Source organism: Ranitomeya variabilis, chromosome 2 (genome assembly GCF_051348905.1).
Source record: "Ranitomeya variabilis isolate aRanVar5 chromosome 2, aRanVar5.hap1, whole genome shotgun sequence".
In the NCBI taxonomy this organism is placed as follows: Eukaryota; Metazoa; Chordata; class Amphibia; order Anura; family Dendrobatidae; genus Ranitomeya; species Ranitomeya variabilis.
Window position 1 is genome coordinate 7,325,959 of NC_135233.1, and position 133,217 is coordinate 7,459,175.

Here is a 133,217-nt window from a genome sequence, read left to right on the forward strand (position 1 = left end):
GTGGCTCTGCTCCTCGCCCTCGGTGTGCCACCGCTCCTCGTCCTCTGGGTGGCTCCGCTCCTCTATCTCTGGGTGGCTCCGCTCCTCGTCCTCGGGGTGCCCGCGCTCTTCGTCCTCTGGGTCCCGCTGCTCCTCGTCCTCTGGGTGGCTCCGCTCCTCGCCCTTGGTGTGCCACCGCACCTCGTCCTCTGGGTGGCTCCGCTCCTCTATCTCTGGGTGGGTCCGCTCCTCGCCCTCAGTGTGCCCGCGCTCCTCGTCCTCTGGGTCCCGCTGCTCCTCGTCCTCTGGGTGGCTCCGCTCCTCGCCTTCGGTATGCCAACACTCTTCGTCCTCTGGGTGGCTCCGCTCCTCGCCCTCCGTGTGCCACCGCTCCTCGTCCTCTGGGTGGCTCCGCTCCTCTATCTCTGGGTGGCTCCGCTCCTCGCCCTCAGTGTGCCCGCGCTCCTCGTCCTCTGGGTCCCGCTGCTCCTCGTCCTCTTGGTGGCTCCACTCCTCGCCCTCGGTATGCCAACACTCTTCGTCCTCTGGGTGGCTCCGCTCCTCGCCCTCGGTGTGCCACCGCTCCTCGTCCTCTGGGTGGCTCCGCTCCTCTATCTCTGGGTGGCTCCGCTCCTCGCCCTCGGTGTGCCCGCGCTCCTCATCTTTGGTGTGCCCACGCTCCTCGTCCTCAGTGTGTCCGCGCTCCTCGTCCTGTGTGTCGCCGCTCCTCGTCCTCTGGGTGGCTCTGCTCCTCGCCCTCGGTGTGCCACCGCTCCTCGTCCTCTGGGTGGCTCCGCTCCTCGCCCTCGGTGTGCCCGCGCTCCTCGTCCTCAGTGTGCCGCCGCTCCTCGTCCTCTGGGTGGCTCCGCTCCTCGCCCTCGGTGTGCCCGCGCTCCTCGTCCTCAGTGTGCCGCCGCTCCTCGTCCTCTGGGTGGCTCCGCTCCTCGCCCTCGGTGTGCCGCCGCTCTTCACTTGCCCTCTGCAGTTTGCAGCCATTAACCCATCAGTGTCCCACCCAACTTTTACACTGTACCCGTACCTTCGGACGCTGGGCCGCGGCTCCGGACCTTATTTCTCTCAGGGTCAGATTTCGGCGTCCAGTCACAGCCCTCGGCACACCGCTCCTGTGAATGCCGGGACAGACCATCGTGCTCCGTGTACAGGGAGACCCCGCAGAGGGAGACCCCGGACCCTGCTGTACTACGGAGGAAGGAAGCGGGAAAACCGCGGAGGATCAGGAAAAGCCACACGGAAACTGGACGCGGATCAGTGGCAGAAAGTCCAGGACTGCGCGGTGCTCGGGATCACGGGGGCAGTGGGGCCCCGCGGAGTCTCCGGGGTCCTAGTCTGTGCCTGGGGCCCTCCTGCTCTGCCCTCTAGGGGCCCCGTCCTAGCAGTGGGTGGAGCAGTGCTGCACCAATCACAGCAGAGGGGCGGAGCTGCAGCATGTGGAGCCGGACGGCAACTCAGACTCCACCGTCGACTACAGCGCTGACATCCAGGAGGTGAGAGCAGGCGAGGACCGGGGGACCGGGGGGACCGACCGCGGGGACCTGGGGACCGGCCAACCGCGGGACAGTGGAGGGGCCCCGCACATTGTGACCGCTCTGTGGCAGAGGTCACAGGGGGAGAAAAGTCACCGGAGGAATCCTCGAGCGGCCCCGGGTCCGGGGTACGTCTGTATACAGCCTGATACACCGCGGGGGGATGATGGGGGGTTCTCACACTCTGTGTCTCTGTCTCGTGTTCATTGTGCTAGATTGAGTTGAAGAGAACAATCAGTTTGTTGCTGTCAGAAGGAGACCCCCCAATATGTGCCGAGTCCCCGATATGTGCCGATATGTGCCGAGACCCCCGATATGTGCCGATATGTGCCGAGACCACCGATATGTGCCGATATGTGCCGAGACCCCCGATATGTGCCGAGTCCCCGATATGTGCCGAGAGGTCTGAGACCCCCGATATGTGCCGAGTCCCCCGATATGTGCCGAGTCCCCCGATATGTGCCGAGTCCCCCGATATGTGCCGAGTCCCCCGATATGTGCCGAGTCCCCCGATATGTGCCGATATGTGCCGAGACCCCCGATATGTGCCGAGTCCCCCGATATGTGCCGAGTCCCCCGATATGTGCCGAGTCCCCCGATATGTGCCGATATGTGCCGAGTCCCCCGATATGTGCCGAGTCCCCGATATGTGCCGAGTCCCCGATATGTGCCGATATGTGCCGAGTCCCCCGATATGTGCCGAGTCCCCCGATATGTGCCGAGTCCCCCGATATGTGCCGAGTCCCCCGATATGTGCCGAGTCCCCCGATATGTGCCGAGTCCCCCGATATGTGCCGAGTCCCCGATATGTGCCGAGTCCCCGATATGTGCCGATATGTGCCGAGTCCCCCGATATGTGCCGAGTCCCCCGATATGTGCCGAGTCCCCCGATATGTGCCGAGTCCCCCGATATGTGCCGAGTCCCCCGATATGTGCCGAGTCCCCCGATATGTGCCGAGTCCCCCGATATGTGCCGAGTCCCCCGATATGTGCCGAGTCCCCCGATATGTGCCGATATGTGCCGAGTCCCCCAATATGTGCCGAGAGGTCTGAGACCCCCGATATGTGCCGAGAGGCCCGAGACCCCCGATATGTGCCGAGACCCCCGATATGTGCCGAGAGGCCCGAGACCCCCGATATGTGCTGCCAGCCCCCTCAAGGGATTTCTGCTCCTGCTGGCAGATCTGATAGAGGACGGTGCCCAGAGAAAGTCTTCATACCATGTGGAGATTTCCTGTGATACAAACACAAAGTAACAAGGAAATGATATGGGGTGTACTAATTTATTGTAAAACTATAAATCTGAGCATTGTTCTGTGCGTTAGTGTTCACTCCCTGTCGTCTGTTGCCCCTAAATTACATCCTGAGTGACCAATCGCCCCAGAAGTCGCATCATTAGTGGATTGTGTCCCCTGGGGGTGATTTCTCCTCAGTATAATGACAGCTGTGCTGTGATGGCCTCAGAAACCAAGGAGCCCACCAGACAGGTCAGGGATAAAGTGGAGGAGAGGAGGAGCCTGTGGAAGAAGGGGCTCTGGCAGAGGAGACCAAAGGAGAACATCTGGGGCTAAATGCTAAACATTGCCTGGTGGAAAACTAGCACATCACCCTGAAAACACCATCCCCACCGTCACGCATGGTGGGGGTAGCATCTGTCACGCATGGCGGGGGTAGCATCTGTCACGCATGGCGGGGGCAGCATCTGTCACGCATGGCGGGGGCAGCATCTGTCACGCATGGCGGGGGCAGCATCTGTCACGCATGGCGGGGGCAGCATCTGTCACGCATGGCGGGGGCAGCATCTGTCACGCATGGCGGGGGCAGCATCTGTCACGCATGGCGGGGGCAGCATCTGTCACGCATGGCGGGGGCAGCATCTGTCACGCATGGCGGGGGCAGCATCTGTCACGCATGGCGGGGGCAGCATCTGTCACGCATGGCGGGGGCAGCATCTGTCACGCATGGCGGGGCAGCATCTGTCACGCATGGCGGGGGCAGCATCTGTCACGCATGGCGGGGGCAGCATCTGTCACGCATGGCGGGGGCAGCATCTGTCACGCATGGCGGGGGCAGCATCTGTCACGCATGGCGGGGGCAGCATCTGTCACGCATGGCGGGGGCAGCATCTGTCACGCATGGCGGGGGCAGCATCTGTCACGCATGGCGGGGGCAGCATCTGTCACGCATGGCGGGGGCAGCATCTGTCACGCATGGCGGGGGCAGCATCTGTCACATATGGTGTTGGCTGCATCCTGCTGTGGGGAGGCTTTTCTACAGCAGAGGCAGGGAAGCTTCTCAGAGGTGATGGGCAGCAGAGGAGAGACAGACCCCAAAAGACTAAACACACAAGTTGAGCTTCCCTTGGGTTGGTACAGGCAGCACATAAGCTCATGTTCCCATAAAACCTACAAGAGAGAAAATTAGCAAAAGTCTTGCTGTAACTAAGGAAATAAAAAGCAAAAGACTGCAGAGAAAGGTGGTCCTACAAAGCACCGACTGGGGGGGTGAATACTAATGCACGATATTCAGATTTACATGTTTAACCCCTTCACGCCCTGTGAAGTATAGGTGCGCCCCCCTCTGGTGCGGACCCCGGCTCCGAGCCCCCATCCTTCCCGGCACATGACGTGATCAGCTGACGTGCCCCTGGCAGGATCCGCCCGGCTGTTAACATGTTAAATGCTGCTGTCACATGACTGGCTTCAGAAGCCCCCCGTGCTTGTGGTAGCAGATGATGGTTGCTACACAGCAGGGGCCGATGATCAGACGATCGCAGCTCCGACGCTCCGTAAGGAGACGATTAGAAAAGTTCCGTTCTCCGCAGAATAAAACCATAATGAAATAAACGTTTCTCTCCGATCATTAACGTCCAATCAGAATCTAAAACAATGAATCCGATTGGTGAACGGTGTAATGAGAAAAAGAATCCAAACACCAGAATTCCATTTCTTTGGCCGCCACAACATTGCAATAACAGACATCGTGTCTACCCCAGAACGGTATCGATAAAAACGTCAGCTCGTCCTGCGAAAACCCAGCGCTCCCACAGCCGCACTGATGGGAACATGGAAGAGTTCTGGCTCTGGGCCGAAGAGAAGGAAAATCCCGAGGTCGTGAAGGGGTTAACCTGTGCAGCAAACCTCCACTACTTGTTACTTTGTATCACAGAGAATCAAGAAGATACATTTAAGCTTGTGGCTGTAACTGGAAAAGTTTACAGGGTGTCAATACCTTTTCAAGGCAGTGTGTGACCATTCTATACACACTGCATTGGAAAGTCTTCACACCTGTGACCTTTCCACATTTTTATGATGTGTATCATGCACCCGAAATGTTGGCGGGATCTATTGGGAATCCATGACGTGGTCTCGATGCCGCTCTGGACCCCCTGATGTCACACTTCTCCGTGTGGAGTGATCTGGGCCCCGTCCGGTGCTGGCCTCAGTGTCGCACAAGAGACCCCACAGCCGGGCCCCTCTCACCAGTTACTTTCTGGGGGTCCGGACTGGCAGCAGCTCCACTGATGAAGCTTCCCTCTCGGGGCCACTGCACACTGTGCTGCCTCTGCTGTTCGCCTGTGTTGTACCCACCTAACTTCCCCTGTGATGCCCGTCGTCTGGCAGCCCTGCCCATCCTCTTCAGTGGCCCCCTCGGTGGTGCCCCCTCTCATTGTGGTACGTCAGCTCATTTCCTCCTAAATCCCCTCTCGGCCGCTGCAGTCACCTGCCGGAATGTGATCACCGGTCCCTGTTCACAGAGCAGGGAGGAAGCGGGGTGCAGGGGTCCCCTAACACCCCCACTAGTAACGGTCCCTGCTGTACAGAAGGCGGCAAGTTCCTTTTAGAGAGTGGGGTCCTCAGTAAGCCTGTACTGACTGCCCCATTAGGGAATTACGGTGCTGAGCCCATCCCATCTTGTGTGGTGCCGTATAGCTGAGGTCACGGGGTGCTGCCTGGGAGAAGTGCGGAGCTGAGGTCGCGGGGTGCCGCCTGGGAGAAGTGCAGAGCTGCGGTTGCGGGGCGCAGCCTGGGAGAAGTGCGGAGCTGAGGTTGCAGGGCGCAGCCTGGGAGAAGTGCGGAGCTGAGGTTGCGGGGCGCAGCCTGGGAGAAGTGCGGAGCTGAGGTTGCGGGGCGCAGCCTGGGAGAAGTGCGGAGCTGAGGTTGCGGGGCGCAGCCTGGGAGAAGTGCGGAGCTGAGGTTGCGGGGCGCAGCCTGGGAGAAGTGCGGAGCTGAGGTCGCGGGGCGCCGCCTGGGAGAAGTGCGGAGCTGAGGTCGCGGGGCACCGCCTGGGAGAAGTGCGGAGCTGAGGTCGCGGGGCGCCGCCTGAAAGAAGTGCGGAACTGAGGTTGCGGGGCGCCGCCTGGGAGAAGTGCGGAGCTGCGGTTGCGGGGCGCCGCCTGGGAGAAGTGCAGAGCTGAGGTCGCGGGGCGCCGCCTGGGAGAGGTGCGGAGCTGCGGTTGCGGGGCTCAGCCTGGGAGAAGTGCGGAGCTGACGTCACGGGGTGCCGCCTGGGAGAAGTGCGGAGCTGAGGTCGCGGGGCGCAGCCTGGGAGAAGTGCGGAGCTGAGGTCGCGGGGCGCAGCCTGGGAGAAGTGCGGAGCTGAGGTTGCGGGGCGCAGCCTGGGAGAAGTGCGGAGCTGAGGTTGCGGGGCGCAGCCTGGGAGAAGTGCGGAGCTGAGGTTGCGGGGCGCAGCCTGGGAGAAGTGCGGAGCTGAGGTTGCGGGGCGCAGCCTGGGAGAAGTGCGGAGCTGAGGTTGCGGGGCGCAGCCTGGGAGAAGTGCGGAGCTGAGGTCGCGGGGCGCCGCCTGGGAGAAGTGCGGAGCTGAGGTCGCGGGGCGCCGCCTGGGAGAAGTGCGGAGCTGAGGTTGCGGGGCGCAGCCTGGGAGAAGTGCCGAGCTGAGGTTGCGGGGCGCAGCCTGGGAGAAGTGCGGAGCTGAGGTCGCGGGGCGCAGCCTGGGAGAAGTGCGGAGCTGAGGTCATGGGGGCTGCCTGAGAGAAGTGTGGAGCTGAGGTCGCGGGGCGCAGCCTGGGAGAGGTGCGGAGCTGAGGTCGCGGGGCGCCGCCTGGGAGAAGTGCGGAGCGCCGCCCTGTGGCCTCCTCATGTTTGTGGGTTTCCGGCCCCGTTTGTTGCAGGGTTGTGCATGTGGCCGGTCACCAGGGCGGGAGATTGTAACGTGGGGACTTTGCCCGACAGTGATGAGCGGAGCGTCCTGCACGTCCGCCCCAGCGATGGTCGGATATAGGGGTGTTCACGTGCAGTCTCCGGACTGGCTGATAACAGAGGACACTGGCTGTTACCGCCCTGCAGACTGTTAGTCTTGGGTGTATAGTGCTCGGGGTCCTGTCCCTTTAAGGCAGTGATAATCTGTAGGTGTCGTTGACTTGTGATCACCGGCTAATTGCTCGTTAGCCGCATCAGAGACTGATAAGCGGCTTACTGCAGCCCCTGGAAATCCTGGCTGAGGCCGCGCTCCGCAATGATCCGCTGCCTGCGGCCAGAGCTCGGGGATCGCCCCTTACAGCACAAGCTGGCTGATAACAGAGAGCAGCAGCGAGGGAGGCTGAGGGGTAGCGGTCTCCTCTGTGGATCCTGGCAGGGACGTGTCTGCGGTGCCCTCACATGGACGCTCTGCTGCCAGCTGCGCCCCCTCACGTCTGCACCACCCTTTCTTCTGTTAACCTGTTCATGCCCGATCCTGGGTGGGCACCCGGCATTAACCCATTGTTGCTCTCCTATAGCAGGTGATATTAGCCCGTTTCCGGTGGTCTCGTGCGCCGCCCCCTCTGCTGTCTCCATGTGATGCCTGGTCCCATGTCCCGGATTTCAGGCATTGCCTCTGTTATTTGTGAAAGGGACGACTCCAAGTCCACAGCGGACAAATGGTGTGTGGCTGTGTGAGCGCTGGCATCGCGGAGGGGGCACGTTAACCCTTGACTATGGCTGTCGCGCAGTGCTGCTATCCTAGGATTGTGCAGTGCCCGCCTGGTGCCACCGCGCAGTGCTGATATCCTAGGATTGTGCAGTGTCCGCCTGGTGCCACCGCGCAGTGCTGATATCATGGGATTGTGCAGTGTCCACCTGGTGCCACCGCGCAGTGCTGATATAGGATTGTGCAGTGCCCGCATGGGGCCACCGCGCAGTGCTGATATCATAGGATTGTGCAGTGCCCTCCTGGTGCCACCGCGCAGTGCTGATATCTTGGGATTGTGCCGTGTCCGCCTGGTGCCACCGCGCAGTGCTGATATCCTAGGATTGTGCAGTGCCCGCCTGGTGCCACCGCGCATTGCTGATATCCTTGGATTGTGTGGTGTCCGCCTGGTGCCACCGCGCAGTGCTGATATCCTAGGATTGTGCAGTGCCCGCCTGGTGCCACCGCGTAGTGCTGATATCATGGGATTGTGCAGTGCCCGCCTGGTGCCACCGCGCAGTGCTGATATCATGGGATTGTGCAGTGCCCGCATGGGGCCACCGCGCAGTGCTGATATCATAGGATTGTGCAGTGTCCACCTGGTGCCACCGCGCAGTGCTGATATCATAGGACTGTGCAGTGCCCGCCTGGTGCCCCCCGCAGTGCTGATATCTTAGGATTGTGCAGTGTCCGCCTGGTGCCACCGCGCAGTGCTGATATCATAGGACTGTGCAGTGCCCGCCTGGTGCCACCGCACAGTGCTCCGATAATTAACACCATATAGTGCACACATGATGCCACCCCGGATTATGTGGCGCACGGTAATTATACGATTTATAATGGTCGTGCTTTGAATTCCTTCCTTATCCAGGAATGAGGCGCGGAGGAGGTGACGCCTCCTGGACAGAATCCACCGACTCCCCGGCTCGATCTGTAAGATTTCAGCATTCATCTTCTACCCCAACCTCGCGTCCTGGCCCTCGGTGGAGGCTTCGCGTCCTGGCCCTCGGTGGAGGCCTCGCGTCCTGGCCCTCGGTGGAGGCCTCGCGTCCTGGCCCTCGGTGGAGGCCTCGCGTCCTGGCCCTCGGTGGAGGCCTCGCGTCCTGGCCCTCGGTGGAGGCCTCGCGTCCTGGCCCTCGGTGGAGGCCTCGCGTCCTGGCCCTCGGTGGAGGCCTCGCGTCCTGGCCCTCGGTGGAGGCCTCGCGTCCTGGCCCTCGGTGGAGGCCTCGCGTCCTGCGGATGCCTCGGTTCTGGCCCTCAGTCACGAACTTAGTAGGAAGTTGCAGCTCTCTGGTGCCCCCTTACCTTACTGGCAAATAAGGGTATTGACAGAGGATAAGAGAATGGTCGCAGCTGCTCTAATTTACATTGAATATTGCGGGATGTGATGTGACAGGATGTATATATACCACTGATTCCTGATAGGAATAGGAACATATATATACCTCGATCCAGTCACCATCAAGTCCCCAACACCACATAAATACGACAACGATGCTGCCACCACCGACCTCTTATAGGTTGGTCGGACACATGTTTGGTAACGTGAATTTGAGCAGAGTTCGTGGCGGATCGCTTATAGAACAAGAAGAAGGAAGCTAGCAAATTTATTATTTTACTCCGGAAGAATCGGCAGTGTTTACAAACGATATTACAAAAGAGACAAAACACAAGTATGTACAAACAGTTATGAAATAAAAGGGATGAAAATACGAAACTTATTAAATCTCAGTCACAGGTATGACGTGTCGATAAAGGGGTGGAGAGATCCCAAAGAAATGATCCAGTACCACAGCATGGTGTTCAGCTGTCTCCCCTGGCTCTGAATGCATGCCAAAGATGGACGTTCTTGTTTTATGTTTCGGCCATAAAGCTAAGGCTTCCCACTTTGCTGACTTCACATATGGGCTTCTTTCTGGGAGGTACACAAAGCTTTGAAAGTTATCGATAACTCCTTTTCTTCCTATCTTTGGCCTGGAAGCTCACAGGACAACAATACTGGCATTATTTTTTCCTTTGCAATTTTACAGTTTTTTAGAGTGCAAACACGGTATGTCTGTGATTTGCTGGTGGGCAGAAATTCATTTCCCAGGTTTCTGATGGTCCTAAATGCCGCAAAACACTGCCATGAGTAACCCCAAGTGCCCAGATCCTGGAAATCTACCGTATATACTTGTGTACATTTTTTGTGTGCTAAAAATGCCCCCCTCGACTTATACACGAGTCTTTGTCCAGAAAGCCGGCGGGGGGAGTGGGAGCGGCGGAGCAGTGGCAGAAGCCGGCAGCTGTGGCACAGTGACAGCTGCAGCCGCTGGCTAACAGAAGATAGCATACTCGCCCTCCTTGCGCCGTCGCTGCATCTTCATTGTCCCAGCGCCGGCAGCAATCCTGTGCTGAGCGGTCACGTGGTGCCGCTCATTAAGGTGATGAAAATGTACGCGTCTCCACTCCCATAGGCGTGGAGCACATATTCATTACCTTAAAGGGAACCTGTCACCTGAATTTGGCGGGACCAGTTTTGGGTCATATGGGCGGGGTTTTCGGGTGTTTGATTCACCCTTTCCTTACCCGCTGGCTGCATGCCGGCCGCAATATTGGATTGAAGTTCATTCTCTGTCCTCCGGAGTACACGCCAGCGCAAGGAAATATTGCCTTGCGCTGGTGTGTACTCCGGAGGACAGAGAATGAGCTTCAATCCAATATTGCGACCGGCATGCAGCCAGCGGGTAAGGAAAGGGTGAATCAAACACCCGAAAACCCCGCCCATATGACCCAAAACTGGTCCCGCCAAATTCAGGTAACAGGTTCCCTTTAATGAGCGGTACCACGTGACCGCTCAAGAGAGGAGAGCTGCCGGTGGAGATGCAGTGATGGCGTGAGGAGGGTGAGTAGGATGGGGGGATGTGAGCCATGCATATAACGATGGGACGGGGGACCCAAGCCATGCGGGACCTGAGGAGCTGAGCCATGCGGGTCTGAAGGAGCCATGCATACAACAGAGGGGGAGCAACGCATACCAGGACAGGGGGAGCCATGCATAGCAGGACAGGGAGGGGACAATGCATACCCGGCTTATACTCCAGGCAATAAGATAACCCAGTTTACCGTGACAAAAGTAGGTGCCTCGGCTTATACTTGGGTGGGCTTATACTCGAGAATATACTGTGTCTTATTGAATTTGACTTGAAGTGTTTTGCTTAGAAGACAAAGAGTTTATTTGGAGGGAAAAACACATTCAGCTCTGCAAGTCCTGGCAGGCAATAAAACTTAGCATTCCAGCTGACCATTTGCTTGCAAAGAGGGGAGTGGAAAGTCAAAGAGAGAGAGAGGGGCTGTTTGTGGGATTTGGTCCTACAGAAACCAATGGTGCGAGGAGTAGTAGGCCAGCTCTGGTTGCGTCCCCAAAACAATGGAAACTAATTCATATTTTCCTGACACCTCCCCCTTTTTGACTGTGCTACAGAGGCAGGACCTCTCGGTACTCCTCTAGGCGCATCTCTCTCCGACTGGATAACCCATCTGCATTACCGTTCAACACTGAAAAGACAGTGAGTTTGGCAAAGTTGTACTGCTGGAGGGCGAGGCTCCAGTGTAGCAACCTTCCGTTGGTAACGGACACTGCAGCCAACTCAGGGTTGTGGTTGGACACGACGGTGTGAAGGTGCGCCCATACAAGTAGGGCTGCAAGCGTTGTAGGGCCCATACAGTGGCCAGGCACTCCTCTATAGTGGAATAGGCCACTTTCCTCGGCAGGAGTTTCCGGCTTAGGTATAACACGGGGTGCTCTTGGTTCCCCGAGTCGACCTGGCTAAGTACAGTTCAGTACAAAAAAGGAACAGCATCCCATCCAGGTGATGAAAGATTAAAAGAGCTTTATTCTGCCATGATGCAACATTTCGACCATTATAGGTCTTTATCAAACATGCTTGATAAAGACCTATAATGGTCTTAACGTTGCATCATGGCAGAATAAAGTGCTTTTAATCTTTCATCACCTGGATGAGATGCTGTTCCTTTTTTGTACAGGACGGTGTTTTCTTTCCAATTGGGCCATTGGACTGGAACGTGCACTGGCATTGAAGTGCTGTCAGCTGCTACCTATTTTTACTTGACCTGGCTACGCACAGCACCAAGGCCAACCTCGCTGGCGTCGGTCTGTACCAAGAACGGCCCCTGCAGTCGACCGCCGTAAGCACAGGGGAGCTACTCAGGGCAGTCTTGAAAGTCCGAAAGGTCACCTCACAGTCATTTGTCCAATCGACTGTTGGGGTAGGTTCCTCTTGGTGAGGTCCGTCAAAGGCTTCGCAAGGCTACTATAGTTTTGTACAAAGCGCCTATAGCACCCTGCAGTGCCCAAGAAGGACATCACCTGTTTCGTGGTCCTGGGAGTGGGCCAGGATGCTATAGCATCCACTTTCCCAGGCTCTGGCTTCAGAGTACCCCTGTCTACCCAGTGCCCCAGGTAGTGGACCTTACTCATGCTCATCTGGCACTTCCTCCGGCTTGATGGTCAGGCCTGATTGGTGGATGCACCCAAGCACCTGCTGCAGATCCTGGAGGTGATCTTCCCAGGTGGGACAGAAGATGGCAATGTCATCCAGGTACGCCACTGCGTACCTCTCTAGTCCCTGGAGCAGGTCGTAGACCTTCCTTTGGAAAGTGGCAGGAGCATTCTTCATGACAAAAGGCATGACCGTGGACTCGTACAGTCCAAAGGGTGTGATAAAGGCGGACTTCTCCTGTGCCTCGGGGCTCAGGGGAATCTACCAATATCCCCATCTCAGATCCATAATGGATAGATAGCTTGCGCCAGCTAACCGCTCAAGCAGTTCCTCGGTGTGTGGCATTGGGTGTGCATTGGAGGCCGTTATGGCGTTGAGCCCCCTGTAGTCCACACAGAACTGGGTGGCCCGATCCTTCTTTGGCACCAGGACTACAGGTAAGGCCCACACGCTCTTAGACCGTTTAATCACCCCCAACTTTAGCATCTCATTGACTTCCTGGCGCATAACGTGCTTCACCTCGTATGATTCCCGGTGTCCACCTTGTGGACTGCTACATCACTCCTTTCAGGCATGTTGGTAAACATGGCCTGGAAGGATTTTAACGTTGCACTCAGCTGAGACTACTGGGGTTCGGTTAGCAAGGCGCTTATCTCCACATCCTCGATGGACCCACCGGCCTTGGCTTGGGCCAGCATGTCCAGGAGGAGGTCTTCCTCCCCATCCTCGGGCAGGTTGCCGACCGGTAGGATGCAGGCTCCACATTTTTGATGAGCCTTTATCATATTAACGTGGAAGGCCTTTCGCCTACCCCGAGCGTGGTCAAGCGTGACCACGTAGGTGGCCGGGTTGAACTGTTGCTGGACGATGTATGAGCCTTCCCAGGCTGCCTGAAGCTTATCGTTTGGTACGGGGACCAGCACCCACACCTTTTGACCCACCTGGTAGGTCCGCTCCCGGGCGATCTGGTCGTACCAGTGCTTCTGATCAGCCTGAGCCTGCGTCATGTTGTCATGCATCAACTGCATCAAGGTCTGCATTTTGTCACGGAAGTGCATGACATACTCCACTATGGACACTTCAGAAGGGTTCGGCTTCTCTTCCCAGGATTCCCTTACCAACCCAAGGGGTCCCCGGACTCGCCTGCCCTACAGGAGCTTGAAGGGGGAGAACCCCATCGAGGCTTGTGGAACCTCTCGGTAAGCTAATAGCAGGTGTGGGAGGTACCGGTCCCAGTCGCGTCCTTGGTTCTCAACCAGCATGCGTAGCACATAGCTCCCAACCGTCCCTCATTGTGCGGGACTGTCCCGGTTTTGATGCTTTGCCCCGCTGTCCAGCACGGGACGCTCTGATCCCGCAGACAGCAGACAAAGCAGCCGACACGCCCCCTTGTTAAGCCACGCCCCTTCCCCTGCATTCTGTTTTTCTTCCAGTTTGCGCGGTACAGCTCAGAGGGGGAGAGAGGAGACATGTTTGAGGTACGTGTCACGCCCCCTTGTGTTAGGCCACGCCCCTTCCCCTTTGGGTATGTTCCTGAGTGAGTCTCCATTGTGCGTGCGGTACAGAACTTCAGAGAGGGAGACACTGAGAGGGGACACTTCTGTTCTTTGAGGTACATAAGTTACAACACAGTCAGTCACCACCTCCAGGGCTTATCTGCCGAACACAGCCCTGGGTGCCGCAATAAGCAGCAGACCAGTGGACTGCTGAGCTAATCATGCCTGGCTAGTAAACTGATTGTGCGTGGAATGAGTGGGGCTGAGCAGGGTGGGATGGACACTGACAGCCTCCTCTGATACTGGCCTCTGCTGCTGTGATTGCAGATCGACGTATCAGGTATGGAGAAGTCTGGGCAGTTAGCCGTGTGTGTACGGAGCGGAGCCGTGTGTGTATGAGGTGTACAGAGCGGAGCCGTGTGTGTACGAGGTGTACAGAGCGGAGCCGTGTGTGTACGAGGTGTACGGAGCGGAGCCGTGTGTGTACGAGGTGTACGGAGCGGAGCCGTGTGTGTACGAGGTGTACGGAGCGGAGCCGTGTGTGTACGAGGTGTACGGAGCGGAGCCGTGTGTGTAGGAGTAGCTATGTGTGGCCATTATACAGTATAAAGCATCATGTGCGGCCAATATACAGTATGGAGCATCATGTGCGGCCAATATACAGTATGGAGCATCATGTAGGGCCAATAAACAGTATGGAGCATCATGTAGGGCCAATAAACAGTATGGAGCATCATGTGCGGCCATTATACGGTATTGAGCATCATGTGTGGCCATTATACAGTATGGAGCACTGTGTGGCCATATTTTTTTGTTTATAATTATTCTTTATGAAACCGTGTGATCAGCAGTGCTAAATGGGTGTGGTTGGGATGTGGATATGGGTGTGACTAGTTATGAATTGGTGTGGTCAGAGGCGTGGCCTAAAATTTGCCGCGACGCGCGTTGCGCGCTGCAGACTTTGTCCCTCTTTCTCATCTTCAAAAGTCGGGAGGTATGGCATAGCATCTGTTTGAGGGTACCATTGAAGCGTTCACACAAGCCATTGGTCTGTGGGTGATACGCACTCGATACCAGGTGCTTCACCTGCATTCTCTTACAGAGAGCCTCCATTAGGTGAGACATAAATTGGGTCCCTTGATCGGTAAGCATCTCCCTGGGAAATCCTACACGTGAAAAGATGGCCAACAGGGCATCCGCCACCTTATCTGCCCTAGTTGAGGACAGAGCCCTTGCCTCTGGGTACCGGGTAGCGTAGTCTACCACAGTGAGGATGTATCGCTTTCCAGAGCTGCTGGAGACGGCCAGCGGGCCCACAATGTCCACCGCGATCCTCTGGAAAGGCTCATCTATCACTGGCAAAGGGATCAGGGGAGTCTTAAGAGCAGGCCCCACCTTCCCCACTCTTTGGCAGGTGACACAGGAGCAGCAGTAGTTTGTCACATCTGTCTCCCTGCTGTATTCGCACCCCTGGGTCACACAGTTGTGTCCTGCGGATGCCTCGGTCCGGGCCCTTGGTGGAGGTGCACTGTAAGGACATATAGGGCCCTTATTTGCTGTGTCCCTGGACTCTGGTGTCACCGGAGTCAGTACATCTGCTGTGGGTGTTGTAGTCAGAGCTCCGGCTCTGCTCCTGTGTACTCGGCCTCAGGCTAGGATGGAGGACAGGATATGAGCCATAGCACGGACGCTCCACGCGATCGGGGGTCACATCTACATAAGAGACTCTGGCATCTCCCCCCACTGAGAGCAGTCACAGAAAATCTGAAATGCGACACAGCGTGGAAACTATAAATACCAATTTATGCTGTGTATGATAGTGCGCACCGTCTCCCTGCCGTATCTACACCCCTGGGTCGCACCGTCTCCCTGCTGTATCCGCACCCCTGGGACGCAGCATCTCCCTGCCGTATCCACACCCCTAGGTTGCAGCGTCTCCCTGCCATATCTGCACCCCTGGGTCGCAGTGTCTCCCTGCTGTATCCGCACCCCTGGGTCGCACCGTCTCCCTGCCGTATCCGCACCCCTGGGTCGCACCGTCTCCCTGCCGTATCCGCACCCCTGGGTCGCACCGTCTCCCTGCCGTATCCGCACCCCTGGGTCGCACCGTCTCCCTGCCGTATCCGCACCCCTGGGTCGCACCGTCTCCCTGCCGTATCCGCACCCCTGGGTCGCACCGTCTCCCTGCCGTATCCGCACCCCTGGGTCGCACCGTCTCCCTGCCGTATCCGCACCCCTGGGTCGCACCGTCTCCCTGCCGTATCCGCACCCCTGGGTCGCACCGTCTCCCTGCCGTATCCACTTCCCAGGATCGCACCGCACCCTGCTTTATATGTTACTGGCTATGGAGACACGTTGATCCAGCATTTGCTCTCATCTGCTGGCTCAAGACTGCATGGACCAGGGATTATCCCACTGAAGGCCCGCTCTCCTTTTACTGTGGGCATAATACTACTCAGACAACACAGGGTGAGGGTAACACAGTGTGACAACACTTTATTGAACCACAAAACAGGCAGATAAAACATAGAACAGTCCGAGCACAGTACACAAGATGGTGCAAATTAGTCTCACCCTTCCACTGACTCTCCGGGATAAGAGCATAAGTTACTTCAGAGATTCCAGGGTCACCTACCCCACCTGTGACGCGCACAGAGAGGAGGTAACGACAAGCGTAGGAAGATGACAGTCCAGGTACAAGGTCAGGTGACGAAGGGTCACAACCTGGCTTCTCCAAACATCTATAGAGCCAGGTGACTGGTGGGTCCCATTCCTGGCTTTCCCAAATGTATCCATGGGGGTCAGGTGACCTGTGGGTCCAAATCATGGCTACCCCAAACGTATCCATGGATTCAAGATGGTCAATGGAATAGAACTTTATTCTTACAGCTGGGGCTGAGGTCCTCTAAGCTGGCATCCTGTAGAATGTCAAATCTGTGTCCCTGGTGATGGAGCCATGATGTCTTGGCAGCTGTTCTGTAGAGTGTTCCTGTCTGTGGATTTGGAAAGAGTCTCTGATTCTTTCAGACGAATAGATATCTCTCTTTATACCCGCTTCTGTGTCTCAGGTCATCATCCACAGGTCAGGTGGGATGAGTATAACTCTCATTGTTTGAGTATTTCATTAATCTGCATAGTTCGTCCTTATCCGTTTTGCAGGTCAACAAGCTAGCTGTTCTGAACAATGTGTAATCAACGTATTAATAAACATCTATTGTTCAATTACCCTGCATCCCTGTCATGTAAGAGAACTCCATATGCTACAACAAATGTCAACTCGAGTCAACCTTAAAGGCTCATATGAACAACTAGATGGTGGCCTGATTCTAATGCATCGGGTATTCTAGAATATGTATGTCCACGTAGTATATTGCCCAGCCGCATAGTATATTGCTCAGCCATGTAGTATATTGCCCAGTTACATTGTATATTGCCCAGTGACGTAGTATATTGCCAGTTACATTGTATATTGCCCAGTTACATTGTATATTGCCCAGTGACGTAGTATATTGCCAGTTACATTGTATATTGCCCAGTGACGTAGTATACAGCACAGAGCCACATAGTATATTGCCCAGTAACGTAGTGTATTGCCCAGTGACGTAGTATATTGCCTAGTGACGTAGTATACAGCACAGAGCCACGTAGTATATTGCCCAGTTACATTGTATATTGCCCAGCCACGTAGTATATTGCCCAGTTACATTGTATATTGCCCAGTGACGTAGTATATTGCCAGTTACATTGTATATTGCCCAGTGACGTAGTATATTGCCCAGTTACATTGTATATTGCCCAGTGACGTAGTATATTGCCCAGTTACATTGTATATTGCCCAGTGACGTAGTATATTGCCAGTTACATAGTATATTGCCCAGTAACGTAGTGTATTGCCCAGTGACGTAGTATATTGCCTAGTGACGTAGTATACAGCACAGAGCCACGTAGTATATTGCACAGCCCATGTAGTATATTGCCCATCCACTTATGACACAGAATACAAAAATAAAAAATAAACATATACTCACCTTCCGCAGGCGCGTTGTAGCTCTATCGCCTGTGTGGGGTGCAGGCGGCAGCTTCTGGTCCCAGGGTGTGATGACGTCGCGGTCACGTGACCGTGTAGCGCTCACATGACCGTGACGTCACGGCAGGTCCTTCCCGCGCAGGACTTGTGATTACGTCGCGGTCACGTGACGTCATGGCAGGTCCTTCTGCCAGACCATCCGTGCCACCGGAACGTGCCGGTTGCATAGCGAGGAGCGTGAAAGGCGGCGTAGGTGAGTATATAGTCATTTTAAATTTTTTTTATTATTTTTAACATTAGATGTTTTTACTATTGGCGATGCATAGGCTGCGTCAATATTAAAAAACTTGGTCACGCAGGGTTAATAGCAGCGGTAACTGAGTGCGTTACCCGCGGCATAACGCGGTCCGTTACCGCTGCCATTAACCCTGTGTGAGCGGTGACCGGAGGGGTGTATGCGGGCACCGGGCAGTGAGTGCGGGGAGTAAGGAGCGGCCATTTTCTTCCGGACTGTGCGCGTCGCTGATTGGTCGCGGCAGCCATGACAGGCAGCTGGCGAGACCAATCAGCGAACGAATAACCGTGACAGACAGACAGAAGGACAGACGGAAGTGACCCTTAGACAATTATATAGTAGATAGTCTGTGTTTCTTGACCAACCAAGGAAACGCACACAAATTTGAAAGGCAACATAAAGATAATGAATGTCTCCTGGACTACTGAATTCACGTCTGGATAATTTAACATTAAATGTTGTAGTCACTCCCTGGGTTGTACCGTGCTGGCACTGGCATTGCTGGCACCCCTGGTGTGCATCGCTCCCTGCCGTATACGTTACTGGCGTCCCTGGGGTGCGCCACTTCCTACCGTATACTTTACTGGCACCTTGAGTCGCACTGCTCCCTGCCGTATACGTTACTGGCGCCTCTGCGTCGCGCCGTTCCCTGCCACATACGTTACTGGTGCCCCTGGGTCGCACAGCCCTTCCGTATACACACCTGTAAATTGTACCATGACTTGGTCTGGACTGGCTGGGGGTCTTCTGGGACTTTTTTTGGGGGGTATCTTATCTTTATTTCTCAATACCTGTTAAGCAGCAAGGTCTGGTGCAATACTAAGGATCAGAGAGCAGCGGTGCAGGGAGCGAATCCCACCGCCCCTCGTTCCTCTCCAGTGTCCTCATCTGTCTGTCATTAATGGCCTCCAGAGCTTTAAAATATGTGAATCTGGGAATGTGATTTCCTCATACACTCAGAAAGACCTGGATATCGGCAGCGCAGGGTGTGGGGGGTCACCAAACACCATCAGGGGTCTCATTAGGAGGCAGAGGGCGACGAGGACCATCGAGGAGGCAGAGGGCGACGAGGACCATCGGGGAGGCAGAGGGCGACGAGGACCATCGGGGAGGCAGAGGGCGACGAGGACCATCGGGGAGGCAGAGGGCGACGAGGACCATCGGGGAGGCAGAGGGCGACGAGGACCATCGGGGAGGCAGAGGGCGACGAGGACCAGCAGGGAGGCAGAGGGCGCCGAGGACCAGCGGGGGGGCAGAGGGCGACGAGCAGTCCATGATTAGGACATGAAGGCACAAAGAAAAGGGACACACTACCACTCCTCCTGTATATAGACACTGCACAGTACCAATCCTCCTGTATATATACACTGCACAGTACCACTCCTCCTGTATATATACACTGCACAGTACCACTCCTCCTGTATATATACACTGCACAGTACCACTCCTCCTGTATATATACACTGCACAGTACCACTCCTCCTGTATATACACACTGCACAGTACCACTCCTCCTGTATATAGACACTGCACAGTACCAATCCTCCTGTATATATACACTGCACAGTACCACTCCTCCTGTATATATACACTGCACAGTACCACTCCTCCTGTATATATACACTGCACAGTACCACTCCTCCTGTATATATACACTGCACAGTACCACTCCTCCTGTATATACACACTGCACAGTACCACTCCTCCTGTATATATACACTGCACAGTACCACTCCTCCTGTATATATACACTGCACAGTACCACTCCTCCTGTATATATACACTGCACAGTACCACTCCTCTTGTATATATACACTGCACAGTACCACTCCTCCTGTCCTGTATATATACACTGCACAGTACCACTCCTCCTGTATATATACACTGCACAGTACCACTCCTCCTGTATATATATACACTGCACAGTACCACTCCTCCTGTATATATACACTGCACAGTACCACTCCTCCTGTATATATACACTGCACAGTACCACTCCTCATGTATATATACACTGCACAGTACCACTCCTCCTGTCCTGTATATATACACTGCACAGTACCACTCCTCCTGTATATATACACTGCACAGTACCACTCCTCCTGTCCTGTATATATACACTGCACAGTACCACTCCTCCTGTATATACACACTGCACAGTACCACTCCTCCTGTCCTGCATATATACACTGCACAGTACCACTCCTCCTGTCCTGTATATATACACTGCACAGTACCACTCCTCATGTATATATACACTGCACAGTACCACTCCTCCTGTCCTGTATATATACACTGCACAGTACCACTCCTCCTGTATATACACACTGCACAGTACCACTCCTCCTGTCCTGCATATATACACTGCACAGTACCACTCCTCCTGTCCTGTATATATACACTGCACAGTACCACTCCTCCTGTCCTGTATATATACACTGCACAGTACCACTCTTCCTGTTTATATACACTGCACAGTACCACTCCTCCTGTGTATATATACACTGCACAGTACCACTCCTCCTGTATATATACACTGCACAGTACGACTCCTCCTGTATATATACACTGCACAGTACCACTCCTCCTGTGTATATATACACTGCACAGTACCACTCCTCCTGTGTATATATACACTGCACAGTACCACTCCTCCTGTGTATATATACACTGCACAGTACCACTCCTCCTGTATATATACACTGCACAGTACCACTCCTGTATATATACACTGCACAGTACCACTCCTCCTGTCCTGTATATATACACTGCACAGTACCACTCCTCCTGTATATATACACTGCACAGTACCACTCCTCCTGTATATATACACTGCACAGTACCACTCCTCCTGTATATATACACTGCACAGTACCACTCCTCCTGTATATATACACTGCACAGTACCACTCCTCCTGTATATATACACTGCACAGTACCGCTCCTCCTGTATATATACACTGCACAGTACCCCTCCTCCTGTATATATACACTGCACAGTACCACCCCTCCTGTATATATACACTGCACAGTACCACTCCTCCTGTATATATATACACTGCACAGTACCACTCCTCCTGTATATATACACTGCACAGTACCACTCCTCCTGTATATATACACCGCACAGTACCACTCCTCCTGTATATATACACTGCACAGTACCCTCCTCCTGTATATATACACTGCACAGTACCACTCCTCCTGTATATATACCCTGCACAGTACCACTCCTCCTGTATATATACACTGCACAGTACCACTCCTCCTGTATATATACACTGCACAGTACCACTCCTCCTGTATATATACACTGCACAGTACCCTCCTCCTGTATATATACACTGCACAGTACCCTCCTCCTGTATATATACACTGCACAGTACCACTCCTCCTGTATATATACACTGCACAGTACCCTCCTCCTGTATATATACACTGCACAGTACCCTCCTCCTGTATATATACACTGCACAGTACCCTCCTCCTGTATATATACACTGCACAGTACCAGTCCTCCTGTATATATACACTGCACAGTACCACTCCTCCTGTGTATATATATACACTGCACAGTACCACTCCTCCTGTATATATACACTGCACAGTACCACTCCTCCTGTATACACTGCACAGTACCACTCCTCCTGTATATATACACTGCACAGTACCACTCCTCCTGTATATATACACTGCACAGTACCCTCCTCCTGTATATATACACTGCACAGTACCACTCCTCCTGTATATATACACTGCACAGTACCACTCCTCCTGTATATATACACTGCACAGTACCACTCCTCCTGTATATATACACTGCACAGCACCACTCCTCCTGTATATATACACTGCACAGTACCACTCCTCCTGTATATATACACTGCACAGTACCGCTCCTCCTGCATATATACACTGCACAGTACCCTCCTCCTGTATATATACACTGCACAGTACCACTCCTCCTGTATATATACACTGCACAGTACCACTCCTGTCCTGTATATATACACTGCACAGTACCACTCCTCCTGTATATATACACTGCACAGTACCGCTCCTCCTGCATATATACACTGCACAGTACCCTCCTCCTGTATATATACACTGCACAGTACCACTCCTCCTGTATATATACACTGCACAGTACCCTCCTCCTGTATATATACACTGCACAGTACCACTCCTCCTGTATATATACACTGCACAGTACCACTCCTCCTGTATATATACACTGCACAGCACCACTCCTCCTGTATATATACACTGCACAGTACCACTCCTCCTGTATATATACACTGCACAGTACCACTCCTCCTGTATATATACACTGCACAGCACCACTCCTCCTGTATATATACACTGCACAGTACCACTCCTCCTGTATATATACACTGCACAGTACCACTCCTCCTGTATATATACACTGCACAGTACCACTCCTGTCCTGTATATATACACTGCACAGTACCACTCCTCCTGTATATATACACTGCACAGTACCCTCCTCCTGTATATATACACTGCACAGTACCACTCCTCCTGTATATATACACTGCACAGTACCACTCCTCCTGTATATATACACTGCACAGTACCACTCCTCCTGTATATATACACTGCACAGCACCACTCCTCCTGTATATATACACTGCACAGTACCACTCCTCCTGTATATATACACTGCACAGTACCGCTCCTCCTGCATATATACACTGCACAGTACCCTCCTCCTGTATATATACACTGCACAGTACCACTCCTCCTGTATATATACACTGCACAGTACCACTCCTGTCCTGTATATATACACTGCACAGTACCACTCCTCCTGTATATATACACTGCACAGTACCGCTCCTCCTGCATATATACACTGCACAGTACCCTCCTCCTGTATATATACACTGCACAGTACCACTCCTCCTGTATATATACACTGCACAGTACCCTCCTCCTGTATATATACACTGCACAGTACCACTCCTCCTGTATATATACACTGCACAGTACCACTCCTCCTGTATATATACACTGCACAGCACCACTCCTCCTGTATATATACACTGCACAGTACCACTCCTCCTGTATATATACACTGCACAGCACCACTCCTCCTGTATATATACACTGCACAGTACCACTCCTCCTGTATATATACACTGCACAGTACCACTCCTCCTGTATATATACACTGCACAGTACCCTCCTCCTGTATATATACACTGCACAGTACCACTCCTCCTGTATATATACACTGCACAGTACCACTCCTCCTGTATATATACACTGCACAGCACCACTCCTCCTGTATATATACACTGCACAGTACCACTCCTCCTGTGTATATATACACTGCACAGTACCACTCCTCCTGTATATATACACTGCACAGTACCACTCCTCCTGTATATATACACTGCACAGTACCGCTCCTCCTGTATATATACACTGCACAGTACCACTCCTCCTGTATATATACACTGCACAGTACCCTCCTCCTGTATATATACACTGCACAGTACCACTCCTCCTGTGTATATATACACTGCACAGTACCACTCCTCCTGTATATATACACTGCACAGTACCACTCCTCCTGTATATATACACTGCACAGTACCCTCCTCCTGTATATATACACTGCACAGTACCACTCCTCCTGTATATATACACTGCACAGTACCACTCCTCCTGTATATATACACTGCACAGCACCACTCCTCCTGTATATATACACTGCACAGTACCACTCCTCCTGTGTATATATACACTGCACAGTACCACTCCTCCTGTATATATACACTGCACAGTACCACTCCTCCTGTATATATACACTGCACAGTACCGCTCCTCCTGTATATATACACTGCACAGTACCACTCCTCCTGTATATATACACTGCACAGTACCCTCCTCCTGTATATATACACTGCACAGTACCACTCCTCCTGTATATATATACACTGCACAGTACCGCTCCTCCTGTATATATACACTGCACAGTACCACTCCTCCTGTATATATACACTGCACAGTACCACTCCTCCTGTATATATACACTGCACAGTACCACTCCTCCTGTATATATACACTGCACAGTACCACTCCTCCTGTATATATACACTGCACAGTACCACTCCTCCTGTCCTGTATATATACACTGCACAGTACCACTCCTCCTGTATATATACACTGCACAGTACCACTCCTCCTGTATATATACACTGCACAGTACCACTCCTCCTGTGTATATATACACTGCACAGTACCACTCCTCCTGTATATATACACTGCACAGTACCCTCCTCCTGTATATATACCCTGCACAGTACCACTCCTCCTGTATATATACACTGCACAGCACCACTCCTCCTGTCCTGTATATATACACTGCACAGTACCACTCCTCCTGTATATATACACTGCACAGTACCACTCCTCCTGTATATATACACTGCACAGTACCACTCCTCCTGTGTATATATACACTGCACAGTACCACTCCTCCTGTATATATACACTGCACAGTACCCTCCTCCTGTATATATACCCTGCACAGTACCACTCCTCCTGTATATATACCCTGCACAGTACCACTCCTCCTGTATATATACACTGCACAGTACCCTCCTCCTGTATATATACACTGCACAGTACCACTCCTCCTGTATATATACACTGCACAGTACCACTCCTCCTGTCCTGTATATATACACTGCACAGTACCACTCCTCCTGTATATATACACTGCACAGTACCACTCCTCCTGTATATATACACTGCACAGTACCACTCCTCCTGTCCTGTATATATACACTGCACAGTACCACTCCTCCTGTATATATACACTGCACAGTACCACTCCTCCTGTGTATATATACACTGCACAGTACCACTCCTCCTGTATATATACACTGCACAGTACCCTCCTCCTGTATATATACCCTGCACAGTACCACTCCTCCTGTATATATACCCTGCACAGTACCACTCCTCCTGTATATATACACTGCACAGTACCCTCCTCCTGTATATATACACTGCACAGTACCACTCCTCCTGTATATATACACTGCACAGTACCACTCCTCCTGTATATATACACTGCACAGTACCACTCCTCCTGTCCTGTATATATACACTGCACAGTACCACTCCTCCTGTATATATACCCTGCACTCCGCCGGTCCCGGTATATTTTTAGCGCCCCGTGCTGTAATCGATGCCGCTGGGTCACATGCTGGTGACGGGGTCAGGCTGGCTGCTCGGTGTAGATATTGGGTTAACCCCTCGTCTGCTGGCTCCTCGCTCAGAGTCCGGTGTCTCCTCCGTCCGTCTGTAATGTCCCCGGCGGTCACTCGGCCATGCGCTGCGGGATGTGTCCAGAATCGCTAGCGAATAATAATGCCCAGCTTGGAGTAACGTCCGGTGAGGGGCCCGGTGGCCCCGGGGATGTGGGCCCGTCTGAGAGAAGAACCTGTGGTCACATGACCAGACTGCGGAAAGCCAGCAGCCAATCACAAGGTGGATAGATAATAGAACCTGCACACTGATTGGTTGCTATGGGCAACAACGATATTTGGAGTGTTTGCTTTACAGTGATGGATATCTGGCCCCAGACTATCCCGGCCCCCCACATCCTGCCCCGGACTCTCCTCAGCCATCATCTCTCATCATACTGGTCACATCACTGCTAAAGCCCACCCCTAATCAAAGCAGCCAATCAGAGCCCAGCACTCAGGTCAGCAGCTGCTCGGGAGAAGTGAAAGCTGCTCTGCGATTGGCTGCTGTAGTTAATGGTGAGACAGAAGACGAGTCTGTACAGGATCCTGTTTGGTTCTGGTGTCGTCCCATAGCAAATTCCAGAGCAAGAGCGTCACCGGGCGCAACCGTCTGATCTGGGGCACCGCCTGAACTCGGTTACCATGGGGGGTCACAGTCTGATCTTGAGCGGGGGGAGGTGTGTGTGTCACGGCCTGATCTGGGGGGGACGGTCACGGCCTTATCTTCTGGTGTGAGGTGGTGTCACAGCCTGATCTGGGGGGGACGGTCACGGCCTTATCTTCTGGTGTGAGGTGGTATCACGGCCTGATTTGGGGGGCGGGGGTGGTATCACAGCCTGATTTGGGGGGCGGGGGTGGTATCACGGCCTGATTTGGGGGGCGGGGGTGGTATCACAGCCTGATTTGGGGGGCGGGGGTGGTATCACGGCCTGATTTGGGGGGCGGGGGTGGTATCACGGCCTGATTTGGGGGGCGGGGGTGGTATCACGGCCTGATTTGGGGGGCGGGGGTGGTATCACGGCCTGATTTGGGGGGCGGGGGTGGTATCACGGCCTGATTTGGGGGGCGGGGGTGGTATCACGGCCTGATTTGGGGGGCGGGGGTGGTATCACGGCCTGATTTGGGGGGCGGGGGTGGTATCACGGCCTGATTTGGGGGGCGGGGGTGGTATCACGGCCTGATTTGGGGGGCGGGGGTGGTATCACGGCCTGATTTGGGGGGCGGGGGTGGTATCACGGCCTGATTTGGGGGGCGGGGGTGGTATCACGGCCTGATTTGGGGGGCGGGGGTGGTATCACGGCCTGATTTGGGGGGCGGGGTGGTATCACGGCCTGATTTGGGGGGCGGGGGTGGTATCACGGCCTGATTTGTGGGGCGGGGTGGTATCACGGCCTGATTTGGGGGGCGGGGGTGGTATCACGGCCTGATTTGGGGGGCGGGGGTGGTATCACGGCCTGATTTGTGGGGCGGGGTGGTATCACAGCCTGATTTGGGGGGCGGGGGTGGTATCACGGCCTGATTTGGGGGGCGGGGGTGGTATCACGGCCTGATTTGTGGGGCGGGGTGGTATCACGGCCTGATTTGGGGGGCGGGGGTGGTATCACGGCCTGATTTGGGGGGCGGGGGTGGTGTCACTGTTTCCAGAGCTGCAGATTTCGTGTTTTCTTCGCATTCCTCTGGCTCAGGTTTTTGGCTCCAGAACGTTTATCAGTTTTTATGAGGAATTTTATGGACTTTGTTCAGCACAATTATGTAAAGTCAGCGCCGGCGAGCAAAGATTACACGAGGGGGGAGGGGTGGGGGTGATGCCTGGATTACACGTGGAGGGGGAGGGGCCATGCCTGGATTACACAAGGGGGAGGGGCCATGCCTGGATTACACAAGTGGGAGGGGCTATGCCTGGATTACACGTGGAGGGGGAGGGTCCATGCCTGGATTACACAAGGGGGAGGGGCTATGCCTGGATTACACGTGGAGGGGGAGGGGCCATGCCTGGATTACACAAGGGGGAGGGGCGATGCTTAGATGTCTTCAGTTTACCTCCCAACTTTGAAAGTTAGGAAAGAGGGACACTGCGTACCCTTTCCTAACCTCCCCAAGTCCATTATATCCACATTCATATGGTACCCTTTTCATGCCCCCCCGCACACAGTACGATGCCCCCCCGCACACAGTACGATGCCCCCCCGCACACAGTACGATGCCCCCCCGCACACAGTACGATGCCCCCCCCGCACACAGTACGATGCCCCCCCGCACACAGTACGATGCCCCCCCGCACACAGTACGATGCCCCCCCCGCACACAGTACGATGCCCCCCCGCACACAGTACGATGCCCCCCCGCACACAGTACGATGCCCCCCCGCACACAGTACGATGCCCCCCCGCACACAGTACGATGCCCCCCCGCACACAGTACGATGCCCCCCCGCACACAGTACGATGCCCCCCCGCACACAGTACGATGCCCCCCCGCACACAGTACGATGCCCCCCCGCACACAGTACGATGCCCCCCCGCACACAGTACGATGCCCCCCCGCACACAGTACGATGCCCCCCCGCACACAGTACGATGCCCCCCCGCGGGGGCGGGAGTTGCACCACAGGAGTCTGGTGGGGGGGTGAGGGAGGAGGACGACGGGTCTGGTGGGGGCGGGGGAGGAGGATGACGGGTCTGGTGGGGGCGGGGGAGGAGGACGACGGGTCTGGTGGGGGCGGGGGAGGAGGACGACGGGTCTGGTGGGGGCGGGGGAGGAGGACGACGGGTCTGTTGGGGGCGGGGGAGGAGGATGACTGGGTCGACAGGGGTCTGGCGGGGGAGGAGCACGACAGGGGTCTGGCGGGGGAGGAGCACGACAGGGGTCTGGCGGGAGAGGAGGACGACGGGTCTGGTGGGGCGGGAGAGGAGGACGACGGGTCTGGTGGGGGCGGGGGAGGAGGATGACTGAGTCGACAGGGGTCTGGCGGGGGAGGAGCACGACGGGTCTGGTGGGGTCGGGGGAGGAGCACGACAGGGGTCTGGTGGGGGCGGGGGAGGAGCACGACAGGGGTCTGGTGGGGGCGGGGGAGGAGGACGACAGGGGTCTGGTGGGGGCGGGGGAGGAGGAAGACGGGTCTGGTGGGGGCGGGGGAGGAGCACGACAGGGGTCTGGTGGGGGCGGGGGAGGAGGACGACTGGTCTGGTGGGGGGCGGGGAGGAGCACAACGACAACGGGTCTGGTGGGGGGATGAGGAGCAGGAGGATGACAGGGGTCTGGCTGGAATGGGAGAAGAACAAAGGGGTCTGGCTGTAGGAGGAGGACAGTGGGATTTGGCAGTGGTTTCCTCATGACTGCTGGGCTGTGTGCTCCTGGGTATTGGGGAGTCGGGAGGGACCGCCGTGTGCGGCTCTCGTGGTCCGTGCTGACGGCCAGCCGCTGTGGGGTCTGACACCAGGGCGGCCTCCACCCTCCCGCTTTTTGGGGCGGTCACTCATGCTTTCTGTGTAACTTACAGGCTTCACTTTCTGTAGCTCACGTCCTGCGAGACCATGATGGCGCCTCCTACAGACAGGTGAGAACATGTATGTACTGCTGCCCCCCGGGGATGAAACGTGTCCCGGGGGAGATTAGCCACACGCTCCTCTGTGGATTGTAGAGTAAATCGCGTCTCTCCCCCTCAGGTACAATGGCGTCTGGCTGATATTCTTCATGCTCGGCCTCGGCACCTTATTACCCTGGAATTTCTTCATGACCGCGACCATGGTGAGTAATAACCAGGGGCCCCAGACAGAGCACCAGCTCCAGGGCCAAACTTCTGCTCAACACCACATCTCCAGGGTCATATCATACGCCATAGTAATGTAACTGCCCCACCCACATATCTTCCCCAGCAGAATAGTGAGTGCAGCTCTGGGGTATAATACAGGAGGTAACTCAGGATCAGTAATGTAATGTATGTACACAGTGACTGCACCAGCAGAATAGTGAGTGCAGATCTGGAGTATAATGCAGGAGGTAACTCAGGATCAGTAATGTATGTACACAGTGACTGCACCAGCAGAATAGTGAGTGCAGCTCTGGGGTATAATACAGGATGTAACTCAGGATCAGTAATATAATGTATGTACACAGTGACTGCACCAGCAGAATAGTGAGTGCAGCTCTGAAGTATAATACAGGAGGTAACTCAGGATCAGTAATGTAATGTATGTACACAGTGACTGCACCAGCAGAATAGTGAGCGCAGCTCTGGGGTATAATACAGGATGTAACTCAGGATCAGTAATGTAATGTATGTACAAAGTGACTGCACCAGCAGAATAGTGAGTGGAGCTCTGGAGCATAATACAGGATGTAACTCAGGATCAGTAATGTAATGTATGTACACAGTGACTGCACCAGCAGAATAGTGAGTGCAGCTCTGGGGTATAATACAGGATGTAACTCTGGATCAGTAATGTAATGTATGTACACAGTGACTGCACCAGCAGAATAGTGAGTGCAGCTCTGGGGTATAATACAGGATGTAACTCAGGATCAGTAATGTAATGTATGTACACAGTGACTGCACCAGCAGACTAGTGAGTGCAGCTCTGGGGTATAATACAGGATGTAACTCAGGATCAGTAATGTACGTACACAGTGACTGCACCAGCAGAATAGTGAGTGCAGCTCTGGGGTATAATACAGGATGTAACTCAGGATCAGTAATGTACGTACACAGTGACTGCACCAGCAGAATAGTGAGTGCAGCTCTGGGGTATAATACAGGATGTAACTCAGGATCAGTAATGTACGTACACAGTGACTGCACCAGCAGAATAGTGAGTGCAGCTCTGGAGTATAATACAGGAGGTAACTCAGGATCAGTAATGTAATGTATGTACACAGTGACTGCACCAGCAGACTAGTGAGTGCAGCTCTGGGGTATAATACAGGATGTAACTCAGGATCAGTAATGTACGTACACAGTGACTGCACCAGCAGAATAGTGAGTGCAGCTCTGGAGTATAATACAGGAGGTAACTCAGGATCAGTAATGTACGTACACAGTGACTGCACCAGCAGAATAGTGAGTGCAGCTCTGGGGTATAATACAGGATGTAACTCAGGATCAGTAATGTATGTACACAGTGACTGCACCAGCAGAATAGTGAGTGCAGCTCTGGGGTATAATACAGGATGTAACTCAGGATCAGTAATGTATGTACACAGTGACTGCACCAGCAGACTAGTGAGTGCAGCTCTGGGGTATAATACAGGATGTAACTCAGGATCAGTAATGTACGTACACAGTGACTGCACCAGCAGAATAGTGAGTGCAGCTCTGGGGTATAATACAGGATGTAACTCAGGATCAGTAATGTAATGTATGTACACAGTGACTGCACCAGCAGAATAGTGAGTGCAGCTCTGGGGTATAATACAGGATGTAACTCAGGATCAGTAATGTACGTACACAGTGACTGCACCAGCAGAATAGTGAGTGCAGCTCTGGAGTATAATACAGGAGGTAACTCAGGATCAGTAATGTAATGTATGTACACAGTGACTGCACCAGCAGACTAGTGAGTGCAGCTCTGGGGTATAATACAGGATGTAACTCAGGATCAGTAATGTACGTACACAGTGACTGCACCAGCAGAATAGTGAGTGCAGCTCTGGGGTACAATACAGGATGTAACTCAGGATCAGTAATGTATGTACACGGTGACTGCACCAGCAGAATAGTGAGTGCAGCTCTGGAGTGTAATACAGGATGTAACTCAGGATCAGTAATGTAATGTATGTACACAGTGACTGCACCAGCAGAATAGTGAGTGCAGCTCTGGGGTATAATACAGGATGTAACTCAGGATCAGTAATGTATGTACACAGTGACTGTGTTGAGGGAGGATCTAAATTGATCATTCACGGTTGACTCAGTGATTTCCAAATTAATCTACAGGGCGTTGCCGGCAACTGAAAATGACCAGACGGAGACGTGTGCCTCTGTATGGGGGATCGAGCAGATCTCTGGCCCCCGTTTTATTGTGTATCGCTTTTCATAATCATAGAAATTATACTTTAACCAATCAGCATAAGAACACGCTCACAGTTCTTAACCTATAAGAATGCAGGAAAAACTTAACTCATGAGAATACAGAAAAACCGGAAACTACATATATGGTCATATCTTCTTGGCATAGAAATCACATACTAACAGGTGTCTCAGTCTTGTATAGCGATACACCCCCGAATCTATTATCTGGCTCGAGTCAGAAGACTCAAGGTCTTTATACCAATTATGAACCATAGCCTAGTTGAATAGCAGGCTTGTGAACAACAAGATAAAGTTACTTCATGGCAGCTGTAACCTTTTACCTAATTAAATAACAGAATTTATCTTTAAGCAACAAGAAAATGGAGTCAAAAACACAAAATGGAGAACCTTTCTTAATTTGTCCCTTCACAACTGCAGCAGCAGAATAGTGAGTGCAGCTCTGGAATACAATACAGCTATAAGGTGCTCCTGTTTCATGTGGCCCAGGGCCCTCTCCCTGCCTGTATTGCTTAGCTGAGGCGGGGTGTACCCTCGCCCTACTGGTCAGTTATGGTATAGTAGCAGAGTGTTGTCCTCTTCAGTATTTCACCAGTCGTCTGGCGGAGCCCACCAGTGACAGATCGACCCCAGTTGAGAGCGATGGCGATGACTCTGCCCCATTCAATGTCTCGCTGGGTAATGACACCGGGATGAGAGTTCTGGGGCCGCCGGTGACCCAACTGCAGAGCAAGTTCAATAATGTGATGACACTCTGCGCCATGTTACCTCTGCTCATCTTCACCTGCCTGAACTCCATCCTGCACCGCCGGTGAGTGGGGGATACAGGAGTATAACAACTGGGGCCGCGCCGCTTCCCCACTGACCGCTGCTCTCTTCTGGCCAGAATCTCTCAGAACATTCGTATCGCTGGCAGCCTGGCCGCCATCTTCCTTGTCTTCCTGCTGACTGCCATATTTGTGAAGATCGAGTTCTCACCGATCACTTTCTTCACCCTAACTATGATCAAGATCGTCTTCATCAACTGTGAGTGATGGGGGGAACGGGAGGCCGGAGGGGGGGAGAGGAGGGGGGGGAGAGATGGAGGAAGGGAGCTGTAGGTGGGGGAGAGAAGCTGGGGGCTGTAGGTGGGGGAGCGGAGGTGGGGGAGAGAAGCTGGGGGCTGTAGGTGGGGGAAGGGATGTTGAGAGGAGTGGAGGTGAGTGAGGGGAGGTGGGGAAAAGGAGGAGCCAGAGGTGGGGGAGGGGAAGAGGAGGGGAGCTGGAGGATGTAGGGGGGGGAACAGGGGAAGGGGAGGAGAACAAGCAACCAGATGTGGTGAGGAGGAGGGGTTGAGACCAGGGATTGTCCCGCCAAACGCCCGCTCTCCCTTTAACGTGGGCGTAACGCTACTCAGACGACACACGGTGAGGGTAACACAGTATGGCAATTCTTTATTGAGCCACAAAACAGGGAGATAACACATAGAGCAGTCCCTGCAAATACATCAAGATGGTGCACATTACAGAGACTCGCCCTTCCTCTGACTCGCCGGTATAATGGCAGCTGTTACTTTCGAGCTTCCAGGGCCGACTACCCCACCCGTGGCACACACATAGAGAGGAGGTAACGACAAGCATAGGAAGATGACAGTCCATTCAGGTGCAAGGCTAGGTGACCGGAGGGTCACAACCTGGTTTCTCCGAACATCTCCATGGAGGCCGGCGACTGGTGGGTCCCAGTTAGAGTTAAGCGAATTTGTTTGGTTTCCCTCTTATTCGGCAAGCTATAGTACTTACCGAATAAGCTGCAGAGGGAAACCTGATACCTGGAGCGTGCCAGCTGATCGGCGCTGTAGCTGCATGTGTCAGGCTGTGTGACAGTTAACACATGCATGGAGAGCCTGTTTGTTGCCGAATAACAGGGAACCCAAACAAATTCGCTCAACTCTAGTGTCAATCCTTGTTTTCTCCAAACGTATCCGTGGTTCAGCGATGGTAAATTGAGCAGATCTGTATTCTTCCAACCGGGGCTGAGGTTGCTTAGGTGGTTTCCTGTAGAATGATAGATCCATGTCCCTCGTGATGGAGCCATGATGTATTGGCAGCAGTCCTGTAGGGTCCCCTGGATGTTTAGATGTCTTGGCAGAATGTCTGGCTGTCTCCCTGAACACAGGCAGATTCACCTTTTTATAGGTCACAACATCTCATTCAGTCTTTCCACCACAGGCTTGGGGGAAGGTAACATAGTAACATAGTTAGTAAGGCCGAAAAAAGACATTTGTCCGTCCAGTTCAGCCTATATTCCTATATTCCATCATAATAAATCCCCAGATCTACGTCCTTCTACAGAACCTAATAATTGTATGATACAATATTGTTCTGCTCCAGGAAGACATCCAGGCCTCTCTTGAACCCCTCGACTGAGTTCGCCATCACCACCTCCTCAGGCAAGCAATTCCAGATTCTCACTGCCCTAACAGTAAAGAATCCTCTTCTATTTTGGTGGAAAAACCTTCTCTCCTCCAGACGCAAAGAATGCCCCCTTGTGCCCGTCACCTTCCTTGGTATAAACAGATCCTCAGCGAGATATTTGTATTGTCCCCTTATATACTTATACATGGTTATTAGATCGCCCCTCAGTCGTCTTTTTTCTAGACTAAATAATCCTAATTTCGCTAATCTATCTGGGTATTGTAGTTCTCCCATCTCCTTTATTAATTTTGTTGCCCTCCTTTGTACTCTCTCTAGTTCCATTATATCCTTCCTGAGAACCGGTGTCCAAAACTGGACACAGTACTCCATGTGCGGTCTAACTAGGGATTTGTACAGAGGCAGTATAATGCTCTCATCATGTGTATCCAGACCTCTTTTAATGCACCCCATGATCCTGGGGTGCATTAAAAGAGGTCTGGATACACATGATGAGAGCATTATACTGCCTCTGTACAAATCCCTAGTTAGACCGCACATGGAGTACTGTGTCCAGTTTTGGGCACCGGTGCTCAGGAAGGATATAATGGAAGAAGGCCATCCCTCACTGCTGGAGTGTGCAAGCAACATGCATAAATTGTCCTTCATATTGCAGAGCACCAATATGTCATCAACATATTAACAACATTCAAACATTGTGCCTTTGTTTCCCAAAGATAGTAGAACAATACTAGGACAGATACAATAGGTAAGGGTCAGAGGTGGGGGAGTGGAGTTGTGAAGAGGGAAGCCAGCAACCAGAGGTGGGGAAGAGAGTTGTGGGTGGGGGAGGGGAGTTGTGGGGACAGGAAGGGGCAGATGGAGGTGGGGGAGGAATGTTGTGGGGAGCAGGCGGACAGAGGTGGGGGAGGGGAGTTGTGGGGAGAGGATGGAGGTGGGGGATGGGAGTTGCGGGGAGAGGATGGGGGAGGGGAGTTGCGGGGAGAGGACGGAGGTGAGGAGGCGAGTTTCGGGGAGGGGACGGAGGTGAGGAGGGAAGTTGCGGGGAGAGGACGGAGGCGAGGAGGGGAGTTGCTGGGAGAGGACTGAGGTGAGGAGGGGAGTTGTGGGGAGAGGACGGAGGGGAGTTGTGGGGAGAGGATGGAGGGGAGTTGCCTGGAGAGGATGGAGGGGAGTTGGGAAAGAGGAGAGAGGAAGGAGGGGAGTTGTTGGGAGAGGACGGAGGGTAGTTGCTGGGAGAGGACGGAGGGGAGTTGTGGGGAGAGGACAGAGGTGAGGAGGGGAATTGCAGGGAGAGGACGGAGGTGAGGAGGGGAGTTGCGGGGAGAGGACGGAGGGGAGGAGGGGAGTTGCGGGGAGAGGACGGAGGGGAGGAGGGGAGTTGCGGGGAGAGGACGGAGGGGAGTTGCGGGGAGAGGACGGAGGGGAGTTGCGGGGAGAGGACGGAGCGGAGGAGGGGAGTTTCGGGGAGAGGACGGAGGTGAGGAGGGGAGATGACGGAGGTGAGGAGGGGAGTTGCGGGGAGAGGATGGAGGCGAGTTGCGGGGAGAGGACGGAGGTGGGGGAGGGGGCCGGTGTCCGTCATTGATCTCTCGGGTCTCTCCACAGCGTTCGGCGCTCTGCTCCAGGGCAGTCTCTTTGGATTGGCTGCTCTCTTCCCAGCAAGTTACACAGCTCCGATAATGAGCGGTCAGGGTCTGGCAGGAACCTTCGCTGCGTTCTCCATGATCTGTGCATTGGCCAGTAAGTATGGACCACTGATCATCTGTAAGAAGTAAATCGGCCCCCCATGTAATCCCTCCATGTGGTGTTATAATAATCCGCTCCTCCCCCGTTATAATCCCTCCACTGGGGTGTTATAATAATTTTCCCTCTGTATAATCCCTCCACGGGGTGTTATAATAATCCTCCCCCCCCCGGTATAATCCCTCCACGAGGTGTTATAATAATCCCCTCTTCCCCCGGTATAATCCCTCCACGGGGTGTTATAATAATCCTCCCCTGGTATAATCCCTCTGCGGGGTGTTATAATAATCCTCCCCCCAGTATAATCCCTCTGCGAGGCAGTGCTATAATACGGTGTACTCCGTTCCCGCAGGTGGCTCGGCGCTGGAGGACAGTGCGTTCGGATACTTTATCACGGCCTGCGCTGTCATCCTCCTCGCTCTCCTCTCCTACTTGGCGCTCAATAAACTGGTGAGTGTTGGGGGCTTTATATCATCCTGGAGATTTTAGGGTGAAACTGGACCCCGTCCTGATCACAGCTGATGACCTCGTTACAATATCGCAGTGCAGATGCTTTACACTGCAGCACATCTGTCACATGACTCTAATGTGCTCCCAGCATCCTCTGCTCCATCAACACTGAGGTTAGGAAGAGTTCTTGGCCTTCATTATTGTCACTGACAACAAGTAGAGGTCTTGTAACTGGTTTATTAGAAAAGTCCCACATGTGGATGGAAATCGGGGTCCTACATCTACGGGGGTCCCCGGTCAGATACTCACATCACACATCATTGCAGGAGTTCTACCAGTTTTACACGGTGGAGAATCTGAGGAGCGCCGCCATAAGCAACGCCAATGATGTGGAGCTGAAGAAGGACCTGTTGCAGGCGGGTGAGGAGAGTCCGCAGGCGGGCATAGGTGGGGTTAATGTGCAGGGGTGGGGGAGTTGCACTAGTCTGTGACGTGGGAGGAGTAGTTTTCTGTCCCAGGGATATATAATGTTCTTGCCCCCATCAGGTGACCACAGGACAGAGTCCGGGGTCAGGACGAGCGAGAAACAGTCTATCATCGGGATCCTGAAGAAGGTGAGTTTTGGCCCCGGCCCTTCCTGGCCCTCAGGCCCTGTCCTGTCTCCCGTCCCGTCTCCCTTCCCGTCCCGTCTCCCTTCCCGTCCCGTCTCCCTTCCCGTCCCGTCTCCCTTCCCGTCCCGTCTCCCTTCCCGTCCCGTCTCCCTTCCCGTCCCGTCTCCCTTCCCGTCCCGTCTCCCTTCCCGTCCCGTCTCCCTTCCCGTCCCGTCTCCCTTCCCGTCCCGTCTCCCTTCCCGTCCCGTCTCCCTTCCCGTCCCGTCTCCCTTCCCGTCCCGTCTCCCTTCCCGTCCCGTCTCCCTTCCCGTCCCGTCTCCCTTCCCGTCCCGTCTCCCTTCCCGTCCCGTCTCCCTTCCCGTCCCGTCTCCCTTCCCGTCCCGTCTCCCTTCCCGTCCCGTCTCCCTTCCCGTCCCGTCTCCCTTCCCGTCCCGTCTCCCTTCCCGTCCCGTCTCCCTTCCCGTCCCGTCTCCCTTCCCGTCCCGTCTCCCTTCCCGTCCCGTCTCCCAACATAACGGCCTGTGTCCGGCTCTAGATCTGGGTGCTGGCGCTCTCCATCTGCCTCGTCTTCACCGTCACCATCAGCATCTTCCCATCCGTCACCGCAGATGTCAAGTCCACCATTGCAGGCGACTCGGAGTGGGGTGAGCACAAAGGGGGCAAATTACCCACAGTTCCTCCTCTTGTTTTGAGACTGAGGGAGGGGCTAGAGATGGGTGGGACGTGCTATTGTAATCTGTTATCACCTATCTCTATACAATATAGAGGGGTTTGAGCGCTCCATGATCATGTGAGCTGTGTAGTGTAAGACCCTCAACCAGCAGTAGCAGAGAGGTTGGGATCCCTGATAATCCCCCAGTGACCCCGTTATGCTGTTCACAGGGAAATACTTCATCCCGGTGTCGTGTTTTCTGCTCTTCAACCTTTTCGATTGGGCCGGACGAAGCCTGACCACCCTCGTCATGTGGGTGAGTATGAGGGAGGAGCGATGCTCTGCAGAGAGGTCAGTGGTGTAATAATCTGCAGGATCTATCACTGTGTATCTGTCAGGAGGTGGAGGAGCGATGCTCTGCAGAGAGGTCAGTGGTGTAATAATCTGCAGGATATATCACTATGTATCTGTCAGGAGGTGGAGGAGCGATGCTCTGCAGAGAGGTCAGTGGTGTAATAATCTGCAGGATATATCACTGTGTATCTGTCAGGAGGTGGAGGAGCGATGCTCTGCAGAGAGGTCAGTGGTGTAATAATCTGCAGGATAGATCACTATGTATCTGTCAGGAGGTGGAGGAGCGATGCTCTGCAGAGAGGTCAGTGGTGTAATAATCTGCAGGATATATCACTATGTATCTGTCAGGAGGTGGAGGAGCGATGCTCTGCAGAGAGGTCAGTGGTGTAATAATCTGCAGGAGATATCACTGTGTATCTGTCAGGAGGTGGAGGAGCGATGCTCTGCAGAGAGGTCAGTGGTGTAATAATCTGCAGGATATATCACTATGTATCTGTCAGGAGGTGGAGGAGCGATGCTCCTCAGAGAGGTCAGTGGTGTAATAATCTGCAGGATATATCACTATGTATCTGTCAGGAGGTGGAGGAGCGATGCTCTGCAGAGAGGTCAGGGGTGTAATAATCTGCAGGATATATCACTATGTATCTGTCAGGAGGTGGAGGAGCGATGCTCTGCAGAGAGGTCAGTGGTGTAATAATCTGCAGGATATATCACTATGTATCTGTCAGGAGGTGGAGGAGCGATGCTCTGCAGAGGACAGTGGTGTAATAATCTGCAGGATATATCACTGTATCAGGAGGTGGAGGAGCGATGCTCTGCAGAGGTCAGCGATGTAATAATCTGCAGGATATATCACTATGTATCTGTCAGGAGGTGGAGGAGCGATGCTCTGCAGAGGTCAGTGGTGTAATAATCTGCAGGATATTTCACTATGTATCTATCAGGAGGTGAGGAGCGATGCTCTGCAGAGAGGTCAGTGGTGTAATAATCTGCAGGATATATCACTGTGTATCTGTCAGGAGGTGGAGGAGCGATGCTCTGCAGACAGGTCAGTGGTGTAATAATCTGCAGGATATATCACTATGTATCTGTCAGGAGGTGGAGGAGCGATGCTCTGCAGAGAGGTCAGTGGTGTAATAATCTGCAGGATATATCACTATCTGTCAGGAGGTGGAGGAGCGATGCTCTGCAGAGGTCAGCGGTGTAATAATCTGCAGGATATATCACTATGTATCTGTCAGGAGGTGGAGGAGCGATGCTCTGCAGAGAGGTCAGTGGTGTAATAATCTGCAGGATATAGCACTATGTATCTGTCAGGAGGTGGAGGAGCGATGCTCTGCAGAGAGGTCAGTGGTGTAATAATCTGCAGGATATATCACTATCTGTCAGGAGGTGGAGGAGCGATGCTCTGCAGAGGTCAGCGGTGTAATAATCTGCAGGATATATCACTATGTATCTGTCAGGAGGTGGAGGAGCGATGCTCTGCAGAGAGGTCAGTGGTGTAATAATCTGCAGGATATATCACTATGTATCTGTCAGGAGGTGGAGGAGCGATGCTCTGCAGACAGGTCAGTGGTGTAATAATCCGCAGGATATATCACTATGTATCTGTCAGGAGGTGGAGGAGCGATGCTCTGCAGAGGTCAGTGGTGTAATAATCTGCAGGATATATCACTGTATCTGTCAGGAGGTGGAGGAGCGATGCTCTGCAGAGAGGTCAGTGGTGTAATAGTCTGCAGGATATATCACTATGTATCTGTCAGGAGGTGAGGAGCGATGCTCTGCAGAGAGGTCAGTGGTGTAATAATCTGCAGGATATATCACTGTTCGTGATGAGGAGGAGCGATGCTCTGCATCGGTCAGTATTGTAATCTGAAGGATCCAGCACCCTGTTATAAGGTTGAATACTCTGCAGATGTTGTGTGTGTTGCTACCCTCTGCTGGTGGCTCAGTGTAGTGACGGCCTCTCTGTCCCCGCAGCCCAGTAAGGACAGTAAGCTGCTGCCCGTCCTGGTGGCCGTCCGCCTGGTCTTCCTGCCACTCTTTATGCTGTGTAACGTGAGGCCTCGCAGTTATGTGCCAGACCTGCTGAAGCACGATGCCTGGTACATCTGTATCATGGTGCTGTTCGCCTTGTCCAACGGCTACCTGGCCAGTCTCTGCATGTGCTTCGGCCCCAAGTAAGTTCAGCTGCCTCCCAAATCTGCCACGCTGTGCCCTCATACGTGGCGGAGGGAGGCGCTCTCTGTCCTAATTCTCTGGGGGTGGCAGTGGGGTGGTGCTCTCTGTCCTCATTTTCTGGGGGTGGCAGTGAGGGGCGCTCTCTGTCCTAATTCTCAAAGGGTGGCAGTGGGGTGGCGCTCTCTATCCTCATTCCCTGGGGGTGGCAGTGGGGAGGCGCTCTCTATCCTCATTCCCTGGGGGTGGCAGTGGGGAGGCGCTCTCTGTCCTCATTTTCTGGGGGTGGCAGTGGGGGGCTCTCTTAATTCTCTGAGGGTGGCAGTGGGGAGGCGCTCTCTGTCCTCATTCCCTGGGGGTGGCAGTGGGGTGGTGCTCTCTGTCCTCATTCTCTGGGGGTGGCAGTGGGGTGGTGCTTTCTGTCCTCATTTTCTAGGGGTGGCAGTGGGGAGGTACTCTCTGTCCTCATTTTCTGGGGGTGGCAGTGGGGAGGTGCTCTCTGTCCTAATTCTCTGGGGGTGGCAGAGGGGTGGCGCTCTGTCCTCATTCTCTGGGGGTGGCAGTGGGGTGGCGCTCTCTGTCCTCATTTTCTAGGTGTGGCAGTGGGGAAGGTTCTCTCTGTCCTCATTCTCTGGGGGTGGCAGTGGGGAGGCGCTCTCTGTCCTCATTCTCTGGGGGTGGCAGTGGGGAGGTGCTCTCTGTCCTCATTTTCTGGGGGTGGCAGTGGGGAAGGTTCTCTCTGTCCTCATTCTCTGGGGGTGGCAGTGGGGAGGCGCTCTCTGTCCTCATTCTCTGGGGGTGGCAGTGGGGAGGTGCTCTCTGTCCTCATTTTCTGGGGGTGGCAGTGGGGAGGTGCTCTCTGTCCTCATTCTCTGGGGGTGGCAGTGGGGGGCGGTCTCTGTCCTAATTCTTTGGGGGTGGCAGTGGGGTGGTGCTCTGTCCTCATTCTCTGGGGGTGGCAGTGGGGAGGTGCTCTCTGTCCTCATTTTCTAGGTGTGGCAGTGGGGAAGGTGCTCTCTGTCCTCATTCTCTGGGGGTGGCACTGGGGGGTGCTCTCTGTCCTCATTTTCTAGGGGTGGCAGTGGGGAAGGCGCTCTGTCCTCATTCTCTTGGGTTGGCAGTGGGGGGCGCTCTCTGTTCTCATTTTCTGGGGGTGGCTGTGGGGAAGGCGCTCTCTGTCCTCATTCTCTGGGGGTGGCAGTGGGGGGCGTTCTCTATTCTCATTTTCTGGGGGTGGCAGTGGGTGCTGTGTCCTCATTTTCTGGGGGTGGCAGTGGGTTGGCGCTCTCTGTCCTCATTCTCTGGGGGTGGCGGTGGGGGGCGCTCTATAATTTTCTGGGGGTGGCGCACTCTGTCCTCATTCTCTGGGGGTGGCAGTGGGTGCTCTGTCCTCATTCTCTGGGGGTGGCAGTGGGGAAGGCGCTCTCCTTCCTCATTCTTTGGGGGTGGCTGTGGGGAAGGCGCTCTCCATCCTCATTCTCTAGGGGTGGCAGTGGGGAGGTGCTCTCTGTCCTCATTGTCTAGGGGTGGCAGTGGGGAGGTGCTCTCTGTCCTCATTGTCTGGGGGTGGCAGTGGGGGGCGCTCTCTATCCTCATTCTCTGGGGTGGCAGTGGGGAGGTGCTCTCTGTCATTTTCTAGGGGTGGCAGTGGGGTGATGCTCTCTGTCCTCATTTTCTGGGGGTGGCAGTGGGGAGGCGCTCTGTCCTCATTTTCTGGGGGTGGCAGTGGGTGCTCTGTCCTCATTCTCTGGGGGTGGCAGTGGGGAAGGCCCTCTCTATCCTCATTCTCTGGGGGTGGCAGTGGGGGGCGCTCTCTATCCTCATTCTCTGGGGGTGGCAGTGGGGTTGAGCTCTCTGTCCTCATTTTCTGGGGGTGGCAGTGGGGAGGCGCTCTGTCCTCATTTTCTGGGGGTGGCAGTGGGTGCTCTGTCCTCATTCTCTGGGGGTGGCAGTGGGGAAGGCCCTCTCTATCCTCATTCTCTGGGGGTGGCAGTGGGGGGCGCTCTCTATCCTCATTCTCTGGGGGTGGCAGTGGGGTTGAGCTCTCTGTCCTTATTTTATGGGGGTGGCAGTGGGGAGGCTCTCTGTCCTCATTCTCTGGGGGTGGCAGTGGGGAAGGTTCTCTCTGTCCTCATTCTCTGGGGGTGGCAGTGGGGAAGGTTCTCTCTGTCCTCATTCTCTGGGGGTGGCAGTGGGGAGGTGCTCTCTGTCCTCATTCTCTGGGGGTGGCAGTGGGGGGCGTTCTCTATTCTCATTTTCTGGGAGTGGCAGTGGGTGCTCTGTCCTCATTTTCTGGGGGAGGCAGTGGGTTGGCGCTCTTTGTCCTCATTCTCTGGGGGTGGCGGTGGGGGCGCTCTCTGTCCTCATTCTCTGGGGGTGGCAGTGGGGAGGTGCTCTCTGTCCTCATTCTCTGGGGGTGGCAGTGGGTGCTCTGTCCTCATTCTCTGGGGTTGGCTGTGGGGAAGGCGCTCTCTGTCCTCATTCTCTGGGGGTGGCAGTGGGGAGGCGCTATGTCCTCATTCTCTGGGGGTGGCAGTGGGGGGCGCTCTCTATCCTCATTCTCTGGGGTGGCAGTGGGGAGGTGCTCTCTGTCCTCATTTTCTGGGGGTGGCAGTGGGGAGGTGCTCTGTCCTCATTCTCTGGGTGGCACTGGGGGGCGCTCTCTGTCCTCATTCTCTGGGGGTGGCAGTGGGGAGGTGCTCTCTGTCCTCATTTTCTAAGGGTGGCACTGGGGGGTGCTCTCTGTCCTTATTTTCTAGGGGTGGCAGTGGGGTGGCGCTCTGTCCTCATTCTCTGGGGATGGCAGTGGGGAGGTGCTCTCTGTCCTCAATCTCTGGGGGTGGCACTGGGGAAGGCGCTCTCTGTCCTCATTCTTTGGGGGTGGGGGGGTCAGCCATATGTGATATTGCGATCTGTCTGCCATGTTCCTCTCTTGTCCCTGTAGGAAGGTGAATGTCCATGAGGCTGAGACCGCCGGTGCCATCATGGCGTTCTTCCTGTCGCTGGGGCTGGCGCTCGGCGCTGGATTCTCTTTCCTGCTGCGGATTCTGGTCTGACTCCTCCCCTGCGGAGCCTTGCGGAGTCCTGTGCTACCTCGCGTGTACTCAGCGCTCGCCATGTGACTCTTCTCTCTGCGGAGTCGCCCTTTATATCATGTCTGGCCGCTCCTGCACTGCTGCCGCTTTCATCTCTGTTATTCCTAACGTATCAGTGAAAGTGCATTTCTTGCTATGGGCCCCGAGATAGAGGGGCCAAAATTGCATAACAAGACCACGCACTTAACATTAATCTCATTGCATGGGGTGAAGACTTCCTCCATTCTCAGTGGCCCTGGGGCCGTACCTCCAGCAAATTTCATTCATGACCCGGGCACATGCCTGAAGCAAACCCTACAAGTAGTCGCTGGGCTATGTTTGCAATAAGCTCTACATGTGGCCCTAAGCTCTACATGTGGCCCTGGACTGTGTCTGCAGCTCACCCTATTCATGGCCCCAAGACCGAGTTTTTAGTAAACTCTGCATTTGGCCCCAGGGCTGTGCCTCCAGCAAACCTCACTCGTGGCCCCGGGGCTGTGCCTGCAGTAAACACTACATGTGGCCCCAGGGCTGTGCCTGCAGTAAACCTCACTCGTGGCCCCAGGGCTGTGCCTTCAGTAAACACTACATGTGGCCCCGGGGCTGTGCCTGCAGCAAACCTCACTCGTGGCCCCAGGGCTGTGCCTGCAGCAAACCTCACTCGTGGCCCCAGGGCTGTGCCTGCAGCAAACCTCACTCGTGGCCCCAGGGCTGTGCCTGCAGCAAACACTACATGTGGCCCCAGGGCTGTGCCTGCAGCAAACACTACATGTGGCCCCGGGGCTGTGCCTTCAGTAAACCTTACTTGTGGCCCCGGGGCTGTGCCTTCAGTAAACCTTACTTGTGGCCCCGGGGCTGTGCCTGCAGTAAACCTTACTTGTGGCCCCAGGGCTGTGCCTTCAGTAAACACTACATGTGGCCCCGGGGCTGTGCCTTCAGTAAACACTACATGTGGCCCCGGGGCTGTGCCTTCAGTAAACACTACATGTGGCCCCGGGGCTGTGCCTTCAGTAAACCTTACTTGTGGCCCCGGGGCTGTGCCTGCAGTAAACCTTACTTGTGGCCCCGGGGCTGTGCCTGCAGCAAACCTCACTCGTGGCCCCAGGGCTGTGCCTGCAGCAAACACTACATGTGGCCCCAGGGCTGTGCCTTCAGTAAACCTTACTTGTGGCCCCGGGGCTGTGCCTTCAGTAAACACTACATGTGGCCCCGGGGCTGTGCCTGCAGTAAACCTTACTTGTGGCCCCAGGGCTGTGCCTTCAGTAAACCTTACTTGTGGCCCCGGGGCTGTGCCTTCAGTAAACACTACATGTGGCCCCGGGGCTGTGCCTGCAGTAAACCTTACTTGTGGCCCCGGGGCTGTGCCTGCAGTAAACACTACATGTGGCCCCAGGGCTGTGCCTGCAGTAAACCTCACTCGTGGCCCCAGGGCTGTGCCTTCAGTAAACACTACATGTGGCCCCGGGGCTGTGCCTGCAGCAAACCTCACTCGTGGCCCCAGGGCTGTGCCTGCAGCAAACCTCACTCGTGGCCCCAGGGCTGTGCCTGCAGCAAACCTCACTCGTGGCCCCAGGGCTGTGCCTGCAGCAAACACTACATGTGGCCCCAGGGCTGTGCCTGCAGCAAACACTACATGTGGCCCCGGGGCTGTGCCTTCAGTAAACCTTACTTGTGGCCCCGGGGCTGTGCCTTCAGTAAACCTTACTTGTGGCCCCGGGGCTGTGCCTGCAGTAAACCTTACTTGTGGCCCCAGGGCTGTGCCTTCAGTAAACACTACATGTGGCCCCGGGGCTGTGCCTTCAGTAAACACTACATGTGGCCCCGGGGCTGTGCCTTCAGTAAACACTACATGTGGCCCCGGGGCTGTGCCTTCAGTAAACCTTACTTGTGGCCCCGGGGCTGTGCCTGCAGTAAACCTTACTTGTGGCCCCGGGGCTGTGCCTGCAGCAAACCTCACTCGTGGCCCCAGGGCTGTGCCTGCACCAAACACTACATGTGGCCCCAGGGCTGTGCCTTCAGTAAACCTTACTTGTGGCCCCGGGGCTGTGCCTTCAGTAAACACTACATGTGGCCCCGGGGCTGTGCCTTCAGTAAACCTTACTTGTGGCCCCGGGGCTGTGCCTTCAGTAAACCTTACTTGTGGCCCCAGGGCTGTGCCTGCAGTAAACCTTACTTGTGGCCCCAGGGCTGTGCCTGCAGTAAACACTACATGTGGCCCCAGGGCTGTGCCTGCAGTAAACCTCACTCGTGGCCCCAGGGCTGTGCCTTCAGTAAACCTCACTCGTGGCCCCAGGGCTGTGCCGTCAGTAAACCTTACTTGTGGCCCCGGGGCTGTGCCTTCAGTAAACACCACAAAGTGCATTATGCCCAATGTACCCTCTTCAGTGCCAGAGGGGGAGACGCTGCCTGGTGATTGGCCGTGCAGCTAGCACTACTGTTATACACTCACCGGCCACTTTATTAGGTACACCTGTCCAACTTCTTGTTAACACTTAATTTCTAATCAGCCAATCACATGGCGGCAACTCAGTGCATTTAGGCATGTAGACATGGTCAAGACAATCTCCTGCAGTTCAAACCGAGCATCAGTATGGGGAAGAAAGGTGATTTGAGTGCCTTTGAACGTGGCATGGTTGTTGGTGCCAGAAGGGCTGGTCTGAGTATTTCAGAAACTGCTGATCTACTGGGATTTTCACGCACAACCATCTCTAGGGTTTACAGAGAATGGTCCGAAAAAGAAAAAAAATCCAGTGAGCGGCAGTTCTGTGGGCGGAAATGCCTTGTTGATGCCAGAGGTCAGAGGAGAATGGGCAGACTGGTTCGAGCTGATAGAAAGGCAACAGTGACTCAAATCGCCACCCGTTACAACCAAGGTAGGCCTAAGAGCATCTCTGAACGCACAGTGCGTCGAACTTTGAGGCAGATGGGCTACAGCAGCAGAAGACCACACCGGGTACCACTCCTTTCAGCTAAGAACAGGAAACTGAGGCTACAATTTGTACAAGCTCATCGAAATTGGACAGTAGAAGATTGGAAAAACGTTGCTTGGTCTGATGAGTCTCGATTTCTGCTGCGACATTCGGATGGTAGGGTCAGAATTTGGCGTAAACAACATGAAAGCATGGATCCATCCTGCCTTGTATGGAGCATCTTTGGGATGTGCAGCCGACAAATCTGCGGCAACTGTGTGATGCCATCATGTCAATATGGACCAAAATCTCTGAGGAATGCTTCCAGCACCTTGTTGAATCTATGCCACGAAGAATTGAGGCAGTTCTGAAGGCAAAAGGGGGTCCAACCCGTTACTAGCATGGTGTACCTAATAAAGTGGCCGGTGAGTGTATGTATCATTGTATTAATGGCTTGGTAGCCCCTCCCCCGCGGAGCCAGTGGAGCGTTTACAATGGGAGGGGCCTGCCTTTGCAGATCGCAGTGTCTTCCATTGATATTTAGAGGGTTTTCAGATTTCTTTTTTTTAGTAAATATTTTCTTTCACATTTTATTTGTAAGCTGTAGAAAAGAACAAAAACCTGTTTTTTATGGAACTAACAGAATTTCAGTTAAGAATTCATAAAATAATAATTTACGTTTGTTTCTCATTTACAATTCTGTCCTCCGTGAGCGTGTTCTTCTATGTAGCAGAGCGGCAGTGTAAAGCATGGGGGATCGAGGTAGTCACAGTGTGACTAATAGGAGGTGGGTTCCCGGCCCTGCAGCTCGGCTGGAGTTACAGCTGTTACTGATCCCATGTCGGTGAAAGGCGTCACTGGTCCCCGGCTCCCATCCGCACGGGCTAATTCGGGGTAGCACCCATTGACCCCTGCAAGGAGTCCCCACACAGCCCCCTGAACATTCAGATGTGCAGATCGGGTACAAGCTGGGGTTCATAAACAGGAAGGGAGTTAAGGTAAGGGTTAAACCAAAAACCTAGTCAGAGGTGGAACCCAGAGGTCAGGACTGGGGGACTGTGACTAACGGAATTGGACAAGGTCAAACTGAAGAGCACAACAGGTCCCAGCAGGCAAGGACCAGGGCATTAGATGATGCAGCACAATGTATAGAGAACACCTTAATCAGCAAGCAGCGGGTGAGACTGGCTGCAGCGGTGCATCGAAGACTGGAAACAGATGTTTGCAGGAGCGACACGTACCTGTCCTTCAAGTGACATCAGAATAATCTGTCCTGTGTGTACACGAGGCTAACGCGATTCCGGGACTTGTATCCGGCAATGTTCACCAGTTTTCCCTCTGCAGACTCCATTGTCAGTCTTCCCTGAGCTAGTGGGGGAGACCAGCTGCTGTGTCTTGCATACAGGACACAGACATGAAAGATTACTGCTCTACTGCCTCTGTATAACACATGTAGCAACAGCATGGAGGTCATTATGCAGTAGTATTGAGAAGTGTAGCTGTGAATACAGTTATAAAGCATATTATACAGCAGTACTGAGCAGTGTACCTGGGAATCCAACAGTGGTATAAAACACTAAAGATTAGCCGCATAGGGGACCTTATACAGCCGTACTGAGCAGTGCAGCTGTGCATGTATTACTGAATTGATATAATGTACTTGCCCAAAGTAGCATCATGGAAGATGTTATACAGCAATGTACTGAGCATTGTAGCTATCAATCCAGCACTTAGGGTAAGATAAACACTGACAAACTCTTAAGAGGACATTATACAGCAGTACAGAACATTGTAGCTGTGAATCCAGCACTGGAATGAGATTGAACTCTTATTTTTTTAGGAGGTTTTTGAATGGATTAGCTCTAAAAATCAGAAAAAAGGCTTATCCCCTTCATTTGTTGTCATGATTCACACCGTGCTGCCAACACTATGTCACGGATCCCAGCAGTATGTCAGGGATCCCGGGGAGGATACCTACATTGTCCCCACTACTCACATCAATTTGTCACAAACCGAGTTTGGTTGCCCCTAGTTCCTTCTGAAGGGGATTTATATATTTCCCAGTTCCGCTTTGGACCTTGCAGCTCTCTGGCGCCCCCCTTACCCTCAGGTCAGATTAGGTACTGCACCTAGGGTAATTAGTCACCAGAAAGGCTGCCTGCTATGTACTGGCTATTGGGCACACTGCAGCGAGGCGATATAACTACTCCCACTCAGGCGGGAACAATAATTATCAACGCCGCAGTCGCTACAGAGATTCCCAATTGCACAGAACAAAGTCGCTGCCACCAGCTCTGATTAAACGGGTCTGGAGTCAACCCAAATCAGTAGCTTTATTCACCTCAGAGGACGTACAGTTCGTATAGAGCAGAAGAGACAAGCTAGTAAAATTATATATTTTACTCGTAAAAGATAAGCAGTATTTACAATTATTAGAAAGGAGACGAGTCATGTGTATTTTACAATTACAAATAAACAGGGATTAACAGTGAAAATTGACTCACGATTCTTTCATATCATTCCATGGTACGGCGTGTGCTGTCTGGGGGAGGGGGACCTTCCCCACTTTTCCTCAGGTCAGATTGCACAGCCTGTCTCCAGCTGAATCCCCCGGCAAAGACACCGCAATCATCCTGTCTTACTAAGTTATTGTAGCCCCAATCCCAGGCACTCCCCTTGTAGTGACATCACTTAGAAGCTGAAACCTCCTTTTTACTTACACTTAAGGAAACTATTCTGCATATCTCACTGTATGTGCTTCGTATCTGGACCACACCCGGATCTCTAGGTGCGCCACGTCGGGGCAATTCTTTTAAGTAAATATGGAGCAATTACATGAACTGCTTAAGGAGAAATCCGAACTTTGCACGCGCTGTGTCTAGCGGCTCGTGCTTTCAGTGGAAGATAAGGTCTACCGATGGACATCTAAAATATGAAACTGGTGTATTTCTAGCCCAACTCGGTGCTGCGATATATTACTTTACAAGAACAATGGAAATCCATGCCTTTGAGAGTGACTTAGACCAGTTTTAGCTGGTACTAGATGGGAGGATTGTCTACCGCAGTTACAGGGGAAATAAACATTCTTTTGGTGGGGGCAATGAGAGGTTTGGGATTCACACACACATATCAGCAGGCAGAAGCACAGAGAGAAGGGGGGTCAGAGCCCACAGCATGTGTGCTAACAAGGAAAACAAAAAATATTATACATTAACGTGACATTTGGGTTGTACATCTTCGCTGTTCACATGTTCAGTCTTTTGTGTAGTTTTCTTCCACTTCAGGTTTTGAAAAGGGAGGGGTTGATGTCAAGATCTCTCAAGTGGCTCCTGCCATCCGCCCCAAACTCGTCCTTGTAGGTCCTCTACAGTGGCGTGAGACGGACTCTACAACCCACACAAGTGGCTCAGGTAGCGCAGCTCATCCAGGATGGCACATCAATGCGAGCTGTGGCAAGAAGGTTTGCTGTGTCTGTCAGAGTAGTGTCCAGAGGCTGGAGGCTCTACCAGGAGACAGGCCAGTACACCAGGAGACGTGGAGGGGGCCGTAGGAGGGCAACAACCCAACAGCAGGGCCGCTACCTCCTCTGTAAGGAATAGCAGTGCCAGAGCCCTGCAAAGTGACATCCCGCGGCCACTAACATCCATGTGTCAGCACACGTGACAGTGGAGAACGTTCTGCTGCCCACAACATCCTCCAGCATGACCGGTTTGGCAGTGGGTCAGTAATGGTGTCGGGTGGCATTTCTTTGGAGGGCCGCACAGCCGTCCATGTGCTAGCCAGAGGTATTCCTGTGGGCGAGGTGCTCCCATGAGCAAGACAGGATGGGTGAGGTAGGACAGGCAGGGACCCCACTCCTGACACTGGAAATGAAGAAGTGGCAGCAGTTTACAGTAGCCAACCATAGCTCCGTCCTCATCAGTCCCAGTGACATCAGACGCTAACTGGGGTCACATGAATGTGGGAGCAAATGGGGCAAAACAATGTACAGACTGCAGATGTCCCACATGGGCAGATTCCAACCAAGAATTCGCTGTTGTACATTGCTAACCAATGATCCACCATACTAACCACTGAGTCCCCATACTAAGCACTCAGACTCCATACTGACTACTGAACCTCCATACTAATGTCTGAGCCACGAAGATAACCGCTGAGCCTCCATACTAACTGCTAAGCCTCCATACTAACCATGGAGCTACTATAAAACCACAGCCTCGGCTAACCACAGTCTCCATACTAATCACTGAGCCGTGACACTAACCACTGAGCCTCCATACTAACCACTGAGTCGCAATACTAACCACTGAACCATGATCCTAACCACTGAGCCTACATACTAACTACAGAGCCTTGATACTAATCACTAATTCTCCATACTAACCATTGAGCCACAATTCTAACTACTGAGCCACAATACTAACCACCAAGACTCCATACAAACCCCTGAGACACAATACTGAGCCTCTATGCTGTGACGAGACAGCATTTGTTCTTGGTTAGGCCAGACTTGTTTTTCTTCGGTGGGTCAAGAGATATAGGCCATTGTTCACGTGAGCCTAAATGTTGACTCTTGAATTGATTATTATGTTGCTATCCTTGGAGAACAGGGACACTGACCGAACACACGGGCAATGAGCACCGGAAATATTCCTACTATTTGCCAATCAGCAGGATGCCACACTCTAAGGCTATGGATTGTTTAGAGCATACAAGGTTCAAACTTATTAAAGTTTTAATAGAAAAGGTACAGTGCTTACAATAACAGGATATAAAAATATGGAAATAAAAAGTGACATACAAATATGCAAAACAGCTATAAAAATAAAGGGAGAAAACTTACAGAAATATCTAAACTTTGCAGTCCGGCATTCTGCTCTCTGAGGTGGGGGATGAATATGGAATGGCTCACATCAGCTTGGCTGCCCCTCTGTGAACGTGTTTCTATGTGTAAAGGCCTAAATAAGGCTAGGTTCACATTGCGTTAGTGGGTGATCGCTAACGGACAGCATTGCATGGCGAAAATGTCGCAATTAACGCCGTGCAACGGGTCCGTTAGCGCACCCATTGACAGCAATGTTGTTTCAGCCTGAAGCGCATCGCTAGCGCGTGCCTTTTTCGGCTCGCGCTAGCGATGTGCCGTTCTTTTGTGGCGCGCCTCGGACGCTGCTTGCAGCGTCCGAGGTCCGTTCCCCGCTCTCGCAGATCGGGGATCTGCGAGAGCGGGGACGTTAACACGGCCCCTACAAATACATTGCGTTAGCGCAATCCGCTAGCGCTAAACGGATTGCCCTAATGCAATGTGAACCTAGCCTTATAGCGTTAACCTGGGGGTCTGATTTCTAGACCAGCCTGTCAGGTTAATATTCTAATCTTTGGTTTGTGACTGGATCCTGGCTAGTTTACCAATGAATACATTATTTTTCTTTGAACACTCTGTGTCATCTTTCTTGGAGTAAATATACAGTGTCGGGCTGCAATTTGGCATCTTCCATAGTCTCACCCTTCCGCTGGGATTAGAGCAGCTGCAAGTTTAAGACAACCAGGGCTTAAGGTACCGTCACATTAAGCGACGCTGCAGCGATATAGACAAATGATGCCGATCGCTGCAGCGTCGCTGTTTCGTCGTCGTGTGGTCGCTGGAGAGCTGTCATACACAGACACCTCTCCAGCGACCAACGATGCCGAAGTCCCCGGGTAACCAGGGTAAACATCGGGTTACTAAGCGCAGGGCTGCGCTTAGTAACCCGATGTTTACCCTGGTTACCAGTGTAAATGTAAAAAAAACAAACACTACATACTTACATTCCAGTGTCTGTCGCGTCCCCCGGCGTCCGCTTCCCTGTGTAAGCGCTGGCCCTAAAGCAGAGCGGTGACGTCACCGCTGTGCTCTGCTTTACGGCCGGCCGGCGCTGACACATTCAGTGCAGGGAAGCCGCCGGCGGGGGACGTGACAGACATCAGAAGGTATGTAGTGTTTGTTTTTTTACTTTTACAATGGTAACCAGGGTAAATATCGGGTTACTAAGCGTGGCCCTGCGCTTAGTAACCCGATATTTACCCTGGTTACAAGTGAACACATCGCTGGATCGGTGTCACATACACCGATCCAGCGATGTCAGCGGGAGATCCAGCGACGAAATAAGGTGCTGGACTTCTAGCTCCGACCAACGATGTCACAGCAGGATCCTGATCGCTGCTGCGTGTCAAACACAACGATATCGCTATCCAGGACGCTGCAACGTCACGGATCGCTATCGTTATCGTTGTTAAGTTGTTCAGTGTGAAGGTACCCTTAGTCTTTTGCACCATCTTATGTACGTGCTGGGAATATTCTATATGATACTGTCTGTTGGCGGTTCAATAAAATATTGGCACGCTGTTTTACCCTCACCCTGTGTTGTCTGTGTAGTATTCTGCCCACTGGAAAGGAGCGTGGACATTCAGTGGTATGAGCCTTGGTCCATGCGGTCTTTCTAAAGACAGCCGGGCCAGTGGACGAGACAGCCCACTGACCCCCGTGTCACCATATTACTCAACACGGCTGATCCATTGTAGCTGCAGGGAACCAGTGTTTGTGGACACCGTTCAAGGGCTCCACAACCCGGAATGCATATAGACAGTCAGCAGGTTTCAGAAGCCACAATGTACAACCCAACCAGCTCGGCCTTGGGAAGAGGACCAGACTGGATGTATATCTGCAACAAGAAACGGCAACTACAGGAGCTGTGCCATTTGATGGATTGAATACTGGACCACCGACACAATCGGATTTGATCCAGTAATTTGTCCATTGGGATGGCCAGAACTTCATGGAGGACGATGAAAACTCCGCTGAAGAGGACCCAGAGAAATTAAACTTCTTGCCAGAGCAAGGATCCAGTGGCAGTATGGAATCAACCCAGTCCAAAGCAGCCCGAATCCTGGAGTTGGTTGCATTGGGACCAGGAGCCTCAAGTGGAGAAAGAGCTTGTGTTATGGAATCAGTTTTGGGAATTCCAGTACCCCTACAACCAGCATTTGACCCTACCCCCATGATAGTCACCCTCCAAGAAACTCATCTCTGCTACAGATGTGTGACAGGGTTTAATGAGTACAACACCAAAGTCGATGAACATCAGCAAGATTTTGAGACTGATACTGATGAACCAGGTTCCCATAGCTGATTGGGCTAAACACCTGTGGACTAGATTGGCTGGCCGAGCACGGGATGCTCTCCAGGACTGCACACACTATGGAACTATTAAATAAAATCCTGTTGGCCACTTTTTTCCATCACCCCTGAAAGATATCGCACCAAGTTCCGGACATATTCTCACCAGGGGGTCTCCTATGTAGAATTTGGCAATCAACCCTGACGCCACTGCAACCGCTGACTCAATGGTTGTGCTGCCCACTGCACTTCTGCCCTCCGGGACGTGATCAAGCTCGAGCAACTTATGGAGAAAAGGGCCCCAGAAATACGAGAGTGGGTAGCCGACCGGAAGCCCAATACCCTAGGGCAAGCAGCCCGATTGGCTGACGACTTTACAGCCATTCGACTCCGCTGGAGACCCGATATGCCCACCCATCCTATAAGCCCCCCCATCAAAAATTTCAACCAGCCACCAATCACTCAAGCAGGACTATTCCACTACCCCACAGAAAATCCACCAGAACAAAGGCTTGCCAATGAAACCCATGATTTGCCCAACCCGTGGCGCTGTTATACGTGCAGGTGCCTTGGATACATGGCCAAAGATTATCCCCAGGGCCGGGGCCCCATGCATGGAGCCTGTTCACTGGCCCAGCCAGTCAACATCTGCCAAAATGAGCCAGTAAGGTCTGAGGGATGCTACCCCCGGGATACACCAGCATCAGAGGAAATTGTATATCACGTCCATAGTCTACGGCAGATTGGCCAACCTCCATCGCCACATCCAGTCAGTCAAGGTCGGTGATATCCAAGCCCCAGGACTTTGGGACACCTGGTCAGTCCAGATATTGAACACCAGAACACGATTTCCCAGGCTGCCACGTGACCAGACTAGAGGTCAGCACTCGCACATCCCTCTAGCACGTGTGCAGGTGGACTGGGGTACCAACCAAGGAGAGGTCTAAGTGGGACTCGTGGACAGCCTCTCCACGCCAGTTATTTAGGGGAACAACCTAGGACAAAGACTGTCCAATTTGTCACAGTCAACATCCGCAGCCAAACCAAGCAATACGCTGATGTGGAACCTTCTGCTACTACTCCTGAGGATAACCGACACTGCAAGCCGCCATCAGCCTCCTCTGAGCCGAAGAGCACACCTCACCAGGCTGTGACAATTGACTGGGGGGAGATAGATGGCAAGGAGTTTAGGGAAGCCCAACTCACAGACCCCCAATCTAGAGCTTGTCCGCAGTACAGCCACTCGACCTGAGGAACAGCACGTGCTGTATTAGGAGGCGCTCTGTATAGGGGGAGCACGTGCTGTATAAGGGGGCACTCTGTATAGTGAGGCGCTCTGTATAGGGGGAGCACGTGCTGTATAGTGGGAGCACATGCTGTATAGGGGGGCGTTCTGTATAGGGGAGAACGTGCTATATAGGGGGCAGTCTTTATAGGGAGGCGCTCTGTATAGGGTAGCACGTGCTGTATGGGGGGAGCACGTGCTGTATAGGGGGGCGATCTGTATAGGGGGAGCACGTGCTGTATAGGGGGAGCATGTGCTGTATAGGGGGAGCACGTGCTGTATAGGGGGCCGATTTGTATAGGGGGCGGTCTGTATAGGGAGGCGCTCTGTATAGGGGGAGCACATGCTGTATAGGTGCGCTCTGTATAGGGGGCAGTCTATATAGTGAGGCGCTCTGTATAGGGGAGCACGTGCTGTATAGGGTAGCACGTGCTGTATAGGGGGCGCTCTGTATAGGGGATGCTCTGTATAGAGAACGTGCTATATAGGGGCAGTCTTTATAGGGAGGCGCTCTGTATAGGGTAGCACGTGCTGTATAGGGGGCACTCTGTATAGGGGAGAACGTGCTATATAGGGGCAGTCTTTATAGGGAGGCGCTCTGTATAGGGTAGCACGTGCTGTATGGAGGGAGCACGTGCTGTATAGGGGGGTGCTCTGTATAGGGGGTGATCTGTATAGGGAGGTGCTCTGTATAGGGGGAGCACGTGCTGTATAGGGGGCGCTCTGTATAGCGGGTGATCTGTATAGGGGTGCACATGCTGTATAGGGAGGCGCTCTGTATAGGGAGAGCACGTGCTGTATAGGGGGGCGCTCTGTATAGGGGGCGCACATGTTGTATAGGGAGGCGCTCTGTATAGGGGGAGCACGTGCTGTATAGGGAGGCGCTCTGTATAGGGAGGCGCTCTATGGGGGGAGCATGTGCTGTATAGGGGTCGCTCTGTATAGGGGGCGCTCTGTATAGGGGGAGCACATGCTGTATAGGGAGGCGCTCTGTATAGGGGGAGCATGTTGTAATAATTATCGGGGATAATTCAGGAGACTCTTTGCGTGGAACAAGACAACAGGACAGTTTCATAAGTGGTAAAGTCTATATTATCACACGGTGATTCAAACAGGTGCAGAGAGAAACTCAAGTCCACAACACTTGGTGCAAATAATAAACGCAGCTCAGCAGTCAATAGGAAACTTCAGAGGTAGATGCAAACAAACAGAAAGTCTATGGAGCACAGTTATACTTGAGGAAACTTGACACGAATAGATCCTTGACTTAGTCCAGACACAGATAGATATGCTATTAGGCAGTTCAAATCATATCTTTGCTCAACCAGGGAGGCCTGGTTAATAGTCTCAGGTTTTGCAGAGCAGAAACAGCTTACATGTCCAGCAAATGCAGATGGAAGTAACACGAGCAGCAGATGAAGGATTACTGGAACTGGTGTATGCAGCAGGAACTCAGAGCAGAGTGGCAGGATCTCCAACACAGGTTCACAGGAGCAGGTGCAGGTGCAAGGCCAGGGAGTAATCAGGAGCTGGATGCAAGGCAGAATACTCTAGCACAGACTGAAGGCTGGGGTGGAGTTTTATAGCAGGAAGACAAGTGCACATGAGACCAAAGACGCCATGTTGGAAAAGGGCAGTAATGCACAAAAGGTAAAAAATGTTCAGAGTCCTGACATTACTCCCTCCTTAGAAGTGGCCTCAGGACGATCCAGGACCTGGTTTCTCAGGGAATCTCTGATGAAAACGAGAAATCTTCTGTTGGGCATTGATGTTTTCCACAGGTTCCCAAGAGTCTTCCTCAGGGGGATATCCCTGCCATCTTATCAGATATTGGAGCCGATTCCTGCGAATCCTGGAATCAATAATTTCCTCCACCACAAATTGTTCTTGCCCATCAATCACCACAGGCTGCGGAGGTGGCACAACACGTCCCTGGAAGGTATTAAGAGATACAGGCTTTAGTAAAGATACATGAAAAACTGGGTGTACCTTCATAGTCCTAGGCAGCTTCAGCCGGCAGGCCACAGAGCTCACAATACCGTTGACCTTGAAAGGGCCAATGAATTTCTGTCCAAGTTTTTGTGAAGGAACGTTTAACTTCAGATTCTTAGTTGCTAACCACACGGAATCTCCTACCTTGAACATGGGTTCAGGTTTACGGAATCTATCAGCTGATCTCTTATAATGTTCTTCAGCTGTGGTCAGGGATTCCTTCAGAACCTCCAGATTCTGTCTCATCGCAGTCAGCCTTTCCTCCACTGCCGGAACCGGAGAATTAATTGGAGACCTAGGTAAAATACACGGATGATAACCCAGATTGGCAAAGAAAGGTGTAAATTTAGTGGAGGCGCTCTGAGAATTATTATATGAAAATTCGGCTAACGGCAGCAACTCCAACCAATCATCCTGGAGATGGCTGACATAGCATCTTAGATATTGTTCCAGTGTCTGGTTGGTACGCTCAGTCTGACCATTTGTCTGAGGATGGTAAGCAGAAGAGAGACAGACATTAATATTGAGTGCAGAGCAAAACCCCTTCCAGAATCTTGAAGTGAACTGTACTCCACGGTCAGAGATGATCTCATCCGGGACCCCGTGCAACCGAAAGACATTCTGTATAACCAAGTTCACCGTATCTTTAGCAGAGGGGAGGCCAGTGCACGGAACAAAATGGGCAGCTTTAGTCAGGCGATCAACTACCACCATGATTGTATTCATGCCCCCTGATGTAGGCAGCACCACAATAAAGTCCATTGATATAGACCCCCAAGGGCGGGACGGAACAGGTAATGGTTGTAGAAGACCCATAGGTGCCACATGAGGAGTCTTGTAACGGGCACATACCTCACAAGAGAGAACATAGTCCTTGGTATCCTTCAGGCAAGTTGGCCACCAGAAGAATCGGCTCAGGAACTCTTGTGTCTTCTGTACCCCCCTGTGACCAGCCAACTTGGAGTCATGTACCAACTTGAGGATCTGCAGACAGACGACCTCCGGGACGTAGATACGTCGATCTCTGAACCACATGCCACCCTTAAAGACAAGATTAATATCCACAGGTGGGTTGGCCAGAAATACATCACCTTCATAGGCCTCCCTGTACTCCTTCCACAAGTCCTGATCGTGGAAAACTCTGATGAAATTGGCTTCAGATAGAATGGTCTTGGACGGGGCTCCAGATATGGAATCCGCAACATGGATTCGGGATAAAGCATCAGCCTTCCCATTACAAGAACCTGGACGGTATGAGATAACAAAGTGAAATTGATTTAACAAAAAGTTCCAACAAGCCTGACGAGGAGAAAGACATCTAGTGGATCTAAGGAACTCTAGATTGCGATGGTCAGTTAGCACTATGATCTGTTGTGCAGCTCCTTGCAGATGATGCCTCCATTCTTTGAAAGCCGCAATAATAGCCAGCAATTCCTTGTCTCCCACGTCGTAATTCTTCTCTGCTGAGGTTAGTCTACGGGAAAAGAAAGCACAAAGGATGTAGCAGACCCTTCTCTCCAGTTCTTTGGGAGAGAATAGCCCCCAAAGCATTATCAGAAGCGTCCACCTCCACAATGAATGAAAGTGTTGGATCTGGGTGTATCAACAGCGGTGCTGATGTGAAACAGATCTTCAGCTGATCAAAAGCTTCTTGAGCCTGTGATGACCACTTAAAGGGCTTTTCCTTCTTTTCTTTGTCAAGGAATTAATGGGACGGACAATATCAGAAAAATTTTGAATGAAGCGTCTGTAGAAATTTGCAAAACCAATAAAACGTTGGACCTCCTTAATGTTCTTGGGTGCCGACCAGTCAAGGATAGCCTGAATCTTACCAGATTCCATGTTCAGCCCCTGGGGAGAGATGATATAACCCAAGAACTGTATCTCAGAACGATGGAACTCGCATTTCTCCGCCTTGATATACAGTTTGTTCTCTTTCAGACGTCTTAAAACAGTTTTGACATGTTCGTCATGTTCCTGTAGAGAGTCAGAAAAGATTAGTATATTGTCTGTTGTGAATTCCGCTCTTGAGCTCCCTCCTGTGGTTTTGAGTGGTATGGCTGCTTCTGGGATTTAGCATCAGCAGCTGTTTTCACTGATCGTCTTTCTGGCTCGGCTATATTAGTCTGGCCTGTTCTCTCATCCAATGCCAGTTGTCAATTGTTCCAGCCTGGAGTCACAGCTCTTTGGATTTCCCTGACACTCTGACCAGTTCAGCAAAGCTAAGTCCTTGCTTGTCCTTTTGCAGTTCACTTGTTGTGGACTTTGTTGTTCAGCACTTTCTATGTTTTGCTCATTTGTCCAGCTTATCAGTATGAACCTATTCCGCTAAGCTGGAAGCTCTGGGCAGCAGAGTTTGCCCTCCACACCTTTAGTCAAGTGTGGAGATTTTTGCATTTCTCTGCAGTGGACTTTTTCTAGTTTTTATTACTGACCGCACAGTGTTCTGTCCTGTACTAATTCTATCTAGCTAGAAGTGGCCTCCTTTGCTAAATCTTGTTTCATACTACGTATGTCATTTCCTTCTCCTCTCACAGTCATTATTTGTGGGGGGCTGTCCTATCCTTTGGGGATTTTCTCTGAGGCAAGATAGCTTTCCTGTTTCTACCTTTAGGGGTAGCTAGATCTCCGGCTGTGACGAGGTGTCCAGGGAGTGACAGGAACATCCCACGGCTACTGCTAGTGTCTGTGTTAAGATCAGGAACTGTGGTCTGTATAGTTACCACCTGCTCAGAGCTAGTCGCATGTCGCTCCTACATCACCAGACCATAACAGTACAACTGGCCAAAAATGAGCTGAATGCATCTCAAAAGAAGGAAAAGAAAGAGTTCTGAGCCATTTTTTTTTTATTTAGTCTGTTTTGTCTTTTTCCTTCCTCTTAATCTCTGGGTGATTCAGGATTTGGATGCGGGCATGGATGTTCAGGGGTTGTTTTCTCGTGTGGATCAGCTTGCTGCAAGAGTACAGAGTATCCAAGATTATGTTGTTCAGACTCCGGCCTTAGAGCCTAGAATTCCTACTCCGAATTTGTTTTACGGGGATAGATCTAAGTTTTTGAACTTTAAAAATAACTGCAAATTGTTTTTTGCTCTGAAACCCCGTTCCTCTGGTGACCCCATTCAGCAAGTTAAAATAGTTATTTCTCTGCTGCGTGGTGACCCTCAGGACTGGGCATTCTCCCTTGAGTCAGGGGATCCGGCATTGCTTAATGTAGATGCATTTTTTCAATCGCTCGGATTATTGTATGACGAACCTAACTCTGTAGAGCATGCTGAGAAAACACTTTTTGCCCTGTGTCAGGGTCAGGAAGCGGCAGAATTATACTGCCAGAAATTTAGAAAATGGTCTGTGCTCACTAAATGGAATGAGGATGCTCTGGCAGCAATTTTCAGAAAGGGTCTTTCTGAAGCCCTTAAGGATGTTATGGTGGGGTTCCCCACACCTGTTGGTTTGAGCGAATCTTTTCTCTGGCCATTCAGATTGATCGGCGCCTGCGCGAACGCAAAGTGGTGCACCATATGGCAGCGTACTCTGAACAGAGTCCTAAACCTATGCAATGTGATAGGATTCTGACTAGAGCGGAACAGAGGGGATACAGACGTCAGAATGGGCTGTGTTTTTACTGTGGGGATTCTGCTCATACTATCTCTGATTGCCCTAAGCGTATTAAGAGGGTTGCTAGATCTGTTACCATTAGTACTGTACAGCCTAAGTTTCTCCTGTCTGTGACCCTGATTTGCTCATTGTCATCTTTTTCTGTCATGGCATTTGTGGATTCAGGCGCTGCTCTGAATTTAATGGACTTAGAATTCGCCAGGTGCTGTGGCTTTTCTTTGCAGCCTTTGCAGAGTCCTATTCCCTTGAGGGGTATTGATGCTACACCGTTGGCCAAGAATAAACCTCAGTATTGGACTCAGCTGACTATGTGCATGGCTCCAGCACATCAGGAAGATTGCCGTTTTCTGGTGTTGCATAACTTACATGATGTTGTTGTACTGGGTTTTCCATGGTTACAAGTACACAATCCAGTGCTGGATTGGAAATCAATGTCTGTGACTAGTTGGGGTTGTCAAGGGGTACATAGTGACGTTCCTTTGATGTCAATTTCCTCTTCCCCCTCTTCTGATGTTCCTGAATTATTATAAGTACATAAGGGCCCGCTAATTAAATAGACAAACCACCAGAATGTATAGTTCAAAAATAAAATAAACCTTTATTGATACAACATTATTAAAACCAGGTGTTAGTGTAACACCATTAGAACACTAAAAAATGCCTCCAGTCATAGTGATCAGGGCTCAAACAACCACCACTTAACGCCTAATATACTGACACACGGCAAGTGATTATCATAATGGCAATGGAATAAACAGTTAAGGAGAGAAGTAATGTGAAATACGATGTTATAATGAATATGCCGCCATGTAACCCATATAGCGAGACAAAAAAAGTTCAAGCATATATATGTTACACAGGTAACTAAAAAAATAAATGCTGAATGAGGGTGACCGCAAAGAAAATTAATATGGATTATATGGCTGCTATAGAGAAAAAACTCCTAACAAGTTTACCCAGTGGAGGCTGCACGAGACCTGAAGGTTCCCCAACGCGCGTTTCAAATTGAATTCTTCTTCCGGAAGAAGAATTCAATTTGAAACGCGCGTTGGGGAACCTTCAGGTCTCGTGCAGCCTCCACTGGGTAAACTTGTTAGGAGTTTTTTCTCTATAGCAGCCATATAATCCATATTAATTTTCTTTGCGGTCACCCTCATTCAGCATTTATTTTTTTAGTTACCTGTGTAACATATATATGCTTGAACTTTTTTTGTCTCGCTATATGGGTTACATGGCGGCATATTCATTATAACATCGTATTTCACATTACTTCTCTCCTTAACTGTTTATTCCATTGCCATTATGATAATCACTTGCCGTGTGTCAGTATATTAGGCGTTAAGTGGTGGTTGTTTGAGCCCTGATCACTATGACTGGAGGCATTTTTTAGTGTTCTAATGGTGTTACACTAACACCTGGTTTTAATAATGTTGTATCAATAAAGGTTTATTTTATTTTTGAACTATACATTCTGGTGGTTTGTCTATTTAATTAGCGGGCCCTTATGTACTTATGTTATCTTGAATGTGTTCATATATATTTTTTGGACTAATATGCATACACGTTCCTGAATTATTGTCAGATTTCCAGGATGTATTCGATGAGCCCAAGTCCAGTTCCCTTCCTCCACATCCACTTAGGGACTGTGATTGTGCTACTGACTTGATTCCTGGCTGTAAGTTCCCTAAGGGCCGACTTTTCAATCTGTCTGTGCCAGAGCATGCCGCTATGCGGAGCTATGTCAAGGAGTCTTTAGAGAAGGGGCATATTCGGCCGTCTTCGTCACCATTGGGAGCGGGATTCTTTTTTGTTGCCAAGAAGGATGGCTCCTTGAGACCCTGTATTGATTATCGCCTTCTTAATAAAATCACGGTCAAATTCCAATACCCTTTACCTTTGCTCTCTGATTTGTTTGCTAGGATTAAGGGGGCTAGTTGGTTTACCAAGATTGACCTTCGAGGGGCATATAATCTTGTTCGTATTAAACAGGGTGACGAATGGAAAACTGCATTTAATACGCCCGAAGGCCATTTTGAATACCTGGTGATGCCTTTCGGGTTTTCTAATGCTCCTTCTGTATTTCAGTCCTTTATGCATGATATTTTCCGCAATTATCTTGATAAATTCTTGATTGTGTATTTGGATGATATTTTGATTTTTTCCAATGATTGGGAGTCTCATGTGAAGCAGGTCAGGATGGTATTCCAGATCCTTCGTGATAATGCTCTATTTGTGAAGGGGTCTAAGTGCCTATTTGGAGTTCAGAAGGTTTCTTTTTTGGGGTTTATTTTTTCTCCTTCATCTATAGAAATGGATCCTGTTAAGGTCCAAGCCATTCATGACTGGATTCAACCCACATCTGTGAAGAGCCTTCAGAAATTTTTGGGCTTTGCTAATTTTTATCGCCGTTTCATTGCCAACTTCTCTAGTGTGGTTAAACCCCTGACCGATTTGACAAAGAAAGGCGCTGATGTGACAAATTGGTCCTCTGAGGCTGTTGAGGCCTTTCAGGAGCTTAAACGCCGATTTACTTCTGCCACTGTCTTGCGTCAGCCGGATGTTTCTCTTCCTTTTCAGGTTGAGGTTGACACTTCTGAGATTGGGGCAGGGGCCGTTTTGTCACAGAGGAATTCTGATGGTTCCTTGATGAAGCCATGTGCCTTCTTTTCCCGAAAGTTTTCGCCTGCGGAACGCAATTATGATGTCGGCAATCGGGAGTTGTTGGCTATGAAGTGGGCATTTGAGGAGTGGCGACATTGGCTTGAGGGAGCCAAGCAGCGCATTGTGGTCTTGACCGATCATAAGAATCTGATTTACCTCGAGTCGGCCAAGCGGCTGAACCCTAGACAGGCTCGGTGGTCCCTGTTTTTCTCCCGCTGTGACTTTGTGGTCTCATATCTTCCGGGATCTAAGAATGTTAAGGCGGATGCCCTCTCTAGGAGTTTTTTGCCTGATTCTCCTGGAGTCCTTGAGCCGGTTGGTATTCTTAGGGAAGGGGTGATTCTGTCTGCCATCTCCCCTGATTTGCGGCAGGCGCTTCAGGAATTTCAGGCTGATAAATCTGACGGCTGTCCTGTGGGGAAGCTGTTTGTTCCTGATAGATGGACAAGTAAGGTAATTTCTGAGGTCCATTGTTCTGTGTTGGCCAGTCATCCTGGGATTTTTGGTACCAGAGATTTGGTTGCTAGGTCCTTTTGGTGGCCTTCCTTGTCGCGGGATGTGCGTTCTTTTGTGCAGTCCTGTGGGACTTGTGCCCGGGCTAAGCCTTGCTGTTCTTGCGCTAGTGGGTTGCTTTTGCCTTTGCCTGTCCTGTTATGACCTGGTGGTTAGGAGCACCCGAAGTGACCTGATGGTTAAAACAGAAAACCTGGGACAAGCTCTGAGGAAGTGGTAACTCTACTGACCGCAATCCCTAATCCTATCACACACACTAGAAATAGCTGTGGAGCGTACCTAACTCTCCCTAGACGCCTCTTCACAGCCTAAGAGCTAACTACCCCTAAAGATAGAAATAGCAGCCTACCTTGCCTCAGAGAAATTCCCCAAAGTAGAGGTAGACCCCCACAAATATTAACTGTGAGTTAAGAGGGAAGTGACAAACACAGGAATGAAACAGATTTTAGCAAAGGAGGCCGAATCTTCTCTAGAAAGATAGAGGATAGGAAAGGGAACTATGCGGTCAGTATTAAAAACTACAAAAACCATGCAGAGTGTGCAAAAAGACCTCCACACCGACTCACGGTGTGGAGGTGCAGCTCTGCACCCCCAGAGCTTCCAGCTAGCAAGGAAATATCATAGTAGCAGGCTGGACTCAAACATAGCATGTACTGAAAAATATATTCAAAAATCCAATGAACAGCAAATGACTAGCAAGGACTTAGCTTCTGCTGGAGTAGTCAGGTCATCAGAGAATTCCAAGAGAGATCTGAACCAGTACTGAAACATTGACAGCTGGCATGGACTAACGACCTGGGAAGAGTTAAATAGGGAAGCCAGCAGCAGCAATAAACGAGGGCAGCTGAGAAAGCCAACCTCAAAGATCAGCAGTTCCACTCAAAGCCACCAGAGGGTGTCCAAGGACAGAACTCACCAAAGTACCATTCACGACCACAGGAGGGAGCCCGAGAACGGAATTCACAACACTGTCCCGGAGAGGCCTTGGACGCATATTTCCATGGATTTTATTTCGGACCTTCCTGTGTCCCAGAGGATGTCTGTTATCTGGGTGGTTTGTGACCGGTTCTCTAAAATGGTCCATTTGGTGCCTTTGCCTAAATTGCCTTCCTCCTCTGATTTGGTTCCATTGTTTTTTCAGCATGTGGTTCGTTTGCATGGCATTCCGGAGAATATTGTGTCTGACAGAGGTTCCCAGTTTGTTTCCAGGTTTTGACGGGCCTTTTGTGCTAAGATAGGCATTAATTTGTCTTTTTCTTCGGCGTTCCATCCTCAGACAAATGGCCAAACTGAGCGAACTAATCAAACCTTGGAAACCTATTTGAGATGCTTTGTGTCTGCTGATCAGGGTGATTGGGTGGCTTTCTTGCCGTTGGCCGAGTTTGCCCTTAATAATCGGGCCAGTTCGGCTACTTTGGATTCGCCTTTCTTTTGTAATTTTGGTTTCCATCCTCGTTTTTCTTCGGGGCAGGTTGAGCCTTCTGACTGTCCTGGTGTGGATTCTGTGGTGGACAGGTTACAGCAGATTTGGACTCATGTGGTAGACAATTTGACGTTGTCTCAGGAAAAGGCTCAGCGTTTTGCTAACCGCCGTCGGTGTGTTGGTCCTCGGCTTCGTGTGGGGGATTTGGTCTGGTTATCCTCTCGTCATGTTCCTATGAAGGTTTCTTCCCCTAAGTTCAAGCCTCGGTTTATTGGTCCTTATAAGATTTCTGAGATTATCAATCCAGTGTCTTTTCGTTTGGCCCTTCCAGCCTCTTTTGCCATCCACAATGTTTTCCATAGATCTTTGTTGCGGAGATATGTGGTACCCGTTGTTCCATCTGTTGATCCTCCTGCCCCGGTGTTGGTTGAGGGGGAGTTGGAATATGTGGTTGAGAAAATTTTGGATTCTCGTTTTTCGAGGCGGAGGCTTCAGTATCTTGTCAAGTGGAAGGGTTATGGCCAAGAGGATAATTCTTGGGTGGTTGCCTCCAATGTCCATGCCGCCGATTTGGTTTGTGCTTTTCATTTGGCTCGTCCTGATCGGCCTGGGGGCTCTGGTGAGGGTTCGGTGACCCCTCCTCAAGGGGGGGGGGGGTACTGTTGTGAATTCCGCTCTTGGGCTCCCTCCGGTGGTTGTAAGTGGCATTTTTGTGAATTCTGTTCTTGGGCTCCCTCCTGTGGTTTTGAGTGGTATGGCTGCTTCTGGGATTTAGCATCAGCAGCTGTTTTCACTGATTGTCTTTCTGGCTCGGCTATATTAGCCTGGCCTGTTCTCTCATTCAATGCCATTTGTCAACTGTTCCAGCCTGGAGTCACGGCTCTTTGGATTTCCCTGACACTCTGACCAGTTCAGCAAAGCTAAGTCCTTGCTTGTCCTTAGGCAGTTCACTTGTTGTGGACTTTGTTGTTCAGCACTTTCTATGTTTTGCTCATTTGTCCAGCTTATCAGTATGAACCTATTCCGCTAAGCTGGAAGCTCTGGGCAGCAGAGTTTGCCCTCCACACCTTTAGTCAGGTGTGGAGATTTTTGCATTTCTCTGCGGTGGACTTTTTCTAGTTTTTATTACTGACCGCACAGTGTTCTGTCCTGTACTAATTCTATCTAGCTAGAAGTGGCCTCCTTTGCTAAATCTTGTTTCATACTACGTATGTCATTTCCTTCTCCTCTCACAGTCATTATTTGTGGGGGGCTGTCCTATCCTTTGGGGATTTTCTCTGAGGCAAGATAGCTTTCCTGTTTCTACTTTTAGGGGTAGCTAGTTCTCCGGCTGTGACGAGGTGTCCAGGGAGTGACAGGAACATCCCACGGCTACTGCTAGTGTCTGTGTTAAGATCAGGAACTGCGGTCTGTATAGTTACCACCTGCTCAGAGCTAGTCGCATGTCGCTCCTACATCACCAGACCATAACAATCGTCCAAATAGATCACCACAATCTGGTCCAACAAATCTCTGAAGATGTCATTAACAAGGTGTTGAAATGCTGCAGGGGCGTTACAAAGCCCGAAGGGCATCACAAGAGATTCAAAAGGGCATCACAAGAGATTCAAAGTGTCCATACCGGCATCTGAATGCTGTCTTCCAGTCATCCCCTGGACGAATGCGCACCAAATTATAAGCCCCACGAAGATCCAGCTTAGAGAACACCTTAGCGTGGCGGACTCTTTCCAGTAATTCGGGAATCAGAGGCAAAGGGTAATGGTTTCGTACGGTTACCTTATTGAGTTCCCAATAGTCAACACAGGGTCTCAGGGTCCCATCCTTCTTCTTTACAAAAAAAAATGGGTGCCCCTGCTGGTGAGGAAGAAGGACGTATGAAGCCTTTGGCCAGATTTTCATCAATATACTCCTTTAAGGCTTGAAGCTCAGGTGCCGCCAAAGGATATACGTGACCAAAAGGAATATCTGCCCCAGGAAGCAACTCAATGGAACAGTCATAATGCCTGTGTGGAGGAAGCTGATCTGCATTCTTCTTGTCACAGAGGTCAGAGAACTCTTTATATGCTGGAGGTAAAGAAGAATATACCTGTACATGTGGTTCCGTAGCCGTGGACTCAGGGACAGCTTCTGTTAACGCTGAGTTGCTCCTTGTTGGAAATATAAGCTCCTTTGTCTCCCAGTTGATAATTGGGTTCTGAGAACGCAACCAAGGAATGCCTAAAATCACAGGAAAATGAGAAGAAATTAGCAAGAAAGAAAGTTGCTCCTGATGATTAGGCTCCAACAAAATTTCAAGGGGTACGGTCTCCTGATCCACAGGCCCAGAGATTAAAGGTGACCCATCCACTGTTTCCATGGTAATTGGAGAGGCTCTTTGCTGAATTTCAATACCATGTTCCTTTGCCAATGCGATATCCATGAAATTGCCACCTGCACCAGAGTCAATCATAGCTGCACTGGAAATCCACTGTCCTGAACACAGGATCTTAATAGGGAGAGAACAGTGAGAGTTTTTTCCTTAAGCTTCTTGGGGGGTGAAGTCATAGAAAGTGAATGGAATACAGCGTTTAAAGGCAGGCTACATTCAGAGATGTCAGATTCATCATCACAGTTGTCATACTCCCATACTGCTGCTAGCACCTTGTTAGGCCGTCTAGGACACTTAGGACAATTGATCAAGAAGTGGTCAGACTGGCCGCAGTAGAAACATAGACTTTCACGAAGGCGATGCTCCCGGCGCTCATTGATCTCGCGCCTCTGAACGGAATCAATTTGCATGGGCACCTCCTCCACTTCTCGAGATGTTTTACCTGCAGGCTCTTTGGAAGGAAGGGAAAAGTTAGAAATACGGTTATATGCAGCAAATTTCTCCTGCCTACGCTCAGTAAGGCGAATGTCTATGAGCACACAATGCTGTATAAATGTCTCTAGCTCTTGTGGTGACTCAGAGCGAGCTAGTTCATCTTTTACAATACTAGACAGACCCCTTTTAAAAATAGGCAATTGTGCATAACTGTCCCAATTGGTATCTACCGCCAATCTCCTGAATTCAGTGGCATACTCAATAACAGAACGTTTAGCCTGGCGTAAAGACAATAAAGCAGATTCAGCGTTTGCATGGCGATTAGGGTCATCAAACATTAATGCCATAGCGGCCAAGAAATCATCCAAGTTATTTAACCGTGGGTCACGAGACTCAATCATCGGATTCGCCCAGGCGAGCGCTCGTGAGGTCAGTAGCATTATTACACACAATACTTTGGATCTATCAGTAGGAAAACGGTCAGCATGCACATCAAAATATAGCATACATTGATTCACAAAGCCACAAAATTTGTCGCGATCACCATTAAATCTGAATGGGGGCAACTTAGGTGGGCTAGCTTGTGGCGGTTGCCCAGAGGGTAAAGTCACTTGTGCAGCTATTTGCATGCTTATGTCCTGAAAAGCCCGTCCATACTGGGACTCTATGCCAGCAAGTTTGTTTTCCTGGGCTGCCATGTGGGTGCTTAACCCCTTAGTGACAGAGCCAATTTGGTACTTAATGACCGAGCCAATTTTTACAATTCTGACCACTGTCACTTTAAGAGGTTATAACTCTGGAACGCTTTATCGGATCCCGCTGATTCTGAGATTGTTTTTTCGTGACATGTTGTACTTCAAGTTAGTGGTAACATTTCTTCAATATTACTTGCGATTATTTATGAAAAAAATGGAAATATGGCGAAAATTTTTAAAATTTTGCAATTTTCAAACTTTGTATTTTTATGCCCTTAAATCAGAGAGATATGTCACAAAAAATAGTTAATAAATAACATTTCTCACATGTCTACTTTACATCAGCACAATTTTGGAAACAATTTTTTTTTGTTAGGGAGTTATAAGGGTTAAAAGTTGACCAGCAATTTCTCATTTTTACAACACCATGTTTTTTTTAGGGACCACATCACCTTTGAAGTGATTTTGAGGGGTCTATATGATAGAAAATAACCAAGTGTGACACCATTCTAAAAACTGCACCCCTCAAGGTGCTCAAAACCACATTCAAGAAGTTTATTAACCCTTTACGTACTTCACAGGAACTAAAACAATGTGGAAGAAAAAAATGAACATTTAACTTTTTTTTGCAAACATTTTACTTCAGAACCATTTTTTTTAATTTTCACAAGTGTAAAAACAGAAATTTAACCACAAATTTTGTTGTGCAATTTTTCCTGAGTACGCCGATACCCCATATGTGGAGGTAAACCACTGTTTGGGCGCACCGCAGAGCTTTGAAGTGAAGGAGCATCGTTTGACTGTTTCAATGCAGAATTGGCTGGAATTGAGATCGGACGCCATGTCGCGTTTGGAGAGCCCCTAATGTGCCTAAACAGTGGAAACCCCCCACAAATGACACCATTTTGGAAACTAGACCCCCCAAGGAACTTATCTAGATGTGTGGTGAGCACTTTGAACCCCCAAGTGCTTCACAGAAGTTTATAACGTAGAGCCGTGAAAATAAAAAATCTCATTTTTTCCACAAAAATGATCTTTTTGCCCCAAAATTTTTATTTTCACAAGGGTAACAGAAGAAATTAGACCACAAAAGTTGTTGTGCAATTTCTCCTGAGTACGTCGATACCCCATATGTGGAGGTAAACCACTGTTTGGGCGCACCGCAGAGCTTGGAAGTGAAGGAGCACCGTTTGACTTTTTCAATGCAGAATTGGCTGGAATTGAGATCGGATGCCATGTCGCGTTTGGAGAGCCGCTGATGTGCCTAAACAGTGGAAACCCCCCACAAGTGATACCATTTTGGAAACTAGACCCCTTAAGGAACTTTTCTAGATGTGTGGTGAGCACTTTGAACCCCCAAGTGCTTCACAGAAGTTTATAACGTAGAGCCGTGAAAATAAAAAATCTCATTTTTTCTACAAAAATGATCTTTTTGCCCCAAAATTTTTATTTTCACAAGGGTAACAGGAGAAATTAGACCACAAAAGTTGTTCTGCAATTTCTCCTGAGTACGTCGATACCCCATATATGGGGGTAAACCACTGTTTGGGCGCACCGCAGAGCTTGGAAGAGAAGGAGTGCCGTTTTACTTTTTCAATGTAGAATTGGCTGGAATTGAGATCGGACGCCATGTCACGTTTGGAGAGCCGCTGATGTGCCTAAACAGTGGAGACCCCCCACATATGACACCATTTTGGAAACTAGACCCCTTAAGGAACTTATCTAGATGTGTGGTGAGCACTTTAAACCCCCAGGTGCTTCACAGAAGTTTATAACGTAGAGCCGTGAAAATAAAAAAATCGCATTTTTTCTACAAAAATGATCTTTTTGCCTCCAAATTTTTATTTTACCAAGGGTAACAGGAGAAAATGGACCCCAGAAGTTGTTGTACAATTTGTCTTGAGTACGCCGACACCCCATATGTGGGGGTAAACCACTGTTTGGGCGCATGGCTGAGCTCGGAAGCAAAGGAGCGCCATTTGACTTTTCAATGCAAAATTGACTGGAATTGAGATCGGACGCCATGTCACGTTTGGAGAGCCCCTGATGTGCCTAAACAGTAGAAACCCCCCAAAAGTGACCCCATTTTGGAAACTAGACCCCCCATGGAACTTATCTAGATGTGTAGTGAGAACTTTGAATGCCCAAGTGCATCACAGAAGTTTATAATGCACAGTCGTGAAAATAAAAAATATATATTTTTTAACAATAAAGATTTTTTAGCCCCCAAGTTTTTATTTTCACAAGGGTAACAAGAGAAATTGGACCCCAAAAGTTGTTGTCCAATTTGTCCTGAGTATGCTGGTACCCCATATGTGGGGGTAAACCACTGTTTGGGCGCACGGCAGAGCTCGGAAGGGAAGGAGCGCCATTTTGGAATGCAGACTTTGATAGAATTGTCTGCGGGCGTTATGTTGCGTTTGCAGACCCCTAATGTACCTAAACAGTAGAAACCCCCAACAAGTGACCCCATTTTGGAAAATAGACCCCCCAAGGAACTTATCTAGATATGTGGTGAGAACTTTGAATGCCCAAGTGCTTCACAGAAGTTTATAATGCAGAGTAGTGAAAATAAAAAATATTTTTTTTCCCACAAAAAAGATTTTTTTAGCCCCCAAATTTTTATTTTCACTACGCATTGCGACCGCCCCGTACCGACGCAAGTGTGAAAGAAGCCTAAGGCTACTTTCACACTAGCGTCGTACTCGGCCCATCGCAGAGTGTCGGGCCGACGTACCGACGCTAGCGTTGTAAGCGCCGCACAACGGGTGCATTGGATGCTATTTTTTCAACGCATCCGCTGCCCCATTGTGAGGTGCGGGGAGGCGGGGGCGGAGTTCCGGCCACGCATGCGCGGTCGGAAATGGCGGACACGTCGCACAAAAAAGTTACATGTAGCTTTTTTTGTGCCGACGGTCCGCCAAAGCACGACGCATCCGTCGCACGACGGATGCGACATGTGGCAATCCGTCGCAATGCGTCGCTAATGCAAGCCAATGGAGAAAAAACGCATCCTGCAAGCACTTTTGCAGGATGCAATTTTTCTCCAACGACGCATTGTGACGGAATGCAGTTAACGCTAGTGTGAAAGTAGCCTAACCCTAACCCTAGCCCTAACCCTAAATTTAGCCCCAACCCTAACCCTAACTCTAACCCTAACCCTAACTCTAACCCTAACTCTAACCCTAACCCTAACCCTAATTTTAGCCCCAACTCGTCTTCTCCTGCCGGCCGGCAGATGGCAGCAGATGGCGGGCGCACTGCGCATGCGCCCGCCATGATGAAAAAGCCGGCTGGCAGGAGAAGACAGAAGAGGACCCAGGGACACCGGGTGAGTATGTTAGGGTCCCCGAATCCCCCTATTTCTCTGTCCTCTGATGTGCGATCACATCAGAGGACAGAGAATTACAGATCGCTTTTTTTTTTTTTGCGGTTGCCGGTAAACTGTTAATTACCGGCGATCGCAAAACAGGGGTCGGTGCAAACCGACCCCGATCATGTTCTTTGGGGTCTCGGCTACCCCCGGCAGCCGAGACCCCAAAGATCTTCCGGGTGCCGGGCGGCGGGCGTACTGCGCGTGCGAGATAGGTGAGTATTGGGGGGCTATCGGGGGCCATCGGGGACCCTATTTCTCTGTCCTCCGATGTGCGATCACATCGGAGGACAGAGAAATTAAAAGGCAAATCGCGTTTTGTTTTTATTTGTTGCGACTGCCGGTAAACGGTTAATTACCGGCGATCGCAACTCGGGGGTCGGCAAAAACCCCCCGAATCATGTTCTCTGGGGTCTCGGCTACCCTCGGCAACCGAGACCCCAGAGAAAATCCGACTCTGGGGGGCGCTATTCACTTTTTCCACAGCGCCGTTAATTAACGGAGCTGTGGTTTAAGTACCCTTAGCGGCCGCCGTTAAAAGGCGTATCGGCGGTCGTTAAGGGGTTAAGTCCTGCAAAGTGTGTCCAAACACTTGTTGATTGTGTTCAAAGCTTCCAAACTTCTTTTGCAGACCTTCCACATCTTTCTGCAGTGATCCAATTATGGAAAACACCTGATCTAATCTGCTCTCTGCAGTCATTGTTCCAGCAGTCTCCTTTTTTTTTTCTAGGCTAGAGTATCCTGTAATAATTATAGGGGATAACTCAGGAGACTCTTTGCGTGGAACAAGACAACAGGACACAGTTTTATAAGTGGTAAAGTCTATATTATCACACGGTGATTCAAACAGGTGCAGAGAGAAACTCAAGTCCACAACACTTGGTGTAAATATCAAATGCAGCTCAGCAGTCTATAGGAAACTTCAGAGGTAGATGCAATCACGCAGAAAGTCTATGGAGCACAGTTATACTTGAGGATACTTGACACGAATAAATCCTTGACTTAGTCCAGACACAGATAGATATGCTTATAAGGCAGTTCAAATAATATCTTAGCTCAACCAGGGAGGCCTGGTTAATAGTCTCAGGTTATTGCAGAGCAGCAACAGCTTACATGTCCAGCAAATGCAGATGGAAGTAAACACGAGCAACAGATGAAGGAGGATTACTGGAACTGGTGTATGCAGCAGGAACTCAGAGCAGAGTAGCAGGATCACCACACAGGTTCACAGGAGCAGGTGCAGGTGCAAGGCCAGGGAGTAATCAGGAGCTGGATGCAAAGCAGAATAATTTAGCACAGACTGAAGGCTGGGGTGGAGTTTTATAGCAGGAAGACAAGTGCACATGAGACCAAAGACGCCATGTTGGAAAAGGGCAGTAATGCACAAAAGGTAAAAAATGTTCAGAGTCCTGACACATGTGCTGTATAGGGGGCGCTCTGTATAGGGGGCGCTCTGTATAGGGGCTAGCACGTGCTGTATAGGGGGCGCTCTGTATAGGGGAGCACGTGCTGTATAGGGGGCGCTCTGTATAGGGTGCGCTCTGTATAGGGGGGAGCACGTGCTGTATAGGGGCGCTCTGCACAGGGAGGTGCTCTGTATAGGGGGAGCACGTGCTGTATAGGGGGCGATCTGTATAGGGGGCGGACATGCTGTCTAGGGAGGCGTTCTGTATAGGGGGGCGCTCTGTATAGGGGCGCACATGCTGTATAGGGGAGGTGCTCTGTATAGGGGGAGTGTGCGCTGCTTGCTCCCTGCCATACGGCCCTCCTGGCGGATTTCCTCCATGGCTCCTGCTTCTGATCTCCAGTCTTCTATGGCACAGGACACAGATTGCTGCAGTGACACCATTACACTTCTCCTGTGCACATACTGCCCCCTTCTGCCTCAGGTGTGTAACTGCAGCCATACTCATCACTACAGGGCATCTCCATCTACATTTCACACACAGGGGCTTTTATGACCTAAAGCATTAAGATTTCCCATCACTGGAGCGGAGGGTCCGAGGCCGCCCCCTGAAAACATCCCAGAGCATTATCCTCCTCCACCATCTGTACAGGGGACACAATGCAGTCAGGGGGTAAAATCCTCCTGGAATCACCAAACCCAGACTCCTCCATCAGACACAGAGAAGAACGATCCGTCACTGCACAGAACACGTCTCCTCCAGAGTCCAGAGATGGCGGCTTTACACCACTGCATCTGACGCTCGGCATTGTGCTTGGTGATGTACGGCTGCAGCAGCTCCTCGGCCATGAAGCTCCCGGCGGGGGCGCAGTGTGTTATGGTTCTCAATGGCAAGAGAACATAGCCCAGCAAACATAAGAACTAGCTCTTGGAAGGATGGAAACTAAACTGACCATGAACTAAACCTGCCGCACAACTAACAGTAGCCGGGTAGCGTTGCCTGCGTTTTTATCCCAAGACGCCCAGCGCCGGCCGGAGGACTAACTAATCCTGACAGAGGAAAATATAGTCCTGGCTCACCTCTAGAGAAATTTCCCCGAAAGGCAGACAGCGGCCCCCACATATATTGGCGGTGATTTTAGATGAAATGACAAACGTAGTATGAAAATAGGTTTAGCAAAATTGAGGTCCGCTTACTAGATAGCAGGAAGACAGAAAGGGCACTTTCATGGTCAGCTGAAAACTCTATCAAAATACCAGCCTGAAATTACTTTAAGACTCTAGTATTAACTCATAACATCAGAGTGGCAATTTCAGATCACAAGAGCTTTCCAGACACAGAAACGAAACTACAGCTGTGAACTGGAACAAAATGCAAAAACAAACGAGGACTAAAGTCCAACTTAGCTTGAAGTTGTCTAGCAGCAGGAACATGCACAGAAAGGCTTCTGATTACAATGTTGACCGGCATGGAAGTGACAGAGGAGCAAGGCTAAATAGCGACTCCCACATCCTGATGGGAACAGGTGAACAGAGGGGATGATGCACACCAGTTAAATTCCACCAGTGGCCACCGGGGGAGCCCAAAATCCAATTTCACAACAGTACCCCCCCCTCAAGGAGGGGGCACCGAACCCTCACCAGAACCACCCGGGCGATCAGGATGAGCCCTATGAAAGGCACGGACCAGATCGGAGGCATGAACATCAGAGGCAGTCACCCAAGAATTATCCTCCTGACCGTATCCCTTCCATTTGACCAGATACTGGAGTTTCCGTCTGGAAACACGGGAGTCCAAGATTTTTTCCACAACGTACTCCAACTCGCCCTCAACCAACACCGGAGCAGGAGGCTCAACGGAAGGCACAACCGGTACCTCATACCTGCGCAATAATGACCGATGAAAAACATTATGAATAGAAAAAGATGCAGGGAGGTCCAAACGGAAGGACACAGGGTTAAGAATCTCCAATATCTTGTACGGGCCGATGAACCGAGGCTTAAACTTGGGAGAAGAAACCCTCATAGGGACAAAACGAGAAGACAACCACACCAAGTCCCCAACACAAAGCCGAGGACCAACCCGACGCCGGCGGTTGGCAAAAAGCTGAGTCTTCTCCTGGGACAACTTCAAATTGTCCACTACCTGCCCCCAAATCTGATGCAACCTCTCCACCACAGCATCCACTCCAGGACAATCCGAAGATTCCACCTGACCAGAAGAAAATCGAGGATGAAACCCCGAATTACAGAAAAAGGGAGACACCAAGGTGGCAGAGCTGGCCCGATTATTGAGGGCAAACTCCGCTAAAGGCAAAAAAGCAACCCAATCATCCTGATCTGCAGACACAAAACACCTCAAATATGTCTCCAAGGTCTGATTCGTCCGCTCGGTCTGGCCATTAGTCTGAGGATGGAAAGCAGACGAGAAAGACAAATCTATGCCCATCCTAGCACAGAATGCCCGCCAAAATCTAGACACGAATTGGGTACCTCTGTCAGAAACGATATTCTCCGGAATACCATGCAAACGGACCACATTTTGAAAAAACAGAGGAACCAACTCGGAAGAAGAAGGCAACTTAGGCAGGGGAACCAAATGGACCATCTTAGAGAAACGATCACACACCACCCAAATGACAGACATCTTCTGAGAAACAGGAAGATCCGAAATAAAATCCATCGAGATGTGCGTCCAGGGCCTCTTCGGGATAGGCAAGGGCAACAACAATCCACTAGCCCGAGAACAACAAGGCTTGGCCCGAGCACAAACGTCACAAGACTGCACGAAGCCTCGCACATCTCGAGACAGGGAAGGCCACCAGAAGGACCTTGCCACCAAATCCCTGGTACCAAAGATTCCAGGATGACCTGCCAACGCAGAAGAATTAACCTCAGAAATGACTTTACTGGTCCAATCATCAGGAACAAACAGTCTACCAGGTGGGCAACGATCAGGTCTATCCGCCTGAAACTCCTGCAAGGCCCGCCGCAGGTCTGGAGAAACGGCAGACAATATCACTCCATCCTTAAGGATACCTGTAGGTTCAGAATTACCAGGGGAGTCAGGCTCAAAACTCCTAGAAAGGGCATCCGCCTTAACATTCTTAGAACCCGGCAGGTAGGACACCACAAAATTAAACCGAGAGAAAAACAACGACCAGCGCGCCTGTCTAGGATTCAGGCGTCTGGCGGACTCAAGATAAATTAGGTTTTTGTGGTCAGTCAATACCACCACCTGATGTCTAGCCCCCTCAAGCCAATGACGCCACTCCTCAAAAGCCCACTTCATGGCCAAAAGCTCCCGATTCCCAACATCATAATTCCGCTCGGCGGGCGAAAATTTACGCGAGAAAAAAGCACAAGGTCTCATCACGGAGCAATCGGAACTTCTCTGCGACAAAACCGCCCCAGCTCCGATTTCAGAAGCGTCGACCTCAACCTGAAAAGGAAGAGCAACATCAGGCTGACGCAACACAGGGGCGGAAGAAAAGCGGCGCTTAAGCTCCCGAAAGGCCTCCACAGCAGCAGGGGACCAATCAGCAACATCAGCACCCTTCTTAGTCAAATCAGTCAATGGTTTAACAACATCAGAAAAACCAGCAATAAATCGACGATAAAAGTTAGCAAAGCCCAAAAATTTCTGAAGACTCTTAAGAGAAGAGGGTTGCATCCAATCACAAATAGCCTGAACCTTGACAGGATCCATCTCGATGGAAGAGGGGGAAAAAATATATCCCAAAAAGGAAATCTTTTGAACCCCAAAAACGCACTTAGAACCCTTCACACACAAGGAATTAGACCGCAAAACCTGAAAAACCCTCCTGACCTGCTGGACATGAGAGTCCCAGTCATCCGAAAAAATCAAAATATCATCCAGATACACAATCATAAATTTATCCAAATAATCACGGAAAATGTCATGCATAAAGGACTGAAAGACTGAAGGGGCATTTGAAAGACCAAAAGGCATCACCAAATACTCAAAGTGGCCCTCGGGCGTATTAAATGCGGTTTTCCACTCATCCCCCTGCTTAATTCGCACCAAATTATACGCCCCACGGAGATCTATCTTAGAGAACCACTTGGCCCCCTTTATGCGAGCAAACAAATCAGTCAGCAGTGGCAACGGATATTGATATTTAACCGTGATTTTATTCAAAAGCCGATAATCAATACACGGCCTCAAAGAGCCATCTTTCTTAGCCACAAAGAAAAAACCGGCTCCTAAGGGAGATGACGAAGGACGAATATGTCCCTTTTCCAAGGACTCCTTTATATATTCTCGCATAGCAGCATGTTCAGGCACAGACAGATTAAATAAACGACCCTTAGGGTATTTACTACCCGGAATCAAATCTATGGCACAATCGCACTCCCGGTGCGGAGGTAATGAACCAAGCTTAGGTTCTTCAAAAACGTCACGATATTCAGTCAAGAATTCAGGAATCTCAGAGGGAATAGATGATGAAATGGAAACCACAGGTACGTCCCCATGCGTCCCCTTACATCCCCAGCTTAACACAGACATAGCTTTCCAGTCCAGGACTGGGTTATGAGATTGCAGCCATGGCAATCCAAGCACCAACACATCATGTAGGTTATACAGCACAAGAAAGCGAATAATCTCCTGGTGATCCGGATTAATCCGCATAGTTACTTGTGTCCAGTATTGTGGTTTATTGCTAGCCAATGGGGTGGAGTCAATCCCCTTCAGGGGTATAGGAGTTTCAAGAGGCTCCAAATCATACCCACAGCGTTTGGCAAAGGACCAATCCATAAGACTCAAAGCGGCGCCAGAGTCGACATAGGCATCCGCGGTAATAGATGATAAAGAACAAATCAGGGTCACAGATAGAATAAACTTAGACTGCAAAGTGCCAATTGAAACAGACTTATCAAGCATCTTAGTACGCTTAGAGCATGCTGATATAACATGAGTTGAATCACCGCAATAGAAGCACAACCCATTTTTTCGTCTAAAATTCTGCCGTTCACTTCTGGACAGAATTCTATCACATTGCATATTCTCTGGCGTCTTCTCAGTAGACACCGCCAAATGGTGCACCGGTTTGCGCTCCCGCAGACGCCTATCGATCTGGATAGCCATTGTCATGGACTCATTCAGACCCGCAGGCACAGGGAACCCCACCATAACATCCTTAATGGCATCAGAGAGACCCTCTCTGAAATTCGCCGCCAGGGCGCACTCATTCCACTGAGTAAGCACAGCCCATTTATGAAATTTCTGGCAGTATATTTCAGCTTCGTCTTGCCCCTGAGATAGGGACATCAAGGCCTTTTCCGCCTGAAGTTCTAACTGGGGTTCCTCATAAAGCAACCCCAAGGCCAGAAAAAACGCATCCACATTGAGCAACGCAGGATCCCCTGGAGCCAATGCAAAAGCCCAATCCTGAGGGTCGCCCCGGAGCAAGGAAATCACAATCCTGACCTGCTGAGCAGGATCTCCAGCAGAGCGAGATTTCAGGGACAAAAACAACTTGCAATTATTTTTGAAATTTTGAAAGCAAGATCTATTCCCCGAGAAAAATTCAGGCAAAGGAATTCTAGGTTCAGATATAGGAACATGAACAACAAAATCTTGTAAATTTTGAACTTTCGTGGTGAGATTATTCAAACCTGCAGCTAAACTCTGAATATCCATTTTAAACAGGTGAACACAGAGCCATTCCAGGATTAGAAGGAGAGAGAGAGAGAGAAAGGCTGCAATATAGGCAGACTTGCAAGAGATTCAATTACAAGCACACTCAGAACTGAAGGAAAAAAAAAAAAAAAAAATCTTCAGCAGACTTCTCTTTTCTCTCCTTTCTCTGTCAATTAATTTAACCCTTTGGGGCCGGTCAAACTGTTATGGTTCTCAATGGCAAGAGAACATAGCCCAGCAAACATAAGAACTAGCTCTTGGAAGGATGGAAACTAAACTGACCATGAACTAAACCTGCCGCACAACTAACAGTAGCCGGGTAGCGTAGCCTGCGTTTTATCCCTAGACGCCCAGCGCCGGCCGGAGGACTAACTAATCCTGGCAGAGGAAAATATAGTCCTGGCTCACCTCTAGAGAAATTTCCCCGAAAGGCAGACAGAGGCCCCCACATATATTGGCGGTGATTTTAGATGAAATGACAAACGTAGTATGAAAATAGGTTTAGCAAAATTGAGGTCCGCTTACTAGATAGCAGGAAGACAGAAAGGGCACTTTCATGGTCAGCTGAAAACTCTATCAAAATACCAGCCTGAAATTACTTTAAGACTCTAGTATTAACTCATAACATCAGAGTGGCAATTTCAGATCACAAGAGCTTTCCAGACACAGAAACGAAACTACAGCTGTGAACTGGAACAAAATGCAAAAACAAACGAGGACTAAAGTCCAACTTAGCTTGAAGTTGTCTAGCAGCAGGAACATGCACAGAAAGGCTTCTGATTACAATGTTGACCGGCATGGAAGTGACAGAGGAGCAAGGTTAAATAGCGACTCCCACATCCTGATGGGAACAGGTGAACAGAGGGGATGATGCACACAAGTTCAATTCCACCAGTGGCCACCGGGGGAGCCCAAAATCCAATTTCACAACAGCAGTGTTTGTGCTGATACCAGAAGAGGTCTGGACTCTGCAGTTATGGGGTCAGCAGAGCAGTGGAGAGTGTTCTGCCCTCTGCTCCTCAGTACTCGGCCCCCCGCTCTGTAACATTACGGGGTCTCCAACTCATGGACGGACTTGTTACTCCGGTGGCTCCTCTTACAGGACCGCACAGGTAGAGCGGAGCTCTGCACCACCGGCTGACCTGTCACATATTAGTGAAGGCAGACGGTATGGGGGAAGCGGAGATTATACATGGCCGGGGACCGGAGGTTATACACTGGGGGGGCAAAGAGCCGGAGGTTATATACTGGGGGCTATACACTGGGGGGGGGGGGCCAGGGGTCAGAGGTCCTATCCCGAGGTTGGAGGTTAAACAATGGGGGGGGAAGGCCCGGGGGGTTATATCCTGGGGGCTGTAGGTTTCTCTCTTGGCTTTGGCTACAAATACTGATGTGAAATACTGATCAAATACTGATCGTGTGAACGCGACCTTAACCCCTTAATCCCACATGACGTACTATCCCGTCGAGGTGACCTGGGACTTAATTCCTAGTGACGGGATAGTGCGTCATAGTCGGTCGGCCGCGCTCACGGGGGGAGCACGGCCGATCGCGGCCAGGTGTCAGCTGACTATCGCAGCTGACATCCGGCACTATGTGCCAGGAGCGATCACGGACTGCTCCCGGCACATTAACCCCGGCACACTGCGATCAAAGATGACCGCAGCGTTTCGGCGGCCCAGGGAAGCATCGCGCAGGGAGGGGGCTCCCTGCGGGCTTCCCTGAGACCCTCGGAGCAACGCGATGTGATCGCGCTGTACCGCGCGTCTCCTCCCAGCAGGCCCCGGATCCAAAATGGCCGCGGGGCTGCATCCGGGTCCTGCAGGGAGGTGGCTTACCAAGTGCCTGCTCAGAGCAGGCGTTGGTAAGCCAGGAGCTGTGCACGTCAGATCGCTGATCTGACACAGTGCATAGCAAAGTGTCAGATCAGCGATCTGTCACTATACAGTGATGTCCCCCCTGGGGCAATGTAAAAAAGTAAAAAAAAAATATTTACATGTGTAAAAAAAAATAAAATTCCTAAATAAAGAATAAAAATATATATATTGTTCCAATAAATACATTTCTTTATCTAAATAAAAAAAAACTATAAAAGTACACATATTTAGTATCGCCGCGTCCGTAACGTCCCGACCTATAAAACTGTCCCACTAGTTAACCCTTTCAGTGAACACTGTGGAAAAAAAAAAAAAACGAGGCAAAAAACAACGCTTTATTATCATACCGCCGAACAAAAAGTGGAATAACACGCGATCAAAAAGATGGATATAAATAACCATGGTATCGCTGAAAACATCATCTTGTCCCGCAAAAAACAAGCCACAGACAGCATCATCAAAGAAAAAATAAAAAAGTTATAGTCCTCAGAATAAAGCGATGCAAAAATAATTATTTTTTCTATAAAATAGTTTTTTTTAAAAAAGCACCAAAACATAAAAAAATTATATAAATGAGATATCGCTGTAATCGTACTGACCCGAAGAATAAAACTGCTTTATCAATTTTACCAAATGCGGAACGGTATAAACACCCCCCCCCCCCCAAAGAAATTCATGAATACTGGTTTTTGGTCATTCTGCCTCACAAAAATTGGAATAAAAAGCAATAAAAAAATGTCATGTGCCGAAAATGTTACCAATAAAAATGTCAACTCGCCCCTCAAAAACCAAGACCTCACATGACTCTGTGGACCAAAATATGGAAAAATTATAGCTTTCAAAATGTGGAGATGCAAAAACTATTTTTTGCAATAAAAAGCGTTTATTAGTGTGTGACAGCTGCCAATCATAAAAATCTGCTAAAAAACCGCTATAAAAGTAAATCAAACCTCCCTTCATGACCCCCTTTGTTAGGGAAAAATAATAAAATTTAAAAAAATGTATTTATTTCCATTTTCCCATTAGGGTTAGGGTTGGGGCTAGGGTTAGGGCTAAAGTTAGAGTTGGAGCTACAGTTAGGGTTAGGGTTGGGGCTAAAGTTAGGGTTAGGGTTGAGGCTAAAGTTAGGGTTGGGGCTAAAGTGAGGGTTAGGGTTGGGGCTAAAGTTAGGGTTAGGGCTGGGGCTAAGTTAGGGTTAAGGCTAAAGTTAGGGTTGGGGCTACAGTTAGGGTTAGGGTTGGGGCTAAAGTTAGGGTTAGGGTTGGGGCTAAATTTAGGGTTAGGGTTGGGCTAAAGTTAGGGTTAGGGATGGGGCTAAAGTTAAGGTTAGGGTTGGGGCTAAAGTTAGGGTTAGGGTTGGGGCTAAAGTTAGGGTTAGGGATGGGGCTAAAGTTAAGGTTAGGGTTGGGGCTAAAGTTAGGGTTAGGGCTAAAGTTAGGGTTTGGATTTCATTTACGGTTGGAATTAGGGTTGGGATTAGAGTAAGGGGTGTGGTTAGGGTTATGGTTGGGATTAGGATTAAGGGTGTGTTGGAGTTAGGGGTGTGGTTAGGGTTGGGATTAGGGTTAGGGGTGTGTTGGGGTTAGGGGTGTGTTGGGGTTAGGGGTGTGGTTGGGATTAGGGCTAGGGGCATGTTCGGGTTAGGGGTGTGGTTAGGGTTATGGTTAGGGTTGGGATAAGGATTAGGGGTGTGCTTGGGTTAGGGCTTCAGTTAGAATTCGGGGGTTTCCACTGTTTAGGCACATCAGGGACTCTACAAACGCGACATGGCGTCCGATCTCAATTCCAGCCAATTCTGCGTTGAAAAAGTAAAACAGTGCTCCTTCCCTTCCGAGCTCTCCCGTGCGCCCTAACAGGGGTTTACCCCAACATATGGGGTATCAGCGTACTCGGGACAAATTGGACAACAACTTTTGGGTTCCAATTTCTCCTGTTACCCTTGGGAAAATACAAAACCGGGGGCTAAAAAATTATTTTTGTGGAAAAAAAAAGGATTTTTTATTTTCACGGCTCTGCATTATAAACTGTAGTGAAACACTTGGGGGATCACAGCTCTCACAACACATCTAGATAAGTTCCTTAGGGGGTCTACCTTCCAAAATGGTGTCACTTGTGGGGGGTTTCAATGTTTAGGCACATCAGGGGCTCTCCAAACGCGACATGGCGTTCCATCTCAATTCCAGTCAATTTTGCATTGAAAAGTCAAATGGCGCTCCTTCCCTTCCAAACTCTGCCATGCGCCCAAACAGTGGTTTACCCCCACATATGGGGTATCGGCATACTCAGGACAAATTGCACAACAACTTTTGGGGTCCACTTTCTTCTGTTACCCTTGGGAAAATAAAAAATTTGGGGCGAAAAGTTCATTTTTGTGCAAAAATATGATTTTTTATTTTTACGGCTCTACATTATAAACTTCTGTGAAGCACATGGTGGGTCAAAGTGCTCACCACACATATAGATAAGTTTCTTAGGGGGTCTACTTTCCAAAATGGTGTCACTTGTGGGGGGCTTCAATGTTTAGACACATCAGGGGCTCGCCAAACGCAACATGGCGTCCCATCTCAATTCCAGTCAATTTTGCATTGAAAAGTCAAACGGCGCTCCTTCCCTTCCGAGCTCTGCCATGCCCCCAAACAGTGGTTTACCCCCACATATGGGGTATCGGTGTACCCAGGACAAATTGTACAACAACTTTTGGAGTCCAATTTGTTCTGGTTCCCTTGGGAAAATAAAAAATTGGGGGCAAAAAGTTCATTTTTGTCAAAAAATATGATTTTTTATTTTTACGGCTCTACATTATAAACTTCTGTGAAGCACTTGGTGGGTCACAGTGCTCACCACACATCTAGATAAGTTCCGTAGGGGGGTCTACTTTTCAAAATGGTGTCACTTGTGGGGGGTTTCAATGTTTAGGCACATCAGGGGATCTCCAAACGCAACATGGCGTCCCATCTCAATTCCAGTCAATTTTGCATTGTAAAGTCAAACGGCGCTCCTTCCCTTCCGAGCTCTGCCATGCGCCCAAACAGTGGTTTATCCCCACATATGGGGTATCGGTGTACTCAGAACAAATTGTACAACAACTTTTGGGGTCCAATTTCTTCTGGTACCCTTGGGAAAATAAAAAATTGGGGGCGAAAAGTTCATTTTTGTCAAAAAATATGATTTTTTATTTTTACGGCTCTACATTATAAACTTCTGTGAAGCACTTGGTGGGTCAAAGTGCTCACCACACATCTAGATAAGTTCCTTAGGGGGTCTACTTTCCAAAATGGTGTGACTTGTGGGGGGGGGGGGGGGTTCAATGATTAGGGACATCAGTGACTCTCCAAACGAGACATGGCATCCGCTCTCAATTCCAGTCAATTTTGTATTGAAAAGTCAAACGGCACTCCTTCCCTTCCGAGCTCTGCCATGCGCCCAAACAGTGGTTTACCCCCACATATGGGGCATCGGTGTACTCAGGACAAATTGTGCAACAACTTTTGGGGTCCAATTTCTCCTGTTACCCTTGGTAAAATAAAACAAATTGGAGCTGAAGTAAATGTTTTGTGAAAAAACCTGAAGGGGTAATAAACTTCTTGAATGTGGTTTTGAGCACCTTGAGATGTGCAGTTTTTAGAACGGTGTCACACTTGGTTATTTTCTATCATATAGACCCCTCAAAATGACTTCAAATGTGATGTGGTCCCTAAAAAAAATGGTGTTTAAAAAATGAGAACTTGCTGGTCAATTTTGAACCCTTATAACTCCCTAACAAAAAAATGGTTAAAAATTGTGCTGATGTAAAGTAGACATGTGGGAAATGTTACTTATTAAGTATTTTGTGTGACATATCTCTGTGATTTAAGGGCATAAAAATTGAAAGTTGGAAAATTGAGAAATTTTCTAAATTTTCTCCAAATTTCCGCTTTTTTCACAAATAAACGCAAGTAATATCAAAGAAATGTCACCACTATCATAAAGTACAATATGTCACGAGAAAGCAGTGTCAGAATCATCAGGATCCATTGAAGCTCCAGAGTTATAACCTCATAAAGGGACAGTGGTCAGAATTGTAAAAATTGGCCCGGTCATTAACGTGAAAACCACCCTTGGGAGTTAAGGGGTAAATGCAAATACTAAGTGTTACATTAGGGCCGGACACTGACATCTTGAGGCCCCTGTGCAAAAGAAATGTATCTGATGTCTCGGTGATGTCTCTGCCCTCAGGTGAGGTGCTGGTCGGGGCCCGGTCTGTAGCTAATCCTGGTATCACAGACCATCCTTACTCGCTGTTCTCATCCAGGCGGTGACGTCTCTGCCTCGAGGTGAGGTGCTGATCGGGGCCCGATCTGTAGCTAATCCTGGTATCACAGATTCTTCCTCGCTGTTTTCATACAGGCGGTAACGTGTCAGCCTCGAGGTGAGGTGCTGATCGGGGCCCGATCTGTAGCTAATCCTGGTATCACAGATCATCCTTACTCACTGTTCTCATCCAGGCGGTGACGTCTCGGCCTTGAGGTGAGGTGCTGGTCGGGGCCCGGTCTGTAGCTAATCCTGGTATCACAGATTCTTCCTCGCTGTTCTCATCCAGGCGGTGACGTCTCGGCCTCGAGGTGAGGTGCTGGTCTGGGCCCGGTCTGTAGCTAACCCTGGTATCACAGATACTTACTCGCTGTTCTCATCCAAGCGGTGACATCTCGGCCCCCAAGGTGAGGTGCTAGTCGGGGCCCGGTCTGTAGCTAATCCTGGTATCACAGACCATCCTTACTCGCTGTTCTCATCCAGGCGGTGACGTCTCTGCCTCGAGGTGAGGTGCTGATCGGGGCCCGATCTGTAGCTAACCCTGGTATCACAGATTCTTCCTCGCTGTTTTCATACAGGCGGTGACGTGTCAGCCTCGAGGTGAGGTGCTGATCGGGGCCTGATCTGTAGCTAATCCTGGTATCACAGATCATCCTTACTCACTGTTCTCATCCAGGCGGTGACGTCTCGGCCTTGAGGTGAGGTGCTGGTCGGGGCCCTGTCTGTAGCTAACCCTGGTATCACAGACCATCCTTACTCGCTGTTCTCATCCAGGCGGTGACGTCTCGGCCTTGAGGTGAGGTGCTGGTCGGGGCCCGGTCTGTAGCTAATCCTGGTATCACAGATTCTTCCTCGCTGTTCTCATCCAGGCGGTGACGTCTCGGCCTCGAGGTGAGGTGCTGGTCTGGGCCCGGTCTGTAGCTAACCCTGGTATCACAGATACTTACTCGCTGTTCTCATCCAAGCGGTGACATCTCGGCCCCCAAGGTGAGGTGCTAGTCGGGGCCCGGTCTGTAGCTAATCCTGTTATCACAGACCATCCTTACTCGCTGTTCTCATCCAGGCGGTGACGTCTCTGCCTCGAGGTGAGGTGCTGATCGGGGCCCGATCTGTAGCTAATCCTGGTATCACAGATTCTTCCTCGCTGTTTTCATACAGGCGGTGACGTGTCAGCCTCGAGGTGAGGTGCTGATCGGGGCCTGATCTGTAGCTAATCCTGGTATCACAGATCATCCTTACTCACTGTTCTCATCCAGGCGGTGACGTCTCGGCCTTGAGGTGAGGTGCTGGTCGGGGCCCTGTCTGTAGCTAACCCTGGTATCACAGACCATCCTTACTCGCTGTTCTCATCCAGGCGGTGACGTCTCGGCCTTGAGGTGAGGTGCTGGTCGGGGCCCGGTCTGTAGCTAATCCTGGTATCACAGATTCTGCCTCGCTGTTTTCATCCAGGCAGTGACGTCTTGGTTCTGCGGTGACGCTCATTAATAATTCAGGCTTTTTATTGCCGTTTACTTCACTGACCGCTTGGCTTCTATCAGATCCAGGAGATCATGAGACTGACGGCTCCTGTGCATCGCATTTAGCACGGGCTGAGTACCGCTGCAGTCAATCACTGTACTTGTTGATCTTCAGGTCAGCTGGTATATTGCTCCTCTCATCATCAAGGAGATGAATAACCCCTGTGTAGAGATCGTACTCACTCAGGTGCGGCAGGAGGAAGACAGGAGGCATATTTCTCTAAGGAAGTCCCTGCGGGTTTATTTGCTTCATAACCCAGCAGCAACAACATAAAGTAAATGGCTTTCGGAGCAGACAAAACAACACACAATGTCCTTAGCCGAGGCTCTCTGCTCCCTCAGGCCTGTGGGCACACAGGCTGGGGCAATGTCCAGCTCGCAGGCTCGGTCTGGAGCCACACACACAGGAGACCTTCTACCTCCCAAGACATAGCACTGTGCCAAATAACAGCCTCCATTATGTAGACTGTAACCACACCCACAGGTAAGGTATGTGGGTAGCCTGACCCGCCCATCTCTCATAGCTACCCGCAACCCAGACCCAGATGCACTAAACGACATCTTAGTGCTTACGTGCACTAAAGGAAAAATACTCTGGGTTACATCACAGGGAGCAGCCATCTTTGTGACAAATACCTCCCATTGATTATGTGGCCATTAGCCTCCTTACATACCTCCCCCTCTGCATAAAGCCATGGGGCTTGGCACCTTCTCTGTCATGGTTCTCAATGGCAAGAGAACGTAGTAAAGCATACAAAAAGGACTAGCTCTTGGAAGATGGGAACTCGAGCTGACTGTGAGCTAAACCTACCGCACAAATAACAGTGGCCGGGTAGCGTGCCTACGTTTTATCCCTAGACGCCCAGCGCCAGCCGGAGAACTGACTGACCCTAGTAGAGGAAAATACAGACCTGGCTTACCTCTAGAGAAATTTTCCCCAAAAGGCAGACAGTAGCCCCCACATATATTGTCGGTGATTTCAGAGGAAATTGACATACGAAGTATGAAGATAGGTTTAGCAAATTGAGGTCCGCTTACTAGATAGTAGGAAGACAGAAAAGGGAACTTCACAGTCAGCTGAAAACCCTTTCAAAACACCATCCTGAAATTACTTTAAGACTCTAATATCAACTCATGACAACAGAGTGGCAATTTCAGCTCACAAGAGCTTCCAGCCTCAGAAATAAACAATCACAGAGAACTGGAACAAAAATGCAAAACAAACTTAGGACTACAAGTCCAACTTAGCTGATAGTAGTCTAGGAGCAGGAACATGCAACAGAAAGGCTTCTGGTAACATTGTTGGCCGGCATAGAAATGACTGAGGAGCAAGGCTAAATAGACAACTCCCACATCCTGATGGAAACAGGTGAACAGAGGCGATGAAGCACACAAGTTCAGTACCACCAGTGACCACCGGGGGAGCCCAGAAACCAAATTCACAACAGTACCCCCCCCTCAAGGAGGGGGCACCGAACCCTCACCAGAACCACCAGGGCGATCAGGATGAGCCCTATGAAAGGCACGGACCAAATCGGAGGCATGAACATCAGAGGCTGTCACCCAAGAATTATCCTCCTGACCGTAGCCCTTCCACTTGACCAGATACTGCAGTCTCCGTCTGGAAACACGGGAGTCCAAGATCTTCTCGACAACGTACTCCAACTCACCCTCAACCAACACCGGAGCAGGAGGCTCAACGGAAGGCACAACCGGTACCTCATACCTGCGCAACAATGACCGATGGAAGACATTATGAATAGAAAAAGATGCAGGGAGGTCCAAACGAAAGGACACAGGGTTAAGAATCTCCAATATCTTGTACGGGCCGATGAACCGAGGCTTAAACTTAGGAGAAGAAACCTTCATAGGGACAAAACGAGAAGACAACCACACCAAGTCTCCAGCACAAAGACGAGGACCAACACGACGACGGCGGTTGGCAAAATGCTGAGTCTTCTCCTGGGACAACTTCAAATTGTCCACCACCTGCCCCCAAATCTGATGCAACCTCTCCACCACAGCATCCACTCCAGGACAATCCGAAGACTCCACCTGACCGGAAGAGAAACGAGGATGAAACCCCGAATTACAGAAGAAAGGAGAAACCAAGGTGGCAGAACTAGCCCGATTATTGAGGGCAAACTCCGCCAAGGGCAAAAAGGCAACCCAATCATCCTGATCCGCAGACACAAAACACCTCAAATAAGTCTCCAAGGTCTGATTAGTTCGCTCGGTCTGGCCATTAGTCTGAGGATGGAAAGCAGACGAAAAAGACAAATCAATGCCCATCCTAGCACAGGACGCTCGCCAAAATCTAGACACGAATTGGGTTCCCCTGTCAGACACGATATTCTCCGGAATACCATGCAAGCGAACCACATTTTGAAAAAACAGAGGAACCAGCTCGGATGAGGAAGGCAATTTAGGCAAGGGGACCAAATGGACCATCTTAGAGAAACGGTCACACACCACCCAGATGACAGACATCTTCTGAGAAACAGGGAGATCAGAAATAAAATCCATGGAGATGTGAGTCCAAGGCCTCTTCGGAATAGGCAAAGATAACAACAATCCACTAGCCCGAGAACAACAAGGCTTGGCCCGAGCACAAACATCACAAGACTGCACAAAACCTCGCACATCTCGCGACAGGGAAGGCCACCAGAAGGACCTAGCCACCAAATCCCTGGTATCAAAGATTCCAGGATGACCAGCTAACGCAGAAGAATGGACCTCCGATATGACTCTACTGGTCCAATCATCAGGAACAAACATTCTACCAGGCGGGCAACGATCAGGTCTATCCGCCTGAAACTCCTGCAAGACCCGTCGCAAGTCTGGGGAAACAGCAGATAATATCACTCCATCCTTAAGGATACCTGTAGGTTCAGAATTACCAGGGGAATCAGGCTCAAAACTCCTAGAAAGGGCATCCGCCTTCACATTTTTAGAACCCGGTAGGTAAGAAACCACAAAATTAAACCGAGAGAAAAATAACGACCAGCGCGCCTGTCTAGGATTCAGGCGCCTGGCAGACTCAAGATAAATCAAATTCTTGTGGTCAGTCAATACCACCACCTGATGTCTAGCCCCCTCAAGCCAATGACGCCACTCCTCAAAAGCCCACTTCATAGCCAAGAGCACCCGATTACCAATATCATAATTTCGCTCAGCGGGCGAAAATTTACGAGAAAAGAACGCGCAAGGTCTCATCACGGAGCAGTCGGAACTTTTCTGCGACAAAACCGCCCCAGCTCCGATTTCTGAAGCGTCGACCTCAACCTGAAAAGGAAGAGTAACATCAGGCTGACGCAATACAGGGGCGGAAGAAAAGCGGCGCTTAAGCTCCCGAAAGGCCTCCACAGCAGCAGGGGACCAATCAGCAACATCAGCACCCTTCTTAGTCAAATCAGTCAACGGTTTAGCAACATCAGAAAAACCAGTTATAAATCGACGATAAAAATTAGCAAAGCCCAAAAACTTCTGAAGGCTCTTAAGAGAAGAGGGTTGCGTCCAATCACAAATAGCCTGAACCTTGACAGGGTCCATCTCAATGGAAGAGGGGGAAAAAATGTACCCCAAAAACGAAATCTTTTGAACCCCAAAAACGCACTTAGAACCCTTTACACACATTAGAGCGCAAAACCTGAAAAACCCTCCTGACCTGTTGGACATGAGAGTCCCAGTCGTCCGAAAAAATCAAAATATCATCCAGATACACAATCATAAATTTATCCAAATATTCACGGAAAATGTCATGCATAAAAGACTGAAAGACTGAAGGGGCATTTGAAAGACCAAAAGGCATTACTAAATACTCAAAATGGCCCTCAGGCGTATTAAATGCGGTTTTCCACTCATCCCCCTGCTTAATTCGCACTAAATTATACGCCCCACGAAGATCAATCTTAGAGAACCACTTGGCCCCCTTTATTCGAGCAAACAAATCAGTAGCAGTGGCAAAGGATACTGATATTTAACCGTGATTTTATTCAAAAGCCGATAATCAATACACGGCCTCAAAGAGCCATCTTTTTTAGATACAAAGAAAAAACCGGCTCCTAAGGGAGATGACGAAGGACGAATATGTCCCTTTTCCAAGGACTCCTTAATATATTCACGCATAGCAGCATGTTCAGGTACAGATAGATTAAATAAACGACCCTTTGGAAACTTACTGCCCGGAATCAGATCTATGGTACAATCGCAATCTCTGTGAGGAGGTAGTGAACCAAGCTTAGGCTCCTCAAAAACGTCACGATAATCAGATAAAAATTCCGGAATCTCAGAGGGAATAGATGACGAAATGGAAACCAAAGGTACGTCCCCATGAGTCCCCTGACATCCCCAGCTTAACACAGACATTGCTTTCCAGTCGAGGACTGGGTTATGAGATTGCAGCAATGGCAATCCAAGCACCAACACATCATGTAGATTATACAACACAAGAAAGCGAATAATCTCCTGGTGATCCGGATTAATACGCATAGTTACTTGTGTCCAGTATTGTGGTTTATTACTAGCCAATGGCGTGGAGTCAATACCCTTCAGAGGTATAGGAACTTCCAGAGGCTCTAAATTAAACCCACAGCGTTTGGCAAAGGACCAATCCATAAGACTCAAAGCGGCGCCAGAGTCGACATAGGCGTCCGCGGTAATAGACGATAAAGAGCAAATCAGGGTCACAGATAGAATAAACTTGGACTGTAAAGTTCCAATTGAAACAGACTTATCAACCTTCTTAGTACGTTTAGAGCATGCTGATATAACGTGAGTTGAATCGCCACAATAGAAGCATAACCCATTTTTTCGCCTAAAATTCTGTCGTTCGCTTCTGGACAGAATTCTATCACATTGCATAATCTCTGGCGCCTTCTCAGTAGACACCGCCAAATGGTGCACAGGTTTGCGCTCCCGCAAACGCCGATCAATCTGAATAGCCATTGTCATGGACTCATTCAGACCTGCAGGCACAGGGAACCCCACCATAACATCTTTAATGGCATCAGAGAGACCCTCTCTGAAATTCGCCGCCAGGGCGCACTCATTCCACTGAGTAAGCACAGACCATTTACGAAATTTTTGGCAGTATATTTCAGCCTCATCTTGCCCTTGAGACAGGGCCATCAAGGCTTTTTCAGCCTGAATCTCTAAATGAGGTTCCTCATAAAGCAACCCCAAAGCCAGGAAAAACGCATCCACATTGAGCAACACAGGATCCCCTGGTGCCAAAGCAAATGCCCAATCCTGAGGGTCGCCCCGGAGCAAGGAAATTACAATCCTGACCTGCTGTGCGGGATCTCCAGCGGAGCGAGATCTCAGAGACAAAAATAATTTACAATTATGTTTGAAATTCTGGAAGCGAGATCTATCCCCGGAGAAAAATTCAGGCAAAGGTACTCTAGGTTCAGATATAGGAGCATGAATTACAAAATCCTGTAAACTTTGAACCTTCATAGCGAGATTGTTCAGACCTGTAGCTAAACTCTGAGGATCCATTTTCATCAGGTGAAATCAGAACCATTCAAGGATTAGAAGGAGAGAGAGACGAAGGCTGCAGTAAGCAGAGATGCTAGTGAATCAACTAATGAGCAAACTCAGGAAAAAAAAAAAAAAAATTCTCTGCAGACTTCTTTTCTCTCCTTTCTTCTGCCAATAATTTTAACCCTCGGCCGGCCAAACTGTCATGGTTCTCAATGGCAAGAGAACGTAGTAAAGCATACAAAAAGGACTAGCTCTTGGAAGATGGGAACTCGAGCTGACTGTGAGCTAAACCTACCGCACAACTAACAGTGGCCGGGTAGCGTGCCTACGTTTTATCCCTAGACGCCCAGCGCCAGCCGGAGAACTGACTGACCCTAGCAGAGGAAAATACAGACCTGGCTTACCTCTAGAGAAATTTTCCCCAAAAGGCAGACAGTAGCCCCCACATATATTGTCGGTGATTTCAGAGGAAATTGACATACGAAGTATGAAGATAGGTTTAGCAAATTGAGGTCCGCTTACTAGATAGTAGGAAGACAGAAAAGGGAACTTTACAGTCAGCTGAAAACCCTTTCAAAACACCATCCTGAAATTACTTTAAGACTCTAATATCAACTCATGACACCAGAGTGGCAATTTCAGCTCACAAGAGCTTCCAGCCTCAGAAATAAACAATCACAGAGAACTGGAACAAAAATGCAAAACAAACTTAGGACTACAAGTCCAACTTAGCTGATAGTAGTCTAGGAGCAGGAACATGCAACAGAAAGGCTTCTGGTAACATTGTTGGCCGGCATAGAAATGACTGAGGAGCAAGGCTAAATAGACAACTCCCACATCCTGATGGAAACAGGTGAACAGAGGCGATGAAGCACACAAGTTCAGTACCACCAGTGACCACCGGGGGAGCCCAGAAACCAAATTCACAACACTTCTCTTACCCGAACAGAGACCCTTCTCGGTCGCCTTTGGAAATAAGCCCATCTGCCAATATTGGGCCCTGTCACTGAGTCCTTTTGGGACAGTACGTTATCACCTCCTCTGATAGGGTTGCCCCTTTGTCAGACCACCCCCATCCCCGGCGGTCAGTACAGTGTTGTGATTTCCTAGTCCCTATACCTTCTGTCTGGACTAAATCTCTGTCACCACATCCGCTACAGTGCCTCCCGTCTAGGCCACTCAGCACTGATGTAGCAGAGGAGTCACTACTTCTAACTCTTCCATCCTTTAGGGGACCCCTTCGTCTCTCCAGACCTCGGGTTGAAAGTGGCCGCCCTCTTCTTCGCATTTCCTGCAGCTGTTTATTGATCTGAACCCTCTCAAATCTTAGCTGCTCTACCTCATTTAGGTAGGGCAATGTCCAGCTCGCAGGCTCGGTCTGGAGCCACACACACAGGAGACCTTCTACCTCCCAAGACACATCACTGTGCCAAATAACAGCCTCCATTATGTAGACTGTAGCCATACCCACAGAGGAGGTATGTGGGTAGCCTGACCCGCCCATCTCTCATAGCTACCCGCAACCCGGACCCAGGTGCACCAAACAACATCCTAGTGCTTACGTGCACTAAAGGAAAATACTCCAGGTTACATCACATGGAGCAGCCATCTCTGCGACACATACCTCCCATTGATTATGCGGCCATTGGCCTCCTTACACCCGTTATATGTTACCTGTATTAGGGGGTCTTTTCTTAGATCCTGTTTGGGGCTAGATACATTGTATCTGTGGGCTCCATTACTTGCCGGTCAGCAGACTTGTTATTATGGGAATAACAAAGCCTCGAAGACCCCACAAACCCCCTGATCTGCTGGAGTAGTTGCTTCTTTCCTTTGAGGGCTGTGATCTATCTCTCTGGGTCCTTATAACTTTACGTCACGTCTTTAGTAGATTTTTTTCCTCTTTCAGAGGAATTCTGTCTTTTAAGATGTTTAACATGTCGCCCATGTCTGCCTGAACCGCTGCTCGCACACAATCGATTTTCTGGCAGAAGGTATCCCCTCCACCAGTGTTTCTAAGGGTCCAGTTATCTCTCTGACATCTTTACACCACCGTGCACAGCGTAGACGGCCCGGGTCAGTGGAAAAGTCACTTTCTAGAAGTATTTTTCTTTTAAACATAGACAGCGGACATTGCTGGTGGAAACAACCCCGTCCTTAAGCCAAGATCCTCAGAGGTCTCGAAGCAAATACCCATAAGGCTCCCATGTGGCGTCCCCCAACAAGTGCTTGTTTCCGGGGTCCGTCTGCCGTGCTGACGGCACCACTTGTCATTTATCTCTGGGATAATCACAAAGGACGACGCTCCTTGTGCTGAAGGTCTCGTCCGCCTTTTCTTACTGTGACAAATATGTTTTGTAGCAGGTAGAAGCGCTCCGATCTCTGAGGGCCGCAGACTTGGAGAACACTTTCTGTATCTTGCTGTTCCATCATCCATGGACGTATATACGGTGGACCCCCATAAATCTGATGGTGGAAAAGCAGAGATTTCCTCATCTTGCAATAAAACGAAACAATACGAGGTTTGTGAGAGAAATGAGCTTCAACATTATGTGGCAGCTGCTTTACAAAATATCCTTCCCCAGAATTAGGAGAATAGGTGTAGAAGTGGCGGGTCCATCACAAGACCCCTAATAACCAATTGGCCGGGTGGTGAAATCATCGCTTTGTGCTTTGTGTAACGTCTTGTTTCAATGTCTCCACACTTTTTATTTCTCACAATGTCCGGCCGTTGGAGGATAAAGCTTTTCCGTGTTTCAGACCCAGAATTACGCGGCTCGTCCAGAACCAAATCTTTCAGACTGTCGAGATAAATGGATTGTGTGATCAGTGAGTGAAGCAGGCGGCCATGAGAGGTGCTGAGTAGAGTTGAGCGAATATGTTCGAAATGATCGCCGAATCCAAATTTGCCATATCCGTGCCGAATTTATGTTTGATTATCGTATCGGAACATATTCACTCATTTCTTCTCCCATTGACTCCAATGATGTCCAGCTACGTACAGCTAATGCTACAAAAACACCTTCACCAGCGAACGTAATCCCAACCGAATATTGAAAAATTCACTCAACTCTAGTGGTGAGGTCTCCCTCAATGGAAGTCTTCACAGAGCCTGGACAGACATCTGTCTGAGAGGGCGTAGTGACTCCTGCATTGAGCCAGGGGTTGGACACGAGGACCCTGGAAATCTGATGACCCTGAGGGTCCTGATGACCATGGAGGTCCTAATAACCCAGGAGGTCCCGATGACCATGGAGGTCCTAATAACCCAGGATGTCCTAATAATCCAAGAGGCCCGGATGACCCTGACGGTCCTGATGACCCTGAGGGTCCTGATGACCATGGAGGTCCTAATAACCCAGGAGGTCCCAATGACCATGGAGGTTGTAATAACCCAGGAGGTCCTAATAATCCAAGAGGCCCGGATGACCCTGACGGTCCTGATGACCCTGAGGGTCCTGATGACCATGGAGGTCCTAATAACCCAGGAGGTCCCTTCCGTTATGACTTTAACATGACAGTTTTACCACTGTTGACTTTGTACTATTGAGGGGGTCTCTGTGTATACACTGTACATATCGGGGGTCTCTGTGTATACATTGTACATATCGGGGGTCTCTGTGTATACATTGTACATATCGGGGGTCTCTGTGTATACACTGTACATATCGGGGATCTCTGTGTATACATTGTACATATCGGGGGTCTCTGAGTATACACTGTACATATCGGGGGTCTCTGTGTATACACTGTACATATCGGGGGTCTCTGTGTATACACTGTACATATCGGGGTCTCTGTGAATACACTGTACATATCGGGGGTCTCTGTGTATACACGGTACATATCGGGGGGTCTCTGGATACACGGTACATATCGGGGGCCTCTGTGTATACACTGTACATATCGGGGGTCTCTGTGTATACACTGTACATATCGGGGGCTCTGTGTATACACTGTACATATCGGGGTCTCTGTGTATACACGGTACATATCGGGGGTCTCTGTGTATACACTGTACATATCGGGGGTCTTTGTGTATACTCTGTACATATCGGGGGTCTCTGTGTATACACGGTACATATCGGGGGTCTCTGGATACACGGTACATATCGGGGGTCTCTGTGTATACACTGTACATATCGGGGTCTCTGTATATACACTGTACATATCGGGGGTCTCTGTGTATACACTGTACATATCGGGGGTCTCTGTGTATACACGGTACATATCGGGGGTCTCTGTGTATACACTGTACATATCGGGGGTCTTTGTGTATACTCTGTACATATCGGGGGTCTCTGTGTATACATTGTACATATCGGGGGTCTCTGTGTATACACGGTACATATCGGGGGTCTCTGTGTATACACTGTACATATCGGGGGTCTCTGTGTATACACGGTACATATCGGGGGTCTCTGTGTATACACTGTACATATCGGGGGTCTTTGTGTATACTCTGTACATATCGGGGGTCTCTGTGTATACATTGTACATATCGGGGGTCTCTGTGTATACACGGTACATATCGGGGGTCTCTGTGTATACACTGTACATATCGGGGGTCTTTGTGTATACACTGTACATATCGGGGGTCTCAGGCTGTACATAACGGGGGTCTCAGGCTGTACATATCGGGGGTCTCTGCACTGTACATATCGGGGTCTCTGTGTATACATTGTACATATCGGGGGGTCTCTGTATACACTGTACATATCGGGGGTCTCTGTGTATACACTGTACATATCGGGGGTCTTTGTGTATACATTGTACATATCGGGGGTCTCTGTGTATACATTGTACATATCGGGGGTCTTTGTGTATACTCTGTACATATCGGGGGTCTCAGGCTGTACATAACGGGGGTCTCAGGCTGTACATATCGGGGGTCTCTGCACTGTACATATCGGGGTCTCTGTGTATACATTGTACATATCGGGGGGGTCTCTGTATACACTGTACATATCGGGGGTCTCTGTGTATACACTGTACATATCGGGGGTCTCAGGCTGTACATATCGGGGGTCTCAGGCTGTACATATCGGGGGTCTCTGTATATACACGGTACATATCGAGGGTCTCTGTGTATACACTGTACATATCGGGGGTCTTTGTGTATACATTGTACATATCGGGGGTCTCTGTGTATACATTGTACATATCGGGGGTCTTTGTGTATACTCTGTACATATCGGGGGTCTCTGTGTATACATTGTACATATCGGGGGTCTCTGTGTATACACGGTACATATCGGGGGTCTCTGTGTATACACTGTACATATCGGGGGTCTTTGTTTATACACTGTACATATCGGGGGTCTCAGGCTGTACATAACGGGGGTCTCAGGCTGTACATATCGGGGGTCTCTGCACTGTACATATCGGGGTCTCTGTGTATACATTGTACATATCGGAGGTCTCTGTATACACTGTACATATCGGGGGTCTCTGTGTATACACTGTACATATCGGGGGTCTCAGGCTGTACATATCGGGGGTCTCTGTGTATACACTGTACATATCGGGGTCTCTGTGTATACTCTGTACATATTGGGGGTCTCTGTGTATACACTGTACATATCGGGGTCTCTGTGTATACACTGTACATATTGGGGGTCTCTGTGTATACACGGTACATTTCGGGGGTCTCCGCACTGTGTATATCGGGGTCTCAGGCTGTACATATCGGGGGTCTCAGGCTGTACATATCGGGGGTCTCAGGCTGTACATATCGGGGGTCTCAGGCTGTACATATCGGGGGTCTCAGGCTGTACATATCGGGGGTCTCTGCACTGTACATATCGGGGGTCTCTGTGTATACATTGTACATTTCGGGGGTCTCTGCCCTGTACATATCGGGGTCTCAGGCTGTACATATCGGGGGTCTCTGTGTATACATTGTACATTTCGGGGGTCTCTGCCCTGTACATATCGGGGTCTCAGGCTGTACATATCGGGGGTCTCAGGCTGTACATATCGGGGGTCTCAGGCTGTACATATCGGGGGTCTCAGGCTGTACATATCGGGGGTCTCTGCACTGTACATATCGGGGGTCTCTGTGTATACATTGTACATTTCGGGGGTCTCTGCCCTGTACATATCGGGGTCTCAGGCTGTACATATCGGGGGTCTCTGTGTATACATTGTACATTTCGGGGGTCTCTGCCCTGTACATATCGGGGTCTCAGGCTGTACATATCGGGGGTCTCAGGCTGTACATATCGGGGGTCTCAGGCTGTACATATCGGGGGTCTCAGGCTGTACATATCGGGGGTCTCAGGCTGTACACGCCCCGTAGATATTTGGGGGGCGGTTACTTCCCGCATTAAGGGCGGAGGTTTACCTCACATTTCGCAGTACAGGGGGCGTGTCACTGCAGGCGGAGTGATCCTGCCCTGTGCGCCGCCGCACACTATATAAGTGCCTGCCAGCCGGAACTTCTCCTCTTTATTCCGCCGCCGCCGGAGGTCTGTGACGCGCAGGTTCCCGCACACAAGGTACCGGACGCGGCTGTGGCTGTGCTCTGGGGGAGCTCGGTCCGGGGTTGGGGGGAGGGTCGGTGCTCAGTATCGGGGCGCTGTCCTCCGGTTGGGGCGCTGCGGGTTCTCCGCTCAGACTCCGCCTCCTGGAATCTTCTAGACCTCAGGGCACGTGGTTGGAGCCGGCAATGAAGGCGCCGCCATGTTTGTGTGACGTCACTGCAGATGTCAATACCGAGAGCGAAGACTGCAGAGGTGTGAGCCGGCGGGGGTCCTGTGGTGGGGGGTCCTGAGCCCGGGAGTAGTGGGGTCCGGTGGTGGGGGGTCCTGTGCCCGGGAGTAGGGGGGTCCGGTGGTGAGGGGTCCTGTGCCTGGGAGGTGGGTCCGGTGGTGGGGGGTCCTGGGTCCGGTGGTGGGGGGTCCTGGGTCCGGTGGTGGGGGGTCCTGTGCCCGGGGGGGGTCCTGTGGGTCCTGTGCCCGGGGGGGTCTGGGGGGTCCTGTGCCCGGGGGTGGGGGGGTCCTGTGCCCGGGAGGAGGTGTACCCCAGGTGTTGGTGGGGGCGTCACCATCCTTTGCTGTGACTTCTGTCTCTTGGCGCCCCCCTTCTCTCCAGTTTACTGACTATTGGGGGCTTGTCTTTCCCAGATGCCTGAAGAAATCCATCATGGCGAGGAGGAGGTGGAGACGTTCGCCTTCCAGGCGGAGATCGCGCAGCTCATGTCTCTGATCATCAACACCTTCTACTCCAATAAGGAAATCTTCCTGCGAGAACTGATCTCCAACGCCTCCGATGTGAGTGCTGGGGGGCGATGTGATTGGGGGGGCATGTGATTGGGTTGTGGGGGATGTGATGGTTGCGGGGTGTCATGGCGGCTCCTGATCTCTCTTCTCAGGCGCTGGATAAGATCCGCTATGAGAGTCTCACCGATCCCTCCAAGCTGGACAGCGGTAAAGACCTGAAGATCGATGTTGTCCCCAACAAGCAGGAGCGGACCCTCACCCTGCTGGACACCGGCATCGGCATGACCAAGGCCGACCTCATCAACAACCTGGGAACCATCGCGAAGTCCGGGACCAAGGCCTTCATGGAGGCACTGCAGGTGAGGCTGCTCTGAAGATGCTATGGGGGGGTTCAGCGCGGCTCTATCGGGGGCAGCCCCTCTTATCGCCTCCTTTCCTCAGGCTGGAGCCGACATCTCGATGATTGGACAGTTCGGTGTCGGTTTCTATTCGGCTTATCTGGTGGCGGAGAAGGTTGTGGTGATCACCAAGCACAACGATGATGAGCAGTACGCCTGGGAGTCCTCTGCTGGGGGCTCGTTCACAGTCAAGACTGACTGTGGTGAGTAGAAGGTTCCTGTCTGAGGTTGAGGGGTCTTATATCTGGGGGGTGCAGAGTTCAGCTTTAGATCATGTGCAGGGGGGGGACCCTGACTTCTGACCTTCTTCTCTTAGGTGAGCAGGTGGGTTTGTCAATAGTTAACCCCTTTCCAACATCAGGTGTAATGGTGCACCGATGTCAGACGCCCTCCGTTTGATGTGGGGTCCGGCGGTGAGCCCACATCTTTCCGGGGCCATGTCAGCTGATCGGGTTGTAGCAGCTTCTAGCCTCCCATAGACTACGGAAGCCTGCCAAAAGTAAAATAAAAACCCACCCTCCTTTCGCCCCATTCATGATAAACAAAAAAATATCAAACATAGACATATTTGGTATCGCCGTGTTCAGAATCGCCCGATCTATCAATAAAAAAATTAACCTGATCGTTAAAACGGCGTTGCGAGGAAAAAGTCAAAACTCCAGTTGTGTTTTTTTTTTTTTTTTGGTCACCGTGACACTGCATTAAAATGCAATAACGGCCGATGAAGAATGTATCTGCCCCAAATGGTATCATTAAAAACGTGAGGTCAGTGCACAAAAAATAAGCCCTCACCCAACCCCAGATCACGAAAAATGGAGACGTTACGGGTGTCGGGTGTTTTTTTTTTTTTTTTTAACAGTTTGTAATTTTTTTTTCACCACTTAGATGAAAGAGAACCTAGACATGTTTGTCTATGAACTCGTAATGACCTGGAGAATCATAGTGGCAGCTCAGTTTTGGCATTTAGTGAACCTAGCAAAAAAACCAAGTGTGGAATTGCATTTTCTTTGCGATTTCACCACACTTGGAATTTTTTTACCTGTTTTTAGAGTACACGACATGGTAAAACCAATGATGTCGCTCAAAAGTACAACTCGTCCTGCAAAAAATAAGCCCTCACATGGCCATATGGATGGAAAAATAAAAAATGTATGGCTCTGAGAAGGGGAGCGGAAAACAAAAATGCCTCTGGTCATGAAGGGGTTAATGGCCCCCTCATTGTAGACCCCAATGTGAGTCTCGTGGATCTGTAGATGGGATTGTGACATGAGGCCTCTGTACCCACACATCTCTGCTCGTCTCAGGTGAGCCCATCGGCCGCGGCACCAAAGTCATCCTGCACCTGAAGGAGGACCAGACTGAGTACCTGGAGGAGAAGCGGGTGAAGGAGGTAGTGAAGAAGCACTCGCAGTTCATCGGGTACCCCATAACCCTCTATGTGAGTACTCGCAGCTGCAGACCCCCGAATCGGGGCCATAGTGACTGCAGACATTTGTTTCTTGCTGCTGTACTGTAGATGGAGCCAACTATTAACAGTTTGTGTCCTTACAGCTGGAGAAGGAGCGAGAAAAGGAGATCAGTGACGACGAGGCTGAGGAGGAGGAAAAGGAGGAAGAGAAGAAGGATGAAGGCGAGGAGGACAAACCCAAGATTGAAGATGTGGGCTCTGACGAAGAGGAGGAGGGAAAAGATAAGAAGAAAAAGACCAAGAAGATCAAGGAGAAGTACATTGACCAAGAGGAGCTGAACAAGACCAAGCCCATCTGGACCCGCAACCCTGATGACATCAGCCAGGAGGAGTATGGAGAGTTCTACAAGAGCCTGACCAACGACTGGGAGGACCACCTGGCTGTGAAGGTAAGGGTGGGCTGAGGAAGGGGCAGGGGTCTTGGCTGAGGCAGTCCTGACTTGCTGCTCTTCTCTGCAGCACTTCTCAGTAGAGGGCCAGCTGGAGTTCCGGGCGCTCCTCTTCATCCCCCGCCGCGCTCCTTTTGACCTGTTTGAGAACAAGAAAAAGAAAAACAACATTAAGCTGTACGTGAGGCGCGTCTTCATCATGGACAGCTGCGACGAGCTCATCCCAGAGTACCTGAGTAAGTAGACCATGCGACTCAGGGTTACTGCCCACGGGTGCCATTAGATGGCCACCACGACTCACAGCATGTCCTGACCGCTGTGCGCTGCTGGCTTGGAGCTGTAGTTTTTTCACTGGTTTGAATGCTGCTCTGTGGGTTTGATACTTGAGTTCCCTCTGACAGATTTCATCCGAGGGGTGGTGGACTCTGAGGATCTCCCACTGAACATCTCCAGAGAAATGCTGCAGCAGAGCAAGATCCTGAAGGTCATCAGGAAGAACATTGTCAAGAAGTGTCTGGAGCTGTTCTCCGAGCTGGCCGAGGACAAGGAGAACTACAAGAAGTTCTACGAGGCCTTCTCCAAGAACCTGAAGGTAGGTCATTGTCAGACACCCCCAATTCCAGGCTGCAGCAGAGTATGTTCAGCATGCTGACTGTCTCTACCTGCACAGCTTGGGATCCATGAAGATTCCACCAACAGGAAGAGGCTGTCAGAGCTGCTGAGGTATCACACGTCCCAGACCGGAGACGAGATGGCATCACTGACCGAGTACGTGTCCCGCATGAAGGAGAACCAGAAGAGCATCTACTACATCACAGGTGAGTGACGGTCCTGCTGCCATGACCATCTTGCCCCTCGACCCGCCATCTTTACCTGCTGCTAACTATCCTGTTGCCATAGGTGAGAGCAAGGAGCAGGTGGCCAACTCTGCCTTTGTGGAGCGTGTGAGGAAGCGCGGCTTCGAGGTTGTGTACATGACTGAGCCCATCGACGAGTACTGTGTCCAGCAGCTGAAGGAGTTTGACGGGAAGACCCTGGTGTCGGTCACTAAGGAGGGGCTGGAGCTGCCAGAGGATGAGGATGAGAAGAAAAAGATGGAAGAGAACAAGACAAAGTTTGAGAGTCTTTGCAAACTGATGAAGGAAATACTGGACAAGAAAGTAGAGAAGGTGAGGAGCAAGGTCAACATGGGGCCACTTTAGAAATTGGTAGTGAAACTAACGTGTGATCAGTTCATGGCCCTATTTAATGCTGGGGGCCCCTTTAGTCTCGGGTCCCTGATGGGGCCTGTAGAAAGGGCTGTGCAGTTGCTGCTCCTAGGGGTCATCTGTACTTTGTATAATTCGTCCCCTCTGACATTCTGTTCACTAATAAGATCTGTCCTGACAGGTGACTGTGTCCAACCGCCTGGTGTCATCTCCCTGCTGCATCGTCACCAGCACCTACGGCTGGACGGCAAACATGGAGCGGATCATGAAGGCGCAGGCTCTGCGTGACAACTCCACCATGGGCTACATGATGGCCAAGAAGCACCTAGAGATCAACCCAGAGCATCCCATTGTGGAAACGCTGCGGCAGAAGGCAGATGCCGACAAGAATGACAAAGCAGTGAAGGACCTGGTGGTGCTGCTCTTCGAGACGGCGCTCCTGTCCTCCGGCTTCTCCCTGGATGACCCTCAGACACATTCTAACCGGATCTACAGGATGATCAAGCTGGGCCTTGGTAAGAGGCCCCCTGGCCGAGGCACCATCCGGGAGTGTCTGCCTGTGAGGTGGTCCCTGGTGCAGTCCTCCTTGCTGACACTTTCCTCTTTTCTCAGGTATTGATGATGATGACTCTGCGGTGGAGGAGTTGGCTGCTCCGGTCGCGGATGATATCCCCCCTCTGGAAGGTGAAGAGGACGCTTCTCGTATGGAGGAGGTGGATTAATGCCTCTCCGTGGCCTCCCTTAGCCTGGTATCTGCAGCCTGTTTCTGGGGAGCCTCTGAACTGTACACTATTGGGGTCTCCCCCCTCCTGGCATGTTATTGGGTGAGGAGGCTTCAGACGAGCCCCCACCCCTGGTTATTGCACTGTGGGATCCCGCTGTCCGGTGCCCCTATACTGTAGTATAACCCGCTTCTCCCACCATCGGACTGCCTGACGCCCCCGTACAGCTGCTCCTCCGTCAGCGTGTTGCCCCTCGCCCCGTGCAGCGCCCTCAGGAATGTCTTGAATATCGGCCGTCGCCTCAGTTGTGTTTTGTGAGTTTATTTTTGATTTGTCATGCAGAATAAATTCTTTTTACAACAGAAGTGCTGCCTGGTCACATGACATCCAAGATGGTGAGATCTAGGGGTCTGTCACTGCCCCCTGGGGGGGATTCTGGAGCCACCTGGGTCTGACTGGATTCCCGGGTCCCCTCCATCACAGGTGCTAAGTGTCCTCATGTCTGTGCCAGTGGCTGAGGATGGTGGTGGTACAGTGACTGTGGGCACAGGTGTGAGAGGCCACTGTCCATGTAGCACTGGATGTAATGGCGGCTGCAGAGTAAGACTGCAGGCTCTTATGATTCGGAAATACCAGAGTATTACTGGGGGCGTGGCCTTCTCCCTGTATGACACTGTCCAATCATAAGCAGGGGCTAACACAGGTGCAGAAAGAGCTGTGATGTCATCAGGGTCACATGACCACAGGTCCTGGCTGGCAGTGTGCAGCCAAATTAAGCCCCGACATGCATCACAAGTGAAGGGCTGTGAGCACCAGCGAGTGACGCCTCCTGTGTGAGTGACGCCTCCTGTGTGAGTGACGCCTCCTGTGTGTGAGTGACGCCTCCTGTGTGTGAGTGACGCCTCCTGTGTGTGAGTGTGACGCCTCCTGTGTGAGTGTGACGCCTCCTGTGTGAGTGTGACGCCTCCTGTGTGAGTGTGACGCCTCCTGTGTGAGTGTGACGCCTCCTGTGTGAGTGTGACGCCTCCTGTGTGAGTGTGACGCCTCCTGTGTGAGTGTGACGCCTCCTGTGTGTGAGTGACGCCTCCTGTGTGAGTGACGCCTCCTGTGTGTGAGTGACGCCTCCTGTGTGTGAGTGTGACGCCTCCTGTGTGAGTGTGACGCCTCCTGTGTGAGTGTGACGCCTCCTGTGTGAGTGTGACGCCTCCTGTGTGAGTGTGACGCCTCCTGTGTGAGTGTGACGCCTCCTGTGTGAGTGTGACGCCTCCTGTGTGAGTGTGACGCCTCCTGTGTGAGTGTGACGCCTCCTGTGTGAGTGTGACGCCTCCTGTGTGAGTGACGCCTCGTGTGTGTGAGTGACGCCTCGTGTGTGTGAGTGACGCCTCGTGTGTGTGAGTGACGCCTCGTGTGTGTGAGTGACGCCTCGTGTGTGTGAGTGACGCCTCGTGTGTGTGAGTGACGCCTCGTGTGTGTGAGTGACGCCTCGTGTGTGTGAGTGACGCCTCGTGTGTGTGAGTGACGCCTCGTGTGTGTGAGTGACGCCTCGTGTGTGTGAGTGACGCCTCGTGTGTGTGAGTGACGCCTCGTGTGTGTGAGTGACGCCTCGTGTGTGTGAGTGACGCCTCGTGTGTGTGAGTGACGCCTCGTGTGTGTGAGTGACGCCTCGTGTGTGTGTGAGTGACGCCTCGTGTGTGTGAGTGACGCCTCGTGTGTGTGAGTGACGCCTCGTGTGTGTGAGTGACGCCTCGTGTGTGTGAGTGACGCCTCGTGTGTGTGAGTGACGCCTCGTGTGTGTGAGTGACGCCTCGTGTGTGTGAGTGACGCCTCGTGTGTGTGAGTGACGCCTCGTGTGTGTGAGTGACGCCTCGTGTGTGTGAGTGACGCCTCGTGTGTGTGAGTGACGCCTCGTGTGTGTGAGTGACGCCTCGTGTGTGTGAGTGACGCCTCGTGTGTGTGAGTGACGCCTCGTGTGTGTGAGTGACGCCTCGTGTGTGTGTGAGTGACGCCTCGTGTGTGTGTGAGTGACGCCTCGTGTGTGTGTGAGTGACGCCTCGTGTGTGTGTGAGTGACGCCTCGTGTGTGTGTGAGTGACGCCTCGTGTGTGTGTGAGTGACGCCTCGTGTGTGTGTGAGTGACGCCTCGTGTGTGTGTGAGTGACGCCTCGTGTGTGTGTGAGTGACGCCTCGTGTGTGTGTGAGTGACGCCTCGTGTGTGTGTGAGTGACGCCTCGTGTGTGTGTGTGTGACGCCTCCTGTGTGAGTGTGACGCCTCCTGTGTGAGTGTGACGCCTCCTGTGTGAGTGTGACGCCTCCTGTGTGAGTGTATTCTCTGCCACCAGGCTGCACACTGTCAGGACCTGTGGACTTGAAGCATGTGACCTGGACAGCACAGGTCCTATGGTGCTGCTTATGATTGGTCAATGTCCTACAGGGAGTAGGCCACTCCCCCAGTAAAATATCTGGTAAGAGATTAACTCATCTGCCAGATGCCGATATCTCCAGCTGTGAGGTGACCATTCTCCCACTCTGTAGGCGCTGTTTATTATAGCGCCATTTATTCCATGGTGCTTTACAACAAAAACGGGAACAATACAAGTCACAGCTGGTACAGGAGGAGAGGACCCTGCCCGCAAGGGCTCACAATCTACAAGGGATGGGTGAGGATACAGGAGGAGAGAGGACCCTGCCCGCGAGGGCTCACAATCTACAAGGGATGGGTGAGGATACAGGAGGAGAGAGGACCCTGCCCGCGAGGGCTCACAATCTACAAGGGATGGGTGAGGATACAGGAGGAGAGAGGACCCTGCCCGCGAGGGCTCAGTCTACAAGGGGTGGGTGAGGATACAGGAGGAGAGAGGACCCTGCCCGCGAGGGCTCACAATCTACAAGGGATGGGTGAGGAGAGAGGACCCTGCCCGCGAGGGCTCACAGTCTACAAGGGATGGGTGAGGACACAGGAGGAGAGAGGACCCTGCCCGCGAGGGCTCACAATCTACAAGGGATGGGTGAGGACCCTGCCCGCGAGGGCTCACAATCTACAAGGGATGGGTGAGGATACAGGAGGAGAGAGGACCCTGCCCGCGAGGGCTCACAATCTACAAGAGATGGGTGAGGATACAGGAGGAGAGAGGACCCTGCCCGCGAGGGCTCACAATCTACAAGGGATGGGTGAGGATACAGGAGGAGAGAGGACCCTGCCCGCGACGGCTCACAATCTACAAGGGATGGGTGAGGATACAGGAGGAGAGAGGACCCTGCCCGCGAGGGCTCAGTCTACAAGGGATGGGTGAGGATACAGGAGGAGAGAGGACCCTGCCCGCGAGGGCTCACAATCTACAAGGGATGGGTGAGGATACAGGAGGAGAGAGGACCCTGCCCGCGAGGGCTCACAATCTACAAGGGATGGGTGAGGATACAGGAGGAGAGAGGACCCTGCCCGCGAGGGCTCACAATCTACAAGGGATGGGTGAGGATACAGGAGGAGAGAGGACCCTGCCCGCGAGGGCTCAGTCTACAAGGGATGGGTACAGTAGGATACAGTAGGTGAGGTTAGAGCTGGTCGTGCAGCGGTTTGGTTGATCGGTGGTTACTGTAGGTTGTAGACTTGTCGGAAGAGGTAGGTCTTCAGGTTCTTTTTGAAGGTTTCGATGGTAGGTGAGAGTCTGATGTGTTGGGGTAGAGAGTTCCAGAGTAGGGGGGATGCGCGAGAGAAGTTTTGTATGTGATTGTGGGAAGAGGAGATAAGAAGGGAGTAGAGAAGGAGATCTTGTGAGGATCGGAGGTTGCGTGTAGGAAAGTGCCGGGAGACGAGGTCACAGATGTATGGAGGAGACAGGTTGTGGATGGGTTTTGTAGTGGAGTCTCTGGGTGATGGGGAGAGGCCGGGGAATAGCGGGGGGACAGGTGGATTAGGCAGCTGAGTTTAGAATAGGTTGGAGGGTTGTGAGAGTGTTATGTCCAGAACTAGTAGCAAAACCACAAGGACTGAAAATCCTCCAAAAATACAGCTGCAAAAGGGGCAACAAATGCACTACAGGGTGCAGCCAGCCCATGGAGCAAAGTCAGGACAAATAACATGGCTTTCCAGATATGCTGTGGGCCATTCTGACCCCCCCTCTTTCTGCTGTGTGTGTGTGTGTGTGTGTGTGTGTGTGTGTGTGTGTGTGTGTGTGTGTGTGTGTGTGTGTGTGTGTGTGTGTGTGTGTGTGTGTGTGTGTGTGTGTGTGTGGTGTCCATCCTAAATCTCTCCCTGAAGAATTGTAATGGTTTTATGCTGGGCAGACAATTCTCCCTAGACTCCTCATTCCCCCCTCCCATGGAATACTGGCCAAAACTGGTACTTTGATGAGATTCTTTGTTCTCTTAATGTGATATACAGTGGCACTGATCAAATTGGTGAGTGGTGGGAATGATAAAGAAGGTATCTTCCCTGTGAACCATGACATATTGGTGGCAGAGCGGTGGGATAATAGAGCATTAGTGATCTGGTAATAATAATTTTTATTTATATAGCGCCAACATATTCCGCAGCGCTTTACAACTTATAGAGGGGACTTGTACAGACAATGGACATTACAGCATAACAATAATCACATAAACAACAGATACCAGGAGGAATGAGGGCCCTGCTGCTCGCAAGCTTACAAACTATGAGGAAAAGGGGAGACACGAGAGGTGGATGGTAACAATTGCTTTAGTTATTTGGACCAGCCATAGTGTAAGGCTCGGGTGTTCATGTAAAGCTGCATGAACCAGTTATCAGCCTAAAGGCCCCGTCTCACATAGCGATTTACCAACGATCACGACCAGCGATATGACCTGGCCGTGATCGTTGGTAAGTCGCTGTGTGGTCGCTGGGGAGCTGTCACACAGACCGCTCTCCCCAGCGACCAACGATCAGGGGAACGACTTCGGCATCGTTGAAACTGTCTTCAACGATGCCGAAGTCCCCCTGCAGCACCCGGGTAACCAGGGTAAACATCGGGTTACTAAGCGCAGGGCCGCGCTTAGTAACCCGATGTTTACCCTGGTTACCAAAAAAAACAAACAGTACATACTCGCCTTTTGGTGTCCAGGTCCCTTGCCGTCTGCTTCCTGCTCTGACTGAGATCCGGCCGTACACTGAGAGCAGAGCGCAGCGGTGACGTCACTGCTGTGCTCTCACTTCTCACTGTACGGCCGGGAGTCAGTGAGAGCAGGAAGCAGACGGCAAGGGACCTGACGGACATCAGAAGGCGAGTATGTAGTGTTTGTTTTTTTTTACATTTACGCTGGTAACCAGGGTAAACATCGGGTTACTAAGCGCGGCCCTGCGCTTAGTAACCCGATGTTTACCCTGGTTACCAGTGAAGACATCGCTGGATCGGTGTCACACACACCGATTCAGCGATGTCAGCGGGGCCTCAACGACCAAAAAAAGGTCCAGGCCATTCCGACACGACCAGCGATCTCGCAGCAGGGGCCTGATCGCTGGTACGTGTCACACATAGCGAGATCGCTACTGAGGTCGCTGTTGCGTCACAAAACTTGTGACTCAGCAGCGATCTCGCTAGCGATCTCGCTATGTGAGACGGGGCCTTTAGTATGTAGCAGTACAGACACAGAGGCTATTAACTGCATAACGTGTATGAGAACACGATGGAGGAACCTGATTGTTTTTTTTTTATGATTGGCCTACCGCCTCAACGCATTAACCTAACTATCCCTGTGTGGCCTATCTGAACAAATGCGTTTTTAGGACACGCTTAAAACTGTGGGGATTGGGGATTAATCGTATTAACCTGGGTAGTGCATTCCACAGAATTGGCGCAGCACGTGTAAAGTCTTGGAGACGGGAGTGGGAGGTTCTGATTATTGAGGATGCTAACCTGAGGTCATTAGCGGAGCGGAGGGCATGGGTAGGGTGGTAGACTGAGACCAGAGAGGAGATGGAGGGTGGTGCTGAGCCATGGAGTGCTTTGTGGATGAGGAATTAACCAAAAGCACAACAAAACTCAGCATGATATAACTATATATATTTTAAATGTATAAAAAAGAACCACTAATACTGACATACCCTATGCTGAATATAAAAAAGGACTATACTAACGGACTAGTCGCTAATACATATGAACCACAGATATGGGTCACTGGGGCCCAAAAAAAAGACCACAAAGTCCATATTAGAAATATATCAAAAAAGCTTTTTATTAATAATTAAAACAGTATAAAGGACAATAAAGAACTGGTGAGGTAGAGTACCACACGGTGTGCATAAACACCGCACCAAAACACATAATACCACAGACGCACGGAACCGAGTAAGGAGGACACATGCTAATAAATAATATAGCAAACAAGAATGGGCTTACAGAGATCAAAAACCCACATGGTAAATCAAAACCCCATACAGATATTAAGTACGGACACTAGCAGGTATATCAATACACAATATTAGTCCATGGCCCTATCCGCCACATAACAACCCTGCTGGATGGCCAGTATAGCAATCAAATGTGGAATATACGTTACCTCCAAATAGAAAGCAATGTGTCCAGCTTCCCTCGGGTCCGTGCGTCCACCCAGGGGTAACGTATATTCCACATTTGATTGCTATACTGGCCATCCAGCAGGGTTGTTATGTGGCGGATAGGGCCATGGACTAATATTGTGTATTGATATACCTGCTAGTGTCCGTACTTAATATCTGTATGGGGTTTTGATTTACCATGTGGGTTTTTGATCTCTGTAAGCCCATTCTTGTTTGCTATATTATTTATTAGCATGTGTCCTCCTTAGGCTTCTTTCACACTTCAGTCGTTTGGCGTCAGTCACTTCCGACAAAGTGACGGATCGACGGATCCGTCACAATTGTTGAAAAAACGGATGTAACGGATCCGTTTTTTTGACGGATCCGTTACTCGGGGGTTGTATATACTTTTTGGAGCATGCGCAATTGAAAAAAATTGAAAAAACGGATTGGGGCGACGGATCCGTCGAAATAACGGTCGCGACGGATCCGTCGCCCATAGGTGGCCATTCTATGGAATGACGGACGCGACGGATCCGTCGCGATCCGTCATTTCAACGGAGACAAAAAACGTTGCAATGACCGTCAATGTCTAGATGAAGTCCGCTAAATTTTGACGGATCCGTCGCATGACGGATGGAACGGACGACCATCCGTCACAATCCGTCGCTAATGCAAGTCTATGGGGAAAAAAAACGGATCCGTCGAAAAAAAAAGGATCCGTTTTTTTAGGAAAATGACGGTTTTAGACTGACGCCAAACAACTGAAGTGTGAAAGAGGCCTTACTCGGTTCCATGCGTCTGTGGTATTATGTGTTTTGGTGCGGTGTTTATGCACACCGTGTGGTACTCTACCTCACCAGTTCTTTATTGTCCTTTATACTGTTTTAATTATTAATAAAAAGCTTTTTTGATATATTTCTAATATGGACTTTGTGGTCGTTTTTTTTGGGCCCCAGTGACCCATATCTTTGGTTCATTTGTGGATGAGGTTAGTAGTTTTGTACTGGATTCTGGAGTGGATGGGTAACCAGTGTAATGACTGGCACAAGGTAGAGGAATCGGTGTAACGGTTGGTGAGGAATATGATCCTGGCAGCAACATTCAGGACAGATTGGAGCGGGGAGAGTTTGGTAAGAGGGAGGCCGATTAGTAGAGAGTTACAATAGTCCAGACGAGAATGAATAAGTGAGACAGTAAGAGTTTTTGCAGAGTCGAAAGTAAGAAAAGGGTGAATTCTAGAAATGTTTTTGAGATGCAGATAAGAAGAGCGAGCCAGTGATCGGATGTGGGGGGTGAATGAAAGCTCGGAATCAAGGATGACCCCAAGGCAGCGGGCATGTTGCTGGGGAGTAATGGTGGAACCGCACACGGAGATGGCAATGTCAGGCAAAGGTAGGTTAGTAGAGGGAGAGAACACGAGGAGTTCAGTTTTTGACAGGTTCAGTTTCAGATAGAGGGAGGACATGATGTTAGAGACAGCGGTAAGACAATCACTGGTGTTTTCTAAAAAGGTCGGCGTGATAACAGAAGAGGTGTATAATTGGGTGTCGTCAGCATAGAGATGGTACTGGAAACCAAATCTACTGATTGTTTGTCCAATAGGGGCAGTATACAAAGAGAAGAGGAGGGGGCCTAGGACTGATCCTTGAGGAACCTCAACAGTAAGGGGAAGGTGAGAGGAGGAGGAACCAGCAAAACATACAGTGAAGGATCGGTCAGAGAGATAGGAGGAGAACCAGGAGAGAACGGTGTCCTTGAGGCCGATGGAGCGGAGCATAGTGAGGAGGAGCTAATGATCCACAGTGTCGAATGCTGCGGAGAGATCCAAGAGAATTAGCATGGAGTAGTGACCATTAGATTTAGCTGTTAGTAGGTCATTAGAGACTTTAGTGAGGGCAGTTTCAGTAGAGTGTAAAGAGCGGAAGCCAGATTGAAGAGGGTCGAGAAGAGAGTTATCTGAGAGATAGCGGGTAAGACGGGAGTGGACCAGGCGTTCCAGGAGTTTAGAGACGAAGGGAAGATTAGACAGGTCTATAATTAGCGGCACAGTTTTGGTCGAGGGAGGGTTTTTTAAGTAATGGATGTATGATGGCATGCTTAAATGAGGGAAATGGTTGGAGCAATCATTCCTCACTAAAAGCTTGAACAGTTCTCGCGAGGACTTGGCGCAAAAAAGTTTGGGAGAACAAGCTCAGTGTTTACTAGTGCTGGAACAATAGTTGTGTACTTGCGATTACCCCCGACCTTTCTCTTCGTTTTTCTATCTTTTATTTGGCAACCATGGTTATGCTGGGAGAAACCTTTTTAAAAGCAGTCCAAGGACACCCTTATTGCCTTGTGCAGGTCACAGCAGATTGACTTTGCAGGCAAAGACCAACTGGTCACGGCTCAAAGCCCAGTGGCCGCAGAAGCCACCACAAGCGAACATGGTGCTGCAGCAGAGGTCCGACCACTGAATGCCGGCCCTACTAGCAACCAGGGCAGATTGGACCCCTACCTGCTGGCCGCCTTGGAACAACTCCCTGCCGACGACCGTCAGGGACGTCTGCAGCTGATCCAGCAATACCACGAGAGCTGAGCGAGAAGCCCAAGCTCGGAGGGACCATGAACTGCGTGTCATGCAGCGCTCGCCCCCGGCTTCTGCAGCTCGCCGGGTGCGCGCGCGCGGCGCATTCAGCTCTGCGCGTGCGCACATCTGATTTCTCTGTTGGCACTCCTTCCTGTCCTCTCCGTCATCCTGGAGGACTGTAACCCGGAAGTAGCCCTCACGCTGGTATATAAGCTGCTTCCTGCTGCTCCTCTGTGCCTGATGATCATTTGTGTTTACAAGTGCTTCTGGTCACCTGTGGTCTCTGTGCGTTCCTAGCTTTCTGACCTTGGGACTCCTCCTTCCTCTGCAAGTACCTGCCTGATTTTCCTGTGTTCCTGATTTGTTCCTTCAGTTCCTGTTTCTCTGCGGTACCTGCCCGGCTCCTTTACCACACCTTGCTCCCGTCAGCCTCTGTGTCTCCATATTGTCTCGTCAGCCTCCGTGTCTCTGTAGTATTCCCATCTTCTCCCTCGTCTCAGTAGTTCCTTGCCATTCCCTCTGTTTCCTCCGCTGTTTCCTTCAGTCCCTGTGTTCCTGCAGTGTACCCTTCTTATCTCAGTCGACCCTCCAGCTTCCGTGGCGATAGTCCCTCACGGGCCTGCCCCTAACGCTCCCTGTATAGGGGGCGGTCCACCTGGTCAGCTCGTCCGAGAGGGGTTCGTCGTCACGGTCCAGTGGGTCCACTCTCCGTTGCCCCTGTTTGAATCTACTCTCTCAAATGGGACTGCACTCGGATGACATCTGAGTGCAGCCTGATTCTTACAGCATCACACTGCGGCTGGCCGAACTCAGAGCCGTACCATCTACCACGAGAGGCAGTGAGTCCAGCAACGTGCAGTTCCCAAAACCCTGGCCAGAGCACTTTCCTGTGATGGAAAAGGACGGGGACTTGGACACTTTTCTGCAGGCGTTTGAGAAAGTCTTCAGACAGTACCGGCTGCCTGGGGACCAATGGGCCAGATACCTGACCCCAGGGGTAAGAGGCAAAGCTCTGGAGGCGTTTGTTGCTCTCCCTCAAGAACAAGATGTTGACTATGAGGCCATCAAGCAGGCCATGATAACCAAGTACCAGCTCACACCTGAGGTTTACTGTAGAACGTTCCAGAACCTCCAATGTGGCCCACACGACAGTTACAGCGATGTGGCGCATGGACTCGGGATCCAGTTTGACCAGTGGACCCAAGGACTGTCAGTGACCACCTTTGCACAGCTGCGGGACTTGATTATTAAAGACCAGTTCTTACATCTTTGCCCAGCTGAGGTGCGACAGTTTGTGATGGACCGAGAGCCCAAAGACGTGATGAAAGCAGCGCAGATTGCGTCAATCGGAAGTGGGTCATTCCATATCAAGTGATCCAAATATGAATATTTTTTTACCTGACGTCTTTAGATTTTTTTTATTTTTTGTTTTTTTGAAGTACAACTTTAGTTAATTACAAATTAAAAGTTTAGAATTTTTTTCTTCATCAGTTAATTTTTTACAGATTTTTAAAGTTTTAAAAAAGCTCAGATTTTGGCCTGGTATGGCTTTACATTTTTTATCATATCTCGGGCTAGAATTAAGATATAGAGGTGGGAGAGGCAGCATTGTTCTCAGAACGGTAGCCGCTTTCATTTGATATGTCACAAGACTGTTTCTTTATATTTTGTTTTGGTGAAATCAAATTAAACATTTTGATGCGCAATTCTGAAAAAAACATGTTTTAAAATTGTGAAAACATGCATGTGTGTTACTTGTGTCCTTGTTTATATTTGTGCAGGGATTCAACTTGGGATCTATCACATTTGTATTTTTTTTTAAGCCTTGAATCATCTGATTTTATCTTTGTGTGAGTTTCTTCCTTTTTTCTTTTCAAATTACAACTTATTGCATTCAACATTTATATGTAACAATAAAGAAACACAAAAAACAAATACCGAAGTGCCAGAATAAACACATCTTAATCATCATAACAACTTGCTCAGCATTTTCAACCTGAATTCATTGAACAAGCCAAAAGATAAAAGGCGATCACATCCTCAAGTGTGGTTCTCTAAATAGAGTCTCGTCCTAATTATGTTAAAAACAAGATTAAAAGAACCAATATTTTTACCACCTATTTATACATATATATCACTAAACCTGTCATTTCTGAAGTGTTTAAGAAGAATAGTCCAGGAGTTAAATCCTCGTTCTATAAAATATGAACTAATCAGACAGTTAATAGTAGGTTGTTACACTGGCCTGTTATCACCAATGTGTCCCTTCTAGTGGGTGAAATGTCATCTTGCCCATAAGCGCTCACTAGCAATGGCCGTTTCCTTCTGTGTCAGTATGTGCGGCTGTCATGGTGTTCGGCTCCACCTGAGTTATATCTGATTTTTGTTCACTTTTACAATGTCTGGTTTTCTTGGATACACAAAGGACGGCGCTGGACCAGAAGGTGCAAAAAAGTCACTTCTACGTCTTCATTTTCCCAATCTTTGGAGAGTCCAGTAGCCGCCACCAGCGCCGATCATATTCACCAGTTATGTCATCCATTGCCGATCTTGTGCCGCCTTCTACCACGTCATGGACGTCACTGTCTTTATTTCCACTACATGGGATGACAGTCCGGTATTGCTGAGTCCCTGTAACCGATGTTATAACAAACTCTCCTCCTCCCCGTAGTCCTGGTTCGTACACTACATGAACTGGATGTTAGGAATATGTTTCTCCCTCCATTGGAGAAGTTTCCTCGGTGATAAGATTTGGTGTGAATGTGGCCTCTGGAGCTGCCGGCCGGTCATCTGCTCTGCAGTCACGTCCGCCCCTGGTCATCCTCAGCCCTAACAAAGCTTCTCCTCTGTCCTCTCCTGCTTCTATAATAAAATAATACAGTAATATCTAACAATCATGGATTATTTGGTAACTATAGACCCCACACTTCTACACCACAGGCTGAACAGATCTGACATCAAGATTTTTGAACTGACACTGTAATAGTTTTATTTTTTAAAATATGATCCCATCACGATCCCAGCTTGTATTTTGGTACAGATGTGAATAGGAGCACAGCAGGCACAAGTGCAGTTTTTGAAATTTTTTAATTAAACGTTTTTTTCGGAAATGTATTTTAAAGTTTTGCGCTTGCGTTCGCATAGGTAAAATATTATCAAAGATACTCTTGTCACATATCTGGTGAAAGCTTGTACATTTCTGAATAGAATGGTGTTTATTTGGTTTCTCTATCTCTTTTCTAGCCTGAGTTATGGGGAGAAATGTAAAGGCAGGCAACACCGAAATTCACACTTTTTCCGAACTTTGAAAATCAATAAAAAAAAAAAAAAATCTAGAATTGTTTTTTCTTCTTCACATTTTGCATTCTCTGACACACTATTACCAAATAACAAAATCTCAAAAGAATTAAAAATATAGTGGTAAAAATCATTGGTTCACTTGACATGGAATGACCCAAGTACGGAAGCCAGTCCCCACCAGCTGGAGAGGGGGTAAGCCTGCGACCAACTCCAGTACCCCTGCCAGCCAACACACCAGAGGCCCTGTCCCCATTGCCAACAGCATCAGACCTACCACCGAACCTCGCCAGTGTTTTTCCTGCAAGCAGGCTGGTCATGTCAGTGCCAACTGTCCAGAGAATCAGATGAACACCCCAGCCAAGGCCCCAGTGCCTAATGCAGCAGTTCTTTTGGTGGGTGAGGTGGTAGAGAGGGTGTGTGACAACTACAGGCCTCAAGGACACCGACTCAAACTGGCGGCCCCTGAAGAGATCATTCCAGGGAAAACCCTGACTGTCATTGGGATTGGGGGCATCCGATGTCCCCTGCCAATGGCCCGGATTTATATCGATTGGGGTGCCGGGAGCGGGGTGAAGGAAGTGGGATTGTCCAATAACTTGACCACTGATGTTTCATTGGGGACTGATTTGGGGAGAATGGTTGCATACTATGTCCCTGACTCCCCTCCCCGATCGAATGCTGATAGCGAAGGGAAATTGCATGTCTTACCTGACAATGCTTTACCTCTAAATGATGTACCTGATAATCATTTTTCTGAAAATGCTGAGGTAATACCGATAATGCTGATGATGAAAATATGCATGTTTTATCTGATAACCGTTTATTTCCTAAGAATGATGTGCTCACAGGTGCAGGAGTGCTCAGCCACATCACTGCGGGGTGAGATTGCTGAGGAACCCCTAACAGGAGCAAGCGATGGTGCTCAGGGAAATGGGGAGATGCATAGGAACCGTGAGGAAGGTGATGCCGTGCAACTGACCAGTGCCACCGAGGAAGGTAACTGCCCCATAAGTAGCACTGCTCCTGAGGTAATGGGGGTGGATGGGGAGGTAGAGCCCATAGCAGCGCCAGCTGATGGGTCTGTGGAAATCCCCAGGGAGACAGCCTACGTAGCTGCTGTCACCCGCGGTGTCCGGAACGCAGATAACGTTCTGCCTTCTGGACCCTCCTCATTCACAGGAGTGACTGAACCATAGGTGGACCCAGAGCAGGTTCCAGTGGGGAAGGGACCCTGACGTCGCTTCTGGCTTCCCCTAGCCAGGAGTTTCAGGCCACTCTGCACACAGATGCGAGCCTGGAGACTTTGAGACACCTCACCGAGATGCCCACCTCCGTGACTTATAAGGAGAGGGTGTTCTTGGAACGAGGGAGGTTGTACCGGGAGACAGTACCCGGAATATCACAAAAGGAGTGGTTGAGGGAAAGACAGCTGGTCGTCCCGCACCAATTCAGGAGTGAGTTGTTGCGGATTGCCCATGAGATCCCACACGCTGGACACTTGGGGATCAGCAAAACTAAGGCCCTGCTGTCTCAACACTTCTATTGGCTCATGATGGGGACTGATGTGACAAACTACTGCCGCTCCTGTGTCACTTGCCAAAGAGTGGGGCAGGCGGGGCCTGCTCTTAAGGCTCCCCTGATCCCTTTGCCAGTGACAGAGGAGCCTTTCTAGAGGATTGCAGTGGACATTGTGGGCCCCTGTCGTCAACTAGGGCAGATAAGGTGGCGGATGCACTGTTGGCTATCTTTTCACGGGTAGGATTTCCCAGGGGGATGCTTACCGATCAAGGGACCCAATTCATGTCTCACCTAATGGAGACTCTCTGTAAGACAATGCAGGTGAAGCGTCTGGTATCGAGTGCGTATCACCCACAGACCAATGGCTTGCGTGAGCGCTTCTATGGTACCCTCAAACAGATGCTACGCATGCTGGTTGAGACCCAGGGGCGCGACTGGTAGCGGTACCTCCCACACCTGCTATTCGCTTACCTAGAGGTTCCGCAGACCTCGACGGGGTTCTCCTCCTTCGAGCTCCTGTACGGCAGGTGAGTCCGGTGACCCCTTGGGTTGGTAAGGGAATCCTGAGGAGTCAAACCCTTCTGAAGTGTCCATAGTGGAGTATGTCATGCGCTTCTGTGACAAAATGCAGACCTTGATGCAGTTGGTGCATGACAACATGATGCAGGCTCAGGCTGATCAGAAGCACTGGTACGACCAGAAAGCCCGGGAGCGGACCTACCACATGGGTCAAAAGGTGTGGGTGCTGGTCCCCGTACCAAAGGATAAGCTTCCGGCAACCTGGGAAGGCCCGTACGTCGTCCACCAACTGCTCAACCTGGTCACTTACGTGGTCACGTTTGACCACGCTCGGGGTAAGTGAAAGGCCTTTCACGTCAACATGATGAAGGCTCATCACGAACATGAAGCCTACGTCCTACCGGTCTTCAGCCTGCCCAAAGATGGGGAGGAAGACCCCCTCCTGGACATGCTGACCCAAGCCAACCGTGGAGGTAAGCGCCTTGTTAACCGAACCCCAGCTGTTGCAGTTGCGGACCACGCTGGAACTTTTCCGGGCCGTGTTCTCCAACCGACCTGGAAGGATGATGTTAGCGGTCCACAAGGTGGACACCGAAAATCATGCCCCACTACAGTGAACACCCTATCGGATCTCTGATGAGGTGCAGCAGGTTATTAGCCAGGAGATCGATGAGATGTTACAGCTGGGGGTGATTCAACGGTCAAAGAGCGCGTGGGCCTCACCTGTAGTTCTCGTGCCAAAGAAGGATCAGACAACCCAGTTCTGTGGGGACTACAGGGGGCTCAACGCCATCACAGCCTGACGCGCACCCAAGCCGCGCATCTAGGAGCTGCTTGAGCGGTTAGTTGGCGCAAAATATCTGACCACAATGGATCTGAATCGAGGATACTGGCAGATTCCCCTGAGCCCCGAGGCACATGAGATGTCCGCCTTTATCACACCCTTTGGACTCTAGGAGTCCACGGTCATGCCCTTCAGCATGAAGAATGACCCTGCCACTTCCCAGCGGATGGGCAACCACCTGCTTCAGGGACTGGAGAAGTAGTGGTGGCGTACTTGGATGACATTGCCATCTTCAGTTCCTCCTGGGATGAACACCTGCAGCATCTTCAGGAGGTGCTCAGGCAAATTCACCAAGCCGGTCTGACCATCAAGCTGGGAAAATGCCAGATAGGCATGAGAGGTCCACTACCTGGGGCACCGGGTAGGTGGGAAGTCCATAAAGCCAGAGCCTGGGAAAGTGGATGCGATCGCGTCTTGGCCCACCCCCAGGTCCAAGAAACAGGTGATGTCCTTCCTGGGCACTGCAGGGTACTATAGTCGCTTTGTACAGAACCGTAGTAGCCTGGGGCAAAACCCTTGACGGACCTCACCAGGAAGAAGCTACCCCACATCGTCAACTGGACTGACGGCTGTGAGGGGGCCTTCCAGGCGTTGAAAACAGCCCTGTGCAACGCTCCTGTGTTGAAAGCAGTTGACCGTTCTTGTGCAGACCGATGCCAGCGAGTTTGGCCTCGATACTGTGCTCAGCCAGGTCGACTCGGGGAACCACAAACACCAAGTGTTGTACCTGAGCCGGAAGCTTCTGCCGAGGGAAGTGGCCTTTTCCACCATCGAGGAGTGCCTGGCCATAGTCTGGGCTCTGCAACATTTGCAGCCCTACCTGTACGGTCGGACCTTCACTGTGGTGGACCACCACCCTCTACGCTGGCTACAAGCCATGTGTTGAACTAACGTAAGGTTGCTACACTGGAGCCTTGCCTTCCAGCAGTACAACTTTACCATCAAGCACACAACGGGCAGGGAGCATGGAAATGCAAATGGGTTGTCCCGCCAGGGTGAACCTGCTGAGGTGTGCATGGAGGAGTACCGAGAGGTTCTGCCTCCATAGAGCAGTCCAAAAGGGGGAGGTGTCACGATAATGTAAAGATGTTATATTGTGAGTTTAGTTTCAGAAGGTTACATGGCTTTCCAGACACGCTGTGGCACATTCCGACCCCCCTCATCTCTCTTCCTGCTGCTTGTGTGTGTGAATCCTAAACCCCTCCCAATCCCGATCACAGGTATCAGTGTAATCAGTATAACGGTGCCGACCTGACACTGTCTGTAGTCAGTGAGCACAATCCCGATCACAGGTATCAGTGTAATCAATATAACAGCACCGACCTGACACTGTCTGTAGTCACTGAGCACAATCCTGATTATAGGTATCTGTAATCAGTATAACGGCACTGACCTGACACTGTAGTCACTGACCACAATCCCGATCACAGGTATCAGTGTAATCAATATATCAGCACCGACCTGACACTGTCTGTAGTCACTGAGCACAATCCTGATCATAGGTATCTGTAATCAGTATAACGGCGCTGACCTGACACTGTAGTCACTGAGCACAGTCCTGATCACAGGTATCAGTGTAATCAGTATAACGGTACCAACCTGACACTGTCTGTAGTCACTGATCACAATCCTGATCACAGGTATCAGTGTAATCAGTATAACGGCGCCGACCTGACACTGTCTGTAGTCACTGAGCATAATCCTGATCACAGGTATCAGTGCAATCAGTATAACGGCACCGACCTGACACTGTAGTCACGGAGCACAGTCCTGATCACAGGTATCAGTGTAATCAGTATAACGGTGCCGACCTGACACTGTCTGTAGTCACTGAGCACAATCCTGATTACAGGTATCAGTGTAATCAGTATAATGGCGCCGACCTGACACAGTAGTCACGGAGCACAGTCCTGATCACAGGTATCGGTGTAATCAGTATAACGGTGCCGACCTGACACTGTCTGTAGTCAATGAGCACAATCCTAATCACAGGTATCAGTGTAACCAGTATAACGGCACCGACCTGACACTGTGTGTAGTCACTGAGCACAATCCTGATCACAGGTATCAGTGTAATCGGTATAACGGCACCGACCTGACACTGTCTGTAGTCACTGAGCACAATCCTGATCACAGGTATCAGTGTAATCAGTATAACGGCACCGACCTGACACTGTCTGTAGTCACTGAGCATAATCCTGATCACAGGTATCAGTGTAATCGGTATAACGGCACCGACCTGACACTGTCTGTAGTCACTGAGCACAATCCTGATAACAGGTATCAGTGTAATCAGTATAACAGCACCGACCTGACACTGTCTGTAGTCACTGAGCACAATCCTGATCACAGGTATCAGTGTAATCGGTATAACGGCACCGACCTGACACTGTCTGTAGTCACTGAGCACAATCCTGATCACAGGTATCAGTGTAATCAGTATAACGGCACCGACCTGACACTGTCTGTAGTCACTGAGCACAATCCTGATCACAGGTATCAGTGTAATCGGTATAACGGCACCGACCTGACACTGTCTGTAGTCACTGAGCACAATCCTGATCACAGGTATCAGTGCAATCAGTATAACAGCACCGACCTGACACTGTCTGTAGTCACTGAGCACAATCCTGATTACAGGTATCAGTGTAATCGGTATAACGGCACCGACCTGACACTGTCTGTAGTCACTGAGCACAATCCTGATCACAGGTATCAGTGTAATCAGTATAACGGCACCGACCTGACACTGTCTGTAGTCACTGAGCACAATCCTGATCACAGGTATCAGTGTAATCGGTATAACGGCACCGACCTGACACTGTCTGTAGTCACTGAGCACAATCCTGATCACAGGTATCAGTGCAATCAGTATAACGGCACCGACCTGACACTGTCTGTAGTCACTGAGCACAATCCTGATCACAGGTATCAGTGTAATCAGTATAACGGTGCCGACCTGACACTGTCTGTAGTCACTGAGCACAATCCTGATCACAGGTATCAGTGTAATCAGTATAACGGCACCGACCTGACACTGTCTGTAGTCACTGAGCACAATCCTGATCACAGGTATCAGTGTAATCAGTATAACGGCACTGACCTGACACTGTCTGTAGTCACTGAGCACAATCCTGATCACAGGTATCAGTGTAATCAGTATAACAGCACCGACCTGACACTGTCTGTAGTCACTGAGCACGATCCTTATCACAGGAATCAGTGTAATCAGTATAACGGCACCGACCTGACACTGTCTGTAGTCACTGAGCACAATCCTGATCACAGGTATCAGTGTAATCAGTATAACGGCACCAACCTGACACTGTCTGTAGTCACTGAGCACAATCCTGATCACAGGTATTAGTGTAATCAGTATAACAGCACTGACCTGACACTGTAGTCACTGAGCACAATCCTGATCACAGGTATCAGTGTAATCAGTATAACAGTCCCGACCTGACACGGTCTGTAGTCACTGAGCACAATCCTGATCACAGGTATCAGTGTAATCAGTATAACGGCACTGACCTGACACTGTAGTCACTGAGCACAATCCTGATCACAGGTATCAGTGTAATCAGTATAACGGCACTAACCTGACACTGTAGTCACTGAGCACAATCCTGATCACAGGTATCAGTGTAATCAGTATAACGGCACCGACCTGACACTGTAGTCACTGAGCACAATCCTGATCACAGGTATCAGTGTAATCAGTATAACGGCACTGACCTGACACTGTCTGTAGTCACTGAGCACAATCCTGATCACAGGTATCAGTGTAATCAGTATAACGGCACTGACCTGACACTGTCTGTAGTCACTGAGCACAATCCTGATCACAGGTATCAGTGTAATCAGTATAACGGCACCGACCTGACACTGTGTGTAGTCACTGAGCACAATCCTGATCACAGGTATCAGTGTAATCAGTATAACAGCACCGACCTGGCACTGTCTGTAGTCACTGAGCACAATCCTGATCACAGGTATCAGTGTAATCGGTATAACGGCACCGACCTGACACTGTAGTCACTGAGCACAATCCTGATCACAGGTATCAGTGTAATCAGTATAATGGCACCGACCTGACACTGTCTGTAGTCACTGAGCACAATCCTGATCACAGGTATCAGTGTAATCAGTATAACAGCACCGACCTGACACTGTCTGTAGTCACTGAGCACGATCCTTATCACAGGAATCAGTGTAATCAGTATAACGGCACCGACCTGACACTGTCTGTAGTCACTGAGCACAATCCTGATCACAGGTATCAGTGTAATCAGTATAACGGCACCAACCTGACACTGTCTGTAGTCACTGAGCACAATCCTGATCACAGGTATCAGTGTAATCAGTATAACGGCTCCGACCTGACACTGTCTGTAGTCACTGAGCACAATCCTGATCACAGGTATCAGTGTAATCAGTATAACGGCACTGACCTGACACTGTAGTCACTGAGCACAATCCTGATCACAGGTATCAGTGTAATCAGTATAATGGCACCGACCTGACACTGTAGTCACTGAGCACAATCCTGATCACAGGTATCAGTGTAATCAGTATAACGGCACCGACCTGACACTGTCTGTAGTCACTGAGCACAATCCTGATCACAGGTATCAGTGTAATCAGTATAACGGCACTGACCTGACACTGTCTGTAGTCACTGAGCACAATCCTGATCACAGGTATCAGTGTAATCAGTATAACGGCGCCGATCTGACACTGTCTGTAGTCACTGAGCACAATCCTGATCACAGGTATCAGTGTAATCAGTATAACTGCACCGATGTGACACTGCCTGTAGTCACTGAGCACAATCCTGATCACAGGTATCAGTGTAATCAGTATAACAGCACTGACCTGACACTGTCTGTAGTCACTGAGCACAATCCTGATCACAGGTATCAGTGTAATCGGTATAACGGCACCGACCTGACACTGTCTGTAGTCACTGAGCACAATCCTGATCACAGGAATCAGTGTAATCAGTATAACGTCACCGACCTGACACGGTCTGTAGTCACTGAGCACAATCCTGATCACAGGTATCAGTGTAATCAGTATAACAGCACTGACCTGACACTGTAGTCACTGAGCACAATCCTGATCACAGGTATCAGTGTAATCAGTATAACGGTCCCGACCTGACACTGTCTGTAGTCACTGAGCACAATCCTGATCACAGTTATCAGTGTAATCAGTATAACGGCGCCGATCTGACACTGTCTGTAGTCACTGAGCACAATCCTGATCACAGGTATCAGTGTAATCAGCATAACGGCACCGACCTGACACTGTCTGTAGTCACTGAGCACAATCCTGATCACAGGTATCAGTGCAATCAGTATAACGGCACCGACCTGACACTGCCTGTAGTCACTGAGCACAATCTCCTGATCACAGGTATCAGTGTAATCAGTATAACGGCACCGACCTGACACTGTCTGTAGTCACTGAGCACAATCCTGATCACAGGTATCAGTGTAATCAGTATAACGGTCCCGACCTGACACTGTCTGTAGTCACTGAGCACAATCCTGATCACAGTTATCAGTGTAATCAGTATAACGGCGCCGATCTGACACTGTCTGTAGTCACTGAGCACAATCCTGATCACAGGTATCAGTGTAATCAGCATAACGGCACCGACCTGACACTGTCTGTAGTCACTGAGCACAATCCTGATCACAGGTATCAGTGCAATCAGTATAACGGCACCGACCTGACACTGCCTGTAGTCACTGAGCACAATCTCCTGATCACAGGTATCAGTGTAATCAGTATAACGGCACCGACCTGACACTGTCTGTAGTCACTGAGCACAATCCTGATCACAGGTACCAGTGTAATCAGTATAACGGCACCGACCTGACACTGTCTGTAGTCACTGAGCACAATCCTGATCACAGGTATCAGTGTAATCAGTATAACGGCACCGACCTGACAATGTCTGTAGTCACTGAGCACAATCCTAATCACAGATATCAGTGTAATCAGTATAACAGCACCGATCTGACACTGTCTGTAGTCACTGAGCACAATCCTGATCACAGGCATCAGTGTAATCAGTATAACAGCACCGACCTGACACTGTCTGTAGTCACTGAGCACAATCCTGATCACAGATATCGGTGTAATCAGTATAACAGCACCAACCTGACACTGTCTGTAGTCACTGAGCACAATCCTGATCACAGGTATCAGTGTAATCAGTATAACTGCACCAACCTGACACTGTCTGTAGTCACTGAGCACAATCCTGATCACAGGTATCAGTGTAATCAGTATAACGGCGCCGACCTGACACTGCCTGTAGTCACTGAGCACAATCCTGATCACAGGTATCAGTGTAATCAGTATAACGGCACCGACCTGACACTGTCTGTAGTCACTAAGCACAATCCTGGTCACAGGTATCAGTGTAATCAGTATAACGTGCCGACCTGACACTGTTTGTAGTCACTGAGCACAATCCTGATCACAGGTATCAGTGTAATCAGTATAACAGTACTGACCTGACACTGTCTGTAGTCACTGAGCACAATCCTGATCACAGGTATCAGTGTAATCAGTATAACTGCACCAACCTGACACTGTCTGTAGTCACTAAGCACAATCCTGGTCACAGGTATCAGTGTAATCAGTATAACGTGCCGACCTGACACTGTTTGTAGTCACTGAGCACAATCCTGATCACAGGTATCAGTGTAATCAGTATAACGGCACCGACCTGACACTGTCTGTAGTCACTAAGCACAATCCTGGTCACAGGTATCAGTGTAATCAGTATAACGTGCCGACCTGACACTGTTTGTAGTCACTGAGCACAATCCTGATCACAGGTATCAGTGTAATCAGTATAACAGTACTGACCTGACACTGTCTGTAGTCACTGAGCACAATCCTGATCACAGGTATCAGTGTAATCAGTATAACTGCACCAACCTGACACTGTCTGTAGTCACTGAGCACAATCCTGATCACAGGTATCAGTGTAATCAGTATAACGGCACCGACCTGACACTGTCTGTAGTCACTAAGCACAATCCTGGTCACAGGTATCAGTGTAATCAGTATAACGTGCCGACCTGACACTGTTTGTAGTCACTGAGCACAATCCTGATCACAGGTATCAGTGTAATCAGTATAACGGCACCGACCTGACACTGTCTGTAGTCACTAAGCACAATCCTGGTCACAGGTATCAGTGTAATCAGTATAACGTGCCGACCTGACACTGTTTGTAGTCACTGAGCACAATCCTGATCACAGGTATCAGTGTAATCAGTATAACAGTACTGACCTGACACTGTCTGTAGTCACTGAGCACAATCCTGATCACAGGTATCAGTGTAATCAGTATAACTGCACCAACCTGACACTGTCTGTAGTCACTGAGCACAATCCTGATCACAGGTATCAGTGTAATCAGTATAACGGCACCGACCTGACACTGTCTGTAGTCACTAAGCACAATCCTGGTCACAGGTATCAGTGTAATCAGTATAACGTGCCGACCTGACACTGTTTGTAGTCACGGAGCACAATCCTGATCACAGGTATCAGTGTAATCAGTATAACGGTACCGACCTGACACTGTCTGTAGTCACTGAGCACAATCCTGATCACAGGTATCAGTGTAATCAGTATAACGGCACCGACCTGACAATGTCTGTAGTCACTGAGCACAATCCTAATCACAGATATCAGTGTAATCAGTATAACAGCACCGATCTGACACTGTCTGTAGTCACTGAGCACAATCCTGATCACAGGCATCAGTGTAATCAGTATAACAGCACCGACCTGACACTGTCTGTAGTCACTGAGCACAATCCTGATCACAGATATCGGTGTAATCAGTATAACAGCACCAACCTGACACTGTCTGTAGTCACTGAGCACAATCCTGATCACAGGTATCAGTGTAATCAGTATAACGGCGCCGACCTGACACTGCCTGTAGTCACTGAGCACAATCCTGATCACAGGTATCAGTGTAATCAGTATAACGGCACCGACCTGACACTGTCTGTAGTCACTAAGCACAATCCTGGTCACAGGTATCAGTGTAATCAGTATAACGTGCCGACCTGACACTGTTTGTAGTCACTGAGCACAATCCTGATCACAGGTATCAGTGTAATCAGTATAACAGTACTGACCTGACACTGTCTGTAGTCACTGAGCACAATCCTGATCACAGGTATCAGTGTAATCAGTATAACTGCACCAACCTGACACTGTCTGTAGTCACTGAGCACAATCCTGATCACAGGTATCAGTGTAATCAGTATAACGGCACCGACCTGACACTGTCTGTAGTCACTAAGCACAATCCTGGTCACAGGTATCAGTGTAATCAGTATAACGTGCCGACCTGACACTGTTTGTAGTCACTGAGCACAATCCTGATCACAGGTATCAGTGTAATCAGTATAACGGCACTGACCTGACACTGTCTGTAGTCACTGAGCACAATCCTGATCACAGGTATCAGTGTAATCAGTATAACTGCACCAACCTGACACTGTCTGTAGTCACTGAGCACAATCCTGATCACAGGTATCAGTGTAATCAGTATAACAGCACCGACCTGACACTGTCTGTAGTCACTAAGCACAATCCTGGTCACAGGTATCAGTGTAATCAGTATAACGTGCCGACCTGACACTGTTTGTAGTCACGGAGCACAATCCTGATCACAGGTATCAGTGTAATCAGTATAACGGTACCGACCTGACACTGTCTGTAGTCACTGAGCACAATCCTGATCACAGGTATCAGTGTAATCAGTATAACGGCACCGACCTGACACTGTCTGTAGTCACTAAGCACAATCCTGGTCACAGGTATCAGTGTAATCAGTATAACGTGCCGACCTGACACTGTTTGTAGTCACTGAGCACAATCCTGATCACAGGTATCAGTGTAATCAGTATAACGGCACTGACCTGACACTGTCTGTAGTCACTGAGCACAATCCTGATCACAGGTATCAGTGTAATCAGTATAACTGCACCAACCTGACACTGTCTGTAGTCACTGAGCACAATCCTGATCACAGGTATCAGTGTAATCAGTATAACAGCACCGACCTGACACTGTCTGTAGTCACTAAGCACAATCCTGGTCACAGGTATCAGTGTAATCAGTATAACGTGCCGACCTGACACTGTTTGTAGTCACGGAGCACAATCCTGATCACAGGTATCAGTGTAATCAGTATAACGGTACCGACCTGACACTGTCTGTAGTCACTGAGCACAATCCTGATCACAGGTATCAGTGTAATCAGTATAACGGCACCGACCTGACACTGTCTGTAGTCACTAAGCACAATCCTGGTCACAGGTATCAGTGTAATCAGTATAACGTGCCGACCTGACACTGTTTGTAGTCACGGAGCACAATCCTGATCACAGGTATCAGTGTAATCAGTATAACGGTACCGACCTGACACTGTCTGTAGTCACTGAGCACAATCCTGATCACAGGTATCAGTGTAATCAGTATAACGGCACCGACCTGACACTGTCTGTAGTCACTAAGCACAATCCTGGTCACAGGTATCAGTGTAATCAGTATAACGTGCCGACCTGACACTGTTTGTAGTCACGGAGCACAATCCTGATCACAGGTATCAGTGTAATCAGTATAACGGTACCGACCTGACACTGTCTGTAGTCACTGAGCACAATCCTGATCACAGGTATCAGTGTAATCAGTATAACGGCACCGACCTGACACTGTCTGTAGTCACTAAGCACAATCCTGGTCACAGGTATCAGTGTAATCAGTATAACGTGCCGACCTGACACTGTTTGTAGTCACGGAGCACAATCCTGATCACAGGTATCAGTGTAATCAGTATAACGGTACCGACCTGACACTGTCTGTAGTCACTGAGCACAATCCTGATCACAGGTATCAGTGTAATCAGTATAACGGCACCGACCTGACACTGTTTGTAGTCACTGAGCACAATCCTGATCACAGGTATCAGTGTAATCAGTATAACGGCACTGACCTGACACTGTCTGTAGTCACTGAGCACAATCCTGATCACAGGTATCAGTGTAATCAGTATAACGGTACCGACCTGACACTGTCTGTAGTCACTGAGCACAATCCTGATCACAGGTATCAGTGTAATCAGTATAACGGCACCGACCTGACACTGTTTGTAGTCACTGAGCACAATCCTGATCACAGGTATCAGTGTAATCAGTATAACGGCACCGACCTGACACTGTTTGTAGTCACTGAGCACAATCCTGATCACAGGTATCAGTGTATGAGCAATGAGCATCTCGCCAACTGGTGCCCCCAGTCTGTGGGTGACCTGTCCCTCTCTGCCACATGCTATCGGTGCCTCTGTCGCCTTGAGGCTTCTGTCGTACCTGTAATATGGAGTCCATGTTCTGTGCGATGGAAACCAGTATTGCCCAGTGGGGCGCTTGCTCCAGTACCGACAATGATCGGGTTCCTGAATACTGCACACTATAACCCCGCCTCCACACTGCTGATTGTCAACTGTGTATAACCCCGCCCACATTGGTGGCTGTGTACAGTGCATAGGCAGAAAGCTGGCAATCAGGTGTGGGTGGAGTTATGCAGAGCACGATGACTGCAGGACAAGAGACACCTAATCCTGATGTGATGATCTACAGCAGAATAAACAGAGATTGTAGCAGAATTGCAGGAAGCAGCCCGGTAAGTGACCGATCCCTGGAGTCAGGGGCTTTGCCCATACCCATGATGCTCTCTTGCGAGAGGAGGAACCTGGGGACAGACTTACAATTATTCATATAATTTGTTTTCCCTAGAACTCGGGGACTTATCAGTTGCAGTCATAGAGGAGGCGGTTACTCACTAGCTCCGCCCACTGGACTCTAAAATAGGAACAGGGATATAACACTCACTGGTCCTGGCCTCGTGTGGATGAGGCCAAATCCTGTATCGTCTCGCATCTATGACCTTTATATCAGCCCCTCCCCCCGGACCCTCCATATGTGCCACTCGCTTGGCAGGCACGGTACCGTGTAGGGAAGGTGCCTCTGACTGCGGAGCCACTAGGAGAAAGCTAGAAGTAAACTCTGTGCGGTGCCCAATTCCCCCTCCCACTACTCCCCGGGTGATGCAGTAATTGGGACACCCAACGGGAAGAGGAAGGGGCATCCAGCCACACCCTCAGGGGTTATATTCAGGTGCCCGGGGTCAGTGCCTTCCTCTTTCTCCCCGGCTGACCCTGAAGCTGTTGTCCTGAGGATGCCCCCGAATCTTCCCTGCAGCCATGTCCGAAACTATGATTGAGGCCCTGCGGCAGAGAGCAGCACAGGAAGGTGAGCAATGGTTACGAGACCTTATGTCCGGCCTGGATACTCACCTCCCTGTGCCCTCTCATGACCCCCTAACCTTGCTGCAGGCCTACCCTATACCCACCGGGGCTCCATCCCATCCCGGGCCGCAGGCCTCCTCTGCATCCACCGGGGCCCAGTCCTCCCCTGGCCTCTCCCCCGGCCTTATAGGCCGTGTCGTTCGCTCCCCCCTGACGTCCTCCCCCCTGCTGGCCACCCCATACCAACCTCCTGCGGTCACTTCGCCCGCTGGCCAGTCCTCTGGCTTACCTGTGACTGCTTCCGTGTAGGCCGGCGCCCCTCATGTTGCTCTGGCGGTGCCCTCCGGAGCGTATTCATGTGGGTGGCGGGTTGGCACATCTGAGCCACCAGGAGCTCTGGAGGTGACTGGAGGATAAGACCGGATGTAACAGCAGAATAGTGACTGCAGCTCTGGAGGTGACTGGAAGATAAGACCGGATGTAACAGCAGAATAGTGAGTGCAGCTCTGGTTCGTAACCTCTCATCGGCTTGCTCGCCCAGCGGTCACTGACGGGGCCTTCAGCGATGAGTCCATTGCGAGTTGTAATTGCCCTTCTCTACTTAGCGATTAATAAGCTGTGACTGACCTGTTCAACCCATCCAGGACTGTCGGTGTTTTTTATTATGGGATTGGCAGGAGGGGGAATGCACTGTTTACGACACACGGGTCTCTGCAGTCTAGCAGGCATGGTACCGTATAGGGAATGTGCCTCTGACTGCGGAGCCCCTAGGAGAAAGCTAAAAAGGAAACTGTGCAGTGCTCAATTCCCTCCCTCCCACTACTCCCCAAGTGATGCCATAATTGGGACGCCCAACTGCCCAACCGGAAGAAAGAGGAAGGGGCGTCCGGCCACACAGGGGCTAAATTCAGGTGCCGGGGTCAGTGCCTTCGTCTTTCTCCCCGGCTGACCCCTGGCAGCTGTTGTCCCACCCTCCCTCACTTATATACTGGTGAATGTGCTGTGCTATTGTTAAATGTTAAAAAAAAAAATTAAGTTATTATTCTTGTTATTACGTCACAGCGGTAAGGTAGGGTAGAGGGGGCAAAGGTTCGTAACCTCTCATCGGCTTGCTCGCCCAGTGGTCACTGATGGGGCCTCCAGCGATGAGTCCATTGCGAATTGTAATTGCCTCTCTCTGCTTATTAATTAATAAACTGTGACCGACCTGTTCAACCCATCCAGGCCTGTCGGTGGTTTTTATTACGGGATTGGCGGGAGGGGGGGAAGGCACTGTTTACGACACACGGGTCTCTGCAGTCTCTCACCTCTACATGTAGACCGCAGCTGGGGCCACGGCGGTGACTGATATAAAGCCGGCACGGAACGCAGACAACAGCGGCAATCACTAAAATCAGAAATAGATAAAATGTAATGTGACGTCAGCGGGGAGAAAACGTAACGCGACATCACCTGGGCGGAGAAAACGTAACGCGACGTCACCGGGGCGGAGAAAACGTAACGCAACGTCACCGGGGCGGAGGAAACGTAAAGTGACGTCACCGGGGCGGAGGAAACGTAACGCGACATCACCTGGGCGGAGAAAACGTAACGCGACGTCACCGGGGCGGAGGAAACGTAACGCAACGTCACCGGGGCTGAGAAAACGTAACGCAACGTCACCGGGGCTGCCGCTGTCCCAGAATCCTCTCTGCCTCCAGGTGCTGTGTATCAATTGAAAAGTATGAGACCAGTGGAGCCATCGACTGGCCACTAGGGGGTGACGGTACTCTGCAATCCTGGTGTCCGGCCACATCCCAAAAAAGGATAAACATCCAGTGCCACATTCAACCCTGCAACAACTGCCCGCAGTGATAAGACTGCAGCTCTGGAGGTGACTGGAGAATAAGACACGATGTAACAGCAGAATAGTAAGTGCAGCTCTGGAGGTGACTGGAGGATAAGGCACGATGTATGAGCAGAATAGTGAGTGCAGCTCTGGAGGTGAGTGGAGGATAAGACCTGATGTAACAGCAGAATGGTGAATGCAGCTCTGGAGGCGACTGGAGGATAAGACCTGATGTAACAGGAGAACGGTGAGTGCAGCTCTGGAGGTGACTGGAGGATAATGCACAATGTAACAGCAGAATGGTGAGTGCAGCTATGGAGGTGACTGGAGGATAAGACTTGATGTAACAGCAGAACGGTGAGTGCAGCTCTGGAGGTGACTGGAGGATAAGACCGGATGTAACAGCAGAATGGTGAGTGCAGCTCTGGAGGTGACAGGCGGATAAGACCTGATGAAACAGCAGAATAGTGAGTGCAGATCTGGAAAAGTGAGTGCAGCTCTGGAGGATAAAACAAGATGTAACAGCAGATTAGTGAGTGCAGCTCTGGAGGTGACTGGAGGATAAGACATGATGTATGAGCAGAATAGTGAGTGCAGCTCTGGAGGTGACTGGAGGATAAGACCGGATGTAACAGCAGAATGGTGAGTGCAGCTCTGGAGGTGACAGGCGGATAAGACCTGATGAAACAGCAGAATAGTGAGTGCAGATCTGGAGGATAAAACAAGATGTAACAGCAGATTAGTGAGTGCAGCTCTGGAGGTGACTGGAGAATAAGACATGATGTAACAGCAGAATAGTGAGTGCAGTTCTGGAGGTGACAGGAGGATAAGACACGATGTAACAGCAGAATAGTGAGTGCAGCTCTGGAGGTGAGCGGAGTGTACATTCCCAGTTCGGGTACAGATCTGACGTAGATCTGGGGATTTATTATGATGGAATATAGGCTGAACTGGATGGACAAATGTCTTTTTTCGGCCTTACTATGTTACTATGTTAGATCATCTTCTTGTGGTGCGGAGTCCGGCCGCCGTCTGCAGTATTGGGGGTGAGGGTCTCATTACAGGGGTCTCTGGTAAGTTTACTCTGTGGGCTCTGGCGCCTCCACAGGGGAGATGAGGCATTGCAGGCAGTATATGGATAGGCCGGGCGAATGTCTCTGCCCCAGATGCATTTATTATCATTTATCAGAGATAGCTGCGAGGCCTCCGGTGCAGGCGGCTCCACCACACAACAAGGTCAACAGCATTCCTGGGCTCCGCACCGGCTCCACAGGCAGAGACAAGGTCCGACATTGCAGCTCCGCACACGGCTGCACACCGATACTGATGCCGTGACCGTCCATCACCGGAGTGCCGCACACTGCCTGATACCGACACCATGACCGTCCATCACCGGAGTGCTGCACACTGCCTGATACCGACACCATGACCGTCTATCACCGGAGTGCCGCACACTGCCTGATACCGACACCATGACCGTCCATCACCGGAGTGCCGCACACTGCCTGATACCGACACCATGACCGTCCATCACCGGAGTGCCGCACACTGCCTGACACCGACACCGTGACCGTCCATCACCGGAGTGCCGCACACTGCCTGACACCGACGCCATGACCGTCCATCACCGGAGTGCCGCACACTGCCTGAGACCGACACCATGACCGTCCATCACCGGAGTGCCGCACACTGCCTGAGACCGACGCCATGACCGTCCATCACCGGAGTGCCGCACACTGCCTGATACCGACACCATGACCGTCCATCACCGGAGTGCCGCACACTGCCTGAGACCGACGCCATGACCGTCCATCACCGGAGTGCCGCACACTGCCTGACACCGACGCCATGACCGTCCATCACCGGAGTGCCGCACACTGCCTGATACCGACACCATGACCGTCCATCACCGGAGTGCCACACACTGCCTGATACCGACACCATGACCGTCCATCACCGGAGTGCCGCACACTGCCTGATACCGACACCATGACCGTCCATCACCGGAGTGCCGCACACTGCCTGATACCGACACCATGACCGTCCATCACCGGAGTGCCGCACACTGCCTGATACCGTCACCATGACCGTCCATCACCGGAGTGCCGCACACTGCCTGATACCGACACCATGACCGTCCATCACCGGAGTGCCGCACACTGCCT

The 133,217-nt window shown here is 50.5% G+C and overlaps 2 protein-coding genes and 2 long non-coding RNA genes across 7 annotated transcripts; 2 read left to right on the forward strand and 2 right to left on the reverse strand.

Annotated features, from left to right (window-relative positions):
* Window positions 1-1,395: 1,395 nt before the first annotated feature.
* On the forward strand, window positions 1,396-43,632 carry SLC29A1 (solute carrier family 29 member 1 (Augustine blood group)). Of its 3 annotated transcripts, none has more exons than XM_077281942.1 (13): window positions 1,396-1,484; window positions 28,536-28,592; window positions 28,702-28,783; window positions 31,646-31,872; window positions 31,948-32,087; window positions 35,081-35,215; window positions 35,571-35,668; window positions 35,995-36,115; window positions 36,215-36,282; window positions 36,815-36,923; window positions 37,162-37,247; window positions 39,266-39,465; window positions 42,408-43,632. In XM_077281942.1, the coding sequence occupies exons 2-13, from the start codon at window positions 28,570-28,572 to the stop codon at window positions 42,517-42,519; spliced, it is 1,401 nt and encodes a 466-aa protein (XP_077138057.1). In that variant the 5' UTR covers window positions 1,396-1,484; window positions 28,536-28,569; the 3' UTR covers window positions 42,520-43,632. The 3 variants fall into 3 exon arrangements, with proteins under 3 accessions (XP_077138057.1, XP_077138059.1, XP_077138058.1); XM_077281944.1 differs by having other exon boundaries at window positions 35,995-36,088; XM_077281943.1 differs by lacking the exon at window positions 1,396-1,484 and adding an exon at window positions 1,556-1,651.
* On the reverse strand, window positions 43,063-43,836 carry LOC143804149 (uncharacterized). The gene is made up of 4 exons (XR_013220984.1): window positions 43,734-43,836; window positions 43,615-43,697; window positions 43,374-43,470; window positions 43,063-43,157 (listed from the first exon to the last, which is right to left on the reverse strand). It is a non-coding gene; the product is annotated as an uncharacterized LOC143804149 (long non-coding RNA).
* A 545-nt stretch (window positions 43,837-44,381) lies between these two features.
* Window positions 44,382-44,964, reverse strand: LOC143804148 (uncharacterized). 2 transcript variants are annotated; one of them, XR_013220983.1, is made up of 3 exons: window positions 44,850-44,964; window positions 44,562-44,705; window positions 44,382-44,489 (listed from the first exon to the last, which is right to left on the reverse strand). It is a non-coding gene; the product is annotated as an uncharacterized LOC143804148 (long non-coding RNA). The 2 variants fall into 2 exon arrangements; XR_013220982.1 differs by having other exon boundaries at window positions 44,388-44,453.
* A 52,604-nt stretch (window positions 44,965-97,568) lies between these two features.
* HSP90AB1 (heat shock protein 90 alpha family class B member 1) lies at window positions 97,569-102,973 on the forward strand. Its single transcript, XM_077281945.1, has 12 exons — window positions 97,569-97,700; window positions 98,328-98,474; window positions 98,576-98,782; window positions 98,865-99,024; window positions 100,126-100,259; window positions 100,373-100,678; window positions 100,749-100,914; window positions 101,080-101,270; window positions 101,349-101,496; window positions 101,579-101,847; window positions 102,068-102,401; window positions 102,499-102,973. The coding sequence occupies exons 2-12, from the start codon at window positions 98,328-98,330 to the stop codon at window positions 102,606-102,608; spliced, it is 2,172 nt and encodes a 723-aa protein (XP_077138060.1). The 5' UTR covers window positions 97,569-97,700; the 3' UTR covers window positions 102,609-102,973.
* Window positions 102,974-133,217: the final 30,244 nt, after the last annotated feature.

Bases quoted from the DNA above. Each gene is read 5' to 3' on its own strand.
- SLC29A1 (XM_077281942.1), top strand. From the start codon at position 28,570: ATGATGGCGCCTCCTACAGACAG. The intron at 35,669-35,994 runs GTGAGTGTTGGG...ACATCATTGCAG, and splicing joins ACTTGGCGCTCAATAAACTG to GAGTTCTACCAGTTTTACAC. The intron at 36,116-36,214 runs GTGGGGTTAATG...TGCCCCCATCAG, and splicing joins GAGTCCGCAGGCGGGCATAG to GTGACCACAGGACAGAGTCC.
- HSP90AB1 (XM_077281945.1), top strand. From the start codon at position 98,328: ATGCCTGAAGAAATCCATCATGGCGAGGAGGAGGTGGAGACGTTCGCC. The intron at 100,679-100,748 runs GTAAGGGTGGGC...TCTTCTCTGCAG, and splicing joins AGGACCACCTGGCTGTGAAG to CACTTCTCAGTAGAGGGCCA. The intron at 101,271-101,348 runs GTAGGTCATTGT...CTACCTGCACAG, and splicing joins CCTTCTCCAAGAACCTGAAG to CTTGGGATCCATGAAGATTC.